The following is a 143,556-nucleotide window of genomic DNA, read 5'->3' as shown; positions in this document are numbered from 1 at the left end:
TTCATCACTGAACACAACACAACACATTTGAGCTTGATGATCCTGAAGAATTGGTGATGACAGGAACAGGCAGATAAGCTGAAAAACATTACAGAATAAATACATTAAAAGACAATAAGAGTACCAATTACCTAGCTAGTACAGGTACGTCTGTAAAACGTCTGCTAAAGATCAGGAAAACATCTGACAGACGTCTACATGAATGACATCTGACAGCAGACGTCTCAAAGACGTTTTTGCAAATGAACAAACGATGTCTTGCAGATGCAGAACACAGACACCTGTCAGGGTAATTTGCTTTAGGAATAACCAGACTTATTTTAAGTGAATATATGTTTCAGATATACTCAGATATCTTCTCACCGTAGACAGTGATGCTGAATGTGTTGAGTTTTGGTGTTGGTGCTGGTGTTGATCAATTCATAAAGTCCATTCAAGTTTGTTGGCTGTGATGTTGGTGATGGTGAGAGATCCTGTGTGATCCAGCGTCAGTCTGTCTCTGAATCTCCCGTCAGCTTTGATCTTCATGTATCTTCAGTTTACCGTTTCCTTTGATGACTTCAGCTATGAGAAATCCATTAGCTCCAAACTTCCAGGAGATTCCCTGTTTCCTCTGATGCTCAGTGAGGTTCACGCGTAGAGTAACAAACTCTCCTTCTTGTACCGACACAAACTCAGTACCAAACACACCTGAAAGTAAAGAACATTTGTTTTGAAGTCATGTTAGGATACTCTGCGCTCATCTGCGTTAATGTAATATAAACTCACCAGACAGAATCCATAAACACAAACAGAACAAAATCATGTCAGACATGTTATGAAACATAACGACAGTATAGAAATCAAGTTTACACGAGAACACGAATGTGTGAATGTGACCCTTCACTGAAACAGCCACTATTTAAAGTGTGTGTGGGGGGGGGGTGTCCTGCCATAAGCATAAGTAATGAACCTCAAGCCTAAAAATGAAGTGAACTAAACACGCACAAGTGCGCCATGTGCTGTTTGATTAAGGAAATTACAGACAATCACGTCACCTTTGACAGTGTGTGGTAATAAAATGGGATAAAACCTGTATTTCAGAAGGAATCAACATGGGTCATCCTTGTGGAAACATTTTCATTGAAAATTATGTTTTAAAACAAAAATGTAGAAATAAGATTATAAGGAATGCTCTTTGTTCTGTGTCTTTACCTGCAGCAAGATTTTTTTAGGCTATTTGGTAATATCTCTTGGGTTAAAGCTTGGAAAGTTTTGTATCAATAACAAAATGAAGGAAGTGTCTTACAAAATACTTCATAGAATTGATCCCGCTAAGCATTGTTATGGAAAGATTTAAGCTTAATATTGTATATACCTGTGCATTTTGTGGTCAAGAAAGAGAAACCATTTTGCATCTTTTTTTTCATTGTATTTACTCAAGATTATTGTGGAAGGATATTGAATTATATTTGTATATTCAATGTGCTTTTTTATACAGAAAATGGACATTTGAACTGTAAACAACAACATATTATACATTTGTTTATTCTATTAGGAAAATTCCATATACATAAGAAAAAGTGGTCTCAATGTAAACTTTTTATTTATTATTGTTTTATTATTTATTATAAGTTTATTAATGACTTCAAATTGAATCGATCTCTTGGAACAAACAAAAAAGCACTGAAAACTTGTAATGCTCTGAAGACATTGAAATTGGTGGGAAAGTGGAATTATGAGAAAGCAGATGAGAAATTTGTAATAGATACACTCTAAAAAATGCTGGGTTAAAAATAACCCAATTTGGGTTATTTTAGTAACCCAGCGCTGGGTCAAAAAGGGACGAACCCAGCGCTGGGTTATTTTGACCCAACTGGGTTGGGTTAACTGTTTGACCCAGCATGCTGGGTTATTTTTTTGACCCAAAATTGGGTTAAAAATAAACATAACTGCTGGGTTAACCTCAACCCAAAATGGGTCAAAAATTACAACTAGGTATTTTAATTTAAAAAAAAATTTTTTATTTGAATATTAATAGTATTTGTGAAAAGTAAATGTTGGGATTGAACTATTGGAAAAACTTAAAATGTCAGAAAAAAAATCACCCGGCAAAAAGTATAAGAAAGTTGGCAGGAGACAGTTAATATCTTTGGTTGCATTATTGTCGACTCCTTTGTGGATTTTACCGCAACGAAAAGTGGATTTATTTGGTAGAATTGACAGAAGAATACATTAGGATAAAATACGAGCATTTAATACGCTCAGACTCAAGTTCTGCCTTCTTGTGCATAGATTCAGAGGTCAGATACAAGACAAGATATAGTTTTAGGAATTATGGAAACTCTGTATATGATGGAACAGACAAAGGTAGTTTAATTTTCCTGGAGCTCAGTGGTAAGAGCATTGTTGTGTGTTGGATCCCAGGGGATTGCAGATAGCTATGTATAAATGTATAGGATAATGCAATGTAAGTAGCTTTGGATAAAAGCGTCTGCCAAATGCATAAATGTAAATGTAAATGTAATTTCTGTGGGTACCAGCACATAAAGGAGTATCAGGGAATGCCATTTCTTGAGCAAAACAAGAAATGGCAAAAGATAGCAGGATGTAATGGATATAATACAGCTAAGGAGAAATCAAATAAATTATAAAATGAGAGATAATTAAAAACTGCCGATCAATCTGGGACAATGAACAAAGGGGTAGACATCTTCATTCAATATAACCAGTGGTTCTGGGGGCAGAAGGAAGGAGGAATGTATAATATCTAGATTAAGGTTGGGTCATACAGGTCTTAATTCAACTATGCAGTTAATAGGAAAACACCCTATTTTTTATTTATTTATTTTATTTATTTAGAGAAACAGGGACAGCGTACAATAAACATTAACATCAAGGGGATAGATGCATAGTACCAGGTTTTAGCTGAAGAGCTAATAAACCCTACAGGTTTGTGTGAAAGGTGTAAGTTAATGAAACAGGGGGACATGTTATTGTACATTGTAATAAATATGCAGAAGAGAGAAGAAATTAGTTGGAGACTAAAAAGGGTTCAGCAGTTATTGAAGGAAGTGTTGAATATGGCAGGAGGATATGGAGGATTAATGCAATTTCTAAGGGATACTCGATTATAGTTTAATCATAAAATATAATTGTATTATTATTATTTATTAATTATTTAATTTATGCTGGGACGGATCTGGGCCTTTGATAAAAGGGGGAGCTGAACACGCAGCAACATTGTAAGTAGAGATACAAGGCTCTGATTCATTGCCACGGTAGATGGCGGTAATGCTCCGTTAAAGACGACGATCCGCCAAAGAAACAAGAAGAAGAAGAAGAAGAAGAAGAAGAAGAAGAGGAAAAACAAGAAGAGGAATAAGAAGAAGGGGAACAAGAAGAAGAGGAAGAACAAGCAGAAGAAGAAGAAGAAGAAGAAGAACAGGAAAAACAAGAAGAGGAAGAAGAAGGGGAACAAGAAGAAGAGGAAGAACAAGCAGAAGAAGTAGAAGAAGAAGAACATCAAAATCAAGAAGAGGAAGAAGAAGGGGAACAAGAAGAAGAGGAAGAACAAGCAGAAGAAGTAGAAGAAGAAGAACAGGAAAATCAAGAAGAGGAAGAAGAAGGGGAACAAGCAGAAGAAGAAGAAGAAGAAGAAGAAGAGGAAGAACAAGCAGAAGACGAAGAAGAAGAAGAAGAAGCTGTGGTCACGCGCAGTGTGGGCGGGTGCGGGCGCGGGCGCGGCTCCGGATTCACTGACAGACAACAGATCTTCTTCGAGACTTCGACTGATTCTCTATTTACTGATTCTCTATTTACTGATTCTCTATTGAAATCAACAGTAATATGAAGAGCGTGTTATCTTTAAATGTGCTTCTGGTGCTGATGTGCGGTAAGTGTTTGCATTGATTCATCACTTTCACTTTCACTTTGCAGACCGTGAATCTGGTTTCTGTGCTAACGGGTGAACTGCATTCGTCTTCACGTCCTCTGATGTTAAACGGCTTGACCAAACTACCGTAGTTCATCTGGTTATTATAGTAAAACCATGTTGATAAATCTCGTTTCATTATTAGTTCAGTCAAATAAGTTTAAATGTCGGTTCTTGGCTGTTTACTGGCTGACTTTAGTTGTCATTTGCATGTCGTCACAGGACACACGTAAGCAACAGTAAGATTTAAGCAAATTACAGATATAATTGAGTTTAGCTGTCAGACATGTTTTTCCAGTTTTAGCTTTTCCAAATAAACTTTTCCTCACACGTCTATCATTGATCACTTCCAGCAGTATAACAGGTTTATTCTCTGACCTTCTGTTTGTGTTGTTCAGGTGTGTTTGGTGATGAAGTGAAGATCACAGTGATGGAGGGAGATTCTGTTACTCTACACACTGATCTCACTGATATGAAGGGAGTTCTGAGGATAATATGGAGAGTTGGAGAAGACGGCTCTCAAAGACCTCTAGTAACAATATATGTCAATGAGATCAATGTTGATGTTGATGATAAAGAGAGTTTCAGAGACAGACTTGAGGTGAATAATCAGACTGGAGATCTCACCATCAAGAACATGAGAGTCAAACACTCTGGACGATATCAAGCAGAGATCACTGACACTGGAACAACATACAAGAACTTCAGAGTTACTGTATCTAGTGAGTATAAATGTATTATTGTATGTCATTACATGTCTTGCATAACTGAATTTATGATTTAATGTTCATCATCAATAATAGTTTCTGTCATGAAATGACCCCTTCTCATCACTTTAATGATGACTTTAATGATGACAGGGCTTTTCATTCTTATCTGTGATTGTTCATTTTGTCACTTATAGTATAGAAAGCTGAGGAAGTTATAAAAAGAGCAGTGGAGAGGGTTTACTGTTTTTCTCGTCAATACTGTTGTTTCATTATACATGACATCAAGACCGTAAACTCAGATCTCTACATGTAATCTCTGTCTGTGACTTCTTGCAGATGCTCCACGTGTTATCGATTCTGGTACATGTGATGTAAAGTCAGTGTCAGTGAGTGAAGGAGAATCTGTTACTCTACACACTGATGTCCAAACACAGACAGATGATCTGATACTGTGGAGGTTTGGAGATGAAGGTCTTCTCATAGCTAAAGGTGATAAAGAAGACAATAAGAGCCCAATATATGATGATGATGAAAAGGGATTCAGAGGCAGACTGAAGCTGGATGATCAGACCGGATCTCTCATCATCAGTGATGTCAGATCATCAGATTCTGGACTTTATAAACTGAAGATTATTAACAGCAAACAGACATTTTACAAGACGTTCAGTGTTTATATCAGGGGTGAGTATCTCAGTTCTCTCTCAGTAAAGGTTCATTAATATCATTAATCATTAACCTGTTTTCCTCAGTGAATATGTGGATTTATTGATGCAAGTTAATAAAGTTTAATTCTAGGACTTACTCACATCACATCATACAGATGAACATCAAGCCATGACAGACCACATTTGCATGTACATATCAGTTGACTGATCTGAGATATATCCAGTCCATTCACACTGAGGTAACAATGAGAGAGAAAACTACACAAGTCATGATCATCAATCAAATACTTACATCTGCATCTCCTGCAGAAGAACATTACAAACACACAACTTGATTTTCTCATCAGATCTCGGTTGTTTTCAGTCTGATGTCACAGTTTAAGTGTGAATCTGATGATCACAAGCATCTCTCTTATCATTACAGGTTCATTATCTTCAGGTCTTATAGGAGGAATATGTGCTCTGGTGGTCATCGCTGTTTTTGTTATCGCTGCTGGTGTGATTTTCTATCGCCGTATGTCTGTAGTGAAGAAAATAATGAGTGAGTTTAATCTTCAGTTGATACAGAAACAGAAAGTCTTCATAGTAATGATAAGATGTATGGATTACATTTTTAATGTTATGTGTACGTTTTTTGTTAAATGCATAACAACATTTGCAGAATAAACAGGTACGATTATATCAGACAAAGACAGAGGAAAATTGTCTTGACGCACATACAGCACCCAATATATAAGATTAAACAATATTAATGTATTTCTTCTGGGTTCTTGCTCAGATGAGATGAAGTCGGTGTCAGTGACTGAGGGAGATTCGGTCACTCTTCACACTAATGTTACTCAGCTACAGTCTGATGATCACGTGATCGAGTGGAGGTTTGGAGATAAGAAGGTCATTGCCAGAGTCAATAATAAGGACAACGCGTTCTTTATTTATGATGGTGTTCTTGATGGGAGATTCAAAGGGAGACTGAAGCTGAACGATAAGACCGGATCTCTCACCATCACAAACATCAACATGAAACACGCCGGACTCTATAAAGTCAAGATGAGCAGCGGTGACGGGACATCATGCTCTCGCTTCATCGCCAGGAGCGGACACTCGTGCTCTCTATTCAATGTTGTTGTCCAAGGTAATTGTGTTTAATATAGATTTTTTAGTGTGATCTGCGATTATTAATATTAAAATATGAACTTGTTTTTTCTGACAGCTCAAATAAAGTCTGTGTCAGTGATGGAGGGAGATGCTGTCACTCTACCTGCTGATCTAACAGACAAACACACAGATTCTGTGATCGAGTGGATGTTTAAAGATGAAGACGCCATCATAGCCCGATTCAGCAGAAAGAACAAGGACGTCTTTACGAATGGTGATGTTCTTGAAGGGAGATTCAGAGACCGACTGCAGGTGAACGATCAGACCGGACATCTCACCATCAGTGATGTCAACACCACACACGCTGGAGTTTATAAACTGTGGATCATCGCCAGTACGGGAGTGTCGTTCTCTCATTTCAATATTATTATCAAGGGTGAGTATGTGATGATAAATACTGCTTTATTTTAAGTATTACATCTGATGCTTGAAACTCAATAAATGATCTTTGTAATGTAAGAGAGGGTCAGACTAGCGGTGCTGGGACAGTCTGTCTCTCTGATCACCGGCGTTACTGAAATCCAGACTGATGATCACGTTCAGTGGGAGTTTGGGCCTGAAAAGCATCTCATCGCTCGGATCAACGCAGAATCTTCTAAATCTGAATTATTCGACTGTAATGATGTAAGATTCAGAGACAGACTGAACCTGAACCAAAAGACTGGATCTGTCACAATCGCAAACATCACAGTTAAACACTCGGGAGTTTATCAGGTTCAGATCAACAACAACAGAAGAAAGAAATACAAGAAATTCAGTCTTACCATCTCTGGTGAGTAACAGTGTTTTCATTATTTATTTTAAGATACGTTTTTAAATGTTTATGAAAAGTGGTCCCGTTATTTGATATCAAGTGAAATAACGGCCTAAAAACTAAACTGAAGGGGAAATGGAACAAATTTAACTCAAAATGGCAGTAAACGTAGTATAAAACATTATCGGTCTCCTTCTAAAACCTTGGATGTCCAAATTCATGTTTTTTCAGGAAATGTAAAAAAATCAATGTACGTTTTGAATGACTACATACCGTGTTGTTAAAGTTGACAAGCACTTTTTAAATACGTCTTATTGGTTCGATTTTTGCAAAACCCAGTGACAAACGTAAAGGGTGACTAATAATAATGATATATGACAAAAAAGATCAAAATCACTAAATACGGAGGTACAAGGTTTCAGAAGGACAGCCGGCCACACTATATATAAAATGACAAAAGCAACTAAAATTGACACGAGAAAATGTAAAAATAAAAATAATGAATGAAGGATTTTTCATCAGTTCATAAAACTAAATGCTGCACTTCAGAATGATGAATAAAGTTACTTAAGAAAATTCAAAAATATCTTTAGTTTAACTAGCTTATATCCAACCAAAACCATAAAACTTACTGACGGTTTTGAAAATATTATTGTTGGAGAGTAAATCATAATGGTGACATTGTTTTGTTTAGTTATTTAAACCGGGCGTTTTATTCTGTTAAAGTTGTCAATGCAATGTCCTCATGTGTTTTATTATACACATGTGTATTTCGCATCTAAGTTTGAGATCGAGTGGTAAATGTAAAGTTTAGTTTGCGTTTTGCAAAGACTAAAAACACGCTCTTACTGTGTGTTCACACCAAGCGCGAATGAAGCATTAAGCGCGAGTGATTTACATGTTAAGGCAATGTAAAGGCGCGATAGACGCACTTGCCGCGTGAATGAAGCAAATTGCACAAAATGAGCATTATTCGCTTGAGTTGAAAAATATGAACTTTGGCAAAAATTCGCGCTGCGTTAACCAATCAGGAGCCTGCTCTAGTAGTGACGTGATTATGACATAGCGAGCGGAGGCAGAACTACAAAGAAGGACTGCGCCTCTGAAGGATCTGATGGACCCAGACACGGCACAGAACGAGTCTATATGTCTTTCTTCAGCCTTCCATAGCCCATAATGCGCAGCTACCTGCTCAACAAAATCCATGTCCGCCATTTCGCAATTAGACGGGAGCCGCCTGGCAGAAGCCCCTCCCATGACAAAAATTTCACGCATGAATGAAGTGAGTAAAATCCAAATGTTCAAGCGTCCAACTACTCGCTAATAGTCGCGCTTGGTGTGAACACACAGTAAAAGAGACACAGTTCTGTCAGAATCAGTTCACCTGTACACTTTTATTTCATGATTTTCTTGATTTGACTTTACACTTGCAAAGATGTGAATACCTGTAACAAATACTACATGACAGCTCACATGGCATCTGTAGTGTATTATCCTTCTTATGTCTGTCTGATTCATGTTTTCTGTTTTGTTTCAGTGTTAGCCAAAAGAGGAGAATCCGTCACTCTAAACACTGAAAGTGAAGCACAGAGAGACGGTGAGATCCAGTGGATCTTAGAAGATAACACCATTCTGGTAACTGGAAAGAATGGAGAAGAGGGAGAGACCCAATATACAGATGATGAGAGATTCACAGAGAGATTGAAGATGAACCATCAGACTGGAGATCTGACCATCACAGACATCACAACTGAACACAATGGAGTTTATAAACTACAGCAGACCAGCAGTGATGGAAAGATCCCGTACAGAATGTTCAGCGTTTGTGTCATTGGTGAGAAAATTGTGATATATAATAACTGACTTCATCTTGTTTATCACCGTTATCTATTAACTGTAAATTTTCTTGAATGCGTTTGTTAAATTGATGATTTCCCCCCCAAACAGACAGTGGTCATGGAACAGCGTTGAACAATTAAAACAACAATCAGGTAACGAATTACAACTGAATCAAAATGTCATGAATGTATGAAAACCTTTCAGTGAGAGTTTCCTAAGGGATTTCTTGAAGAGCGTTACAACAAATGTCTTAACGTGACCTTTACCTTATGCTGGGTTTAGATCAAACATGAATTAAACTGTGTGTGCGAGTCATTTACATACACTGATAGCACACATACATCTGGCAGACGTCTATTTGATGTCTGTATTTACATCTGCAAGATATTGCCTCAATCTTCTGGCCAAGTTGAAGAATATGAAGTGTCTGGATGCGTCTCTTTTGCGAATATAACAAACTAAACACACGAGAAGTATTGGGCGAGGAACGGAATGCTTCACGTTTGGTGTGAGCACGCCGCAAGTGTTTATATTTCACATTCTACGATTGTTGAAACACCGCAATAGAGAAGCGGTTGCCATAGTTACGCTCATGAGTTTTTCTAATGATTTGTAATGTAGTCTTGTGATGAATTGATTCTTTCTCTCGGCTTCATTCATGTGTTCTGTGTTTTCTGACAGATTTAAGAGGAAGCAGTAATGTTCTGACGCCTCCTTTGAATGCAATGAAGTTTGATCAGCTGATGGACGTTCAACAAGCGTGTATCATGTGTTACATCATCAACATCTGCAGTAACAGCTGCTTTCATGATCCATCCTTTATAAATGAGAAGTACTGTAAACTCCCTCTAGTGATGAAAACAGTTTACACCGACGCCGAACAATGCTAAGGTTATGGGTTTGATTCCAGGGGATTACACATACTTAGAAACTAAATGTATAGGATAACACAATGTATGTCGCTTTAGATAAAAGCGTCTGCCAAATGCATAAATGTAAATGTGTGATGGTTGACAGTATTGATTTAATATCTGATGAGAATGATCTGTGTGAACACCTGTAGTCCTCTACACGTGTCTGAACATCAGTGTGAGATTCTGATGCTTGTTCTGTTTTTATTGTCAAAGTTATTATTCTTTCAGTCTTTTATTTACCTTGTGCATGACTTTCATTGAATATAATTCTGTTTGTTTAACAAATATTCTGTTCATCCGTCTACTGATCAGATCTGAATGTAAAATTGTAAATGTCATTTCAGACTCTCAGTACAGATGTAAGAAGTTAACTTTATAAAGCCTGTAATGATCAACTCACCGTTTGCTCTTGAAAGATAAGGGAGAAAACACTACACTGATGTTGGGGCTTAACTTTTGTACTGTAGTAGAATATGATACAGTAATACTTGTCTACTTGATAAAACACTTGATTCATTTCCTTTTAGATAACAGTATTAATAAACTTTTGAGGGTTTTTCTTTTTAAACTGCTGTTCTCGAAGTAAACGCATGCGTAAACAAGTAGAGCTAAATACACAATGTGCTTTATGTCACTATCATTTCAATAAAGGACAAAAGCTGAAGGGAAATCTCTTTCTTTTTCGGCTCATAAATGTTCTACATGATTTCAGTGGAAAATCTTTTTAATAGAGCAGAATGTACAGGATTCAAACAAAGACATCAAACATGAATTATTGTTTTACTACATTTAAAGAGTTTGATTCCAATATTATTGTGCATTACAATGAAGAACAATCAAACTGTAAAAATACAGCTAACTTACACCCCATTCCATCACCATAGGATGTTATAAATGTGTTATTGTGTAACTCGACATATTCTGGCGATTTTCCATGATCCCTATGAAAAAAGAGCTTTAGTCTGTAAACATGACATATCAAGTCCAGATGGGTTCCATACAGTCATATATTTAGGAATGGGGTCAGCCCGGCATCAGGACATCAGAACAGCGCCAGCTCTGTTTCCAGGGACCCGTTTCAGAAAGCAGGGTAAGTGCAAACTCAGAGTAAGTAAACCCAGAAAACGGGATACTCTGGGTTTTCTGTATATTAAATAAACAATAATCCATAAATTTAGAACAGGATAATCCACGAATAGGAATATCCAACAGGGCGAGTGAGTACGAACAGGGAAAATAATGACGATGAACCGACGAGAGACAGAGGGGAAACTGGGGCTTGATAAAGGTAAACACTGACAAGGACTGAATACACAGGGCGAGTGGCAGCAGGTGACAGGAATGAAACACTAAAGGAAAGCTAACAGGAGGATTGCATGAGGCAGGTGAGGGGAATGAAACACTAAGGGAAAGATGGACCAGGGCTGGAGACAAGACTAACACTAATGGGCCGCTAACAGAGAAACAAGGGGGCGGGACTAAAGGACGTGACACCGGAGAGAGAGCATGGCGTGACAAACCAAAACAATGCTCTTTCTCCACACAAAACACATGGGACTGACATAATCCTGCCACAAGACTCGAAAACCAAGACAAGGAGAGGCAGGATCATGACAGTTATAGCAGCACTTATAATGTGATCTCTAGAGAGCAGTATGTCATATACAGATTTTTCTGCTTTTTTATTCATATTTTGCATAAATAAATATGTATATAATTTTCCTTTAAACATTTATGCTGTGTTTTTGGACTATTAACCAGTTTACCAGCAAATAAAGTAAACCTCAAGTATAACATTAGTTTGCATTAGAAATTGTACATTGTTGTCAAAATCACCCTACATTTACATTTTATGCATTTGGCAGATGCTTTTATCCAAAGCGACTTACATTGCATTATACTTTACATTTATACATAGGTATGTGCAATCCCCTGGTATCTAACCCACAACCTTGTGTTGTTAACGTCATGCTCTTACCACTGAGATACAGGAAAGATTTGAAAGACTTTAAAGATGTAAGTTGCTGGTTAGAGAAAGTACTTTTGCAATTATCGTTTTCGAAAGAATATGTTTTGACCAGCAAAAGATCCATTCTCCTATTTGAGAAGCGTTCTTGAAATAGTTTGTAGATGAAACCAGCAGCAGTGCGGAAGTGAAGAGGAGTGAAGAGTGAACACTGGATGATGGAAAACATTCTTGACATTCAGTGAACATTAAATCTCTCTTTTCTTCTTCTTCTCTCTCTGCGTGTGGACACATTTAGATCAGACTCCTTCAGATCTGTGTTTTGTATTCGTTGCTGATTTCTTTTCTTAAATTCCCTCATTTCAAGTTCTCTGTAGTCAAACCTACAATTCATGTAAAAATGAATCCGAGAATTAAAGCCGAGCTGCGACACTTAAAGCATTTTGGGTTTTGTCTCTTACACAATTATCATTGATCACTTCCAGCAGTATAACAGGTTTATTCTCTGAATTCTGATAGGCTTTCCTGTAGCTCAGTGAGCATGATGTTAACATCGACAATGTAGTGGGTTTGATCCCAGAGAATTGCACATACTTAGAAACTAAATGTATAGGATAACACAATGTAAGACGCTTCTGATAAAAGCGTCTGCCAAATGCATAAATGTAAATGTGTGATGGTTGACAGTATTGATTTAATATCTGATGAGAATGATCTGTGTGAACACCTGTAGTCCTCTACACGTGTCTGAACATCAGTGTGAGATTCTGATGCTTGTTCTGTTTTTATTGTCAAAGTTATTATTCTTTCAGTCTTTTATTTACCTTGTGCATGACTTTCATTGAATAATATTCTGTTTGTTCAACAAATATTCTGTTCATCCGTCTACTGATCAGATCTGAACGTAAAATTTTAAATTTCATTTCAGACTCTCAGTACAGATGTAAGAAGTTAACTTTATAAAGCACTTAAATGATCAACTCACCGTTTGCTCGTGATAGATAAGGGTGAAAACACTACACTGATGTTGGGGCTTAACTTTTGTACTGTAGTAGAATATGATACAGTAATACTTGTCTAATGTATGAAACACTTGATTCATTTCCTTTTAGATAACAGTATTAATAAACTTTTGAGGGTTTTTCTTTTTAAACTGCTGTTCTAGAAGTAAACGCATGCGTAAACAAGTAGAGCTAAATACACAATGTGCTTTATGTCACTATCATTTCAATAAAGGACAAAAGCTGAAGGGAAATCTCTTTCTTTTTCGGCTCATAAATGTTCTATATGATTTCAGTGGAAAATCTTTTTAATAGAGCAGAATGTACAGGATTCAAACAAAGACATCAAACATGAATTATTGTTTTACTACATTTAAAGAGTTTGATTCCAATATTATTGTGCATTACAATGAATAACAATCAAACTGCAAAAATACAGCTAACTTACACAATTCTACATTTAAAACATCATATGGTGATGGAATGGGGTGTAACTCCACATATTCTGGGAAATTTCCATGATCTCTGTAAACATGACATATCAAGTCCAGATGGGTTCCATACAGTCATATATTTAGGAATGTGGTCAGCCCGGCACCAGGACATCAGAACAGCGCCAGCTCTGTCTCCAGGGACCCGTTTCAGAAAGCAGGGTAAGTGCAAACTCAGAGTAAGTAAACCCAGAAAACAGGATACTCTGGGTTTTCAGTTTCAGAACGTGAGGTATCTTATAATTAGAGTGAGTAACTTACTCTGTGAACCTGGTCTGGAACCTGTTTTTTTTTACAGTTCGTTACATACATCCACAATCTGCTTCATCCTTACATCACAAACCTCGTGACCGCGCTCTTACATCTGAGCAGATTCTCTATACGGCTCTATGTTTCTTTGCTATATAACACCAGGGATGCAGAACACGTTACCAAGGCAACTGTATGCAGAGCTGTCAGAAAAGTGTGCATCGCTCTCAAACACTTTTTGTACATTTTTGTCACGTTTCCTGATAAACTTGTTTGCAGGTGAATGGTGAACATCTTTCTGAATGAGGCTGATCAAATAAATGTGGTGTTGCTGCACCTCTGGAAGTAGGTGTTGAATAATTCAAATACCCTTTAGGATTTCCCACTGTGATTGGGTGCATTGATGGCACCAATATTCCCATTATCGCTTCTTCCCAAAATGAGGCTGATTATGTCAATCGGAAATCCATCCTCAGCATTAATGTGGATTAGTATATATATACAGTATAAATATATATATAGAGAGAGAGAGAGAGAGAGATTCACATGTTGACGGTATCAACAAAATAAATATAAAAGTGATTGACAATTAAACACGTAAAAAATTGACATATAAAGCAATTTTCTCCCACGCCGACTCTCTTTCTTTTGCTGCTGCTCTTGTGTTGCTCTTTATTTTTTAGATGTGCTCATATTCGCTAGTAACCTAGTGTGAACTTACTCAGAGTGGATTGATCTCATTGAAACCAGCTGTTCTGAAACAGAAAACTGAGAGTAGAGATTATCTGAGTAAATCAACTCAGAGTTCATATTTAAGTGTTGCTCCTTATTGAAACGGGTGTTGTTTTGCATCATACCGTAGGGGATTCACAGTAACACTGTGCGGACATGACCTGACCTGCTTGATCTTAATGGGTTTGGACAAAAAAACGTAAAATTATAATGAGTTCCAATGCGTTTCTTATGACTTATGTTGTGTCACGTCCGGTCACGACAAGAAAAATTGGTAGTTTTGGCAGCGGAAGACAGTGTCAGAACTCTCACGGTGTTCCACAGGCAGAGCTGTTTTACATCCAAAATACAGCAGTATTCAAGCTCACAGAGTCAAGAAACATCATTACTTGGGCAAATCAAACTCACGTGATCATAGATATCAAAGATAATCACTTAAAGTTCTCAAACACTTCTGTAGTCATGATGACCCACCAAGTGACTTTGTGGCTATTGCATTGGACAAACAGTTTATTCCTTAAAGTAACAATGAGATTTATTGTGTTTTCACGGATGTGAGATCAGCACATTTACAGCATCTTGAGTCACTTTATTCCCGGATTTGTGAACATCTGATCTTAGTGTAGGCCTACCGCTCTTAGTCACAACTCGAAGATTCTTTTCACAGATGTTTAATACACTTAAGACGCAAACACCAACTTCACTTGGAAGTCAACGGCACAACCCACACCAGCACCCTAGAACTAAGAGGTCAATACACACAGAAAAATAAATATTCATCTAAATAAAGAACATGACATTCATTTTATACATAAAACAGAAAATAAATCTACATAAAACTTTGCTTGTGAGTTAAGAGTGGATGATACAATCTTCTTATATCTTAATAAACACGTTATACACTTTGAAAGAAACATCGCATCGTCTACTCTCGAAAATGGTAAAATGCGGAAGTGACATGAACCATAAGGCATCATGGGAATGCTAAGAAAATCAACGCAAACCCTTTAATAAAGGAATCAATTGTACAATATAAGCGTTAATGTTGTATACGTGTCCAATAACCATCATTAAATAGTTGAAATATAAAAATAAACAAGTTAAACTTATCAATAAATAAACAAGGTAAATACGCACGGAAGCGCAAAAGCGCCACCCAGTACTCAAAACTGTGAAAAGGTTATTTTTCTTAAAACATTTAATGTGTTTAAAGATTTTAACATTTCGAAAAATAAGAAGTCACTTTCCTCAACAATGTTAGTGATGTCTTCCAATGACGTCAGAGCAATTCCCAGCATGCTTTGTGTGGACTGGATAATGTTATTTTATGTATTTATATCAAGATCACAATGAGGCTTATAAATGTTTAGTATTCTGTTCTATTCTGCTATTAAAGGAGTTTGTAACATAGGGAGCGAGTTTAAGAGGTTAACATTGTGCACAGGAGTAGAGCTTTTGCTTAGGAGGAAAACAGACTCATAATAAATCATCCGTCATTAGATCTGCTATTGATAATACTGCAACTGTTACTGGGGGTTTCTACAGAACATCTGTGAGGATAATTTCCAGTGAATCTCAAGTTCATGAGCAGTATGATGGAAAAATGAAAAGTGGAGTTTGTTCAAAGTGAATTAATTTGAGTTCATTGTTTTAATGTGTTAAGCGGTTTTAACTCAAAAGAAGTAATAAGTTTCCACACATTTGACAGTTATCTTAACCTATCAGGGTTTACAGAGGCACTTACTAATACACACAGCCCTAATATATGGATATATTTTCAATAGTTGGTCTCTCAAGCCTCACCGGACTCCTCCTGCAGGCCGGCCTGGAATGAACAGACACGTGTTGCCCCTATTTCATCATCCACACTTTACATATACTGACCACCCCTTTCTATTTAAAACCATTTAAAATCAGCGCTGTGACAAGAAATCAAACACATTCTGCAGTATAGACAGTAAGAGCATTATTTCTATATCATTTCATGTCCATCACCGTAGGATCTCATCATTAATTCATCTGTTACTCTTTGTGGATTGAGATCCAACACTGAACTCTTCAATAAGTTCACTGATCATTTTATGACCTCAAACACAACATTGAAGATGATCTCTGTACTCTTCATCATCTCTTTATTCATCAACGGTAAGTTCATTTACCAACTTAACATGACACTTTAGTTTTCACTTCTTTGTAAATATTCATATATGAATGAAGCCCAAAACACGACAATTTTATAATAGTTTAATGTAAAAATCTAATGTTCATGATGATATTTGAATGTAAACCATTAGATTTTCTGTGATGGTTTCTATTGGACTTCTATAGTTATAGCAGCACTTATAATGTGATCTCTAGGGATCAGTCCGTCATAAACAGGTTTTTTCTGCTTCTTTATTCATATTTTGCATAAATAAATATATGTATATTCTTTTCCTTTAAACATTTATGCTGTGTTTTTGGACTATTAACCAGTTTACCAGCAATTAAAGTTTGCCTCAAGTATGACATTAGTTTGCAGAAGAAATCAGACATTGTTGTCAAAATCACATTAAAGGTGTTAATTGGTTCTTTATATTGATCTAGTTGTCGCTGGTTAGAGAAAGTACTTTAGCTATTATGGTTTAAGAAAGAATATGTTTTGACCAGCAGTTGACCGAAAAGATCCATTCTCCTATCACAGCTTTATATATATGTTTTATAAAGGTGTATATTTATCAAATGGTAGATTTTTGTTGTTGTTTTTTGTGTGTTTTGTAATACATTTACATTTTTGTGAAGAGGAGTGAAGAGTGAACACTGGATGACAGAAAACATTCTTGACATTCAGTGAACATTAAATCTCTCTTTTCTTCTTCTTCTCTCTCTGCGTGTGGACGCATTTAGATCAAACTCCTTCAGATCTGTGTTTTGCATTCGTTGCTGATTTATTTTCTTAAATTCCCTCATTTCAAGGTCTCTGTAGTCAAACCTACAAGTCATGTAAAAATGAATCCAAGAATTAAAGCCGAGCTGCGACACTTAAAGCATTTTGGGTTTTGTCTCTTACACATTTATCATTGATCACTTCCAGCAGTATAACAGGTTTATTCTCTGACCTTCTGTTTGTGTTGTTCAGGTGTGTTTGGTGATGAAGTGAAGATCACAGTGATGGAGGGAGATTATGTTACTCTACACACTGATCTCACTCATATGAAGGGAGTTCTGAGGATAATATGGAGAGTTGAAGAAGACGGCTCTCAAAGACCTCTAGTAACAATATATGTCAATGAGATCAATGTTGATGTTGATGATAAAGAGAGATTCAGAGACAGACTGCAGGTGAATAATCAGACTGGAGATCTCACCATCAAGAACATGAGAGTCAAACACTCTGGACGATATCAAGCAGACATCGACATCACTAACACTAGAACAACATACAAGAACTTCAGTGTTACTGTATCTAGTGAGTATAAATGTATTATTGTATGTCATTTAGAGGTTAAATTCACTTTAAACATTGAACTGAATTCATGAGTCAGAGAATAACAAACAAATCTGAGTTTTTGTGTAATGAATCAATCTTCTCTTCATGACATTACTCTGACACGACCTTGAGTAGATCTGTGTGTGAGAGATGGAGAAGTGATGCATTCTGGGTGGTGATATGCTTTTCCTTATTTAATTTTTCATTCAACAAACCCATTAAACACAACGCAAAGTCTTCAATGTTGGAACTTTCACTTAATGTACTTTACTCTTGTCATTCTGATGATTTAAAACATTATGACATCAGGATTTTCTTATTGTTCTACAGATTCAATGAGAGACAAATGTACTATTCATGGACGCTACCAGTCAAATGTTTTAGAGCCCTTGAGTGAATATGCTAAGTGTCTGACATTAGATTCATAGACAAAAATATTATTCTACAAAGATCAACTTTTCTTCATTACAATGCAAACATGTTATGTCATTTAAATGTAAAAACTGCTTTTTATTATGGTAAAAAAAATTGTGCAAATTGTAGTTAAAATGTGAATATGACTCCACTGAAGATGATACATCACAGTTTGATTAATTTTGACTCGTCTATAGATTATGAAAGCACTATGATCTCAGATCTCTACATGTAATGCCTGTTTCTTGTAGGTTCTCCATTTGTTATCAGTGCTGGTACAGGTGATGTGAAGTCAGTGTCAGTGATGGAGGGAGAATCTGTTACTCTACACACTGATGTCCAAACACACACAGATGATCTGATACTGTGGAGGTTTGGAGATGAAGGTCTTCTCATAGCTAAAGGTGATAAAGAAGACAATAAGAGCTCAATATATGATGATGATGAGGGATTCAGAGGCAGACTGAAGCTGGATGATCAGACCGGATCTCTCACCATCAGTGACGTCAGATCATCAGATTCTGGACTTTATAAACTGAAGATCAGCAGCAACAGCAAACAGACATTAGAGAAGACGTTCAGTGTTTATGTCAGGGGTGAGTCTCTCAGTTCTCATATATTAACAGTCCTCAGCTGTGTGTGTACCATATGATGATCTTTTATTTGAGAGAATTCTGTGTAAACATACAGTGATTTTCAAAACTTCCTTCTTCATGAAAATTGGTGCATTTATAAGTTAAGAAAACTTCGCTTACATCAGATGAATGTCAACTCATGACACTTCACATTTACATTTCAATGAATCCTTTTGGCTGGTCATAGACATGTCCACTCCAATCACATTGAGGTTATAATGAGAGATGAAACAACAGTAGAAAAAAAGTAAAATGTGGTAAAGTCAGTTTGTTCTGTGCTGTTTGCTCTGTATCTCCTAAAGAACATTACAATCAAGAAGTTTATTTTTAGATTATATATGAAGTATTATATTGTCATATTTTGAGCGTCTCTTGTATCGTTACAGCTCAAGGTAAATCTTCAGCTCTATGTGTGTGTGTATTATGGATCTTGACCGTCTCTCTCTGTCTGTCTTTACAGGGCCTTGGATTTCAGGACCTGCAGTAGCTGCATATTGTGTGCTGCTGCTTCTTTTCCTCTTGGTCCTGATGGCTATTTGTGTGTATCAATGTTGCTACAACATCTCTGGTCTAAGACGGATAATAGGTAAGTTTAACCTACTGCTAAGTCATTTACATTTTACATTTATGCATTTGTCAGACGCTTTTATCCAAAGCGACTTACATTGCATTATCCTATACATTTATACATAGGTATCTGCAATCCCCTGAGATCAAACCCACAACCTTGTGTTGTTAACGCAATGCTCTCACCACTGAGATACAGGAAAGCTTGTTTGAAAGATGTTTTATTCCAATATAGCAGCGATACAGTACCGTAGCACAGCAATACAAATTCAGGCTCTGTTATTTTAAATACATCATTGACAGCATGATGTGGTTATTACACTACAGGGTGTAGCTTATATCAGTTGTGTCTCTATCATTACAGCATCAAGTAAATCTGCAGGTGATAAAGGAGGAATTGGTGTTGTTGTCTTTCACTGTGTGGTGACGGTGCTTCTGCTGGTGCTGTTGGTGCTGTTGGGTGTTGGGACTTACTCTTACATTATGACCCTCGATCAAAGCCAGATATCCTGTAAGTTTAATCTTCAGCTGATACAGCAGGACAAAACCGTGTTTACAAGATTTGCATACGTTTATTTACAGATTTCATTCCCTGACTGCTCCTCACAAACATCACTGATCTTGAACTTCTCTCTCTCTGTCATTACAGATACGTCTTTAACATCTTTAGCAGTTTTATTTGGTTTTGTGCTGCAGTTTTGTGCTGTGACTGAGGTATTCCAAAGGATCTCTCAACGAAAACAAAGGGGTAGGTTAACACATAATAGAGTAAGAGAAGACATTGTTCATATGACATGGTGTAAGATGTTAAGAAACTTCTCACCGTAAAACATTGATTTGTTTGTGAATAAAAACCATCACCAGGGTTTTTCGTGAATTGAAAACCAAAATGTTGCCCCAGCAAAGCTTTATTTGATCATTGGAAGTGATTTTGTGACAGGCTTGTGATGATTCCAGGAAAGAGCGAGCAGAGAGAGATATGACATAAAAGTGGTGCCGGACAGAATGCTTCGCATGATTTCAAAGTGTTATTTTGTATCTGTGATGTCATACACCGATCAATGTGAACAGCGATAATGTGCGATTCGCAACCCTAATGACTCATTTGAACCAATTCATTTTAATGAACGGTGAGCTGACCTGAACAATGAACTCACCAGACTCAGTGTCTGAACCCATCAAATCAGTCACTCAAAACACCTCAGAACGTCAGTGTGCTAAAGGGAATTTCCCCATGTTTTACTCACCCTCAAAGAATCCTATTTGAATATGATGATGTTCTTTATCTTGGTTAAAGGAAAATGCTGCGTTTGTCAACAGAACAGAGGAGACGCCTGCATCATTTGACGGAAGGCCGTCCTCTCATGCACACATTGCTGACTGATAGCTGACTGATTGCTGACTGATAGACATTATCATTAATAAAGTTGTCAATATGGATTTTTCAAACACATCGATTCACTTTAGAAGGCCTTTATTAACCCCATGGAGCCACATAGCGTCGTTTTTTGACTGATGGATGCACTTTTTGGAGCTTTAAAATCTCCCATTCTAAAGCTTGGAAGATCCAGGATAAGTTATATTCTAACTCTGACAGTATTCGTCTAAAAATAATTAAGTCATATACACCTAGAATGCATTGAGGGTGTGTATAGTATAGTTTTTTTCCGGTGAAATATCCCTTTAGGACCATTTAGCAAGAATGGTTTGTAAAATTTAGTTTAATTATTTTATTTTGCACTATTTTCAGTTTATTTATGACCGTGTTTAGTACATTACCTATAAAATAATTTAGTTTAGACAGGAAAGAAGTCAAACCAGTTGAGCTAGCTGCTAATGTTATTTAATTGTATGTGGTGAAAATAAGAGCTGTCATTTAAAATAATGTATAGGAAGTAACTGTTACTTTTAATGTCCTATGATATAGATATGATTATATATCAAAATAATGATCAGACCTGGCGTATCAAAATCAATGAAGACGATTGGAAAATTACAGCTTTTTGTAAAGGGGGTCAATATGTGACTTTTTGTCTGTGAACAAATCTGTTTTGAATTGAGCATCTTCAATGTTTTGCCATTATATTGAACAAGTTTGGTGACAATCGCATTAATTCCCTACAACAGGAATATGTCTTGGTGTCCTCTGCTTTCTGCTTCTGCTGCTTCTGGTGCTTATTGTTGTGATTTACACAGTCTATTTCATGGATCTAGAGCGAATGGAAGGTAAGTTTAACTTATTTTTGATCAATGTTCTGCAGTTATAAATGAAATCTGTCTTTCTCAATTTTCAGCTAAATGATGTTTGTGTAAATATGATTTCAGCTGATTGATTGTATACAGCAGGGGTCGGCAAGTAAGTTTGGCATCACCATTGCCGACCCCTGGTATACAGTGTATAACACTGGGTACAGTTTACATGAACTTAAAAAGGTTGGCCATATCCTTTGAATGCCGTTTTTATGTATTGCTCTCAAAAAGAGTTGAAGAGATCACTCCAGTTTGCCTCAGTTATTTAAGCAGTCGTTTCATGTTAAAAACTCTTGTCATGTTCAGGTTCAAACATATCCATCTTCCTGCTGGTCCTTATGGTTCTCACTGTTGTTCACCATTTCAGCAAGAGTTCTTATGGAAAGCTGATACAGGGTAACATTTGAGAACCTTCATTTTTAGATGAGTTTTAATGAATCTTCACTTGTTTTATAATGTTTATTTCTCTCTCTCTCTCTCTCTCTCTTGTGTTTCTCTTTTGTATGTGCTGTTTTGACAGTTCAAAAAACGCCGACTTTTGAAGGAGAATCTGTCTTTCTACCCACCGGTGTTTCTGAACTCCAGTCAGATGATGTGATCCAGTTGAGCTTTAGAGATAAAATGATAGCCGAATTTAATAAGGACAACATGACCTCTAGTGATGAGAGATTCAGAGACAGACTGCAGGTGGATGTCAAGACTGGATCTCTGATCCTCAGAAACATGAGAAAAGAAGACGCTGGACTGTATAAAGTAAAGATGAGCAGCAACAGTCGAGTGAAATCCCTTATTCAGTTTATCATCGTCGGAGGACCGTCATATTCTCAAATCAATGTTGTTGTCTATGGTAAGTGACTCGGTCTGTAGATCCTTCACTGTCAGTCTTTCACATTGCTGTTGGATGACTTTATGTCACTCCTGAGGTGAAAAAATGAGAATTTGGAGTGATCTCTTAATTCTTTCCATGACTGTATGACAGCCACATGCTGAAAATAAATGATAATTATTAGGGGACAGTAAATAAATAATTTATTGTACATGAGATTAAAAAGATTAAAGAGACGTTACACACAAACATGTCAAGTTAACGGCGTTTGTTAGAATTAAGCTTAGCATGAATATGTGTACACTGTTTGGACTATTAACTGTTTGTATGCTGCGCGATGTAAACGGACATCTCTTTAAATGTTCCTTTTTTTAAATGACTTGACAGATGGAACAGGATGTTTTTAAGTGAAGTTTTATTATTTTTTGTGTAAGCAGAGTTTCTATTGTATTTCTGATTTTTGAGATTTTGTGTTTTTCTAACAGATTCAGCAGGAATCAGAGAAAATGACTCTTTGATGGTTGTGAATAGAGATGCACCGAATATTTGGCCACCAAAATTTTTCTGCCGAAAATGGCCCAAAAGTGCATTTTCAGTTTTTGCCCGAAATACTTTTTTCACTGATACAATACGGCCAAAATCTTGTGATGACACAAACAGAAACCGTGACCTGCACGTGCTTGTCTAAAGCAACATGTCTGTGGTGTGGACATATTCGGATCCTCTGCACTTCGTCGCGACTGTACTTGATCTGCGTTATAAAGACCATTACTTGGATGTGAAAATAAAGCAGCGCCCACAGAAATGATCCAGATGAAATAGCCTAATGAAATAATATTAGATTTTAAAACAATACAATTTCCAATGGGTTATTTTTGGTGCCCCCCAACACTTGGTGCCCTACGCACAGTGCGTGATTTGCGTGGTGGGAGCGGGCGGGGCTGGTTGTCTGCAAAGGAACAACGATAAGTGGTACCATCCCACCTGGAGACGGAGCAGCCATCTTTAAAAAACGCCTGAAAACACATCTCTTCTGTCAACATGTCGCTGATTGATTCAACCTAATTCTTTTCCCTTTCTTTCTTCTTTTCCAAAAAAAAAAAATATATATATAATAACCTCACTATTCTTAGCTTTGTATACTGTGCTAGGCTTTAATGGACTAGTTTTTGATGCACTTATGTATTTTGTTGCCTATGTTGTTATAATTGCTTCCAATGTTTCCTTATCTGTAAGTCCTTTTGGATTAATGCGTCTGCTAAATGACTAAATGCAAATGTAAAATGTACTTGTCTGCTCTGTGCACAAGCACAAACAGCGAGAGACTGTTCATACAGCAGCTCATATTCATGAAGAGAAGAGGAAGAGACTTCACTTTGATAAAGCAGAGAAGCTACACTTCATCAAGAAAAACCTGCCCATTTACATTAAATCATTTAGCAGATGCTTTTATCCAAAGCGACTTATATTGCATTGTCCTATACATTTATATTTACATTAAGTCATTTAGCAGACGGTTTTATCCAAAGCGACTTATATTGCATTGTCCTATACATTTATATTTACATTAAGTCATTGAGCAGACGGTTTTATCCAAAGCGACTTATATTGCATTGTCCTATACATTTATATTTACATTAAGTCATTGAGCAGACGCTTTTATCCAAAGCGACTTATATTGCATTGTCCTATACATTTATATTTACATTAAGTCATTGAGCAGACGCTTTTATCCAAAGCGACTTATATTGCATTGTCCTATACATTTATATTTACATTAAGTCATTTAGCAGACGCTTTTATCCAAAGCGACTTATATTGCATTGTCCTATACATTTATATTTACATTAAGTCATTGAGCAGACGCTTTTATCCAAAGCGACTTACAGAGAGTTCAGGGACCAATAAGCGATATGTCATAAGAGAGCAATAGTACAATAGGTTCTAATACAAAGATACTAGTTTCAACAAGAGCTGGACCACTACCTGTTGAGAGAAAGATAGAGGGTTATTTTATTTTTTAGTTTTTTTTTCATTTGTCTGTCAAGTATTGGCCAAAGAGATGTGTTGTAAGTAGTTTTTTGAAGGTTGTGAGAGATGTGGTTGACCGGACCGCATTGGGAAGAATGTTCCACCAGGAAGGAGTTGTGAAGCAGAACGAGCGGAAAAGGGATCCAGTGCTCTTATGAGAAGACAATACAAGGCGCTGCTGGATGAGCCCTTTTGGGCTGTCGGAAGATGATACGTGCGGCTGCATTTTGAACCAGCTGAAGTGGTTTGATAGCCTATCCAGGAAGACCAACAAGGAGAGCATTACAGTAGTCCAACCTTGAGATGACCAGGGCCTGGACAAGGAGTTGTGCTGCATGCTCAGTGAGATACGGTCGAATCTTTCGAATTTTTAATAAGGCAAATGGACAGGATCGAGTATTCTTTGCAATGTGATCATTGAAGGACAGCTGTTTATCTCAAGAACTAGAATGGGCTTTAGTGTTTAAATATGTAGTATCCACTTTTCACATCTGCAATTCTTAGTGCATTTGCTGTTGTTAAAGTTCTGAAGTTAACATATTTGTTATATACATCTTTCTTTTGATACACTATTATGTTGAAGGCCTACAGAGAAAATATTGTTGTATCTTTAAACTCTTGAACTTCTGAATACACTTTCTTGTAGTAGTCCTACAGAGAAAAATATAAAATGCACGTGACCTAGGTTTTTATGAGAGAACATTTCATTTTACAACCTTTCAGCAGGCAAGTAGGTCTGCACATTATTATTTAAAGTACACATGAGTGGGGTCAAGTTAAACATTTTATTTTAAATTTTATTTTATACTGTGCATTGTTGCAATGTGCTAAATAAATATTTGTATAATTTGTAATTGATTCTTTGAAACTTTAATATTAATTTATGCAATTGCAATGCATTGATTTTAGTAAAGTTAGTACACAGTCATAGCCATAAATGCAATGGTACTAATAATTGGCATAATTTCTTTCTGTGTTTTGGTTTCCTCTTTTTCGGTTTTTGGTTTCAGCCAAGAATTTTAATTTTGGTGCATCCCAAAAGTTGTGAAGTATTTATCGAATGAAGCAGAAGATGATTGATCAGCTCATAGATGCTCAACATATACAGAAAAAAAATCTATTTTACTACTTTCATGATCTGTGTAGTCCGTTTTTGATGAACAGTAAAACATTGTATTGTTTTAAGTTCATATTCTTTTAATCTGTCAAGTTAGCTTTATTAATATCGACATTAGATAATTACACAAGAATATAAAAGCAAATCTGTTCATGTTCTGTGTCTCATTTCTGATTCTTTGATGGTTTTTGAACGCCTGTTTTAAACTTAAAGACATGCTTGTGATTCTGATGTGTGATGTTGAAAGATACAGATGGTCTCATCCAGCTTCAGTCCGTCTCTGAATTTCCCATCAGCTTTACTATCATAACACAGTTTAGTTTCTTCTTCACGTTCATTTCAGAATTAAAGAACTTTGAGGAGTTTTATTGTGTTCTGTGTGTGTCCAGCAGGGGGCGGAAGTGCCACCGACGCGTCTTAACAAGCGACAGAAGAAGTGCAGCTTTCAGCGATGTTTAAAGTTTGTGTTTCCTCTCACGTTCATCCATTAGTTTATGCTGCAGTGCTTTTAAACATCTCTGTTATTCAGCAGGTTTGTGCTTTTAAACATCTCTGTTATTCAGCAGGTTTGTGTTTTCATGTGCTGGCAGTCAGCGTTGGTGCGAATAGGACTTTTAATCTTAAGTAATTTTACGCATTGTTTCGACTGTTTGTACTGTACTTTATTTTATTGATTATCTATTCTAAAATATATTTTATTTCATTTTTATTCTTAACTGGTTAATTTTTCTTTTTCTTATTTCTTCTAAACTATGTTATTTTATTTTTTATTCTTAACTGGTTACTTTTATTTTTCTTATTTCTTAACTGTTTTATCAAATGGATATTTTTAATTTCTTCTATGTAAAGCACTTTGAATTGCCATTGTGTATGAAATGTGCTATACAAATAAACTTGCCTTGCCTTGCCTTGCATGTCCACAAGATGGCGCCATTTCCGCATTTCTGACGACAAGTTTAAAGTTTTACTGAAAATCCACGAGCACAAACCACAAACATTTTCTCCAGCAGTTTCCACAATACAGAAGGGAAAAGAAAACAGAACAGAAATGTTTTATGAATGTGCTTGAATGAACAGATGAGCTGTAGAGGGAAGTGTTGGTCTGTGGTGGATCGGTGAAGACGCACATCCTTCAGTAGAAGAACAATCATAACATATAAGAGAAGATACAATAACACCTGAAAGACCACCAATGGGACGTTTTCCTCTTTTGATGAAACATCCTGTAAGTGTTCATGTCCACAAGTGAAGGCCAGTGTGTTTTATACTGACAGAATGCAGTGTGAGCGCCCCCTGCTGTTGAAAGTGAACCCCTCACAGTTGGACTGAGCTCTTTTATTTTAAATGCAGGCCTGTGATGCTGCATGTGACGCGTTACTGTATTCAATTTATTATGTAAATATAATGCTGTTTTCTATTGAATCATTTTGCGTAGCATTTGTCTCAAAGCTTCGTTTCTCACATCACCACAACACGCGTCTATTTGAGCAGATTTGTGTCACAATCTGTTCTGTGTTATTTTGGACTTCCTGTATGTGCCATGTGTCTTTTATTTCTTAGTTCCTGTTTCCTGTCTTGGGTTGTAGTTCTTTTTCCCGTTGGTTTGTTTTTATTAGTCTCGGGTCAGTTTCTTGTGACCTCATGTTACCCGGTGTATTTAAGCCCTTGTGTGTTTGTTGCCCATTGTCCGTGATTGTAGCCCTGAGAGGACACATACATCTGGCTTACGTCCATTTGGCATCTGCAATACATAGTTTGCTCATCTGCAATACGTCTCGGAGACGTCAAGAAGATGTTTCTAAGATGTTTAGCAGATGTTTTTACGCTGCAGATGTGGAATCATCTCCAGATCTTTAGCAGACGTATTACAGACGTTCAGACGTCTCCGAGACGTATTGCAGATGAGCAAACTGTGTATTGTAGATGTAAATGCAAACTTCAAATAGAGGTAAGCCAGATGGATTGTGCTATCTGGGATGTGCATGTACAGAAGACATATTTAACTGTAAATGTTGTTTATGTTGGGCTGACAGCAGGTGGTTTAGACAGAAGTTGGTTTTTCAGAGTGACATTTATCTTACTGAAGACAAAATGAAGATGAACAGCTAACAATAACCTCAGGAGTCGAGCTCTCGTGTTTATTTATGTCTTCAGGCTTGTGGTTGTGGTTAGTTTGTTCTACTCTTCAGGGTTTCTTGTTTGTCGTGTCAAAGTCACTAAAAACATTTGGGTTAAAGATTCCCCCACAGATATAGCACTGAGCCTTCAGCGGGTTGTTGAGTTTTGTTAGGATGCAACAGTAAGAAAGTCTTGTTTTAACCTTCCCGGAACGGTTTATGAACGAGATCAAGGTGAAGCGGGACTTTATACTCACTTCATATGTTGCGCTTGACTTTACAGTAATAAAGATTATGAGGACGGACTTAAATGAATGAGCTGATTTTTTATATTAAAATGTAGACACCAGACCAGTTTACACCCAGCAGAACTATGGAAAAAACCCTTTTGGGTGGTGGTGGTGGTGAGACTAAAATAAATATAAGAGCTCTCAAGGCTGAAAACAGTTTTTACCGGCTAATCTTAAAATACATGTGTCATTGTTTTTTGTGTTTTTTTCTGAGTTCCTCGCCAATGTTTGCTCGCTGGGAGGATTGTTTCATTATTTTAAATGACATTTTGCATGAATTATTACTACCGCATATATGAATTTATAGTCTTCATGTATGTTATTAAATGTATTGCTTAGATTTAACATGTTTTTATGTAGCCTTCATCTGCTTTGTAACAATAAAAATAGTATAAATAAATATAAATAAAAGTTGAGTTGTTTGTTCGTCCTAATTTGACTAAAAACTAGTCCAAGCCGAGAAACCACCCATAACGTTTAACACAAATAACCTGAAGCTGAATGTTGTTTGTTGGTCTTTCTGAGATCCAGCGAGTTTCCTGTGTAACGCTTTAATCTGCACAAACATTGTTTCATGATGTGTTTACTGATGTATAAGAACCTTTTAAGCAGCGTTATTTTAAAGAGTGTAGATCACTATTTATTCTTTCAGCAGATGCTTTTTATTCAAGGTACAATACAAGCAGTTTCTCATACATACTACAATGATTCACAGCACATGGGTTATGGGATCAATGCTAGATTTGTGCACAGAAAAAATGATCTTCAGAAATATACAAATTCATTTCTTTAAGGCCCCAGTCTGTTATTTGTGCATGTGATGTTTAACCTTTAGCCTAAATGAGTCTAAATAAAAACACTAAATATAAAACAGGACGCTTACTTTACATACACCCGCTCAATACAAGCAACATGAATGTATTTTAAAGGTTTATACTGGAAAATGGTTTGGTGTTGGTCTAACTAACCAATATATCTATTCGTGTTCACCATAGTTTGGTTGTTGAAGGATGTTGAATGACGGCGTGGACACCAGTGTGGATTGGCATAGAGTTTGATCATCGTATCATGACTTCTGAATACACCATATCATCGTTCACTGATGATCTCTGACGGAAAAACACACACACTTATGCATCAAACATTATTCTATATGAACACTGTTGATCTTCATTGATCTAAATACATCTCAAAATATCACATTTCGACGTACCATTGAATGTCGTACCATTAAAAACAGTAAAACACATTTTCCCATAAACACAAGCAGCAGAAATATCTGAGAGACGTGATCTCACCGGTCTTTTACAGAATGTCGGCTCTGTGTAAGTCACGTCACTCTTCGGTTCACGGGTCTGATCTGCTTCAACGACTGTGACAGAAAACATGTTACCACAACACAAATGTCAATACGATGACTGTCAGATGAGTTTAACATTTACCCTGTTGTTGTGTGTTCGTGTGTTTCCTGCAGATGCAGAAGATCAGAAGTGCAGAAGTTACAGATCCAGCAGCAGCACAACACATCACAACTAAATGAATGAAGGTGAAGCTCCAGTCTGTAATGAATGATAAGAGACATTACATCATGATTTCAGATCAACACTAACATAACCTGTGACTCACCTGAGATGACAGGAACAGATCCAGGAGCTAGAAGACATGAAATAAATCAATTAATTGTTGATTATATTTATTTTACATCAGTTCTTCTCTACTCACCGTAGACAGTGATGTTGAATGTGTTGAGTTTGGCGTTGGTGCTGGTGTTGGTCACTTCATAAAGTCCATTCGTGTCGTTGGCTGTGATGTTGGTGATGGTGAGAGATCCCGTGTGATCCAGCGTCAGTCTGTCTCTGAATCTCCCGTCAGCTTGATCTTCATATATCTTGAGTTTACCGTCTCCTCTGATGAATTCAGCTATGAGAAATCCTTGAGCTCCAAACTTCCAGGAGATTCCCTGTTTCCTCTGATGCTCAGTGAGGTTCACGCGTAGAGTAACAGACTCTCCTTCTTGTACCGACACAAACTCAGTACCAAACACACCTGAAAAATACACAACAACAGGTGCTTTGACGTTAGGTTTGGACAAATGTCACTCCCAGCTAGCACAGGTACGTCTGTAAGACGTCTGCTAAAGATCTGGGAAACATCTGCTGTGTAGAACATCTCGTAAACATCTTAGAAAGAGCAGTTGTTCATCCATTCTAGATCATAAACATCTTACAGACGTCTGCTAGAGGTCTATATGATATCTGACAGCAAACATCTCTATGAGACGTATTGCAGATGAGCAAACTACCCAGACAGCACAATCTGTGTGGCTCACGTCTATTTGACGTCTACATTTACAAGACATCAATACACAGTTTGCTCATCTGCAATACGTCTCGTAGACTTCTGAACGTCTGTAATACATCTGCAAAACATCTTAGAAAGAGCAGCTTTACATCCATTCTACATCATAAACATCTTACAGACGTCTTCTAGAGGTCTATATGACGTCTGACACCTCTGAGACATTTAGCAAATGAGCAAACTATGTATTGCAGATGCAAATGCAGACATCAAACAGACGTAAGTCAGATGGATTGTGCTATCTGGGATGATATATCAGTTCTTCTCTACTCACCGTAGACAGTGATGCTGAATGTGTTGAGTTTGGCGTTGGTGCTGGTGTTGATCACTTCATAAAGTCCATTCGTGTCGTTGGCTGTGATGTTGGTGATGGTGAGAGATCCTGTGTGATCCAGCGTCAGTCTGTCTCTGAATCTCCCGTCAGCTTGATCTTCATGTATCTTGAGTTTACCGTTTCCTTTGATGACTTCAGCTATGAGAAATCCATTAGCTCCAAACTTCCAGGAGATTCCCTGTTTCCTCTGATGCTCAGTGAGGTTCACGGGTAGAGTAACAGACTCTCCTTCTTGTACCGACACAAACTCAGTACCAAACACACCTGAAAAATACACAACAACAGGTGCTTTGACGTTAGGTTTGGACAAATGTCACTCCCAGCTAGCACAGGTACGTCTGTAAGACGTCTGCTAAAGATCTGGGAAACATCTGCTGTGTAGAACATCTCGTAAACATCTTAGAAAGAGCAGTTGTTCATCCATTCTAGATCATAAACATCTTACAGACGTCTGCTAGAGGTCTATATGATATCTGACAGCAAACATCTCTATGAGACGTATTGGAGATGAGCAAACTACCCAGACAGCACAATCTGTGTGGCTCACGTCTATTTGACGTCTACATTTACAAGACATCAATACACAGTTTGCTCATCTGCAATACGTCTCGTAGACTTCTGAACGTCTGTAATACATCTGCAAAACATCTTAGAAAGAGCAGCTTTACATCCATTCTACATCATAAACATCTTACAGACGTCTTCTAGTGGTCTATATGACGTCTGACACCTCTGAGACATTTAGCAAATGAGCAAACTATGTATTGTAGATGTCTTGCAGATGTAAATGCAGACGTCCAATAGACATCTGCCATATGTATGTGTGCTATATAGAGAGAGCAACCTGACAAGTAAACAGTCTTCAAATATTCATACTTTAAGTTTAAAGTGAAATCTTTTAAGTGCAAATCTAAATGATCACAATCTCTGACTCCTGCCTGATCTCTCAACAGCACATATATAAATGCATAAAGTCACATCATTCATGGAAAGATATAAAAATACAAATATAGCCTCACTTACCAGAAAGACATGCTAAGGAGAAACAGAAGAAAATATGAGCAGACATTTTCTTCAAGAGAACACATGCACACAATAACAGATGTGAATGAAAGATGTTGATCTGGAGGATGAAAACTGTGTCGAGATGCGCCCAGTGAACGCTGAAGGTGACGTCACGCCGCCTACTTCTGTGAGCCCAATTTAAACAGGATGAATAGTTCAGAAAACCTCACAAAATCAAGTATTTGACAGATTTATAAATAACAACATGTTAGCAAGTGTTTTAAAACAGTGTTATACTGCAATGATCTGTCTGATAACTCTGATGCATACCGAAGGATCAGATTATAACGGGGAGTCAAGTCTGATCACTGCTTTCTCTCTCAAATAAATGCTGTGAGTCGATGATCATGATTTAAACCGTGATGATGATGATGATGATGATGATGATGATGATGAACTGATTCATTGTTTCTCTTAACTGAATGTCTGATCTCTTCTTCCATTCAAGTTCTATACATGTCCACCAGATGACGCCATTTCCTCATTTCTGACGACTGAACAGTAGCTACGATGGTCAACACTATAATAACTATAATATAATAATAACTTATAATAACTATAATATAATAATAACTATAATATAATAATAACTTATAATAACTATAATACAATAATAACTATAATATAATAATAACTAATAATAACTATAATATAATAATAACTATAATATAATAATAACTTATAATAACTATAATATAATAATAACTGCGTTGAAAACATTCAAAATAGCATTTATTAACAAAATAATCCAGTTTCACAAAACAACAATAAAAATGCAATACTGCGATTAAATTAATGCAGAAAGTACTTTGAAAAGTCAAAGTTCACTTCTATAAAAACAGATATAAAAATAGAAATTCACATGGGAATATTATAGCATATAAGCAAATGTATACTTAATATACAAAGATATAATCAGATATGTAAACTGAAGAGGTTTTGTGTTTTGGATGTTGGACTGTAAACTGCGTCACTGCAGTAAATCTCCTCCTATCATCCTGATGACAGAATTACAGACTCGTTGATTGATCATTTAACTGAATGTCTGATCTCTTCTTCTGTTCATCTCTTCTGGATCTGACATCATAAACTAGAACAGCAACAGTAGCCACACCCACCAGAGCAGAGACGACCAATCGGATCACAGCTTCAGTACGTCCCCAACAGCAGAAGGTTTCTGAGGACGGATCTGCGACAATAAAACTGAATTATCATTCATCACAATCCGTTGAACAGAATTAGTTATTTGTTTTGTGTTCACTCAACTACAGCAAGTCATGAAAAGTTAATCAACAGCAGTTATCACCTGAACACATTGTTTGACAGACATTAGTGAGATGTCGAGTCTGGTTTGTGATGGGATTGTTGACCACACAACTGTAGCTGTAAGAATCATTCAGACACTCCAGATGAAGAGAGATGCCGAAGTTACTGGAATAAGACACACTGATGCTGGACAATAAACTCTTTCCTTTGTACCAGGAGACACTCACATCATGTGACACATTCATCACTGAACACAGCAACACACATCTTGAGACTGAAGATAAAGAGACTCTGGTGATGACGGGAACCGTAAGACGAGCTGAAAATGTGAAATATTACAGAAACTAAAGACAGCGAGAGATAAAAACATGTTACACTGTTTTCTTTTTTTACATTAAAATGTACAGTGAGGGAAATAATAATTTGATGCCCTGCTGATTCTGGTAAGTTTGCCTGCTTATAAAGAAGTGAAGGGTCTATCATTTTTATGGTAGGTTTATTTTAACTGATAGAAAACAAATATCAGCCAAAAAAATCAAGGAAACATTTATATAAAGGTTATAAATTGATTTACATTTCAGTCATTGAAATCAGTATTTGATGCCCTACAAAAAGAATTCTGGCTCCACAGATTGGTTATGTGCCTTTATGGACCACAGTTTAGTCCTGTCACTTTAAGATAGTACTCCTAAAGAAGCCTGTTATGTATATAATAGATTCCTGCCAACAGAATCTGTGTCTTTCATTTCAACCTCTCCACCACCACCACGGTCAAGACCAAATAGGTTTCAAAGGATGTCAGGGACAAGACTGTAGACCTGCACAAACCTTGAATAGGCTGCAGACAGAAGATTGGTGAGAAGGAGACAACTGTTGGTGAGATTATTTGGAAATGGAAGAAATATAAAATAACTATCAATTGCCCTGGATCTGAAGCTCCCTGCAAGATTTCCCCAATGGGGTAAAGATGATCATGAGAAAGGGTAAAGGTCAGCCCAGAACTACACAGAAGAAGCTTTTTTATTTAAGATTTATTTTGGGGCGTTTTTTTTCTTTATTTGAACAGCTGTTATGTAGAGAGGACAAGGAAGTAAAGTGGGCGAGAGAGAGAGTGTCAGACACCAAACAGGACGAGGACCACAAAAGCGTCACGTTCAAACGTTTATTTAAGGGTTGGGGGTTAAGGGGGTTTCAGGGGTTCCGGGGGGGGTACAGGAGTTCCAAGAGTCTGCGTGTGTGTGTTCCCCCAGTAGCCGAACAGCGATGGCAGGAGCTGGATGATCCGGGAAGTCCTGGGGGAAACACACACACAACAGCAATTGAAACGAAGCAGCAGTACAGTCAAGGACTAGGCGGTATTCGTAGAAGAGGGATGGAAGGCAGGTCAAGATTACCGGGGCTGGAGAACACAGAAGTAGTTGAGCGGGTCCGGGATCACAGGCAAAGAGTCAGAGACGTTTTCCAAAACAGGCAGGTAACGGGTGCTGGTTGCAGACGATCTGACAAATGTGGACTGAAAAGCAAGGCTTTAAATACAGGGCATGATGAGTGGTGAATGCAGTGCAGCTGGTAGGTAAACGAGGGTGAGGCAGAGCAGAGCAGGAACAGGTGGAGGTCATCAGACTTCAATCAGCGTGTGTTACCAGGCAGAGAGAGAGCTCATGACAGAACCCCCCCCCTAAGGGACGGCCCCAGAAGTCCCCAAGAGTGACACCATGTCGGGAGGGCGGAGGGGAGCCGGTGGAGGGCTAGAATTCCTCCGAGCGGTCCGAGTGAACCTCCTCATCTCGGAGGGAGCTGGAGGGTCGTGGACAGAAGACGGGACAGGTACCAAGACAGGGTCAGGCACAGGACAGGAAGCCGGGCGGGCAGGACGGTTAGGGACCCCTCTGGGGCGGCCCCTACGGATTGCAGGTTGATCAGGATGCAGACGGTGGAAGTCGGCGATGAGTGTCCGGTCCACAATCCGACTGGCTGGCACCCAGGTTCTCTCCTCAGGTCCATAGCCCTCCCAGTCGACGAGATACTGGAGGCCCCTACCTCGCCGTCTGGACCGAAGCAGGCGTCGAACGGTGTACACCAGCCCACCGTCAACGAGGCGAGGAGGAGGAGGAGGAAGCGACACAGGGACCAGCGGGCTTTCATGCGTCGGCTTGACTTTCGAAACATGGAAAGTAGGGTGCACTCTCATGGAGGTTGGCAACTGGAGCCGGACTGCGGTTGGGCTGATGACCCTCTGGATAGGGAACGGGCCGAGGAATCGAGGTGCCAGTTTACGCGACTCCACCCGCAGTGGGAGATCCTTGGCTGACAGCCACACCTTCTGGCCAACACGGTAGGCGGGTGCCGGCGATCTTCGGCGGTTAGCCCCAGTGGCATAGCTGACAGCTGACTTGAGTAGCGTGGCACGAGCTTGTGACCAGGTACGACGGCAAGGACACATCTCCTTCCTGGCTGGGGAACAGGGGGGGCTGGTAGCCATACACACACTGGAAAGGTGACATACCAGTGGCAGAGCAGGTGAGGGAGTTGTGAGCATACTCTATCCACATCAGTTGTTGTGCCCAAGCCTGGGGTTTGCGAGAAACCATGCACCGCAGCGCCTTCTCCAGCTCCTGGTTTGCCCGCTCGGATTGACCATTGGACTGGGGGTGGAACCCAGAGGTGAGACTCACTGTGGCCCCTAGAAGACGGCAGAACTCCTTCCAGAATGTAGAGGTGAATTGCGGTCCTCGGTCAGAGACAACATCCCTGGGCAGCCCGTGTAGACGGAAGACATGATCAAGAACAGCCTGGGCAGTCTCTCTGGCAGATGGCAGTTTAGGGAGGGGAATGAAGTGTGCCATCTTGCTGAACCGGTCAACCACAGTGAGAATGACCGTCATCCCACCTGATGGTGGGAGGCCAGTTACAAAGTCCAAGGAGACGTGGGACCAGGGTCGTGTGGGCACAGGCAAGGGCTGGAGTAAACCAGCAGGGGGCCGAGTGGAGGACTTGTTCTGATTGCAGGTGGGGCAGGCACGGACGAATTCTCGGACATCCCTTCTCAAAGAAGACCACCAGAAGCGCTGGGCAAGGAGATGGCAGGTGCGGGCGGAGCCCGGGTGGCAGGCAAGGCGGGAGTTGTGTCCCCACTGTATGACCCGGGACCTCAAATTCTCTGGGACGAAGAGACGACCGTCTGGGCATGCACTAAGACCCGGATGGTCACGGAGGGCCTCTTGAATTTCCTCCTCGATATCCCAGGTCAGGGCAGCTACAACGCAGGGATCGGGCAGAATTGATGCAGGTTCCTGGGAAGGGGCGTCATCCTTATGAAACTGACGGGAGAGAGCGTCCGGCTTGGTGTTCCGAGAACCTGGGCGGTATGACAGGGTGAAGTTGAATCTGGTGAAAAACAAGGCCCAGCGGGACTGTCTGGGGTTAAGACGTTTGGCATTGCGGATGTATTCGAGGTTTTTGTGATCGGTCCAGACCAGGAACGGAACGGTGGACCCCTCCAGCCAGTGACGCCACTCCTCCAGGGCAAGCTTGACAGCCAACAGCTCACGGTTTCCAACATCATAATTGCGCTCTGCAGTTGAAAGCCGGCGAGAGAAAAATGCACAGGGGTGCAACTTGTTGTCCTCCTCTGCCCGTTGAGAGAGTATGGCCCCGACTCCCACGTCCGAGGCATCCACCTCAACAACGAACTGCCGGTCTGAATCCGGCATCTGGAGGATGGGGGCAGTGCTGGGGGGTACTGAGCCGGGGGGCAGCGAGGCAGCACGCAAACAGGTCAGGTGGCAGGCATTTCCCCACTCTTTCACAGTTCCGGAGGCCCAATCGAGGTGAGGATTGTGAAGACGGAGCCAAGGGTAGCCCAGGATTAGGGGTTGGCCTGGAGAGCTGAGCAGGTGGAAGCGGATGGTCTCTCGGTGGTTTCCTGACACCATCATTGAGATGGGGGCTGTGATGCTGGTAACTGTGCCAATTACGTGACCGTCCAGGGCCCGGGCTGGAACAGGAGTGGACAAGCGATGGCTTTCCAAGCCCAGCTGACGAGCAAGTCCTGTGTCAATAATGTTTGCTTCTGCGCCAGAGTCCACCAGGGCTGCCAGGGTGTGGGTGGAATCAGACAGGTGAAGACAGACTTGGATGAGGGGTTTACGGCTGATGGAGGGCTGAATGTTCATTGAGCTCATCCGGATTCCTCCTACATCTGGTGAGCTCCGGCTTTTGCTGGACAGGTGGCGACTCGATGACCATCACCACCACAGTACAGGCACAAGTTGGAGGTGATGCGTCGCTGGCGCTCTGCAGGGGTTAGGGAGGCGCGGCCGATCTCCATCGGTTCAGACTGATCCGGCTGGCTAGATGGTGTGGCAGGTGCGGACAGAAGGGCAGTTGGGACACTCCGTGTGCTGGTGGATGGACTCTGGCGCCCTCTCTCACAGCGGCGGGCCTGGATCCTGCGGTCGATGCGGACAGCCAGAGCAATGGCTTCATCAAGAGTGGGGGGTTGATCATGGGAAACCAGCTCGTCCCTTATGTAGTCCGCCAGGCTGTGGAGGAAGGCATCCACCAATGCTTCCATGTTCCAGGAGCTCCGACTTGCCACAGTTCGAAAGTCAATGGAGTAATCCGCAACAGTCCTTCTGCCTTGGCGAATACTCATCAGGGTCCGAGATGCCTCTGCTGTTGTGGATTCCAAATCGAATACCTTGAGCATCTCCTCTGCGAATAGGTTGAAGGTTGCACATGCTGGGGTCTGGCGCTCGAACTCCGCCGTTCCCCAGAGTCGAGCTCGGCCCGTCAGGTGAGTGATCACGTAACCGACCCTCGCCCCTTCAGTGGCAAAAGTCCTGGGTTGCAGGGTAAACTGGACACGGCAGCTCGTCAGGAACGCCCGTACCTGGGTTGGGTCGCCGCTGAACCGCTCTGGATTGCCGATCCTGGGTTCTGGGGCTCCGGCAGCCACGGCAGCAGTGGACTGGGCAGGAGACTCGGGTACTGGGCCGGTGAGCAGGCTGGCTGGGGCTGGGCCGGTGGGACCAGGCAGAGGAGAAAGGTTGGTGAGAAGTTGAATGATCATTGCAAGTTGTTGCTGTTGCTGCTGGAACTGCTGAAGCTGTTGGTAGCCGGCTTGAAGTAGGGAGGCAATGTCAGTAGTGTTGCGGTTTACCTCTCTCTCTGTCTCTTCCAGGCGTTGCATGGCGGTGGGTGGTTCTGGTTCGTTGGTTTCCATGCTGGTTCGACCGTGCGCTGGGTCCATGTTTGGTCAGATCGTACTGTCAGACACCAAACAGGACGAGGACCACAAAAGCGTCACGTTCAAACGTTTATTTAAGGGTTGGGGGTTAAGGGGGTTTCAGGGGTTCCGGGGGGGGGTACAGGAGTTCCAAGAGTCTGCGTGTGTGTGTTCCCCCAGTAGCCGAACAGCGATGGCAGGAGCTGGATGATCCGGGAAGTCCTGGGGGAAACACACACACAACAGCAATTGAAACGAAGCAGCAGTACAGTCAAGGACTAGGCGGTATTCGTAGAAGAGGGATGGAAGGCAGGTCAAGATTACCGGGGCTGGAGAACACAGAAGTAGTTGAGCGGGTCCGGGATCACAGGCAAAGAGTCAGAGACGTTTTCCAAAACAGGCAGGTAACGGGTGCTGGTTGCAGACGATCTGACAAATGTGGACTGAAAAGCAAGGCTTTAAATACAGGGCATGATGAGTGGTGAATGCAGTGCAGCTGGTAGGTAAACGAGGGTGAGGCAGAGCAGAGCAGGAACAGGTGGAGGTCATCAGACTTCAATCAGCGTGTGTTACCAGGCAGAGAGAGAGCTCATGACAGAGAGGGTGGGATAGGGAAAGGACCTTGAGCCGGGACTCTAACTCGGGTCACATTGGTAACACGCTTATCCTACAAAAGATTGAAATCCTGAAGCATCCTCCTGCTCAAGAAGAACTCGTCTGAAGTTTGGCAATGAACAATCAAAATAATTCCCACAAGGGGGGCAAAACTAACTAAACAGGAACCACAAAAAAGTCATGATCAGAGTGGAAGAACTCAAGTGTCGGCGGTGAGGATGAAGGGGTTGTTAAACAACAACTTTAACATTAAATACAAAACAAACACCCACAATGGGGGAAAACACTTACCAAACTGAAATACAAAATACAAAACAAACACTTCCCACAAGGGGGAAAAATTACTAAACAGGACCACAAAAAAGGAACTTCCAAATATACAAACACCGTAACAGGTCCATGAAATATGAACAACGAACGAGCACAAGACAATAGACATTAAATAGGGAGACTAACAAATGAGATAACATTAGGCAGGTGTGGGTAAAGAGACACTAGGAAACATTAAGGGCGGAGCCAATGACGAGACTGGAGAGAAGGCATATTATGTTTATATTGACAATAATATGTTTCTCTCCACACAAAACATGAGGGTCAGTCATGATTCTGCCACTAGACCAGAAAATAAAGACGAGAGAAGGCAGAATCATGACAGACATGTATCGTCATGTGCAAACCTGGTGACCAATTATCAGAGATGTCTGACCTCTGTGCTTGCCGACAAGTGTTTCTCCACAAAGTAAAAAGTGATGCTTTGCTCGAGGATCAAATACTTATTTCACTGACTGAAATGCAAATCAATTTATAACCTTTATATAAAACAAATTCCCCAGATTTTTGTTAATATTCTGTCTCTTACAGATAAAAATAAACCTACAATAAAAAATATAAACCCTTCGATTCTTCAAATCAGCACAGGATCAAATCATTATTTCCCTCTGTACTGTAGAATGGGTCAGTTCTTCTGTACTCACCATAGACAGTTATATTGAATATATGGAGCTGTTTATCTTTGCTGGTTTCAGTCACTTGATAATGTCCAGCGTCTGAGCTTCTGATGTTCTTGATAGTGAGAGATCCAGAGGTCTTGTTTAGCTCGAGTCTGTTTTTAAATCTCCCATCAGGTCGTCTATCATCAGGTAAGTTTATATTGTCATCACTGCTGATCTCAGCTATAACGTCTGTAGCTCCAAACTTCCATGAGATTCCCGTCTTCCTCTGATGTTCAGTGAGATTCACAGAAAGCGACACAGAATCTCCTTCAGTCACTGACACAGACTCACAAAACACACCTGAAAATACACAACAACACTAAATAAAGTTCATTTAAGGCTCACTGCGTCAGTTCACTGCGTCATATTCCTGTATGAGTTCTGCTTCTGCAGCTGACATAACACTTACGGTACATGACAGCAAAGCACGTGTAAAATTATATTTTACAAAACTGAAAGAAGTGAAGTGCTTAAAACACAGGACTCACCCATCAGACTCCAAGAACACAAACACAACACCACAGCAAACATTTTCTCCAGCGGGTTCAAAAAACTATTCTGAAAAAGTTTATTTAAAACAATCCAAACTGTTATATTAATCTGCTCCGGACACTCTTGAGATATCTGATAAAAGGGTAAAAAACTGATGAGCTGAAGGAGGAAGTGTTGGTCTGTTTAGTGATCACACCTCCTCCAGTGCGGAGAAGAACACAAGTTAAAGGCTGTATGTCCACAGGGCAATGAGCATTAGTTAACATGGCTGTAAATGTTCAATTTGACATTCATTGTTCATTCTGATTAAGCTGAACTTTTTCATGTCATTTTTTATTGTAATTGTGTTTTGAAGTCCAATCCGTCGATGCTCAGGTGCCTCCTGTTTCCACTGATCTTCCTTGAGATGTTTCTACAACTTGACTGGAGTCCACCTGTGGTCAATTCAGTGGATTGGACAGGATTTGGAACCTGTATACCTCTATATAAAGTCCCACAGTTAACAGTGCATGTCAGAGCCTGTGTGGCAAGACTAAAGCCACTCCTCAGTAAAGGCACATGACAGCCGCCTGGAGTTTGCCAAAAGGCACCTGAAGGACTCTCAGACCACGAGAAACAAAATTCTCTGGTCTGATGAAACAAAGATTGAACTCATTGGCCTGAATGGCAAGCGTCATGTCTGGAGGAAACCAGGCGCCGCTCATCACCTGGTCGATACCATGTTTTTCAGTGGCAGGATCTAGGAGACTAGTCAGGATGGAGGGAAAGATGAATGGAGCAATGTACAGAGACATCCTCGATGAAATACTTTTCCGGATGCACTGTATACCAAACAGATACAACAGTCACAATGATGAAAAGTGTTCTTGACATGACTGCAGTTACATATTTCAGCGTTAAAAAACAATAATGTGCTTTATTTGTGTCATTAGTGGCATCAGGTGATCTACGTATATGAATACAGATGAAATGTATAGATTATAAGCTTATATATGAAGAGTTCAGATACAAAGACCTCAGTCAAAGACGACATGATGATGTTGTGTGAATGCTCTCCACATAGTTTATGTTTCTCAAATAATTTTGCTTCAAAACCCACTAAATCCAACACTCTGTCCGGGCTGAAATATCTGCGATTGCTGGAAGTAAAGGGAGGAGCCTGATTAAAAAACATTTTTTGTTTAAACAAAACGTTTTGTATCTGAACTCATCATATTGCTTTTACTGTCAAATCCACTTTTAAAAGATATAAAACGAGTTTAAGTCTTGTTCAAGAGTTATTTTTCAGATGGTGTGCAGTTTCTCACCTTTGATCTCTCACACATTAACACATTTATATCAGTAGAAATGATCTGTCAGTTTCATTTGTCACTTGGAGAAGCTGAAGGCTTCAGTTTTCCATGAGCTCATTTCTCAGAAAACGGACGCTCTACACATTTAGCACAAACATACTTTTTTTTCTCTGCTTCATCTTCCCATTTAATTTGATCTTAATTTTAAGACTCTATATATTAATATGTGTATAAAATTAAATCTCTTCTTTGTGTTTTTAAAGTAGTTTTGTTAGATCAGAATAGTTAGATAAATTTGTGCTCGACTTTCATTTGGATGTGGTCTGTTGTGACCTGAGCAAGAAAAACATCACCCAGCAACAACACAGAACCCTTCTGTAACTGCATAAGACGAGCGTGTCTATCGTTTCAGTACATATCCATCATGCATGTGTAGAACAATATTTGACAAAAACAATTTGTGGAGGTGTTGGACTGACAGCAGGTGACTGAGGTGATTTGCAGGGTTTAGAGAGACGTTGACCACTAAACCACAGACCTGAATCTGCTTTTGGCAGTTAAGGGAAATAGAAATAGCCTCGAAGTAAAAATAATGTCTTAAAAACACAAAGCAGGAATCTCATGAGTTTCAGTAGCCATCATGAAGATGAACAACTGTGAGATAAAGATCAGCAGAAGAAAATAAATTGAGGAACTGACACTGACTCAAGTTCTTATATATATTTTGGTGTTTGTTGTCATGGTCAGTTTAGTTGTCATAGCTCTGCTGGCGTCTTCTTTCACACTGAATGTGTTTATCACTCTGAGATTTCTCAGTTACCGTTAAACTGTGACTTTGAGAGAGCTTTTCTACCATTGGGCCGAACAATTCTGAGCAGGTCGGTCTGTAACGGTTATGGTTATGTTTCCGTGTGACCCTGGTTAGGAACAACACGATTACAAGCCGTTCATAAACATGAATGTAACAAGGTTCAATAAAAGGGAAGGAGACGGGAACCGCGAACAAAATAACTTTTAATTAAATAAACAAACAATAAAACACAACATAAAACCCAGGCCTGGTCCTCTCTCACTGATGGTCCGGTCACTTGTCCCCTTTGTTGGCTTTGAACGTGGTAATGGTATCGGATCCTGCGATCGCTTGTATCTAGCTAATGTTCCGGTTTATTTTTGAACGGGAGACAACTGTGCGCATTAGGCATTGGCCGCATAACCGGTTTCAGGGTATACCGAGGTTTCAAAGGTTTCAGTATGAGCTGTGTATAAAAAAAAAACTAATAATGAAATCATGTAATTCAATGTTTGATGTTCATGTCTAATACAAATGATAAAAATTGTAATTTGAAGGCTTTTACCCGACACACATGTTCTATATGTTGGTTGAAAATGAAATGTATTGTGTCCAGTTAAAAAGTAGTTTTTTGTATATGCAGATATTTGGAAATAACACATTTTAGTGTTGTAATAGTAGGTGTTTACACAGCTTTTGGTCAGTCTATTAAAAGTAGTACAGAGTATATAAAATAAAATAATTTGAACATAAATGCTGCACTTAAAACAGTTGACGCATGTAAGCTTGAAAAATATAACTATTATTGTATCAAATATTGTATCAGAGAATGAAGTTCTGATTTGATCAGATCTAGTAATAGGCCTTTATCACACTTGACTGTAGCAATGGCAGCGAGCACAGCAAGGAATTGTGGTTGCATTCCTAAATGTTAAAATAGTTCGACAAAACAACCCGATATCAGTTTTCATTATTTTCCAACTGATGAAGAAACAAAGAAAAGGTGGATTCGTGCTATTCAGCGGGATGAAGGCAACACTTTCACTTTTTAAAAGGGAGGATATATGTAAGAATCTCTCCTCAACGGTCAGCACCCCCCCATCAGCACCTTCTCCCAGATGCACCCGTTCACTTTTGCCCCGGACTATTGACTCTCACGAACTACATTTCCCATCATACTTTGCACCCGGCACAATCGCTCCTGCAGATCTAGTTGTATTTTGTTACCGTGGTTTCCTGGGTTTTGCTCATATAGTTACTTTGTGGATGTTGCCTGTTTGTCGTGTGGATCACCTACCCTTGTGGGATATACCTTATTGCCTTGGATTTTTATTTAACCTTCATCATCACAAAGTCTTGTTGTGGCAATGTCTTTCTGTCCTATGTGTAGTGTTAAAACATACGTAGACGGGCAACACTTGACAGAATCTGACTATTTGTTAACTTTTGCTTGCAGGAATTTGCTATTGTTATGAATGAGTATGAAAGTTCCACAATGAACCATTCTGTACATTTATAACTATATATACATATAGTGGCGTGCGGGCCAATGGTCAATCAGCGCCGCCATGGAAACCCCGCACTCAAGATTGCCTAATGCTTCTTCCTTCCTTCTTCCTTCTTTCTTCTACAGCCACAAGTGCCTGAAACGATTGGCAGAGACACAGCACCCCTTCACGCACCCTGGACTTCCTACACCGCCACACCATCGCTGGGACCGGAGAGCTACTTCCCCACTGCTCACACCACTGCCAGCGTCTTATTGTTAATAAATCACCCTCCAAGATGATTTAGCCTGGTAATACTTTCCATTTCCTCCTCCTTGAAATGTGCATTGTTAGAAACCGCAGAACATGTGCATGCTTTTAAGATGTGAAGCTTATGAAAGAGCAAGATTTCAGCTCAGTCAAGCGTTAATGAGTGTGGAAATAAAGAAACTGTCAATACAGGCTCTGTTAGGAAATAAAACCAATTAAACAAGAATTTATCGTGAAGTAATAATCATTTATAGGATTGGTAAACAGGATTTAGAATATGTTCAAAACATAGTTATTTATTACGTTTATTCTAAGTAATTTAGTAATTGTTTTTCTGTGAAGTTCCAGTTAGACGCTCCACACTCTTATCCAGTGAGTGGCGGGAATGAACCTAATTTGTTGGTTGCATCCGCCATTAAACCTTTAGAGGCTTAAAGGTTCATGTTTAATATCATATAAATCATCAGGTCGATATGATCTGTGCAGTGATTGGTATCTGATATTTTTGGTGGGTTTGTTTTGGCAGTTGTCGTCAGTGTGGGTGCGGCTCACAGACAAACCGAGGAGATTAACATTATAACATCCACAGAATATCTTCATTTAATCATTTGTTATTGGAATCAACGGAAGCATGAAGCGAGCTCCTGAAAACCATTGTTTTATTACTGTTATGCGGTAAGTGTTCATGTTTATCTTAACACTTTCAACAGGGAACCGTTATGCGCATGACACGTTTGGGCAGCTAGCTTGATAGTAAAAAAAAGGCTGCACACTGATCTCTCTCTCTCTCTCTCTCTCTCTCTCTCTCTCTCTCCTCTGTCTCTCTCTCTCTGTCTCTCTCTCTCTCGCTTTCTCTCCGTCTCTCTCCGTCTCTCTCTCTATCTCTCTCTCTCTCTCCTCTCTCTCTCTCTCTCTCTCTCTGTCTCTCTCTCTCTCTCTCTCTCTCTCTCTCTCTCTCTCTCTCTCTCTCCTCTCTCTCTTTCTCTCCGTCTCTCTCCGTCTCTCTCTCTCTCTCTCTCTCTCTCTCTCTCTCTCTTTCTCTCCGTCTCTCTCCCGTCTCTCTCTCTCTCTCTCTCTCTCTCTCTCTCTCTCTCTCTCTCTCTCTCTCTCTCCCTCTCCCTCTCTTTCTCTCCGTCTCTCTCTCCGTCTCTCTCTCTCTCTCTCTCCCCTCTCTCTGGGATCAAACATGTGTGGTACTACTTACACAATCATGTACCAAGCCTACTTTACACTTGTTAACTTAACTTTTCTGTTATAATGTTTAAAACAAATGATAGATGTTCTACCAGAGCAACCTAGAAAAGTCTAACAGGTCTCAGCATTCATCTAATAACATTTAGTGCATCATGTGGAATCATGCGAATCGCTGTGTTCACTCCATTTTCCAGCAATGGTTTTTAATTTGTCTGCAGGTGTAGTGTATGCTGTGACTGATGAAGTGAAGATTACAGTGATGGAGGGAGATTCCATCACTCTTAACACTAATCTGACTGAACTAAAGACAGATGCTGACTCGATCAGGTGGAGGTTTGTGGAAGGTCTTGACTCTAAACCTCTGCTAGTTGAAGTGTTTAATAATAGCATCAAGTATGGTGATAAAAAGTTCAAAAGCAGATTGCAGATAAGTCAGATCGGATCTCTTTCCATCAAGAACATGAAAACCACATTTTCTGGACTTTATACAGCAGACATTCAAGATGGCAGTGGAAAACCAATCAAGGAATTCAGAGTCACTGTTAATGGTGAGCATGCATATTGTAGTTTTTGTGTGTTAAAGTTTGTTTGCCTATTTGCCTTTTTATTAAACAGAAAAATGTAATTAATTGTGTATGTATTAATAACCATGTGCTGAACATCCTCCTCCCTTGCATCAGTACCGTCCCGTTTCATTCAAACATGGCTTCTCTGTCAGTATGATGTATTTGTGACGGTGTGTTAAAGCTTGTAAAGTTCTACAGCCAACATCAATATAGGGTTTTCTGTTATGCTAGTGTTATTGTTTGTTGACATGTCTTAAAAGCCTTTAACATTCATTATAGTATTGCAATGGCTTTACAACTAACATTTTGTACGTTTAATTTCTAAATGTGACTCTGTTTCTTGCAGATGCTCCACGTGTTATCAGTGCTGGTACAGGTGATGTGAAGTCAGTGTCAGTGAATGAGGGAGAATCTGTTACTCTACACACTGATGTCCAAACACACACAGATGATCTGATACTGTGGAGGTTTGGAGATGAAGGTCTTCTCATAGCTAAAGGTGATAAAGAAGACAATAAGAGCTCAATATATGATGAAGAAAAGAGATTCAGAGGCAGACTGAAGCTGGATGATCAGACCGGATCTCTCACCATCAGTGATGTCAGATTATCAGATTCTGGACTTTATAAACTGAAGATCAGCAGCAACAACAAACAGACATTATACAAGACGTTCAGTGTTTATATCAGGGGTGAGTCTCAGTTCTCTCATTCAAACATCTGTCAACTGTGAGAATAATTCAGATACATTTCCCCGTTACGCTGCTTCCATTTGAGATTAAAGAGGTTATTAAGAGTTTCATTGAAATGTACAACATTTATTAACTAGAACTAGAAGTGTACAATCTCCTTATTCTAGTCTTACTGAAATCATATGGATTAAATGCCTAAGCACAGTTTTACCCTGAACACATTATTATTGGCTGAAAACAGTTAAAACTGGAATATTGTGTGTGTGCGTGCGTGCGTGCGTGCGTGCGTGTGTTTAATGTAGGGCTGCAACAACTTATCGATCAAATTTATAATAATAGATTATGAAAACTGTTGTAAACTATTTTCATTATGGATTTGTTTGTCTGTGATGTCACTTGCGAGCTGCACAGTTATACGTCTCTTATGTCTCTCCGTGTCATGATTCTGCTTTCTCTTGTCTTGATTTTCTGGTCTAGTGGCAGAATCATGACAGACCCTCGTGTTTTATTATTGTCAATCAGGACATAATATGCGTTCTCTCCAGTCTCGTCATTTGGCCCCGCCCCTCTCGTTCCTAGTATAGCTTTTCTTCCTGTGTCTCATTACCCACACCTGCCCATTGTTATTTCCTTTGTTAGTCTACCTATTTAATGCCCTCATGTCTATTGTCTTGTGCTCGTTCTTTGGTTCAAGGTCCCTGTTGTAGTTTCCTTGACTGCCGTGCATTTATCCTGTTGTACAGATGTATTATCTTGTATGTTATGCCTTGTACCCTTGCGTGTCGTCCTAGTTGTGCTCTGTTTTTGGATTACCCTGTCAAGTGTGTTCCCGTTGGTTTTGTATAAGTCTAGTTCTTTTTTGATCCCCCACGTGGGAAGTGTTTTGTTTGCGTGTTAGTGTTTATTTACCGCCACCCCATTGTGGGTCTTTTGTTTCGTGTCATTTATTAAAAGTCTTGTTCATTCATCCTTGCTGCCTGCACTTGGGTTCTTCCATCACGTTCTCCTACACAGTCCGTGACACTCCGTGCATGCGGCATGTGGTGCACAGTTTTAGGATTAGTCTCTGTTATTACAGGTCTGTCTACAGGTGGAATAGCAGGAATAGTCTTTGCTGTCCTGGTGGCTGTTGCTGTTGTTGCTGTTGCTGCTTTTTCTGCTGCTGTGATTTACTATCGTCGCAAGATCTCTAAACAAGAGGGTGAGTTTAATCTTCAGCTAATACAACAATAGGAAATCAAATATCTTTATTGTACTAAAGTAGTTTAAAGAGTTCCTATTATGATTATTTATTTGAAAATATTTCTACATGATTTATTTTTTACTGTACATTAGCACATCATCTCTGCATGAAAAGCTTTGTTGTAGCTCCTGTTTTATTAAAGACAGACTGGACAGATGAAATATTTTATATGTTCCCAGAGAGCAAAAACACATGTGAACTTATATCAGTGTTAAAGAAACACAACGGTTACACATTTAACTCTCTCACACCATATAACATAGATATATGATGGTCTGTCATTGGACGGTTAAAAGGACTATATTCATTAAAACAGTAACATTTGCACTTTATCAGAATATTACAAGACAAAAGTTATTGTTTTTGAAAATGACATTTATGACAATTGTGATTTCTAATGAAACTTTATATTATAAATGAAAAGGCTGAAATACCTCTGTGCCAGCTTGTTATCATCAGTGGTCAAGATATATTTGGTTTGTCATGAATAATTCGTGTTTATAATTCAATTCAATTCAATTCAATTTTATTTATATAGCGCCTTTCACAATTTGCATTGTTCCAAAGCAGCTTTACAGAGGAAAAACGAAAAACCCAAAAAAGGGTAAAACACACTACATGGTGTTTTATATAATAAATCCAATTATTCTAGTAAATAATATCTAATTTCTACATCTGGTGGTTTATTTAGCATATTTTGCATTAAGTGAATGCTTGGCTGAAAAGATGCGTTTTTAATCTAGATTTAAATTGGGCGAGTGTGTCTGATCCTCGAATAATATCAGGAAGGCTATTCCAGAGTTTAGGTGCTACATATGAGAAAGCTCGACCCCCTTTGGTGGATTTAGTTATTCTAGGTCTTATCAAAAGTCCTGCGTTTTGAGATCTTAGAGAGCGTGATGGGTTGTAGTATGATAGAAGCTCTGTTAGGTAGGTAGGGGCTAAACCCTTTAAGGCTTTATAAGTGATTAAAAGAACTTTAAAGTCAATACGATACTTAATGGGTAGCCAGTGAAGGGTTGATAAAATTGGGGTTATCTGATCGTATTTTCTGGATCTGGTTAGAACTCTGGCTGCTGCGTTCTGAACTAACTGTAGTTTGTTTATTGATGATGCAGGACAAACACTAAGTAGCACATTACAGTAGTCAAGTCTTGAGGTCATAAATGCATGAATAAGCTTCTCTGCGTCAGCAACACACAGAATATTTCGTAACTTGGCAACATTTCTTAGGTGGAAAAAGGCTGTTTTTGTGACATTTGAGATGTGATTTCGAAATGACAGGTTGCTGTCTAATATAACGCCTAGATCTTTTACTGTATTTGTTGGAGTAACAGTACATCCTTCAACTTGCAGTTTATAATCAGAAATATTTGGTTTGCGTGTCTTAGGTCCGATAAGTAATATTTCTGTTTTATTAGAATTTAAAAGAAGGAAATTATAGGTCATCCAATGTTTTATATCTTCAATGCACTCTGCCAATTTGGGTAGCTGGGAGGAATCATCTGGTCTTGATGAGATATATAGCTGAGTATCATCTGCATAGCAATGGAAGCTAATTCCATGTTTTTTAATAATGTTTCCAAGGGGAAGCATGTATATGGAGAACAGCACGGGTCCCAGAACCGATCCCTGAGGTAATCCATAATTTACTTGCGTTAAATAGGATGATTCCCCATTTAGATGGACAAATTGATGTCTGTCTGACAAGTAAGATCTAAACCATTGTAGTGCCTGTCCCTCAATACCGGTATAATTGTGTAAGCGATCTAGAAGTATGTTATGGTCTACGGTATCAAACGCAGCACTAAGGTCAAGCAGGACCAGGAGTGAGATGTTACCTTTATCTGATGCTATAAGCAGGTCGTTTGTAATTTTAACGAGCGCAGTTTCAGTGCTATGATGAGATCTAAAGCCTGACTGAAATTTTTCGTGCATGTCGTTATTTTGTAAGAAAGAGCACAACTGAGTGCACACTACTTTTTCTAGAATTTTAGACAGGTATGGGAGATTTGAAATCGGTCTATAGTTTCCTAGTTCATTTGGATCTAAGTTTGGTTTCTTGATTAGAGGCTTAATGACGGCCATCTTAAAGGGTCCTGGGACATGGCCTAGATTAATTGACGAGTTGATAATGTTATAAATGGGCTCAATTGCAACAGGTAGTAACTCTTTTAATAATTTAGTTGGTATGGGGTCTAGTAAGCAAGTTGTAGGTTTAGAGGTTGCGATAAGTTGAATTAAATCTTCCTGTTTTATAGTTGAAAAACGCTGGAGCCTTTCTTTTGGAGCGATGGTTGGTGCTAATTCATAGGACAGATTTGGAGGTTGAGTTTTTACAATTTTGTCACGAATGTTTTTGATTTTCTCTGTAAAAAATTTCATGAATTCATTGCTACCAAGGTGCGGCGGAATAACAAGGTCAGGTGGTGTCTGTTTATTTGTTAATTTAGCAACTGTGCTAAATAGAAACCTTGGATTGTTTTTGTTGGTTTCTATGAGGTTACGAAGGTGCTCTGCCTTTGCTGCTTTTAGTGCCTTTTTATAACAATTTGCACTCTCTTTCCATGCCATTTTAAAGACCTCTAATTGCGATTTTATCCATTTGCGCTCTAGTTTACGTGTTTCTCTTTTAAGGGCGCGAGTGGTGCTATTGTACCAGGGTGCAATATTTTTCTCATTAATCTTTTTTGACTTCATAGGTGCAACAGCTTCTAATGTATTAGAGAAAATAGTGCCCAATTTCCTGGTCATGACGTCGAGCGATTCGTTATTTATTGGTCTGGTTATTAAAGGAGTCAGATCTGGCAAGCTCTTTGCGAAGCTATCTTTAGTAGCAGAGGTGATTGTTCTACCCTGTCGATAACGTGTTAAAGGGCTGATTCCAGACGTGCACAAAGTACCCGTTATAAGATAGTGATCGGTGACATCGTCGCTTTGAGGCATAATATCTATATTGGTTAGATCGGCTCCGTGAGATATAATCAGGTCTAGTGTATGATTAAATCGATGAGTTGGTCCTTTAATGTGTTGTATTACCCCAAAAGATTGTAGTAGTTCTGTAAACGCCACAGCTAATGCATCGTTAGCGCTATCTACGTGGATATTGAAATCTCCGACAATTAGTATTTTATCAACGTTAACCAATAGGTCCGATAGGAAGTCCGCAAACTCTTTCAGAAAATCAGTATAGGGACCAGGGGGTCTATACACCGTAGCCAATGTAAAAGAAAGCAATAGTTTTTTACTTTTGTTAGGAATAATTATGTTCAACGCAAGCACTTCAAATGATTTAAATTTATGCTCTGTTCTCTGAGATACAGTAAGAAAGTTTCTAAAGATTGTAGCGACGCCGCCACCCCGACCAACCGGACGTGGCTCATGCATATAACAGTAACTTGGTGGGGTACACTCATTTAGGCCGAAATAATCATTTGGTTTAAGCCAGGTCTCGGTAAGACAGAGAATATCAAAACTGTTGTCCGTGATCATTTCATTTACAATAACTGCCTTTGAATTTAGTGATCTAATATTAAGTAGGCCGAACTTTATAAATTGGTTTTGGTTGTTTATTACATTGTCTTCAGGTTTAATCACGATCAGATTTTTTCTCTGACTTTTGCCAAAATGTTTACTTTGTAGTATTATTCGGGGGACACATATAGTCTCTATATATTTGGAAACAGTAACATTTATAGCAGTTGAGGCGCACATACTATGGTTAAAGTTTTGACTTACCTGAGGGAGACTTACCTGAGGGAGACATAGTCAACCGGTGCGCAGCGCCTGTGAGATGTTGTCGGACAGGAGAGCCGCTCCAATGCTGCTGGGATGCAGGCCGTCAGGGCGGAAGAGCCTAGGTCGCTCCCAGAACAGATCAAAATTATTTACAAAGAGCAGCTTCTGTTCAATACACCATGACATCAACCATTGATTAAGTGAAAAAAGTCTACTAATCAGTAAAATAAAATAAAATCTCTAAACATTTAGTAATAGTGATGGTGCTTCGACAGAAATCTGTATCAAATGTTTTTATTCTGCTGGTTTCATGTAAAATTTTATTCCCACTTGCCAACAAATGTCAAAATCTCACTAGAGATGTGTTGGTGGGGACATCCACCGATTCTTTGATCAAAAAGCATTATGAACAGAAGATAGATGACATATATTCTACCTGCTTTGTAACTCTTCTGCTTACTTTGAACCTGATGCTTAGTTTGTGTTTCATTATTATTTTTAATTGAAAATACCACCTCAACTCTCACTTCTCTGTGCTTTGGGCTGGAATTTGTGCTTTAAACAAATATAAACAAGATCACTGAGCCTATGAGCTCATTCTGTATGTAATAACTGCACTGCTCCCGCTTAACAGACAAAACGCATCTGAACCGGTACATTGCCCAGCAGCACTATAGTTTTCATAATATCTTTTTATGACTTTTTATTATAGTTCAAAAATTAAAAATGTACTCGCCCTCATGCTATCGTAGGTGTACATGTCTTTCTTATTTTAGCCTAGGGATGCATTGATCAAAAGTACAATTTCAGTGCGGCTTCAAAGGGCTTTAAAAGATACCAGACGATGAATAAGGGTCTTATCTAGCGAAACCATCCGTCATTTTCAAAAGAAATTCAATTGATATGCTTTATAAACACAAATGCTCGTTCTGTGAAGCGCGTTCATGACTTCATGTAATACGTAATTACGTTGAAAGGGTTGCACTTGATACCACGGTTGCAGCAAATCACTGTGAAGAATTTCCCTTTTGTTTACCTTTGCATGGATTATTGCCCTTTGCATTCCTCACAGTTGAAGAATTAGCTTTGCCCGCTAGCTATGTCAAAGTTTGCTATCCGGGGAAAAATGAGCACAGTTGTTGTACTGACACCGACAGGTAATTATTTATATTATACAGTGACGTGTCAGTATTGTACCACAAAAGTGAGTTCAAGTAAAGTGGGCATATTTAGCTTCATCATCACTATTACATGTGTTCCTCCTTTACTAAATAATCTAGTATGGAATCAAAAATATATTTATCATATTTCATTAAACACCTAGCTTTACATTCAATGTATTTCTTATTATTGGTTGATATTTGAAAAAGTTATTTATTGTTGTTCACACTGTAACACTGAAGTTTGCTCATGTTTTCGCCCTGTTTTTTGTAATGCATTGAATCGCCATGAAAACACAGACTACTGTTATAAAAGCTTCAGCAATTATCACAACTTGAGAATGTATTACCGGCACAAACCTTAATGCGACACACACTCGGGTTTGGCTGAGAATGTTTTGTGAGGTACACAACTGACGAAAACAATACAGAGGTCGTTTCCTCTATTACGAACTTCTCCCATATCACAGATAAGTGTGGAAATGGGCGACTTACAGTGGTATGCAAATGTTTGGGAACCCCTAAGGAAAATCACTGCATCAGTTTGTCTTTTGAAGCCTCAACTTCATTTTAACATATGTTATGGAAACAGAAACATCACGGTAGTGAAATCACAACATGGGCATGTGCATAAGTTTGGGCACCCCGAAGAAATCATTCCATAAATATTTAGTAGAGCCTCCTTTTGGTGCAATAACAGCCTGTAGACGCCTCCTATAGCCACAGACAATCCCCAAAGTCTGGCAGGTGGTATTTTGGGCCATTCCTCCATACAAAATGCCTCCAGTTCAGTCAGGTTTCTGGGCTTCTGTGCGTAGACAGCCTGCTTCAAATCAATCCATACATTTTCAATGATGTTAAGGTCTGGGGACTGGGATGACAAGAACATTGTACTTGTTAAAATCCACCAAGGAATTCATGCAGAAGCACAAGTGCTTTGGATCATTGTCCTGCTGAAAAATCCAACCCCGGCGTATCTTCAACTTTGTGACCGACTCTTGAACATTCTTGTCAAGAATCTGCTGATAGTGAGAGGAATTCATGTGGCTCACAGCCAGCTATTACCTACATGTATGTTAAACAGCCTTTTCTATGATTGGTTCCACCTGTCTGTGTTGTTGAAGGTCTCAGGAGCTGATCAAAGCTATTTTATGCTGCAATGTGTCAGCTATAAATCCCTACAGGTATTTTATTATAATAATAATAATATTATATTCCTGTAACTCAGTGGTAAGAGCATTGCTTTAACATCCAAGGTTGTGGGTTTGACCCCAGGAGATTGCAGATACCTGTGTATAAATGTATAGGATAATGCAATGTAAGCCGCTTTGGATAAAAGCGTCTGCCATATGTAAATGTAATAAAGCTACTCTAAGAATTTCGGAAAACACTCAATTGTCTACATCTCTGTAGGAAAACAAATCTGTTGCTGTGATCTCTTATAAAGGTAGAGCAAATTATCATGAAATCTCAGAGCGGGGCCCAAACTTCTGCATTCCACTGTAGGGGGCTGAAATATTGGGATGCAAGAGTGAGATGCAAACAAGCTCATTTCTGCTCGCGCTGTGTTTGAGCTGCCCGTCACGCCCGAGTTACATCGACCAATGAGACATAAACAATCATTCATTCATAAAAATATATAACATTTTCACAAAGGCAATATGAGATGTATTCCGTATATTAAACATTTGAAATTGTATTTGAAACACGAAATGTAAATGAATATAAAGCGTTTTTTATTCCCTGATGTGTCACGTACCACCAGGGGTCTCTTGAGTACCACAGTTTGAGAACTACTGGCACAGAGGATGAATGAGGTTAAAAAAACTACAATATGTGAAAAGTGAATGTTTAGAAATGAACATCAATGAGTTTTGTTCCTTGTTAGTTCCTGTTTAATAATGATTTATATTGACACACATCATGAGATGATTATTGACAGAGATTATGAAAGAGATGTTCATGTAAACAATGTCTTTATTTCTCTCTTGTGTTTCCGTCCTGTGTTTGCTGTGCAGCTGTGACAGTTGAAGTGTTCCAGACAGATGATCTCGTTCTTCCTCGTGATCCTAAAGACATCCAGACAGCTGATGAGGGAGAGTGGTGGTTTGGAGATAAAGAGAAAATAGCCGAATTTAATAAAAAGAACAACACATCTTCTAGATATGATAATGTTCTTGATGAGAGATTCAAAGACAGACTGGTGCTGGACCGTCAGACTGGATCTCTCACGATCAAGTACATCAAAACCAAACACTCTGGACTTTATAAACTGAAGACCAGCGGCGGATCAAGACCATCACAAGTTCATTATAATGTTATGGTCTTGGGTAAGTAGCTCAAACATGTGATAGTGACAGTGCTTGTTTATCAATTAATGCATTTTATATTAATAGTAAATGTTCAGGCTTTAGATATGCTTTGCAATTTGCTCTTTTCTGTATTCCTCAGTGAATCGTTTACAGGTAAAAATTGTATCATCATATGTGTTCTCTGGGACTCAAAAGCACTTCTCCCTGCGTCAGAGGACTGTAGATCTTTAATATTGTGTAAATCATCTGAATGCACATTCACTTGAGCTGATGGGATGTTCTTCTGTGTTCTTCTCTTCTATGTGCTGCTGCTGTTATGAATGAAGGAAGGGACAAATCTGTAGATCTGGGCGGTTCTGTTACTCTAGAGTCTGGTGTTACTGACATAAACACCAATGATGAGATACTGTGGACATTTGGACCTGAAGACACTCGTATCGCTCGAATCACTGGAGGGACTGAACCTTATTTATACCCTGATGAGAGATTCAGAGACGGACTGAAGCTGAACGATAAGACTGGAGATCTCACCATCACAAACATCACATCTGAACACACTGGAGCTTACAAAGTACTGATCTACAAGAGTGGAGAGACTAGATACAAGAAATTCACGGTTCACACACCTGGTGAGTAAATGTGTTTTCATCCGAATGATTCAAGTATTGATGTTAAATCTCAGTGTTTATTAAGTGGAGATCTGATGTATCTGCTTTAAAAGCTTTCGTGTCATGACACAACAACCGTTGATCTCTCACGTCAGAATATAAACCTACAGCTGACTGAAGATATTTGCTGTCTTTGCTTACACAGCGTGACACTTAAATTAAACATTTCTACATGTTTGATTGAGCTGTTTTAATAAGAACTGACAGCTAATCTACAACAAGACTGTTTTCAGCTAAAAGTATTGAAACTTTATTAAATGTAAATGGCATTTTAATCATAATGTTTATATTTTATTTAATTATTTTAGTATGTTTTCATACACTTCTATTTGAAAGTCAGAACACACATGCTGTTTAATATGAACATGTCTAACACGTGTGAATTTCTGTTTTCTGGAAAGTGCAAAAATATCATAATGTTCATTCAAAACAAACAAATATTAAAAGATAATTTACTAAAATTGCCCAATGCATCATGCAAAAAGTTTTCATGTGCTATCTGTGTTGCTCAATTGACTCTTCTCATGTCATCTGTGATCTCTGACAGAATCAGCAAGAAACAGAGGAAGACGAAATGAATCGCGAAAGGAACCTCGGTTGAATGCCGCAGATTCTGCTGTCCCGTAAACTGTATAGATGCTCAACATCACAAGTGTGAAACATCTGTTACGTCATCAACATCTACAGTAACAAAACCACTTCACTGTTCTCATGATCCGTCATGAACCAATGAGAATAAAGTCCCTGTGTGCTGTTCAGCAGCAGTGATGAAGACTTTTAAAGCTAAACTTACAAGATTTTCTTTATAAAAAGACAAAGAAACTTTCTTTTATTTGCCGTTCACACTGATCAATGATCACAATGTGTTTATCTGTTACTCGCTGCAAAGCAAATTATTAGTTTGATATTTTGAGACTCCAGACATTATTGATCTGAGGAGGAGAAATATCAGATACACATGAAGATCTGTGTGAACACCTGCAGTCTCTCTCTAACCTGCTAATCTGTTTTTTATTACATACAGATTATACATATATACGAATATTATATGTTTTTATATAAGAACTAACACCAAAAATAAGTTCATGTTGATGTTAACCTGTGTTCAGAACAGAAAGAATGAGATCACGTGACGGCCTTTTCATTCACCATCAGTGTGTGAAGCCTGTTCAGTGTTTTTATTGTTAATGATCATATTATTTTAGTCTTTTTTTAACTTTAATTGATACAGTTGTAAATTACTTAGTAACTTCAGATAAGATTCATCTGAATAAGTGACGTGTAAACAAGAATATTATGGGAATATTGAAATGTGCCTTGTTATGTTTTCTGAATACATGCTTTAACCGTACATGAGTGCTAGTTTTGAGTATTGCTTTACTAAATATACAATGCATTTCATTATAAATAAATAAAATATCAATATTTGTAGTTCTTTGTTTGTTTTTAAACCGTTGAGTGAGATATTGAGCACACAACAAACACTTTTATAATACACATATTTAATATTTCCACTAAATTTGAACAAACACAATACACAGAATAAAATGATTCAAAACCAGCTAAAGATGTTAAGTGTGTGCTTCGTCTCATTAAAGCGTCAGAAGAGAATTCTGGGTAAAAGATGAGTGTCTTTTATTTTTAACCAGTGATTTAAAATGTGGAAAATAAACCAGGAAACATTATTAAAGATATGATGACGCTACAAACATGTTTACAGCTATAACAGTTACAGTTTGACTGTTACACAACATGTTTATCACAAAATCATTTGTTACGGGAACCGACAGCAGATGAACACTATCAAAAACATGTTTTATTGCTGGCGTGTGGTGTTTAAAACTGATCTTTATAATTTCACTTCCATGTTTTATACTGAAAACAGCAGAAACATTTGGACCCTGTTTCACAGACACCAGCAGTTCAATTCATTCATTTAAGTCACATAAAAACAAACATTACTGGTGAGCATCTTCACACAAAACAATGGCACTGATGTATTTAAAGATGCGTCAGATCAGGTTATTTTCAGTTATTACACGGCTCGTTGGAATGCTTGATTCTGATTGGCCAGTCACGACATGTGCAGGTTGTTATTCCTCTCAATAACACACACGGTGACCCGGATGCTGCAGATCTCAGAGACGTGTTGCAGATGAGCAAACAATGTCCTGCAGATGTAAACGTGCACTATCAGGGTTGGCTGGTGATGTCACTTGGTAATAATGACAGATGTTATTTGAGGTTTATCAGAAGTGTTTACACAGCAGATGTTTTCCAGATGTCTTATGGGTAAGATGGGTATTAAATGGCCTGATGTGCAACAGTGTGGTAATAAAACTGAATTGCTTCATTGATTATTGATGAGTTGTGTAGAAGGTTTTCAGTGTGTGTTTCCATGTTTATCCACTAGATGAAGCTTCAGACATCTGTCAGTCGACCTCCTCGGTCCTGCGGCTGAATATTTGTTATTAACATACGGTCAGAAATGCTCTTTACACATTATAATGTAGAATTAAAGCATCAACACGAACACACAAAACATGTGGTCATCACACACACTGCAAATGATGCAAATTCTGCTGTCCCGTAAACTGTATAGATGCTCAACATCACAAGTGTGAAACATCTGTTACGTCATCAACATCTACAGTAACAAAACCACTTCACTGTTCTCATGATCCGTCATGGGGAAGACCAAAAGACCACCATTGACCATTGACAACAGCTTCAGTCCGTCTCTGAATCTCCCATCAGCTTTACTATCATAACACACTTTAGTTTCTTCTTCACATTCATTTCAGCTTTAGTAATGTCTGTAGGTCCAAACTAACACAATTATATTTTCTCTGTGTTTCAGTAAGAATAACACACAGATTCTCCTTTAGTCACTGACACAGTTTCAGTAGCAAACACACAAAGTTAACTTATATTGTGTTTATTATTACTCAGAAATGATGTCATATATATAAATGAATGATAAATTAAAGAACTTTGAGGAGTTTTAGTGTGTTCTGTGTGTGTCCAGCAGGGGGCGGAAGTGCCACTGACGCGTCTTAACAAGCGACAGAAGAAGTGAAGCTTTCTGCGATGTTTAAAGTTTGTGTTTCCTCTCACGTTCATCCATTAGTTTATGCTGCAGTGCTTTTAAACATCTCTGTTATTCAGCAGGTTTGTGTTTTCATGTGCTGGCAGTCAGCGTTGGTGCGAATAGGACTTTTAATCTAAAGTAATGATACGCATGTCCACAAGATGGCGCTATTTCCACATTTCTGACGACAACATGTGACAAAATAATGGTCTATTATTAAATCTATTCAATGAAAGAACTTTGACATTCTTCAATGTTTGTGTTAGTGTATATATATGTATATGTATATAATGGTGATTCAGAAATGAAACAGAGATGTGAAGTACATTGTGTTTGATGAGCACACTGCCCTCTATCTTTACTGAACAGATATAGCAGCCAGTTCAAAAGTGTTCATGTCATGACACATTAAATTCACTAAATATTTTAGTGAAATCCACAACAATAATACGAGTTTATCTCTCACTCTGCAATATTGAAGTTAGTTTTCAGATGGACGGCTGTGGCTCAGCTTTATCACACATTTCTATCAGAAAAGATCTGTCGATGTTTATCGCTTACTGGTTCTGATCTTTGTTTTCTCCAGCAGAGAGATGCTGAACACATTTACACAACTAATGATGGAGTTCCTCTCCCGTCTCTGCTACTTTTCTTTGTTTATTCTTTTATTCACTTAACCGTATTATTATAACAATAGTGCATGTGAATGAATGGACGTAGAACAGGTCTAGATATGAAACAGTGAGTGTTGGGATGTCTATCGTTGAATGATGATTTGTTGTTTAAATGACCGAACACACCTGGATCTTTATAAATGTATAATTGATCGATTAAACAAATGTCAGTGAACAATAATCTACTGGAAAACAATCAAAATCAGAAAGATCTGGTTTTAAAATAGCATTTATGAATAAGAATTAACAAAAATAAGTAAAAGCAATGCAATACAATACTGCAGAAAGTCAGTAAGGAGTGAATGTATAAAGATAAATGCATAAAGAAGACAGATATATAAAAGCAAATTCAAACGATAATATTAAAGCAAATATACTTGAGATATAAACAGATAAGCGTGTTGGTTGTGGTTGTGTTTTAAATGATTCATTTTCATGTTCAGCACGATTTACACTCTTAAAAATAAAGATGCTTAAAAGGTTGTTCACGGCGATGCCATAGAAGAACACCTCAAATCTCCACCTGATTGTCTTTCCTCTGTTCTTCAGTCACTTTCACAGATTCAGTAGAAAACACAAACAACAACAGCTATCAGACATCAGCCAGTTCATTCTGTACGAATGTAGAGCTAAAACGACACTAACTGACACTAAAATCTATTTTTCTCGAAGTACAGTTACAGAAAATGAACATGACATCACATGTCAAATCAAGGCACCCGAGATCAAGTTTTACTGAAACTCCACGAGCACAAACCACAAACATTTTCTCCAGCAGTTTCCACAATACAGAAGGGAAAAGAAAACAGAACAGAAATGTTTTATGAATGTGCTTGAATGAACAGATGAGCTGTAGAGGGAAGTGTTGGTCTGTGGTGGATCGGTGAAGACGCACATCCTTCAGTAGAAGAACAATCATAACATATAAGAGAAGATACAATAACACATGAAAGACCACCAATGGGACATTTTCCTCTTTTCAATTTATTATGTAAATATAATGCTGTTTGCTATTGAATCATGTTTGAGATGTGCAACACCTTCTGTTTGGACTGAGATCTCGCTGCGATTACACATGTTCACCAGTAGGTGGCGCCAGCACGTGCTTCGAAAACCTGAATCATTTTGCGAAGCGATTGTCTCAAAGCTTCGTTTTATACTGCAATGATGTGTCTGATAACTCTGATGCACACCGAAGGATCAGATTATGACGGGGAGTCGAGTCTGATCACTGCTTTCTCTCTCAAATAAATGCTATGAGTCGATGATCATGATTTAAACCGTGATGATGATGATGATGATGATGATGATGATGATGATGATGATGATGATGATGAACTGATAGATTCATTGTTTCTTTTAACTGAATATCTGATCTCTTTTTCCGTTCAAGTTCTATACATGTCCACCAGATGACGCCATTTCCTCATTTCTGACAACTGAAAGCTACGATGGTCAACACTATAATAACTATAATATCATAAAACTAATAATAACTATAATATAATAATAACTAATAATAACTATAATATAATAATAACTATAATATAATAATAACTAATAATAACTATAATATAATAATAACTAATAATAACTACAATATAATAATAACTAATGATAACAGACTAAACTATTGACTTTTTCACTTTTTGTAAAATAATAAAATAATATATACATATGAATTGTTAAGACGGACAATTAAGACAGTTGCTAAGAAACATTTCCACAATAAAGTGTGTTTATCACACAAGAGCTGATCTCAGGTCAGTGTTTGTATCAACTGCATCAGATCAGATGTGTTACTTTAAATATCTCTAAATATACTACATATACAGGTACAACATCTGGAGATCCGGAAAACATCTGCTTTGTAAAAACTAATCTGCTAAACATCTAGAAAGAGCTGTTGTACATCCATTCTAAGCCTTCAGCATCTTACACACGTCTTCTAGATGTTTACAGTATACAGTCAGTCTCAGAGACGCAGATGAGCAAACTGTGTATCGCAGACGTCTTCCAGATGTGCTATCAGCTCCGTCATACTAACACATACGTCTGCTACAGATCTGGAGAACATCTGCTGTGTATCTATATGACCTGCTGTGTATCTATATGACATCTGACAGCTTTCTTCATTATTTAAAGGGATTCTTCACCCAAAAATGAGTTTTTGCAAATCTTTATAAATGTATTTGTTCTGATGAACACATAGAAAGATATTTGGAAGAATGTTTATAACCAGACAGATTCTTCCCCCCATTGACTCCCATAGTAGGAAAACATAGAATGGTAGTAAAAAGTGTCCCACAAATTTTATCAGTCCTACATTCTTCAAAATGTCTTCATTTGCGTTCAACAGAACAAAAGCGGCCGTGTGATGACATCAGACTCGAGGCATCAAGGATATAGTGAGGGCCTGATTTTCTTTCAGACACCCTGAGTGCACTTCCGTGTGCCAAGACCATGTGCTTCCATCTTTAAACAAGGCCCCTTGTGTTTGAAGAGCACACTGCCCTCTAACGTTATTGAGTAGATATAACACCCACAGTGTTCAAATAATTGTTATAATAATTTTTTGGATGTGCAAAGAACAATTTATTTATTTTCATCATGAACATACATGTGCATGCAAATAAATGGACGTCATGAAATGTCTGGTCATAGATATGAAACAGCAAGTTGCATGAGTATTATGAGATGTATAATCTTATGTTAAACTTGAATGAAACCGGCTTACAGACGTCTTCTGTATAAAGAGCACACAGAGCCCTGTCTGTACCAGCAGATATAAAATGTTCTAATAAACAAAAATGCAATATGTGTTTTAAAGTTATTTTTCAGATGGTGTGCAGTTTCTCACCTTTGATCTCTCACACATTAACACATTTATATCAGTAGAAATGATCTGTCAGTTTCATTTGTCACTTTGAGATGCTGAAGGCTTCAGTTTTCCATGAGCTAATTTCTCAGAAAACAACACATTTAGCACAAACATACTTCCTCTTTCTTCTGCCTCTTCTTTATTTTCATTTAAAGGCTGTATATAAATGATGAGTCTACAAAATAAGGTCCAATCTCATCTATGTGTTTTGAGACTCAAACTTTGAAAAAAACTTGATCTCGTGTATATCTAACAATCATATATATCATTATCAGAACTGAATTCTGATAATAAAGACCTTTGATGTGTAGAAGAAACATCTGACAGTAAGGTTTGTTGATGTGGAGGTGTTGGACTGACAGCAGGTGGTTTGTAGGTTTCATTGAGATATTATCCACTAAACCACAGACCTGAATCTGTTTTTCACAGTTAAAGAAACTTTAGTCAAAGGAAAATGAATATCTGAAGATACAAGAATCTCATGAGTTTCAGTGGCCGTCATGAAGATGAAGATGAACAGCTGTGAGATAAAGATCAGCAGAAGATGTGTGTGGAAAATGAAAAGAAGAACTGACTCATGTTCTCATATTTATTTTGGATGTTTGGGGGTTTGTGGTCGTGGTCAGTTTGGTCTTCAGCTCTGCTGGCGTCTTCTTTCACACTGAATGTGTTTATCACTCTGAAGTGAAGCCAGTTTCATGTTCAACTGTGACTTTAACACCATGAGTTTAATGTTGTTTAAAGTTGAGAACATACTTTAAAGGGACAGCCACTGAATATAAATGTTTATAATACTAACATTTTTAATTTGGGATTCCAGACGCTTCGACTTGTTTTCTTTATCCATTCAATTCATAGTCCTGTATATCCTTTAACTTTAAGTTGGGGAACATGAGTGAATTTCTTGGGGGGCAGAGACCTTCATCAAATGTAGAGGATTTCCATTTCTAATTCACATTTATGTGTGACCTTTCTCACATATGGTGGTATATTTAGCATCTACGGTTTAGAAATATACACTATGTCCCCAACTAGAGATCTTTGTCCTCAGGAGCAGTGATGCTAAAGTAGCCATGATGTCAAAGGCCTTAGAGGAGGTGGCCATTTTGTTGGTGAGCTCAAGGGAAAGCAGCCGCCATGTTGCTGGCCACTTGTGCTCCTTCAGTAGAGCAGTATGACACTCAAGCATGGTGGACTGGGATGCCGTGCCAACTCTTAAAACTTTGAGGAAAATGTCAAGAGAGACCTGGATCATTGATAAAGGGAAGACAGCTGCTGGCTGAATCTTGATAAATCAATCTTTTTGTGTCCAAACTTTATACAACAGGGAAGAAACACAAACAATATGCAAGGACCAATGAGGACACAAACAACACCAGACAAGAAAAAAGGTATAAAGGGACATTTATCAGGGCTAACAACACTATGGTAGGGTCAATGGGGCCCTGTCCACACCAACACAGGTATTTTCAAAACCACAGTTTTTTCTATGCGGTTTGACGATTCGTCCACACTCAAACGCAGTACTCGATCACTGAAACCAAATGTTTCTGAAAACTCCTGCCAGGGTGAAACTACGGTTTCAGTGTTGTCATGTAGATTTGACATATGACATTGAAATGGGTGCCGCTATCTCCTTTGTTTGACGTCTGATTCCAGGCTTCTGATTGGCCATTATGGTTAGGGTTATTTTGCCACCTGTTGGTTTGGTATCCATTGTCATACGCTTTTGCGCATTATAGGATGTTAGTTCGCGTTTTTGTGTGGACACATTTTTTTAAATGAGGAAGGATAAACTTCTTAAAAATACCCATGTACGTGTGGACTAGTCATGGGACTACAATTACACAGGGTTTGTAAAAACTACAAAACAAGATGGAGAACAGACAAGCAAAGTTAAACAATAATATGACAAAGGACATTCCAGTCCAAATGTGTATGCCCAACCCTCGCATACTTCCCTCAGTCTCGTTAAAAAAGAAGTGCGTCATTGCTTACATTGCACGAGTGCCCAATACTGGTGGAACGCACTGAGCTTTTGATCACCTGACATTCACTTTGAAGCTGTATACAACAAATTTGGTTTCAAGTCAACAAACACGAGATCTAATTTCACCATAATATTGTGCTTTGCAACAAAACTGTTACAAGTTGAGTTATTAGGATTTATTTCCATCAGTTGGGTTTAACGTTAGGCCCTGTGATGAGCAAACAGAATTTTCCAATCTGTAGGTAGTTTCAAGGTACATGTCATGAATATGAAGGAGGTTTTATGCATATTTATGACAACTGTCATTAAGTGTCATTCACTCAATTATGACTTTTTTAATGCAAATATTGTTTGTTTGAGGTCTTTGTTGACAACTTGACATGAACCAATACATCATAACCTGTCATAATTGTCATACAAAACATGACATAGCAGATTCATTATTGAACTTAAGACACTGCATGGCTTTATTTATAAATGTTTCCGGGGGCTAGTGGCGGAGCCAGGAATTTTTCATAGGGCTTGCTGGGTAGTGGCCAGTACGTTGGGGTGGCCCAGAAAATATCATGCATGCATTGTAAGGTTGGACGAGTGCCAAACAAGCAAATCTTCTTCGATTTTAATTACTGCTCATCACCCGTACTTGAGCCAGGCACCAAGGCAAGGTCGTGCTTCCTTCCTGTCTCAATCCTCATTGTTTATGAATACTGGAAACCCCATGCTATGGAAAAACTGTAGTGGTTCTCTTCGGTGTTCGGAAAAATCACTCAAAACTGTGAGTTCCATTGCCAGAGGAAGACTTTAATATCAAAGATGCATTCAAAGACAAAGCCGAGTGGCCTGCTGAACCACTGAGAACAACAACAGAACTCATATTTATAGGGGTCTTCCCACACACAAACTGAGCTATCGGGGGTCACCATATAACTTTAAACAGATGTTTTCACTTTCTGGTGGGTCCCCCAAACAATAACAAAGTCTCTACTATGTACAACTAGAGATATACTAACCAAAGACCTCACTATATGAGATGAACTTATAATAGTAAAATAATGGGTACATGATTCCTTCACATTTTGGTTAGTAAAATCGTCAACATTTCCCTCTTCGAGACGTATACGTCTCTGTGGCGAGCAGGGCGGACGAGAGCCGTAAGGGAAAGGTGGGAGGCCGGTGACGTGAGTGATAACAAGCGTCAGCTGTGTGTCTCTCACGGAGGAGCTCCCGAAGCATAAGAGAGGAGCGACAACAGGGAAGGGCGAGAGGACCAGGCCTGGACTATCACTACTTTAAAGCTTCCTGTCACCTGGATCAGTGTCACTTCCTCCTGGATACCCTTAGGCACACATGATCTCCTGGGACAATTGGACATGTGGTCTCTGTCTCCTCACACATCTCCTCACAAGTGGCCTGTCTTTTCTCCTTCACTTATAGATAACAATTAGGTTAGAAGAACCTGGAAGAAGTTCATGCAGTGTTAAGTCTGTGTTCCTGTTAGTTTGCATGCGATAGCTCATTGGTGCAAATGGTAAGTTTTGTATTTTCACATATCTGTTAGGACTCTGTCCTTCCTGTCTCGAGCTTTCTAGCTCCCTGGGCAGAGTCATGACATTGCCATGTCTTTCGGGTTTCTGTTGTGTTATGTGTGGAGACATGTGGCTTTATGTTGTTACTTGATGCCACGTGTCTTTCTGTTGTGTCTCTCAGCCCCACCCTCGTATCTCCTGTAATTTCTTAAGGATTTCATTCCCATCGTCTGTTTTGTGTTTCACCTTCGTTAGGATTTTATTCCCATCACCTGGTTAGTTGTTTCACTCGTTATGGTTTCATTCCAATCACCTGTCACCACTCTCCCCATGTAATCACTCCTCGTTAGTGTCTCCCTTTATATAGTCTCAGTTTCTCTCTGTTTAGTGTTGGTGCATTATCTTTTGTCTAATGTCAGTGTTTGTGATCACGTCATTTGATTACCCGTTGTTCCTGTTTACAGTTTGTGAACTTATTATTTTCACTTTTATAGTGGTTTTTTTTCTAGTGTTTTCTTTGTGCTTGTATTTCCCCATTGTGGGTCTTTTATTTAATAAACGTTTTACATTTACCCCTCGTCTGCCTGCATCTGGGTTCTGTCCAAACCATTTCGTGACAATATCTTCTTGAGCTAGGCCTTGATGATACCATTAGTTGCTGTCATTATAATGAAAATTGTGTGTTTCAATAATTGTTTATTTCAATAAGTATTCCTTCTTTTTACAAGTCCTTTAATAGTATATCATTAGCACTGAATACTTTAATCTCTGCAAAATCTCCAGACTTTGCCTTTCTTTACCTAACCCAGTACATGCCCTCGTAACTTCCCCTCATGACTGCTGCAATACCCTCCTCATTGGTATCAAAATAAATCTCTTCATCGCCTCAATCCATTCAAAAATCAGCAGCAGGGATTACCATCTGCATCAGTTTAACAGATCATCTCATACAGCTTCACTGGCTTTCGGTTCTTCACCAGATCAACTACTAAATTCTTCTGTCAACCCTCAAAGCCATTCATTATTTAACTCCCTTTCACCTCTCAGACCTTCACATCTCCACACTTACTTGATTCCTTCACGGCTGCACTTTATCTGCACTTTATCTAAAAACGCATCTCTTCCGTCAACACGTCGCTGATTGATTTTTCCTAATTCTCTTCCCTTTCCTTCTATAAAAAAAAAAAAAACACTTACTAACCTCACTATTCTTAGCTTTTTATACTGTGCTAGGCTTTAATGGACTAGTTTGATGCACTTATGTATTTTGTTGCCTATGTTGTTATAATTGCTTCCAATGTTTCCTCATCTGTAAGTCGCTTTGGATAAAAGCGTCTGCTAAATGACTAAATGTAAATGTAAAATGTAATTCAAATTTAGCACCAAGGGGTTGGAGCCTTCAGTCGCTCTGTCCCATGTTCTTGGAATTTTCCTCCGTCTACACACCCGTCAACTGGATTCTCTCTTTCAAATCAGGTTGGCATACCCTACATCATTTCATTTGCACTATATCAACTTTTATTAACGTTGAATTATTACGATCTTATTTGTTTTACATCTTATTTTTACCTATTTTTATTGTATTGTTGATAATTGTTAGATTTATATTAATTGTTCAGTATTGATTCTTCACTGGGGATCATGTGTTGAGATAAATGATATTTGCTTCTTTTGGTTTATCATTACTTCCTGGGGAGAACCTAACAATAAAGTTCCTCACAAAATGGTGATGTAGTTCTTGTCAGCAGAATGAAAAATGAATGGGTTTACTGTCGGCTTTTTTCATCACTGCTAGATCTTTTGTTTCCTAATTTCTCCCTACATGTAAGGATATATGATAAAGAATTTGCTTCAGAAATTTGAGCTTCAATGAATCTACCCCATTCATCAACTGCCATCTTACATCATTCTCTATCTCTAACAGATTGATAGGAGTCTGATTTCATATAAAGAAAGTTGGTCACATCCTTTTCTTTACACTGGGCTTTAAGAGTATTTAAGAGTATTTTTTTCTTTGACCGGGACATCAAAAGTCTAACATAAACCTCAGGCAGCTGTTTCATGAACTGTTGGGGGCTGTCTTGTTCAGGCTGTCCAATATCTCACCGTTCAGTCCGATTTCTTTTTGAGTCTTGAATCACACTTAGATGAGCCATGAAGTTTAAGTCTCTGTTTAAATGTCTCTGGGCGTGTGTCTTTGGGGTCTCTATGGCTTGAACTCATTGGTTTGCAGTGCCTGCCTCACGTGCATCAAAACAGTTCAGTTCATGTAATGAGAGTCCACATCTCTGTCAAGTTCAGATGTTAAAGCCACTTCAGGCTTGTCAGCGAGTATCATTAGCCTCTCAAGGTCCGGTGTGGCCCAGAACAAGCTTTCTAATATGGTACAAAAATCATCCTTTCCCCAATCATTTACTTTACTTATACAATTTAGAAGAAGATTTATTATCCACCAAACTAACTTTCAATTTCAATCACCTATAAATTGAACATTTTTAACAGTTTCCCTCATTTAATTCTCTGCATTCATGATTTAAATATGCTTTTCGTTAGTGAGACAACAATTACGCTTTATAGGACGTTTTTTTATACTAGACGGCCAGTATAATTATTCCAATAATCATTTCTACTCTTTATTATTTTATATAAGTCATGCAAATCATAAAATATTGAATGTTGATTCTCTTTCTCACATCAGCTGCTTCTTATCTCTTACTCACTCATGAGCACACACAAACAAACACACGGACAGAAGCAAACACAATTCCACCTCTCTCTCTCTCTCTGTCTCTCTCTGTCTCTCTCTGTCTCTCTCTGTGTCTCTCTCTCTCTCTCGCTCTCTCGCTCTCTCGCTCTCTCGCTCTCTCGCTCTCTCGCTCTCTCGCTCTCTCGCTCTCTCGCTCTCTCGCTCTCTCGCTCTCTCGCTCTCTCGCTCTCTCTCTCTCTCGCTCTCTCTCTCTCTCTCTCTCTCGCTCTCTCGCTCTCTCGCTCTCTCGCTCTCTCGCTCTCTCGCTCTCTCGCTCTCTCGCTCTCTCGCTCTCTCTCTCTCTCTCTCTCTCTCTCTGTCTCTCTCTCTCTCTCTCTCTCTCGCTCTCTCTCTCTCTCTCTCTCTCATTCACTTCCTGGTTACACACTATTTTGTATGTAACTATTTATTTCTCTAATGCGTCATACAAACTTCCTCTCACACACTCTCTGAGCTTCAGGCTCCCTCTCACACATCATACATTTTAAATACACACTCCTTTACTGCTAAAATCCATTACACAACCAGAATACAGGAATTTACACCTGTATACAGTCCCCTCACACATATATATACACTTTTTACAAATCTGAATTCACTATTCTCCTCAAGACTAACTTAACAGATCACAGATTACTATTCATTCATACCTTCCAGCTCACTCATTCCTCATTTTCAAAAACAATTAACACCATACAAGACTGCGACACAAACAGAAAACAAAGTTTACAAACACTAGTTCCGGAAATAAAAAAAAAAGCCTAAGAGGGATCTCCGGGTAGAGTCAAGCGATGAGAGTTTCACAGTCGGATTATTATCATATAGACAGGATCGCAGTTCTCCTACCTAGACCAATGTCTGATAAATAATTGTTGTTGTCTAAATATGCTAACATGAGAGGGGTGGCAAGTGTGGTGGCCATGATTATGTCCATGGTGGCGGCCCCCCCAGGCCACCCCCTAGCTCCACTGATGGGAGCGCATTTTGGGACAGACTCTATGTTGTCATGCCGAGGAAGATGTGTGTAAGAGGAAGATGTGTGTGCTCTCTCTAATCGTTTTCAGAACATTTATTTTTCAACACTAACAAAGTTACAGAACCACAAAAACCGTGAGAAATATGAAGCTACAGCTTAACTCCGGATCAGACAAATGTCTGTTATTTTATGTCAGGTATGAAGCCAAAGAATATGTGTGTGTTTAATTGTACAATAAAGAAAGATCTATCATATTGTTGATCTGGATTTTGTGCAACGTAAATGCTCTTTTATACAATCAATACATTTCCCATAACCTGGGAAATCAACACATTATAGAATATAATTTATTTACAACCACAACACTTTTATGACTTGACATATAACACAACACTTTTAATAACATATATGACATTATAATAACAAATGATTAAAACCAATTTGCCCGATTTGATCGTCGTTTCTTACCTTGAAACCGACAGTAAACAGGTTACCATAACATAACATTCCCATTTCAAAACCTCAAAGCAGTAAAAACTAATTACTTTTCAATTCTAAGTATTCTGAAGCAACTTAAAAAAGGAAGCAGTTAAATAAATCAGACGGTTTGGGTCATAGAACAGCTCTTTAGCTTTTACAGATGTTCAAAAACATTTAATAACACAAATACTGTATATGCTGTTATTCTTGCTACACTGATTGACAAAACTATTAAGCTCATTGTAATGTTTGACATTTCCATTTCCTGACTGACAGCAGATACAAACACAGCACAGTACAGATTTGATGTAAGATCTATCATGAGAATCGTATAATGTTAAAAGAAAAAAAAGTCTGTGGTATAAAAAAATATTTAAGGTTTCATAAAAATAACAACAGTCAGGATTCTAGAATAAAATAAAATAAATAATACATTTAATAGTTTGATTATGTATTTACTTATATTGTAACTAGAAAAAACAAAAAAACACTTAGAAAGAGTTTTTGTTAAGATAAGAGATTGACCAAAAAAAGTCAAAATTATAATTGTTGAACTTACAGATATTTACTGTAACCTGAACGTCCAATTACAGAGCGTTTGTTTGATCATCTTCTCATGACACCTGCATACACCACTTCATCCTCCACAGCACATTTCTGACAGATAGAAACACAAACACATGTTAATAAGTTGGTATGGTTATATAAGTTATATATCTATGAAAATATGTTTCAAAATTATGACAGTTAAATAGAAATAAAAAGAACAAGTAAAAAGAAGTGAATCTAGCAGACTTTGTTTTTCTGCTCTTATCTCTCACACTAACACACTCAACTCAACAGAAACATCTGCAACAGATTCTCACTTTAGGTTTCTGTGAAACAGCTCAACAGTGTTTGTTTCAGCAGAATCATATCATGGTAATGTCATGTCCTCCATTTTGTATCTTGTCAACCATTTTGTAACCTGATAGTGTTCACCTGGGTCTCATTAACCTAATACGTTTATCCTGTGTATTTATGCTGCATCCAGACAACTCAGATTTTGTGTATTCCCAACTTCAAGCCTGGAAGTAAATGTTTGGAATGGCAAACAAAGTCGTTCATCCGAAAGGCATCATTCGACGTCACGTCCAACATGCTTCCAACCTGATAGCACACGTACATCTGGCAGACATATATTTGATGTCTGCATTGTCATGAGAAAGACATCTGTCAGATGCTGTTTGCTCATCTGCACTACATCTCTGAGACGTCTGCTGTCAGATGTCATATAGGCCTAGTCCTCTAGAAGATGTCTGTGAGATGTGTATGATTTAGAATAGATGTACAACAGCAGATGTATTTACACAGCAGATGTTTCTCCAGACCTTTTACAGATGTACCTGTGCTTTCTGGGCAGTGAGATAAGTGTAAGACTACAGTATGTGTAAAAATGTTTTTCTTCATTTTCACAGCATGAAATGATATGAAACCACATGAGTTTTCCTAATGAACTTAAATAATGAATATCATTTTAATCCATTAAATGCTCTTTAATGTGCCGTGACTTGTGATTGTTTGGACTGCACTGAGGTCGGAGGCTGGACATTTAAAATAAATAAAGTTTTTTTTTTACTTTTTGAATGTGCAAAGTCCAAAATAATGGTTATTTACCATTATTGTTATATACAAGTAACATGCTTATAAAAAATCAAATGTGTCTAGTGCTTTATAAGGACAGTAGATCATTGATCATTGTAGACACACATATTAAACAATCTACAGCTAATCTATCCCTCAATTTATACAGAAACACAAAGTCACACACCCACAGTAAATGATCTCACCTGTTTATGTGTTTTTCTTTTATAAAATGTTGGATCTGCATATGTGATCTCCTGTTCACCAGTCTGGTCTGCTTTATCAATAATGACAGAAGACAGAGATATGTTATTACTATGTTATTAACACTTTTCTCTTGTTTCTTCTCAAAATCACATTGTTTTATAAGTATCTGCTGTAATACACACTTGCCTTCTTGATTTGTTTGTCTGTGTTTCCTGCAGATGCAGAAGATCAGAAGTGCAGTTACAATCATCAGAGATCCAGCAGCACAAGACAGAAGGAGTATATAATCTGGGATGTTGCCTGGATCTGGTAAAGAGTTTCTGTTATTAGTTGTGTATAGTAGATTTGATCTTAGATCAGTGAATAAACACTAATAATGACAGCTGTTGTACCTGAACACTTGTGACAGACATCAGTTGTGAGATGTTGAGTCTGTTTGCTGATGGAATTGTTCACTACACATGTGTAAGAATCATCCAGACACTCCAGATGAAGAGAGATGCTGCTGATGTTACTGATGCTGGACAATAAACTCTTTCCTTTGTACCAGGAGACGCTCACATCATGTGACACATTCATCACTGAACACAACACTGAACAATTTGATGATGAAGATGATGAAGAATTGAATCCCGTGATGACGGGAGCAGGCAGACGAGCTGAAAAACAACACAAAAAATGTAAATATTTTTAACTTGTTTTTTTTATCACTACTTTGGTTCAAAACCAAGATGATGAGATGACTAAACAGATGCAATAACAGATCGGAATAACTGCATTAATAAAACATTTACAATCGGCAGACGGTATTCTCCAAATTATTTTACAGTTGAGGAAAACAGCAAGAAGACAATAATCACAAGAAGTGCCAGTATTACAAAGTTTAAGATACAACTTTAAGATGGTTTATGACAGCATATAGAGAAATAAGAAAAAGGAAAAGATTATATAGTCAAGAGTTTTTTTATATACAAGAACATTTGTTCTCGTATCATAAAAATGCATAAAAGAACGAGTAAAAATAAATTTGTTTGTCATGAAGTTAAAAATCCATAACATTGTGAACAATAATGCTGATTTTATATAAGAGGATAAGTTCAGCACTCACTATAGACAGTAATGTTGAATATCTTGTCGAGTAGCTTCAGGGTTTTGCTGGTGGTTATGTGATAAAGTCCAGACTGTGTGATTCTAGTGTTTGTGATGATGAGAGATCCAGTTTGATCCAGCTTCAGACTGTCCTTAAATCTCCCATCAGGTCTAGAATCATATAACTTTATTTCATTATTCCCAGTCTTGATTTCAGCTATGAGACTTTTATTATCTTTGAGTCCAAACTTCCACCAGATTCCGTCTTTCCTCTGTTGTTCAGTGATATTCATGTAGAGAGTAACAGACTCTCCTTCAGTCACTGACACAGACTCCAAACCAAACACAGCTGACAATAAAACAAGAAGAATCATAAGTCTGTTCATTATGTGGTCGTCTTGCAGGCAGATATATATATCAACACAAGTGTGTAAAGTTGCATTTTCTCTGCTGTTTGAGAATAAATGTCTGACGTTACTTCATTGGTTCACTAGCTTGGTTCAAAACCAAGATGATGAGATGAATAAACAGATGCAATAACAGATGGACTGATATATCACACAGTTCACGTCGGCCTCATATTGACTGATTTACAAGCACCAGTGAAGAAACACACATTACTCACCCATCAGACTCCACGAGCACCAACACAATAAAATCACATGAAACATATTTACTCCTTTAGAATAACTGTCCATACGTTACATTAAAACAGATAACCTGGTCCTGACAGTAAAGACTCTACAGAGAGTTCATCATGAATCATGAGCTGAAGAGGGAAGTGCTGCTCTGTAGTGACCTGCTGTAGTCAAACTCTGCACTGTTGATGAAATGTTTTTTGATTCGACATTACTGGGGATTTTTGGTTCCACTAGGCGGAGCTTTTTAAATAGTTAAGCTAAAAGTTTAGGTTGAAATAAAAAGTGGAAATGGCTTTTATTATTTTGACATGAAGTGATCTAAAAAGATAATATCCCTTCTAAAGCTAGATGTTTGTTGTAATTTGGAAGGAGGCAGGAACCGGTTATTATACATAAAACAACTTTTAATAAAATAAACAAACAACAAACCGAAAGTAAAATGCTGGCGGCTCCCTTATGGTCGACTGCCGGCCTTACAAGCGCACTAAACACAACATAAAGTTCAGGCCTGGTCCTCTCTCTTTCACTGTTGTTGCTCCTCTCTTATGCTTCCGGAGCTCCTCCGAGAGAGATGAACACCCTGTTGTCATCCAAGATATTTATGTATTTTTTTCTTTAGTGGAAAATTAATTATGGTTTTTGATGAAAACATTCCAGGATGATTCTTCATTTAGTGGACTTCAATGGACTCAAAAAAATGACTGATTGTTTCGCTAGATAAGACCCTTATTCATCGTCTGGTTATTTTGACCTTCAACCGTTTGGAGTCCATTGAATAAATCTGGAATGTTTTCTTCAAAAACCTTAATTTATTTTCCACTAAAGAAAAAAATACATATACATCTTGGATGACACCAGGGGTGAGTAAATCATCATGAAAATGTATATTGAAAGTGAGCAATTCCTTAAAGGCAGCAAATCATTTTTTCGGTGAACAGAAAATTGTCAGTTAGAATCAGTATAACTGCATGAAGAGCGATGTCTTTCAATGGCATCATGTCCACATAATCCTCGGTTTCTGTACAAATCATTGGTGTGTTTGATGTTGCCAAGCTCAACTGGTGAAAGTACCAAAAGTGATTCAAGATCAGTGTTGTGGAGTCATTCTCACAATACACAGATTGATCTGTGCAGCTGAACACAGCTCATGGCAAAACATTGAGTAGTTGTAGTTAAAGTCATTATACATTATTAGGTTACAGTTATACAACTTTGTCATCCATAACCATGTGTCTCCATCAGCAGTGGAGCTAAAGACTACAACTCCCATCATTCCATGCTCCTTCACACTGTTATCAAGCTACTCCTTTTATATTGTTTTGCCACCTTAGTGGTGAAAATTATATTTTGTTCCTTTTATTTTTTATTTATAACACCATTTGGATTTACATTGTAGGTTTGTGTTTTGTAACACTTCAAATATTGTTCTGTGAGATGTTATTGGCCAATAAACATACACTTGTGTCACTCGTACTATTGTGCTGAGCTAGAGAATACAATGAAGTTGGAGTTAATATAGCTAAAATCAGTCCCAGATGCTGTGGTTCACCACACAACACATCTATAAATGGGCAGGGTTTAATTTTCAAATTCAATGTAATTTATTTATTACAAATTTTCTTTATAAAATTTGGTAGGTATATGGAATCACAGTTTCATAAAAGCAATAAGCCCTGTGGTTTGCACTACATGTAGACCAGAAAGCGAAGGAAGCTTACACACAACACAGATTTCAGTCTGACATGCAACATGTGGTCAAAAGAACAAACATGTTTACATAATGGCGATAGTTTTATCCTATTAAGAAAATCAGCCAAAAAAATGTATAAAACTGAATAATCACAACAGTGTAAATAATATGTGCAGGTGCATTGAAGGCTTTCCTGTATCTCAGTGGTAAGAGCATGGTGTTAACAGCGCAAGGTTGTGTGTTGGATCCCAGGGGATTGGAGATACCTATGTATAAATGTATAGGATAATGCAATGTAAGTCGCTTTGGATAAAAACATCTGCCAAATGCATAAATATAATGTAAATGAAAAACGATCAATTATGGTAGCAACAGTTTAAGAATATTTTACCAGGTTACACAGTGCCAAGTTAAATAAAATAAAAGTTGTCTGAATTTTTTTAATAAAAGTGACAATAGATTTGAGAAGAAATAAGAGTTGTAAATAGAAAAACCTTCAACTCAAATGAAAGAGAAGAAATCACTTTTTTCATATTTGAAATGATTTTTCACATTCAAAACACTGTAGACTCTAAACTAGCTCAATAGATTCATCTGTCATTTAACTGAATGTCTGATCTCTTCTTCTGTTCATCTCTTCTGGATCTGACGTCAGAAACCAGAACAGCAACCACAGCCACGCCCACCAGAGCAGAGACGACCAATCGGATCACAGTTTCAGGGAAGCCAAACTTGCAGATGTGGAAAACTGAAACAATAACACTGAATTACGATTCATCACAATTGTTCTGTGATCGCTCAACAAACTCATCGTCACAAACTACCAGGAAAAAATAGTGTAGTGTAGATAAATAAGATTCATATTCATGTGTTTTATATCAGTTCCAACAAATGTGAAGAGGTGTAATATATGTGACTTCAGAAAACAATAAAAAAAAACAGTTTGAAGTTTTTCTAAATCATCTCAGTAAATAAACACAAACATCACATGTGACTCACCTGAACACGGCTGACAGACATGATTGATGTCCAGATGTTGTGTGAGGTTTGTGATGGGATTGTTGACCACACATCTGTATGTGTTGTTGTCTTGATATTCCACCTCCAGAGGAAGAGAGAGTCTGATGTTGAGATCAGACACACTGATGCTGGACAATAAACTCTTTCCTTTGTACCAGGAGACGCTCACATCATGTGACACATTCATCACTGAACACAACACATAACAATATGATGATGATGATGATGAAGATGAAGAACATTGAGAAGAAACTCTGGAGATCACAGGAACAGACAGATGAGCTGAAAACATAAAATAATAAACTTGTAAACTTAAGATTGAATTACAGTCGTGGCCAAAAGTATTGACATAAATTTTGTGTTTTGCAAAGTTTGCTGCTTCTGTATTTGTAGATTATTTTTTCACATGTTTCTATGGCTATACTGGATATCTTAAATTAGCATATTTTAAGTTTTTAAAGGCGTTAATTAGCAAAAACATAATATATGTATAAAGTAAATATTAACAGTGTTTGGTCTTGTTTTTCAGAACCTCTGTAATTGGCTCCGACACGCTGCATATCAGCTTCTGGACAAATCCTGACTGATGGCGATCCATTCTTATCTTATTAGTGCTCTGAGATTATCAACATTTTTGAGCTTCTGCTTGTCCACTCACTTTTTGAGGATTGACCACAATTTTTATATAAGAGGATAAGTTCAGTACTCACTATAGACAGTAATGTTGAATATCTTGTCGAGTAGCTTCAGGGTTCTGCTGGTGGTTATGTGATAAAGTCCAGACTGTGTGATTCTAGTGTTTGTGATGATGAGAGATCCAGTTTGATCCAGCTTCAGACTGTCCTTAAATCTCCCATCAGGTCTAGAATCATATAACTTTATTTCATTATTCCCAGTCTTGATTTCAGCTATGAGACTTTTATTCTCTTTGAGTCCAAACTTCCACCAGATTCCGTCTTTCCTCTGTTGTTCAGTGATATTCATGTAGAGAGTAACAGACTCTCCTTCAGTCACTGACACAGACTCCAAACCAAACACAGCTGACAATAAAACAAGAAGAATCATAAGTCTGTTCATTATGTGGTCGTCTTGCAGGCAGATATATATATCAACACAAGTGTGTAAAGTTGCATTTTCTCTGCTGTTTGAGAATAAATGTCTGACGTTACTTCATTGGTTCACTAGCTTGGTTCAAAACCAAGATGATGAGATGAATAAACAGATGTAATAACAGATCGACTGATATATCACACAGTTCACGTCGGCCTCATATTGACTGATTTACAAGCACCAGTGAAGAAACACACATTACTCACCCATCAGACTCCACGAGCACCAACACAATAAAATCACATGAAACATACACTGTAAAAAAAAAACGTTATTTTACAGGTAATATTCTGTATTTTTTTACAGAATTTCCCCATTTTTTCATTAAACAGTAAAATGCTGTTGTTTAACAGATATTTGCTGTAATTAAAAGTTTTACCATTAAAATGACAGTGTTTCATTGTAAATAACAATTACATAAAAATTATGTTTTTTAAAGGCATTTCATACTATTTTTACAGATTAAAAATTTATTTTTACAGAAAATTACAGTTAATTTTTACAGATTTAAAAGATGTATTTTTACAGACAATTATTGTAAATGTTTTATTGATTATTTTCCTATTCATGACAAAAATGTATGTAAAATTACATAAATCAGTGAATTGAAAGTGTTTTAAATGTATCCCCCTTGAGAATGTTCCCTCCAGGAATAACTTTCTCCAGGGTGCAATGTCTGTTAATATAATAATAGCACATTATAGCAAACTCCAAATGAACTATATTATTTTTATAAATTATCAACAATGTAAAATGTGGTTTATTTAGGGTTTCACCATGCCCTGGCAGGCAATGCCTATGTCTCCTGGATCAAAGTTCAGAGCTTAACTTTTTGTTGTCCATGGTTCCTTCAATGATTTATTATAAAATTTACAATTTCAAATTTCAGAACTTAGACAACTCCATATTTCTGAAGCACTTTATTCATACAAAACATTGTATTACGCCAGCATCAATCATAATTTGACAGATCATCTCTTGTTTACTGTGCCATCTACCAGGGCTGAGTTTATGCAAGACAGTAATGCATGGGGCAAAGCATCCCTAATACACTTAATTATCCTACCGACAGTTCTCAGAGATTTTAATTTATCCAGTGCAGCAAGTGATAACAAAGTTCGTAATCATAAACACACGATAATCATAAAGCACAAGTAATTTTTTACTACACTCTTGTTTTTTTCAGGCTGTTAACCTAGTGACTAATGAAACCGAAGTCTCATACATTAAATTATCTCGTATGAAATTGCTTTGTCCATGTTGAAAAATAGGGTGGATGTAGTGAAGTATGGGGCCAACAGTCATACGGGAGCACCAACAGAATCTTTCCTTGTGGAATTTTCCAGATAGCCTATGTTTTACACGTGCACAGAAAAAAACCAACAAATCCTAATGGTTAAACTATATATAACTATATAACTATATATATAAAACATATTGCTACTACGTATTTGCACATATATATAAAAATTGTTATTGTAACTTTTGTTGAAAAATATTTCCACAGAATAATGAAAATAATATTATTCTACTTTCAACTCCATACAACTATTTAACATTCACACGTTTATTCAGATGCATCTTGTTGTTTGTGTGCGACACAGATTCAAATTTGCCGCCAATTCCCGCCCACAACGTCGAATGTGTCATAGGTCATAACAGCCGAAAGAGCAATGATTTGGTCACATGTTTTAGACATTTGAATTGACAAACGGTTGTCAGATACGTCTTCTCAACGGGTTTGCGCGGGTGTTTTCAATTCAATGCTTTTAGGTGAGCCATCCTCGGATATCATCGAGCTGCATTGGCATTTTGGAATAAGGAATGTAATGTTTTCTCCTGCGTTTCGAACGAAGGTAAGAGTGTTTTCAGCGCGATATAAAAAGTATACATTTGTAACTGGTGTGAAATATCTGAATAGTTTCCCCCCTATATTGTATAATTTTCTTGAATTTACTTGTTATACTACTTTTGTTTTCTGTTTTATAATTCAAATGGATTAATGAATCTCACACAATTTTGTTCATATAACTGTTCACAAGTAAGAGAATATAACGTTAAATTAAAGGAACTTTTCTTCGAGTCTTCGTTTACAGTGGGAGCGTCATCGGTGAAACATCGCGGGGTTTCTCCATACGACGTGCGATCGCATGCACGTTGTTTTTCTCGAGGACGTTTCTCTGGTAAGCTGAGTTTTATTGTCCAAATGCAAGTTTTTGCTCCAGTGTGATTTAAGTGATAACAGCATTTGATCGTGTTGATTGTGATGAAGTGTTTAATTGTAATAAGATTATGAAATTCATAATGTGCTTATAATTATATTATTACGCCCAGTGTCTACAGGAGAGCGTGAGAGAGAAGCCATTGCCCCGTTGATCCACTGATGATGTGGTCTGTTAACAGGTATGTTGTTTGATTAGTTAAATTTAATGAAAGAAAATAGATCTGGTTGACTGTTAATAAACATGTATTGTACATAGTGTTTTAAGAATCCATTTGAATGATTCGTGCTGTGCATGACGCACGTGGTGAGGCCTGCACATGGTGTAGGTTCTAAATGTAGTGAATGTTTCATTTGGATGTTACCTATGGCATTGTAATTGTTTCATTAGCATAATAAATAATTTGCATATTCTAGTCTTAAAGCGATAGTTCACCCTGAAATGAAAATTAGCCCATGATTTACTCACATTCTAAGTGTATATAACCTTTCAGACGAATACATTCATATTAACAAATGCCCTGGCTCTTCCCAGCTTTATAATGGAAGTGAATGGGTGTAAAAGTGCATCTATCCGTCATAAAAGTGAAACTCTGGATGTTTTCGTTCACTTAGATCTGTTACACACGAAAGCTATGAAAGGTAATTTTCAAAATTCTATAATGGGGCACTTTAATATAACTCCGATTGTATTTGTCTGAAAGATGAATGTCATATACACCTAGGATTGCTTGAGGGTGAGTAAATCACAGGCTAAATGTCATTTTTGGGTGAACTACCAATGCCATAAAAAATATCCATGTCTTTCGTTTCTCAGTGGAAGAAAAATAACGTTTTTTTTTAGGAAAACATTTCTGGACTTTTCTTCACAGAATGTAGTTTAATGGCACCCAATGTTTCTCAGTTCATATCCATGCAGTTTCAAAGGTCTTTGAAGTGCTTCAACGGGCTCAGCACGATACCAGCTGAGGACGAGGGGGTTTTCTAGCGAAACGATCGATTATTTTTATTATAAAAAAATTAGATACTTTATATACAATAGTTTAAATTCAGCTCAAGACTGAAGAAGCCGGGAACTACGTCCTCATGCTTGGATGGCACCGGCATTGTACCCATATATATAAGTTCAGTTTGTAAACAGTGGTGCGGTACTTCCGCACGTGCATGCGCCGTTGAGCATGATGTCGTAGTTCCCGGCTTATTCAGTCTTGAGCTCAATCCGAACTATTGTATATAAAGTATATAATTTTTTTATAATAAAAATAATCGATCGTTTCGCTAGAAAACCCCCTCGTCCTCAGCTGGTATCGTGCTGAGCCCGTTGAAGCACTTCAAAGACCTTTGAAACTGCATGGATATGAACTGAGAAACATTGGGTCCCATTAAACTACATTCTGTGAAGAAAAGTCCAGAAATGTTTTCCTAAAAAAACATTATTTCTCTTCCACTGAGGACAGAAAGACATGGATATCTTGGATGGCATTGGGGTGAGTAAACTTAAGAAATTCATTTTGAGGTGAACTAATCCTTTAATATCAATCATAACAGGTTGTTTCATACCCCTTTTCCACCAACAAGAACCGGGTGCTGGTTCAGACCAGCTCTGCCTTGGTGGAAAAGGGGTATCAGTGTTTACTCCATAATGAGTTTGTAAATTTAAAAGAAGCTTAGACTAATCCATTACACCTTAAAGGTGCACTATGTAAGAGTCATTCATGGATAGGGGAAGTCCTAACCCTAAATTTAAATAGTATTTTAAAATATGTCCTCCTTTTGTGATTTCAGGTTATAGATAAACCTGTGCTTGTGGATCTACATCAGATGACCATGACAACCCAGGTGTGGAAATAGGGGACTGTTTTTAATCTGAAATCTGTGTAATCTATGATGAACGATTCTTCTGACACCATATGAATGCATACGGTCGTCTGGCAGAAGCTAGATAATTTTGATTATAAAGTTATAAATATGGATGTTTTTCTTACACAAATGCATCTCTTTGCTTCAGAAGGCCTTTATTAAAGGATTAGTCTACCTCAAAATGAATTTCTTGAGTTTACTCACCCCAATGCCATCCAAGATGTCCATGTCTTTCTTTCTTCAGTGGAAGAGAAATTAAGTTTGAGGAAAACATTTCAGCATTTTTATCAACACAATGGACTTCAATCGCAATGCAGTTTCAAATGGCTGTGGACGTCAGGAATAGGGTCTTATTTAGCGAAACGATTGGTAATTTTAAAAAAAACAGACACACAACATGTATATACTTTTTAACCACAATTATTCGACTTGTGCTTGTGTTGCACCTCGCTGGGCATTACGTCATCACGTTGGAATCGTCACCCGTCATGTCATTTATCGGTGTACTCCGGTTTAAAAAGGCAGGAAGTGCGACAAATTCCATCTCATTTTGTCCTCCAATTTCAAAATCGTCCGACATCTTTTTTTATTTATTTAAAAAAATTGCGACGTTTCCAACGTGATGACATAATGCCTGGCGCGTTGCAGACCAGCACAAGACAAACATTTATATACTTTTTAACCACAATTGTTCATTTAAAAAAAAAAAACTGTTTCGCTAGATACTTTATGACCCTATTTCTCAGGTGCGATCGTGCACATCCCTTGAAACTGCATTGATTTGGATTTCAACATTTTGGTTGCGTTTGAAGTCCGTTGAGTGGAGAAAAGTCCTGAAATGTTTTCCTCAAACTTAATTTCTTTTACACTTAAGAAAGGCATGGATATCTTGGATGGCATTGGGGTGAGTAAATTATCAGGAAATTAATTTTGATGTGAACTAAATCTTTAACCCCCCCAGAGCCCTGTGATTGTTTTTATGATGGATAGATGCACTTTTATGGACTTCAAAACAGAAGCACCTGTTCACTTTAGCTAACCCTTTAAAAAGTATTTTTAACTCTGGACCAAGAAAATGTTTCAGTAATTGCTTTAAAAAAACAGAAGTTCACTAATATCTGTCTGGTAATACAGGAAGGCCTTTCCTACTCTATGGGTATGCTTTTCTTTGAGAACCATGATAAAAGTAGCTTTGGTATGATTTAACTGTGAGCATCACCTTACAGTGTCAGTAAATTTGTAAAATAAATTTAGCAGATATTCATTCATTGATTCTTCTGGCTGACATGTTAGTGTCTTAAAAAAAGTTACCATCAAAATAGCAAACAACACTCACTCACTCTCACTCACTCATACGGATAGTGAAAACACGTTATTTAGACCCATGCATAGTTCAAAATATTGTGTATTTTAATTCCTTTCCTTTAATTCCGTTTTTATTTATCCATTAAAACATTTTATTTGACAATCACTTAATTATCATAATGTAGCTATTTTTTCATGCTCTGCTTGTATTTCTACTGTCCAATTAACATTAAACGTTTGTTTGCAATTCACTAAGATGACTGTTCTGTTTTATTGGAGGTACCCATTACATTTTTATAGATTTTGTTTTACTGGTAGAAACAACATTTCTTAGTTACTATACATTAGATTGGCTATATTTTAACACAAAATATTGTTTCATATAACGACAACTAAATACCTTAATTTACAGATTATGTATGTAGCTAATTTTAAGGTATTTTTAACGTACTATGATTATTTTTGCAATGGCCAATAATTTAAAAATATATTTATGTAATATTTTTGTCTTTGATTTTATGTACTTATTGGGGTTTTATCGATTGTTCTTAGTTCTTTTACAAAGATAAACTGTATTTTGAAATTAACAAATAAAAGCCATATATTCACAGAGATTAACCTAAAAGGTTGTTGTTTTTTAATGTATTTTCACATAATAATTACGTTTTCTTACATGTCTTTTTACTTATTTTACAAAGATAAACTGTATTTTGAAAGAATATTACTGTATAAATACAGAGAAACTTGATAAAGTAACAAATAAAAGCCATATATTTACAGAGATTAACCTGAAAGGTAGTTGTTTTTATTGTATTTTCACATAATTATTACGTTTTCTTACATGTCTTTTTACTTATTTTACAAAGATAAACTGTATTTTGAAAGAATATTACTGTATAAATACAGAGAAACTTGATAAAGTAACAAATAAAAGCCATATATTTACAGAGATTAACCTGAAAGGTAGTTGTTTTTAATGTATTTTCACATAATTATTACGTTTTCTTACATGTCTTTTTACTTATTTTACAAAGATAAACATTATTTTGAAAGAAAATTCCTGTATAAATACAGAGAAACTTGATAAAGTAACAAATAAAAGCCATATATTTACAGAGATTAACCTGAAAGGTAGTTGTTTTTATTGTATTTTCACATAATTATTACGTTTTCTTACATGTCTTTTTACTTATTTTACAAAGATAAACTGTATTTTGAAAGAATATTACTGTATAAATACAGAGAAACTTGATAAAGTAACAAATAAAAGCCATATATTTACAGAGATTAACCTGAAAGGTAGTTGATTTATAATGTATTTTCACATAATTTATCTGTTTTTCTACAGTTAAATAACAATTATTAACAGTAATACACTGTAATTAAACGAATTATGACTGTAAAATATTCTCTGTATTTTTACGGTTTTTGCATGTAATTTTGAAAAACATTCTTTTACTGTAATTTGACGGAATACGTCTGGCAACTTTGCTGCCAGAGATTTACCGTTTTTTTACGGGTTTTTTTTTTACAGTGTATTTTCTCCTTTAGAATAAGTGTCCATACATTACATTAAAACAGATAACCTGGTCCTGACAGTAAAGACTCTACAGAGGGTTCATCATGAATCATGAGCTGAAGAGGGAAGTGCTGCTCTGTAGTGAAACTGCAGCTAATAAACACCAGCGGTGAACACACGCCTACATTCAGTGCAGTGAAAGTTTGGATCAGAAATATAAATGCACAATGACAGGGGGTAACATTCCTACTTTATTAATGTCCATGTTCTCATATGACCGTCAAGCTGCTTCTTAATACTCAAATGAACGCTTCCTCATTTCCTTGCTTCTCCGTCCTCCAGCCTGTGTTCAGCCATCTGAAGTATGAGTATGGATTCCTTCACATCTTACATCTTGACATCATATTCAGAGACCCAAATGTGTAAATATAATATATAATATTTATAATATTTAATATTGATGTATAATATAAATCTGACATAAAACATACATTTAAGAGCATTTTAAACATCTTTATGCCTAATAAATGTAGTAGGGCTATGACGCTTAAATTAATTTAGGTGTATTTGATGGCAATGATCTTTGTATATTCAGCAAATGTTTCCCATTTCACTTGCTTAGATATCAACTAAGCTCATGTTTACAGTCAGAGTTTATACTATTGATGTTTTTAATTAATTATATCATATTATTTTTCTCTCTGCTGGTCACAACACAACATCAGACTGTAGGGCACAAGAGCGCCCCCTGCTGTCTACATCAAACCTCTTTCAACTAAGACCATGAGACACTAGTTTCAGTGGAGGTCCAGTCGAGGGCTGATAAACAGTGTGTTTGATGTGAAGTTTTATTTCAAATCATTTGTAATTATTATTATTTAATCGCATGGTAACTGCACATTCAGGAACAGCAGGTGGCGGTAAAGCGCCTCTCAAGCAGCCGCCATTTTATGTTCATGATAGATTAAAGGAAGAAGAAGGTCTGTGGACTCGATCATAGAGAGACGCGTTTATTCAGTCGTTAGTTTAAACTCTTGTTGATGTATTTCAGTGTAAATGTAGAAGAACTGAATCATTTAGTGAATCACAGTCGGTTTAAATGATAGTTTCTGGTGTTCAGCAGCTGTTTGTTAGTGACAGTAGCTCTGGGTGCGGCTCTGATACAACAACGACACGACGAGACAACGAGACTCTACCGAGAAGATTAAAGTCTGTGACCTCGACTGAGTATTTATAACACATTTATTCAAACCAACAGCAACATGAACAACATTATATTAATCATAACACTTGGATGCGGTAAGTTTCAGTATTTAAATAAACACTTTCGGTTTCGATTTCGTTACAATATATAATATTAAGAGTGTCGTCTGAAATATTCTTGTGCATTAAAGGTTCAGTCATTTCACTTTAATAGCAATGAATAAGCTCTTCTTTATTACCATTCAAGTGAAATAACTGAACATTACACACGAGTCTTATAAAATACTCATTTTAGAAGAAAGTTTGAGATCATGGCACTTTGCATCTGATCTCTTCATATCTAGGCTGTTTTAGAACATGTTGTAGAGGATGAATCTACAGGACCGGGTGGTGCTGGCAACATGACTTGTGTGGTTAAGCCGATCATCGATTTTCACATCATTCTTTGTAAACCCTAGAAATGGTGGTGCTTGAAAATCCCAGTAACTGAGCAGATTGTGAAATACTCATTCTGGCACCAACACCCATGCCATGCTCAAAATGGCTTAAATCACCTTTCTTTCCAATTCTGACATTCAGTTTGGAGTTCAGGAGATTGTCTTGACCAGGACCACACCCCTAAATGCATTGAAGCAACTGCCATGTGATTGGTTGATTAGATAATTGCATTAATGAGAAATTGAACAGGTGTTCCTAATAATCCTTTAGGTGAGTGTATGAAATAAATGTTTACTTAAAGGAGATTGGGACAATCCTACACGAGGCTTTATTTAATTACCGTAGGTTTTATCTTTTACTCAAGTAAAATGAAATAACATATATTACTTTTACAGTTCATATTACTTGAGTTATGGTTTGGTTAGATCTGTTTCCCTACATGTCAGTAATGTTCCTCTCTCTAAAAACTGTCTGTGTTTGTTTCTGCAGTTGTGTTTGGTGATACTATTGAAGTGATGGAGGGAGATTCTGTTACTCTACACATCAATCTAGCTAACATAGACACAGATGACAAAATACAGTGGAGGTTTGGACCTGAAGGCAAAAACAGTCTTCTAGCCTGGATTGATGATAAGAAGATAATATATGAAGATTCTGCTGATGAAAGTTTCAGAGGCCGACTGGATCTAAATATTCATACTGGAGATCTCACCATCAAGAACACGAGGATCAAGCACTCTGGATCTTATAAAGCAACAATCTCAAGAAAGTTTGATACGTCAGTTAGATTCAATGTAAAGGTCAAGGGTAAGATTAAAATCTTTTGAAGTTTGCTTTTGTTTTTTCAAATTAAGAAGAATCTGAGATTCAAATTTCTAGTGGTTTTATGTGTAATGTTGTGAAGACAGTATTTTTGTTCATCAGTTTTGCATGTGCAAGAGTACAGTTGTGTAGAAGTTCACGATAGTTTACCAAAGAATATAAATGATCTCATTGATGACTTGCCCACAAAAAAATAAGACTTCATTCACGTCAGTGTCAAACGCGTGTCCACAAGAGCACGTGCCGCATTTGTGTCTCAGGACACGAGAACTCCGGAGCCTGAGTTCTACGTCAGCACCACACACATGCATCACGTGCTCTCCTGGATGCACATCAGACGCTGACATGGAAGTCAGGAAGTTGTTGAATAAAGACATTATTTTGTCTCTATTATCTCTCTGTGCTTTGATCGTACGTTGTTTTGCTGTCTATGGAGGAGTCAAAAAGCTCTCATCAAAACTGTCTTGATTCGTGATCTGAAGATGAACGGACGTCTTGCACTTGTAGGATGAGTTGAGGGGGATTCATTAATGATTAAATTAAAACTGTTCATTCTACGGACCCTTTAACACATGGAACTGAATAATCGGTGGGAAATGTTTACATGTAAGACACAGTGTGTGTTAATAGCTTCTACAGAATATGCAGTCAAACACAAAATAATTCAGACACCAGATTTCATTTTTGATCTTTTGTAATAGTGGTTGCAGGACACTGTAGTTTATTTATGTGAGTGAGTTTAGATTAATAAAGTAAACTGACATTATACACAATCTTCATTCAGTGAACTTCCTTTTATAACTGACAAATATTTGAGACCAAAAATGATTCAGGAACTTTGACCTGAGCGTGTTTGCTGAAGTGTTTCTTCTTTAACTGCTAATATTTATTACACCAGGGACTGAAGAAATGAATCATTGCTTGGTCATTGGTGGCACTAAATATTTTGTTATTATTTATTTGTGTACTTGGGTTAAATATCTGTCAGCTGTTGACTTCAATTCATTTGTTGAAACAATCTAACAGATGGACGACTTTATAAAGATGAATTTGTTCAGACACAGTTGAACTCTTAAAGGTCTCTGAATACATTTAGCTTTGACTGTATTCATATAAATTTGCTTGTTCGTTCATCATTTTGGACCAAAACTAACTTTTTATCTTTGAGTCAAATCTATTTATTTTTATAAATCTATTATTTAAAAACACTTTTATAAATGTGTAAAGTGCAGCTTATATATAATAATAATAAAAAACTAACAGGCTGGAACACTAACAGCATCTATCATTTAAAATGAGTCTGTTTTTGTGAATCTTTTAGAATCTTCACCTCATGTCATTGCTGGTAAAGATGAGGAGACTGTGCAGAAGACAGAGGGAGATTCAGTCACTCTACACACTGGTGTTCAAACACAGAGAGGTGATCTGATACTGTGGAGGTTTGGACCTGAAGGTCCTCTCATAGCCAAATATGATGAAGACAATAAAAGACCAACATATGATGATGAGAGATTCAGAGATAGACTACAAGTGGATGATCAGACCGGATCTCTCACCATCAGTGATGCCAGATTATCAGATTCTGGACTTTATAAACTGAAGATCAGCAGCAACAGCAAACAGACATTAGAGAAGACGTTCAGTGTTTATATCAGGGGTGAGTCTCAGTTCTCTCATTCAAACATCTGTCAACTGTGAGAATAATTCAGACACATTTCCCCGTTACGCTGCTTTCATTTGAGATTAAAGAGGTTATTAAGAGTTTCATTGAAATTTACAACATTTATTAACTGAAACAAGTGTACAATCTCCTTATTCTAGTCTTACTGAAATCATATGGATTAAATGCCTAAGCACAGTTTTCCCTGAACACATTATTATTGGCTGATAACAGTTATAACAGGATAATGTGTGTGTGCGTGCGTTTAATGTAGGGCTGCAACAACTCATCCATAAAATTGATAATAATTGATTATGAAAATGGTTGTAAACTATTTTCTTTATTGATTTGTTTGTCTGTGATGTCACTTGTGAGCTGCACAGTTATACGTCTCTTATGTCTCTCCGTGCATGCGGCATGTACTGCACAGGTTTAGGATGGTTTCTCGCCTTTAGTTCGGTTAATTTGGTCCGGACCAATGGCTAAAAAAAGAAAAGAAATTCAGCAGTGATGGTTCCTTTTCACACCACACTGATTGTTTTAGTCTGAACCAGTAGAAACCAACCAAAATGCAGTCACATGACAACATCCACATCACTGGTTTTTAGTGTCTTGCTTTTCTATTGGTCAGAATTTACATGCGGGAAATTTCTTAGCGAGCCAGAAGCCAGCAGATCAAACACTGCAGTATACAGAGACGACTGCACCGGCTCATTGTGTCCAAACATTCTTTTGAGTTTTCCAATGTTGGGATGTAAATGGTCATCAGAACAAATGTCTATGAGGCTTCAGTCGTCCTCACAACGTCCACGAGCTCCCATGCAAGTGCCAACTGTCAACAAACACTTATCCCATAATGCACAGCTGTTAATGACAGTTTTAAAGTCAGATACGTCTCTCCGTACAGCACAAGCTGAGACGTTCTTCAGACGTGCGTCTCTGTTCGTGTTCAAGCTGCGCAGTTTTAATGTTTTAAAGACGTTTGTCCTATTTTTATCAATGTTAGGTTTTCATAAAAATATGAAGCACAAAATAAGAATTAGTTTTCAAAAACATGTATTTGTGTTATAATGCAGATATATCTCATGTCTTCAGCCGTCATGATGTGATCCAGAGTCTCTGTTATTGCAGGTCTGTCTACAGGTGGAATAATAGGAATAGTCTTTGCTGTCCTGGTGGCTGCTGCTGCTGTTGCTGCTGTTGTTGCTTTTGTTGTGATTTACTATCGTCACAAGATCTCTAAACTAAAGGGTGAGTTTAATCTTCAGCTAATACAACAATACAATATCAAATATCTTTATTGTACTAAAGTAGTTTAAAGAGTCACTGTCATGTTTATTTTTTGTGATTTGAAAATATTTCTACATGATTTATATTTTACTGCACATTAGCACATCATCTCTGCATGAAAAGCTTTGTTGTAGCTCCTGTTTTATTAAAGACAGACTGGACAGATGAAATATTTTATATGTTCCCAGAGAGCAAAAACACATGTGAACTCATATCAGTGTTAAAGAAACACAACGGTTACACATTTAACTCTCTCACATACCATATAACATAGATGTATGATGGTCTGTCATTGGATGGTTAAAAGGACAGTTTTCATTAAAGCATAAACATTTGCACTTACCAGAATATTACAAGACAGACGTTATTTTTGAAAATGACATATTTATGACAATTGTGATTATTAATGAAACTTTATATTATAAATTAAAATGCTGAAATAACTCTGTGCCAGCTTGTTATCATCAGTGGTCAAGATATATTTGGTTTGTCATGAATAATTCACGTTCATTATCAGTAAAATAAAATCTCTAAACATTTAGTAATAGTGATGGTGCTTCGACAGAAATCTGTATCAAGTTTTTTTTGATTCTGCTGGTTTCACATAAAAAAAAATTCCCACTTTTTAATATGCCAACAAATGTCAAAATCTCACTAGAGATGTGTTTGTGAGGACATATTCCCATCGATTCTTTGAGCAAAAAGCATTATGAACATGAGGCTGTTCATTAACAGAAGATAGATGACATATATTCTACCTGCTTTGTTACTCTTCTGTTTACTTTGAACCTGATGCTTAGTTTGTGATTCATTATTATTTTTAACTGAAAATACCACCACAATACATATTAAACACAAACCGTTATTATCAAACATTCTCTCACCGATCGTCCTGTCAATGATTGAGACTGTGGTCATGTGACTCTCACTTCTCTGTGCTGTGGGCTGAAATACAAATATTAACAAGATCACTGAACTAATAAGGTCAAGCTGTATGGAGCAGATGCGCCTTCGTTAATAGCTCCCTCTTTACAGACAAAACACATCTGAACCGGTACATTGCCCAGCAGCACTATAGTTTTTATAATATTTTTTTATTACTTTTTATTATAAATGTAATTATAAAAATTTTTGCTCACTAAAGTTACTCACCCTCATGCCATCCTAGGTGTACATCTATTTCTTATTTTAGCCTAGAGATGCACTGATCTGATACTGTGGATCGACATTGGGCCCAATATGGGTCTTTTTTTGTTGGATCGGGTTTCGGACTGACGGGTATCCAATCCGTTTATTATGATTACTAACAGAGCTTATTAAAGGGATGTTCATGTGAACAATGTCTTTGTTTTTGTCCTGTGTTTGCTGTGCAGCTGTGACAGTTGAAGTGTTCCAGGCAGATGATCTCGTTCTTCCTTGTGATCCTAAACACATCCAGACAGTCAATGAGGGAGAGTGGTGGTATGGAGATAAAGAGAAAATAGCCGAATTCAATAAAAAGAACAACACATTCTCTACATATGATGATGATCTTGTTGAGAGATTCAAAGACAGACTGGTGCTGGACCGTCAGACTGGATTTCTCACGATCAAGAACACCAAATCCAGACACTCTGGACTTTATAAACTGAAGACCAGCGGCGGATCAAGACCATCACAAGTTCATTATAATGTTATTGTCACGAGTAAGTAGCTCAAACATGTGATATACAGTTTTGTTCAGATTTTATTAACTGAATTTAAACAGTAAATTTACTTATAATGAAAAGACACTTGTGATGTAGTTCTGGTTTTCAGTAAACTGAAACTTTAAGTCAAAGGTTCTCCCTGCGTCAGAAGACTGTAGATCTTTATTAAATATTGTGTAAATCCTCTGAATGCACATTCACTTGAGCTGATGGGATGTTCTTCTGTGTTCTTCTCTTCTATGTGCTGCTGCTGTTATGAATGAAGGAAGGGACAAATCTGTAGTTCTGGGCGGTTCTATTATTCTAGAGTCTGCTTTTACTGACATAAACATCGATGATGAGATACTGTGGATATTTGGACCTGAAAACACTCGTATCGCTCGAATCACTGGAGGGACTGAACCTTATTTATACCCTGATGAGAGATTCAGAGACGGACTGAAGCTGAACGATAAGACTGGAGATCTCACCATCACAAACATCACAAATGACCACCTTGGAGTTTACGAAGTACAGATCTACAGAAGTGGAAAGACTAGATACAAGAAATTCATGGTTCACACACCTGGTGAGTAAATGTGTTTTCATCTGAATGATTCAAGTATTGATGTTAAATCTCAGTGTTTATTAAGTGGAGATCTGATGTATCTGCTTTAAAAGCTTTCGTGTCATGACACAACAACCGTTGCTCTCACGTCAGAATATAAACCTACAGCTGACTGAAGATATGTGCTGTCTTTGCTTACACAGCGTGACACTTACATTATACATTTCTACATGTTTGATTGAGCTGTTTTAATAAGAACTGACAGCTAATCTACAACAAGACTGTTTTCAGCTAAAAGTATTGAAACTTTATTAAATGTAAATGTCATTTTAATCATAATGTTTATATTTTATTGAATTATTTTAGTATGTTTTCATACACTTGTATCTGAAAGTCAGAACACACGTGCTGTTTAATATGAACATGTCTAACACGTGTGAATTTCTGTTTTCTGGAAAGTGCAAAAATATAATAATGTTCATTCAAAACAAACAAATATTAAAAGATAATTTACTTTCATTTAGAAGATTGCAAAAAGTATTCATGTGCTGTCTGTGTTGCTCAATTGACAATCTTGATCTTCTCTCTCCTCATGTCATCTGTGATCTCTGACAGACTCGATGAAAAACAGAGGAAGACGAAATGAATCGCGAAAGGAACCGCTGTTGAATTCTGCTGTGTAGCAAACTGTATAGATGCTCAACATCACAAGTGTGAAACATCTGATACATCATCATCATCTACAGTAACAAAACCACTTCACTGTTCTCATGATCCGTCATGAACCAATGAGAATAAAGTCCTTGTGTGCTGTTCAGCAGCAGTGATGAAGACTTTTAAAGCTAAAGTTACAAGATTTTCTTTATAAAAAGACAAAGAAACTTTCTTTTATTTGCCGTTCACACTGATCAATGATCACAATGTGTTTATCTGTTACTCGCTGCAAAGCAAATGATCAGTTTGACTCATTTTATTGATATTTTGAGACTCTAGACATTATTGATTTTATATCTGAGGATGAGAAATATCAGATACACATGAAGATCTGTGTGAACACCTGCAGTCTCTCTTTAACCCGCTAATCTGTTTTATATTATATACAGATTGTACATATATACGAATATTATATGTTTTTATATAAGAACTAACACCAAAAACAAGTTCATGTTGATGTTAACCTGTGTTCAGAACAGAAAGAATGAGATCACGTGACCGCATTTTCATTCACATTCAGTGTGTGAAGCCTGTTCAGCGTTTTTATTGTTAATGATCATATTATTTGAGTCTTTTTTTGACATTATGAATGAATACAGTAGTAAATAAGGCTTACATATATTTGTTACTCTCATATTCTGAATGTAAAATTGTAAATGAGAATTCAGACTCAGTTCAAGTATAAAACAAACTTCATAAAGCACTTAAATGATGTGACGTCTTGTGCAAAAGAGATTTCTGCTCTGATGTTTGAGCTTTAGCTTTGTTCTCTAGTATAAGATGTGCAACAGTATTATTTGTGTAGTTTTTGTCTTTGGATGAATCTCTTCTGATTGTATTCGTGTCAATTTAAGTTACTTAGTAACTTCAGATAAGATTCATCTGAATTACAATATTGAAATGTTCCTTGTTTTGCTTTCTGAAAGCATGTTTTAACCGCACATGCTAGTTTTGAGTATTGCTTTAATAAATATACAATGCATTTCATTATCATTATAAATAAATGAATAAAATGTCAATATTTGTATTTCTTTGTGTTTGTTTATGAACAGATTTCAAACACGAGTTATGAGAGAGATATTGAGCACACAACAAACACTCCACAATGTCACCACAAATAACAGACTTTCATCTCAAATGTTATAACAGAATGAAACATATTTAATATTTCCACTAAATGTAAACAAACACAATACGCAGAATAAAATGATTCAAAAGCAGCTAAAGATGTTCAGTTTGTGCTTTGTCTCATTAAAGTGGCAGAAGAGAATTCTGGGTAAAAGATGTCTTTTGTTTTTAACCAGTGATGCTACAAACATGTTTACAGCTATAACAGTTACAGTTTGACTGTTACACAACATGTTTATCACAAAATCATTTGTTACGGGAACCGACAGCAGATGAACACTATCAAAAACATGGTTTTATTGCTGGCGTGTGGTGTTTAAAACTGATCTTTATAATTTCACTTCCATGTTTTATACTGAAAACAGCAGAAACATTTGGACCCTGTTTCACAGACACCAGCAGTTCAATTCATTCATTTAAGTCACATAAAAACAAACATTACTGGTGAGCATCTTCACACAAAACAATGGCACAGATGTATTTAAAGATGCGTCAGATCAGGTTATTTTCAGTTATTACACGGCTCGTTGGAATGCTTGATTCTGATTGGCCAGTCACGACATGTGCAGGTTGTTATTCCTCTCAATAACACACACGGTGACCCGGATGCTGCAGATCTCAGAGACGTGTTGTAGATGAGCAAACAATGTCCTGCAGATGTGAACCTGCACTATCAGGGTTGGCTGGTGATGTCACTTGGTAATAATGACAGATTTTATTTGAGGTTTATCAGATGTTTTGACAGCAGATGTTTTTCAGATGTCTTATGGGTAATATGGGTATTAAATGGCCTGATGTGCAACAGTGTGGTAATAAAACTGATTATTGATGAGTTGTGTAGAAGGTTTCCAGTGTGTGTTTCCATGTTTATCCACTAGATGAAGCTTCAGACATCTGTCAGTCGACCTCCTCGGTCCTGCGGCTGAATATTTGTTATTAACATACGGTCAGAAATGCTCTTTACACATTATAATGTAGAATTAAAGCATCAACACAAACACACAAAACATGTGGTCATCACACACACTCTTAACATTAGCTGAACTTTTTTAGGTTTGTTTTCCTACTAACTTCAAATACATGTAAAACACATCATACTAATCATTTCATTTTAGTTTTTATAAAAGAGATTCAAAGATCTTTTTACACAAGAAAACAATTGAGAGCACATGCAAGAGCTGTAAAGTGTTTACATCATGTTAACACGCTTGAATCAAACATCTTCTGTATGAGGAGCACGGTGACCCTTCTCTATACCAAACACATACAACAGACACCAATTTCTGTTTTCTGGAAAGTGCATAAATATAATAAATTGACAGAATGATTTAGATTTCCTCAGAAAGAACAACAGACTGTTTTTCATCTTGTCTTAAACTATTTAAGAGAGAAACGTCAGTAGCACCACATATCCGGCAGGTGGCGGTAAAGCAGCTCTTTACACCAGCCGACATTTTAACCCCAGAAGATTTTATTTATTTATTATTAATGCTTTATTATCAACAAAAATCATGTATAAAGTCCAATCTCAATGTATAACAAAACACAATTCACATTCCTCCACATAAAAGAACAGGAAACAAATAACATAACACAAAATAAAGGAGAGAGGGTCCATAATCATTCGTTTACGTATAAATATATATTATACATATAATTACATTTATATTATATTTCAATGTTAAGACAGAAAATATATTCTGCATGTGAGCATCACTAAATACTTTGACTTTCTGAGAAAAGGAGAATAAACGAATCTTTTTATCTGCTTTACTGTTTTTAGGTTTAGACATCACATCTATATTTATTTTAATCTCTTTTTCAAGGACTATAAAAAGAGTTTTGCCTTTTGTAAACTTGCATTTATGAATGTGAAATTTACATCAAAATAAAATAAAATGTTTAATAAAATGTACTTAATATAATAACCAGAAATCACATGTTTATAAGATAAAGAAAATGTTTTTAAAGATTATCAACTGCTGGGTATATTGACAAGACCAAAACAAATGAGAAATAGTTTCCGTGTAGCTTTCACACAAAGAGCTTTTTAAATCCACATTTTTGTATAAAATCTTTTGTAGGATAAACTCTATGAATTAATTTAAATGATATTTACCTTATTATTAAGGACTTTTGAGGTAATGACCAAACTTGAGACTAATCTATATTATTAAAGATATTGTTCATTTAACAGCAGAAGTGCAGCGCTGCTCAAGTTCTCTGTTTAGCCGCTAGATGGCGCTACAGACATCACTGCAAGCCCATAACTCTGAGCCCCATGAGGACAAAGTGCAGTTTGATGTGGTTTCCAGCTCATAAGGGGATGAAGGGAAATGACAAGGATTAGAAAAACCCCTTTGGAAAAGATCATTGAAATCTCATTTGGTAAATATTAGGTAAAAGCAGTAATGAAAGCATATGACAGTAAGGGATGACAACACATATGGATACAGGTAATACAGAACAAGAAGAAGAGGTACGGAGGAAAACTAAAGAGTTTTAAACAAACTAAACTAAATAAAACTCTAGAAATAATAAATAAACACCCAACAGGTTTATGTGAGCGCTTTGGATTAGAAGAATCAGAAGTTGTTGTTATTTGTGTTTGTGAAAATGAGCGAGAAATGATGAAGAATGAGCAAAGAAAGAGGGAGTGGATGAGCTAAAGCTTACAAATATATACACTTATGGAATAGAGAGTTTATTTCTTTATGTTAAAAGAAGAAAGTTGATTAAGAGAAGTTAGAAGATCTAAATATAATTTATATGAAAATGTTTTGTTTGTTTGTTTGTTTGTTTATGGGAAGAGCAAACACTGGTTCACACTCCAACACAGTGGGTGGCGATAATGCTGAATAAAGAAGAAGAAGAAGTTCAGTTGTTTTTCTTTAAACAGGAAGTAATTCATCAGTTTGATATATGGATGTCAATAGATGTCCAAAGCAAACACAACAGTGCCTTTGAAAGCTCAGCCATGTTGTGAAAGCTTGAGAGACACAATAAGTTCAGTCCTCCTCTATACCGCCCGGACGTGACCTGACAAACACTTCTGACATCACTCCAGATGAGTTTTCTTGAGCTGGTTATGGATCACAGACCCTCATAAAGATGGGTGGGATTGCAGACTGATCCTTGACTGGTCGCTTCTGATCATCGATGATGCGTCTCAGCTTATAAAAACAAGAATGAACATGTGAGTCCTTCAATGTATTTCATGACTGCAGTCTGACACCCAGTTTTGACTACAAGAATAAGTTTGTCAGTTTTGTTGAAGTTGAATGTCTCTCACAGACGTCTTCTGTATAAAGAGAACACTGTCAGTTTCATTTGTCACTTTGAGATGCTGAAGGCTTCAGTTTTCCATGAGCTCATTTCTCAGAAAACAACACATTTAGCACAAACATACTTCCTCTTTCTTCTGCCTCTTCTTTATTTTTATTTAAAGACTGTATATAAATGATGAGTCTACAAAATAAGGTCCAATCTCATCTATGTGTTTTGAGACTCAAACTTTGATATAAACTTGATCTCGTGTATATCTCACAATCATATATATCATTATCAGAACTGAATTCTGATAATAAAGACCTGTGATGTGTAGAAGAAACATCTGACAGTAAGGTTTGTTTATGTGGAGGTGTTGGACTGACAGCAGGTGGTTTGTAGGTTTCATTGAGATATTATCCACTAAACCACAGACCTGAATCTGTTTTTCACAGTTAAAGAAACTTTAGTCAAAGGAAAATGAATATCTGAAGATACAAGAATCTCATGAGTTTCAGTGGCCGTCATGAAGATGAAGATGAACAGCTGTGAGATAAAGATCAGCAGAAGATGTGTGTGGAAAATGAAAAGAAGAACTGACTCATGTTCTCATATTTATTTATTTATTTGTTTGGGGGTTTGTGGTCATGGTCAGTTTGGTCTTCAGCTGCTGACGTCTTCTTTCACACTGAATGTGTTTATTTATGTGTTTCATGTTCAACTGTGACTTTAACACCATGAGTTTAATGTTGTTTAAAGTTGAGAACATACTTTAAAGGGACAGCCACTGAATATAAACTAAAAGTCGACGGTTCGACTTGTTTTCTTTGGGCGTTCAACATGAGTGAATTTCTTGGGGGGCAGAGACCTACATCAAATGTAGAGGATTTCCATTTCTAATTCATATACATTTATGTGTGACCTTTCTCACATATGGTGGTATATTTTGCATCTACGGTTTAGAAATATACACTATGTCCCCAACTAGAGATCTTTGTCCTCAGGAGTAGTGATGCTAAAGTAGCCATGATGTCAAAGGCCTTAGAGGAGGTGGCCATTTTGTTGGTGAGCTCAAGGGAAATCAGCCGCCATGTTGCTGGCCACTTGTGCTCCTTCAGTAGAGCAGTATGACACTCAAGCATGGTGGACTGGGATGCCGTGCCAACTCTTAAAACTGAGGAAAATGTTAAGAGAGACCTGGATCAACAAGAGGATTGTCCAGCAGGTATAAATCCAACAGCTCACTCGACAGAATCTGGTATTCCACTGGAACAAGTGTAATCGATCAAGAGCGCTCGAAGAACCGACAGTTCTAGGAGAACCTGAGACAAGAGCTTACAGAGAAAACAATGATATCGACTCGATAACACACAACATACACGCCGCTAGATTTAGGCAGTGGTATCAGAGTAATGAGCTGCCGGCTGCTTGCCAAATGACGGACACGCACATACTAGAGACACAGAAATGAACCCACAGACCTATGAACCGTGACAGTTGCATCACCGTTTTGTCGGGGCTGAACGCAGCCGCATGTTTACCATGTGATGGCATTCTAGGTCATTGTTATTTGGTAGCTATTCAAACATGGACATTTGTTCATAAACAGTGTCTGAATATTTCAAAGTTCATGTTCTTACATACACATTATGTGGTAAAAATAGTTTTAAGTCTGTTTACAGTTTTAAGTCTGTTTACAGTTTTAAGTCTGTTTACAGTTTTAAGTCTGTTTACAGTTTTAAGTCTGTTTACAGTTTTAAGTCTGTTTACAGTTTTAAGTCTGTTTACAGTTTTAAGTCTGTTTACAGTTTTAAGTCTGTTTACAGTTTTAAGTTTGTTTACAGTTTTAAGTCTGTTTACAGTTTTAAGTCTGTTTACAGTTTTAAGTCTGTTTACAGTTTTAAGTTTCAAAGGTCGGGGTTGATCGATCTGCTCTGAGTTCAGTGGTCCGATAATCAACATTGTTTGCCGTTCGAGACGTTTGCCGCATAAGTCCAGGATGCCGGGAGGTCTATAAACATGTTGAACCTAAAATATAAAACGATTTTGATATGATCTTTTCCTTTACGCAATGGTTGTCTTTACCTTAAACCTCTTAGAAGTTAAATATGTATAAAATTGATTCAAAACCAGATGAAGATAAGATGTTTATTGTCTCATTACAGAAGCAGAAATGCATTGTGGGTACAATGGAGGATGTTTATCTTCAATCTCTAATCCACTTTATCCAGTGATCTAAAATGAAGAAAAACATTATTAAAAGATATGAAGATGCAAAGAATATGATCATGTAAAACACGTGTTCGTCGTGTCAGTTGTGTATGTGTACTGCCAATGAATGATTATGAGTTACACAATGATGATGTAAACGAGCAACACTTACACCCTGAATCCAGCTGATGTAAGCGGACACACGAGTGAAGACTGTTGGTTTCTGGTTGGTGTTACAGCCCAAAGACGACACGAAGCTGGTCACACCGTGCACGGAATAACTTCCACCGACCAGACAGTTCAGAGGACCACCGGAGTCACCCTGACCAAGAATATTTAAAAAACATTATCAAAACTGTATGGGAATGTTAGCAAAACTTTCATAGAAGATCTGCTTATATTTGAATGAACTATGTCTTCAGATCCTCCAGACGGGTGTTGTGTTCTTACGTTACATCCAGAGTCCCTTCCACCTCCAGCACAAACCATGGTGTTCTTCACGGTGCTTCCCCACCAGTCACTGCGAGAACACGTCTGATAATCCACACTGGGCAGATAGGCCTGTTTGAGCTGAGCAGACAGCGAACCACCAGCTAAACACAAACAACATCACCTATCAGAACACAACGCTACACTAAATCATCATAATCTGTGTGATTGTGTGATGACGGACTGGATGTGCGGCCCCAGCCGGTGATGTAACAGGGGTTGTTGTTGGGCAGGATCTGTCCTGATGGAGGCAGAGTTGCCAGCTTCACGTATGAGTTGAGGGTGGCATCAGAGGACAGACGCAGAAGAGCGATGTCATATCTGAAACACACACATCACGGTCAGATGACACACATGAGATGCCTTCATGTGTGAGCGGTTGTCATGGTTACACACCCAGCGGCCACGCTGTTGCTGTTCCAGTTGGGGTGGATGTACACCTGACTGACGGTCATGTACTGCTCACGGTTCTCCTGGGTGTTGAGGTTGTGCTCGCCCAGAACCACACGCCACGTTCTCTGTCTGCACAGGAAACACGTGACATGTTTCATTACAATCTCACGTTCAGTATGATGCTATGAGGTCTAAAGGCGGGGCAAGTTCATTGTTATAATATTTCATTGTAAAAAGCTTTCTGTCACGGTTATAGTATTGAACTAAAGAAGGCGAGTCTATAAAATGTCCTCATGTTGATATAGAAGTAAACGTGTGTATTACGTGTCCACGCAGTGAGCAGCGGTCAACACCCATTTCTGTCTGATCAGAGTTCCGCCGCAGGTGTGATAATAACTCCCACCGGACAGATACTGAAGAGAGATCTGAAAACACACAGAGCCGTTTAATTAAACAAACATGAAGACAAAACATCGATTACATTCATATACGCGTCTGCGCTTCTTCACGTCACGTTTTAAAGACGCTGTGTACACGATACAGCGCGCGCTTTTTTACATTTTTATATTGGTTGTTTAGGAGTGACGAAAATCGCTCATTGGCTGTGTTCGGTTGTCTAGGGAGGATTCTAAGCGGTCATTGGCTGTGTTTGGTTGTCTAGGGAGGATTCTAAGCGATCATTGGCTGTGAGGGACTGACTGGACTCGTTAGGCGCAGCCTCGGAGGGAAGTGGTCAGTTACACGAAGAAGATCATCGACGATTTATTAACTCTTGTAAACAAGAGACATTTCCTCACAAATGTCTTTTCAGAGGGACAGGTGACATCATAATTGTTCAAGATAGGTGACATGATATGCCGATTAATGTTCGTATCGTACTCTAAACAGACGTGTGAGACAAACCTTAGAAATAAAACGGAAACCACGATGTAAACAATAAATTTGTACATTTTCACATATAAAGTACTGTAGTACGCTTCTGTTGTGTTTCACTAAAACGATTTCTGGTATGAATTCTAGTTATATAGTCTATAGCAAATATTATAATCCAATAACTATTCACTGAAAAAACGAAGCGTTTTGATCGCCCCCTGGTGGCTGACTGCAGTTAGGTCATAATCCCCGTACAATCCCGGAAGTAACATCTGGATTAAGTCACATTTAAATGATTTAGTAACATTAAAGCTTCTAATGTTTTGGTAGCATTAAAACATGATGTTATTATGCTTAATTATTAAATTATATCCGGGTTGAAGTGGGAATTCCGAGAGCACATGAATCTTCTAAACTTATTTTTTTCTAGTTCTTATCATTCTTATTATTTTAGTTTAGCTCTTACGTTGTTTTTGTCTAAGAAGGAGATACCTGGTTGATCTTTAATATGAACATCGCAACAAAAATATGATTTAACGCTACATTTACAAGGATGGTAATAACAATGTATACACGTGATATATGACTTCTTTAATACGGTTGGATTACATATTTCATCATCAGATTCAGTAACTCAGTGAATACTTTATCAGAAAATGCTCAAATCTGGGGTCCCGTGACTCTTTGCTACGCCTTTATCAGCAGGGATAGAGTATTTTAATTTCTTTAAGGTAAATTTTGATGTACCTGCCAGGGCCAGGCGTTTGGTTTAGCCACCTCTCCTCCCACAACCCTTCCTTCGGGGGTCTCTTCGATGTATCTGGGCTCGGCCAGAGCTGGACACAAAAACACACAACCATGTTACACACTGAAACGCTGAGAAAAGTCATTATTACAATTTAGTATCGCACTGCTAAAGTGTGCATTTGTTAATTTGTCAAAATCTAAATAATGAAATGATGCGTGTTTTCTCAATAGAAAGTGAATGAAGTCTTACCCAGAGCAGCCAGAGCACTCAACAACAAGAACCTCAGCATGATTACAGTGAATTCACTGAGTTCTGTGCAGTGTCCTCGTCCTTATATACCTGCAGACGTCTGATCCTCACAGGTGTGTGAATTCACACACATATCACAACAGTCAAGGCCGACACACATCAGCTTAATATCACACGTATGTTTGTACAGTATGACACAAGCTACCGGCTGAATTATGTAATTGTCTATTTTAGGTCCTTGTAATTATTTCATTTATTTTGTTTTTATCATGCTTTTTTATAAAGTCGTATTTTATATCGTCACTGAATTAATACGAGCTCATAAACACTGCAGTAGTTATAAAATAAATGTTAAAATACTGTTTTAGATGGAATATTGAATATAACCAAGTGTATCTTGTGCCCACAAATACCTAAATTGCCCCTAATATTTGAAATATTAAACATGTTTTAATAACTAGAATTATTTAAATATACTTCTGTTTTGTTTTATCAATAGCCGTTTAGTTTTCAATATTTGACATTTCTTGTTGTAGCTTGACACACTATTAATAACTGATAAGAATGAGGTTGCAATATTCATGGCTAAATTAATTCACAATTTTATGAATCGTATGGGGAGGGCGCAGTGTTGACATCACATGGCGGATGCAACAACTGTTGCCTTCACATGATAAGATTTATATTTGGCGCTTCCAGGAGTTTTATCAAAAAGGTTAAACACTCGGAAAACCTTTTACTCAACTCTTAATCTGCATTTGTGTGGATTGTTCCTGATGTTCGAGATACTTAAAAGGATAGTTCTGCAAAAAAAATTGAATTTGTCATCACTTACTCTCCATTGTGTCATTACAGACCTGTATGACTTTCTTTCTTCTTCAGAACACAAAATAATATATTTTGAAGAATGTTAATATTCAAACAATACTGAACACCTTTGACATCCATTGTATGAACACAAACCACTGAGACATTTCTCAAAATAGCTTATTATTATGTTCCACTGAAGAAAGACTCACATACAGATTCACAAACACATAAAGGGAAAGAAATAAAGATATATTCTTATTTAAAAATGTATTTGGAATAAACCTATCAGTCAATAATTATGTGATTATCTGTACACTAGAGGGCGCCAACACACAACAAATTGTGTATTAATCTTTATAAATTCTGTGTGATTCAATCAAGTTTTATTTCAGTTTTAATCAGGTTGAATCAGTCTGTATATTTAAAAATGAATTTTCATTTTGTATAAGCTGGAAGAATTTATTGCGAGTGAGGCTCAAAGACAAGCTTTGTATGGAGGGTTGTATTTATATATATTTTATTTATTGTAGATGAAAAATGTTTATGAGGTGACAGGTTTGTGTTATGTTTTACGAAACCCTGGATTTATTATAGTAAGAGTGCATTAATCATGTTTTTTTTGTGTTTTACCCAAATATCATGGTTAAACTGTAGCTCTTTTACGGAGACCAACGTAAATCTGTGTTTACTGTGGTTCTACTACAAATAAAACTAAAATTATGGTTCATTTTCATTAGGAACAAAACTGCTTTCTGCATCATATATCGCTGCAGCATGTGTAAAGTTTTCTAAACTCTCCATCACCGATAGCAGAATATTTATTAGACCGATTAAAAGAGCTACAGGTTCAGTCTGATCTCATGTGAACGTGTCATGTATGCTTTGACATTGGCTTTGACTTTGGCTGCAGGTTCAGTAGATGTTTCCCAGCTCAGCATTTAGTCCCGAATTTATAAAATCTTCTCTCACGCCGCTTTTTCTTTCAAACAAAAGCCCTGAAGACAATAGCGAGTCTGAATCGTCGGTTATAGCGGCGCTCATTAAAGCAGAAGTCATTAAAGTTTGTCTTTTTCTCTTATCAGACTCCATTAGACTGATAGTGAAGCTGAGCGGTAATTGAGCTGAAGTGACGCTCACATCGGGTCGAGATGAACAACAGAGCGTCCACCATCTTCTCTCACGGCTCTCCAGTCCGATCAAACGGAGAGTGTTTTAATTAAAGATGTTTGTTCTCGATACCTAATGAGGGGATTTGAGTTCTCACGGAGGAGGTTTAAACCTCACGAGATCTTCATGTAGCGGAGAATAAAAGACGTCCGGATTTCACACCACATTTAAAACGTTCAGAAGAGCTGAATGATTTAATCTTTAATAAAGTGACATTAAAAATAAAGTTTAAATTGTAGGTTTTTCTCAATTTACTTTTATTATTTTAATTATTATAGCTTCTGGATAATGAATTTAGATTTCAATGAAATGAATGTGGTGAGAAATCACACAGCTGGTTCCGTCCCACCCTTAAACTCTGTGAGGGGAAAATCAAGGGTACGGCCCCAGTCAGAGAACCAGCCAATCAGAGACACTCCACAGTCTGTCTGTCTGTCTTTGCTTGTCTGGCTGTTTCTTCCTGTCTCTCTTTCTCTATCTCGGTCTGTTTTTGTCTGTCTCTCTTTTTCTAAAAGTCTCTCTGCCTGATCTTCTGCATATCTGTCTTTCTGTCTATCTGTCTTTTTCTCTGTCTGTATCTCTTTCTACTTGTTTGTCTGTTTCTTTCTGTCTGTCACTTATTTGGTTTATCTTTATTCTTATTCTTTTTTTATTTGATTGTCTGGACAATGTGTTGATATTTGTAATAAAGTTTTTTTGAAAGTTCAAATTTACTTCTTTTCTGCCTGTCTCTCAGTTTGTCTTTCTTTGCCTGTCTTCGTCTGACTTTGCCTGTCTTTCTTTTTCTTTGTCTGACTTTCGGTCTGTCTGTCTGCCTTTCTCTGATTCAGATTCAATATCTCTCCTTGCCTGTCCGTCTCTATCTGTCTGTCTCTATCTACATGTCTCTCTCTACCTTACCATCTGACTGTCTCTCCGTCTTTCTTTCTCTGCCTGTCTGTCTCTCTTCCTACCAGTCCCTCTGCCTGACCTTCTGCATATCTGTCTGTCTGTCTTTCCCTATCTCTCTTTCTGCTTGTCTGTCTGTCTTTCTAGGTGCCAGTCTGTCTGACTTTCTCTTTCTGATTAAGATTCTGTGTCTGTCCTTGACTGTCTCTCTCTTGGCCTTTCTCTGCCTTCTTTCTTTTTCTTTTTCTCTGTTTCTTTGTCTGACTTTCTGTCTGACTTTCTTTCTGTCTGACTTTCTGTCTGTCTGTCTGTCTGTCTGTCTTTCTCTGATTCCGATTCAATATCTGTCCTTGCATGGTCTTTCTCTCTCTCCCGTTCTCTCTCCCTCTCTACATGTCTCTTTACCTTTCCTTCTGCCTGTGTCTCCACCTGTCTGTCTCTCACTCTCTCTGTGTCTCTCTCTCTCTTTGCTTGTCTGTCTTTGATTCAAATAGCATCATTAGCATTGTAAGCTCTGTCTCTCTCTCTTTGCTTGTCTCTCTCTTTCTCTTTGCCTCTGCTATCGTGGTGATGGTGACAGTATAGTGTGGCATGCCCCAGCTCTTCATCAGATAAGAGGAAACTCAACTCCTCATCTGGGTTTTTGTCATGGCTGATAGCGCCTCTGTGTCTGCTGTGTTCTCTTGAGGTTTGAGTATGCGCACTGTACACTCACTGTGACCCCTGTGTGTGATGTGATGCAGGTACACACACGGCGGTGAAAGGTCTCTCAGTGGACTTGCTCGTCACTGCGTTTCCCATCAACATCTGCAGGTCCTGCGAGACACATCGCATCTGTAGAGGTCAAGCACATGAATCTGTAGTACTGTATATCCACAACCAGCTTTAGTGTGTGTGGATGAATGATAGAACAGGAATTCAATGCGTTATGTATATTTAGTGTGCACAAATAAATCATGTTTCTTTAAAAATTCTGTAAGCATGACCATGTTTGTAAGAGAATAGACATGCGAAATTCACATTTGCAAAAACATTTTGCTGCGAATCCCATGTGAATTCCTATGTGAAACCCACTGGATAACATGTTAAAACCCATGGGGTGACATGTGCGACGTGGTGATATGTCTCCACATGTGATCACATGTCACCTCATGTTTAACAAGACATCCCATGGGTTTCACATGGGAATTCACACCAAAATGTTCCAAAAACACACATCACACATGTGTTTTTTGGACAAGTTAAACACATGTGATCCTATGCACAAACCATGTAAAAGCTATTCAGTAAGAGTGTGTGTGAAATGTGTGATGTATCTTGACACATGTGAAAATGATCCGTAGGCCAATTTGCAATCTTTAATTGCAATGATACCACAATGGAAACAATCGATAACTGGCTGCTCGCAGTGTCCGTGTGTGTGTTTACAGTCACTTTCTCCTCTTACAGTCTCACTCTTATCCCTTTATACGTCTCTCTTTCGTCTTGAGCTTTCTCGTCTCCTCTGGGAAGTGAGAGATGACCCTCAGAGGGTCCGTGTGCTGATTGATGGTGGGAAGTCTCCAGCATTCATCTCTGTCCAAGGCCGCCTCTGAATCTCTCTCTCTCTGCGCGCGTAACTAAAAGGTAATTAAGAGCGTTTCTCTGATCTGATCTATCAGTGTCTGAATGTGTCAACGGCAGAGAAGGACTGCGGTCTGATTTGTGTCCCATCCTCAACAGCACTGGTGATATTTTACATCATCATTCATTTCGGGTTTGGTAATGTTGCCTCGCAAGAGCCCCGGTGCATGCTGATGTTTCTTTGGAGAGGTCCTTAAAGGGATAGATCACCCTAAACATTTTAATTCTGTCATGAATTACTATATTTGTTCCACACCTGTAAACATTTCTTTGTTTGGTGGAACACAGAGAAAGATATTTGGACGAATGCTTGTAACCAAACAGTTCTTGACTACCATAATGGGAACAATGACAGTGGTGGTCAAAAGTGCACCAGAACTGTTTGCTGTCATACTGTCATCATAATGTCTTATTTTGTGTTCATCAGAATCCTACTATGGGAGTCAGTGGGGCCCAATAACTGTTCTTGCCAATATCTTTCAGCAGAACAAAGACATTTAGACAGATTTGGAGCAACTCGAAGGACAGAATATTCATTTTTGAGAGCCTTCCATAACAAGGAAAAATCACAAATCTCTTTAATATCTAGTGGTTTCTCGTAGACATCAATGACATTTAAAGGGAAGCTTCTGCGTCTCAAATGTTTCTCCCGAGAAAAATAGTCAGAAATGTATCTGTCATTAATGTCTCAAACTGTCTGCAATCAAACGTCAATATCATTGAAGATCTCTATATAAACTATGATTTCTCATCAAATTTACTCAAATCCAGATGACTTTACCTCTACAATACATTCATTTTACACATTCGTATTCTTCGTTGTTTCGGTTTAATTTCTCCCGAGCAATTTCAGAAGAAACATCTGAGACCAAGTTGATACTTCAATGAGAACTCCTTCAAATCTCCTGAGGAATAAAAGGTTCCTCTGGGTTGCTCTTTAGTTCCACCAGAAACAGAAAATGAATGACTCGCTGACAGTAAGATAGAAATGAGGTAATTATTCAGCGCTGGTTTACGTTTGCATGTCAGATTGAAGCTGTCAAACCGGGCGATAAGAGCACTAAATCATTTCAAACTCTAATTATTTTCAATGTTTACCATTTTAAGTGAACAGAAAGCACTTAAATGTGTTTTCAGTTAAGTTTGGAAGGGTTTTGTTTGTTTATCAGTGTTTTATTAACCTACCTATTGTATCTATAGGCTTGGCTAATAAGAAAACAGCAAATATTAATCATAAAAACCCCAGCTAGTAAATCCAGTTTCTGTCAGTAAAACGTTCATTTTCCGTTCAGAGGTGCACAGCTGAATTATGGAGCTGAACGAGAAGCGTTTGCTGTGATTATTAATGCGAATGTGAACGTTGTTAATTAAGAAAACCCATTAATTCGGACGGCCCAAATCTGCTAATAGCTGTAGTGCATTCAGCGTCCGGCCGGGCATGAGAAAGCCTCGTGTATTCTCCTCCCTAATCTTGACATTCAGGAAACCTTTGTTTCTCCGCTCCATTGTGCATCGTGTCAATCAGGTTTATACAGTGACATTTGGCTGAAGCGTCTCCAGGTTTCAGAGTTTCACAGTTTAACTAATGAACGATTTCAGCTGTTATCATTGTGAGTATTGAACAGTTGAGGTGAGTACAGATCGCTCTGTGCTGTATTGATCCTGCTTCAGGTCTGAATCTGAGCCGTGCAGCTTAAAGATAAACGAAACCCATTTGATCATCCAGTGAAAGCTCAACATTCAAAGGTGTTCATAACCGGAGCAAAATATTGATGCTCAGATGCTGCTCAAGAGATCTAATGGAGTTCTCACATCATCAACTTAGTCTCAGATGTTGCTCAGGTGAAAATACACTCTTACAAATTCACAGCGATGCCGTAGAAGAACCATTCAGCCAAAAGTTGTTTTTCTTTCTTACTTTTGTATAATCTGAAGAACCTGAAACAGAAGGGTTCATCAGTTGTTAAAGGTTCTTTATGGATCCAAAAGGTTCTTCTATGGCATCAAAGAACCCTTTGAAGCACCTTTTTGAAGATAAATAAATGAGTGTAACTATTGAAACACACGATAAGTATGGAAGTCTTACACTGAATTCATCGTGTCTGAAGCATGGCCTACGCGTTCATAGTGACAACAGCCAATAACATTGTTTTCCGGTCTTGCATGAACACAATTGGCTGTGTGCCTTCATTAGGTTATTTCCATTAGGCAATCTGATTGGTTGATGCCTGCGTTGGCGCTTGAAAAATTGAGAAATGTTCATCTTCTACAACAAGGAACGCCAGTGAAGCAACGCCGACGGTCCCAACAGAAGCTTTAAAGCGCGCACCCGTGTGAATTTACCGTATGTAGATCGGAGAGGTCAAATAATCTGGATTTGAGTCAATTTAAATGTTTGAGTTCATATTCAATAATATTGACTTTTGATTGCGAGCTTGACAAATCTGAGCTCAGTTTGAGACATTGTTGATCTCTTCTCCAACTTTAATGACATTTATGAGATTTCTGACGAGACTTAAGCTAAAGTTTCCATCTGCTCTCGATTTTATTTATTTGATATCTGGGAGAAATATTTTGATATTAATAATAAGATATTAATGAGATGGGATTTTTCTTGTTAGAGCGAACAAACCAACTAAACTAAACAAAAATGACATGTTTTTGTTGAAACAATTCTTTACAAAAAAAAGATTCATACAACTTTTTATACCAAATGTATACATTATTTTTGAAACAATATTTGTACATTATAACCTCACGAGGATGACAGTCAATTTTTTCTGAAGGTTTTCTCATTTACTCGTTCATAAGTGAGAAGAATTTCAGCTTCGTTTTATAGTCTGTTAAAATATTGAGCTAAATGTATTCAGAGCAGATTTGTGTTTCCTGAGCGAACATAAAACAGACTGTAACCATTTACATTTCAGAGAGCTGAAGTCAAAGAGAGAAGGTTGCTCTTGTAGTATTTTATTGCGTTGTCTTTAGTTTTTGCAGTATAAACATTTTTGGGGCAGAGTTTGCTTATTTCATTTTAACCAATTTCACCCTTATTTAGCAAAACAAGCCTTTTTTTAAGAAATGACACAACAATAAATCTTCAGAGAGTAACTGCATCACTGTTGTGTTCATAATAAAATGTGTCCAGCCATACCATGTATTAGTTAAGGGATATATTTCCTTTAGATTTATATTTCCTTAAGTCCCACCTGAAGAGTTGCAAATTAGCCACTTTTCTAAATAGTTACGAATTGCTACGAGATTGTGTTTGTTAACGCTTGAAATGGAAATTAAGTGCATTGCATTGTGGGATACAGTGTACAGAATACATTTCATACTGCACAGTTAGTATTCTCGCATGCCATCATGAATAAAGCCATTGTGTTGAGAGAGTCGTGATCCAAAACCTTGTGGACAACCCACGCTTGCGTGTTTCCCCTCAAGCCATCAGATATCAAATGGCTTCCACTTTTCCCAAAGACAACGTTGTCCTTGAATGTTCTTCAGCTTGCCGCTTGTCTCAGCTCAGTGTCGCTCTGAACCCTGCAGGACCTCATTATAGCTAATCGTCCATCTGCCCATTCCTCAAGGACCGGCCAAGACAACAACACCGCCCTCACATCGCACTGCCAAGAAGATAGTTTTTTGGACATCATCGGCGTCTCGTGGTTTGTAAGAGCGAGGGTTTACAGCGCAGCGGGGTCAACTGCCTTTTGTTTCCTGGAACCCTGAAATGTTTCCATATGGGGCTTGAGTGTGTGTTTATTCTTTCGTAATGAAGCCGTGATTGCTAAGGCTTGCTAACATCTTTGAATAGTTTATTTTTGTCAACATCAGATCTTTCAGAGTTTTTTGTGCAATTTTATTGATACAGAAAGGGCAAAATGAACTGTAAAACATTCCGGCCAAATTCAAGATACACCGCTAACATTGATGTGCATTATTGGCATTGTACTTGAAAGTAAACTTTCTCATAAAACCTCTTCTGATTTTCTTTTTTGTGCATTAGATTAAGTGCTCGATCTTTTCGTGTTTTCAGTTTGTCTTCTCACCGGTAATTGCTCTATAACATCTTTGCATTTGGAAATCATAAGTTCTAAAGAACCAAACTTTTAATGATCCATCTCCTCCTGACAATGCATTTGCATTCTCTTGCACTTATTATCCTCACGTTCATTCTGTGTGATCAATGAACGATTTCATTCTGATAGAAAGCTTCCTGTAAAGTGTCCCGGGACGCTGTTGATGGATTCTTCTTTCTCTCGGCATTCTGCCGCCTTCATTACCTGCATTTCCGTCCGCCAGCAATTAAATCTGTTGCTCTGTACATCTGTGGACGCACATTATGGAGCGAGCAGAGCAGGACGAGGAGCTTCTGTAAAACTGTAGCAGATGGACTGCAGATCTGAGATAACTATTCTCTCTAGAAAGCTTTGTTAGAGCTGCAATCTGGAAAATAAATTGGAATAAAATATTGTGCGAGGACATGAAAGATCAGCGTTGAAAAATATTACAACTGTAAGCTTATAATAATAATTTAGAATTTGAGCTGTTGGGTCGGGTTTTGTGGGAAATATCAGTTTGGCCATTTAATTTGTCTATTAAATGTCTATTTACAGCAAAGAAAGTGCATTGCTTAATTTGTAACTTACTTTAACTTAAAAGTAAAGTTTAATTTATTCATAACTGTGCAAAATGTATGCAAATAACACAAAAAATTAAGTAAATTCTATTAGTTGTTATTTCAGTTTTATTGAAAAGAAAAATGAAGGTTTAACATTTTGTTTTCTGATAAAAATATCCAAACCATTGAGGTTTTTAATGGAGTATGAGAATAAGTATTTTTTGCAGTGTTGAATGTCGATGTCTTGTTAATTCGAAGCAGCTTTGCTTATTTACTTTCTATGTTTGTTTTGTTTTTGAGCCAAGGCACAGGCCTGTTCACACCGCACATGTTAGCGGTCTGACAGATGTCTTTGTTCTCACAACAATGGATGAGTACTTCATTATTATATGTTGTCTCATAAAAGTCATTACTGCATGGGATGGTGTTGATAAACAGGGTTAATGGTGTTTTCTCAATCTGTTTCTGCCTATGTTTTACTTAATATACACCTACTGCACTTCTATTTCTATATAATCTGAGTTTACATACGAGCATTTATTTATAGAAGTAGTTTGGAGACCCACACACCCTTTAACCCTATACATCACCAAACCGGAAGTCTATTGACCGCTTTAAAACACAAATACGCTTATAGATGGCAGACAAGAATATACAGCTCTATATAACCATTTTATCAGCGGCCCATGGGAATAACCCTTAAGCTCACTTCAGGAGTTTGGTTTCATATTCTACATCCTCATGATGGATCGATAATCATCCAGATCATATTCAGAGGTCCAGGTCACAGTTTACATGTGCAGGCCGTTCTCTATATCAGCCTGTAATGAGTTTAGCACAAGTTTGTGCAGACCATTAACAGACCGACATCGGAGTGTGTGTTCTTGACAGTTGATAATCAGCTGTGGGCAACATCAGCTCTTCTATTGATCAGATCTGTGACAGCGACACCCAGCGTTAGCCGATACTGTCACGGCCGGGAATTAGAATGCATTCAGTGTAATTTCATGGGTGGATTGTCTTTCACCTCTGGGCTGTGAGGTTCTTTAATAATACTCATCAGTCCTATTCTTCTAACTCATTTATCACTCCGGCACCTCCTGGTCAGCACCTCTGTCCAAACAGATGCAGTTGAGTAAATGAGGAGCACTTTGATTTTATAAGTGCACATTAGCAGAAGAAGTTATTTTTTTCAACGGATAGACGATGGAGAGTCTTTATTGACGTGACAAATCATCGTTTATTTGTTGTGCTGAACATCATCAATGAGCATTTGTCAATACATAAGATTAAAATATATCATAGTAATTCATTAATATTTAGTCTTTTTCATCTCTTTATCAGTTTATTTGATCATTCTTAGCACGTTTTGACATGACAAATAATTGACTGCGAGGTAATGCTATAAGAGCAGGTAAATATATAATAAAAGTTTAAATGACGCTTAAAATCAAAATAGACATTAAAATAAAATGTGTAAAATAAATATATTACAGAAAAACAGCATCTTCCATAATATAGAAAAATATAAAATGTCAACATTTGGAAAAAATATATATAAATAAAGTAAAGCACACATGTAATAGATACAAATTTAATAAAATGGAAAATATAGAAAAAAATGAAAACAACCACACATGTAATGTGTATAAAATAATATCTAACAATATTTTACAAATAATATAGGTCTCGTATAAAAAAATTGCGTTGTTTTCAATACAGCATGAAATAATATAGTTCATAATTTCCTACAAAAAATATATAATAAAAAGAGCCTAATATACAAAAAAATGCTCGAATAGATCAAGTCCCCCTCCCTCTGTGCCTCTCTCTCTCTCTTTAGAGAAATGGTCTATAGGTCTATAGAGAGAGTGATGGTGAGACAGTCGCAGTGTGCAGTCCGTGATTCTTCATGACACGCGTGTCTGCCTCCCCAGCGCGCGCAGGACCTGACGCAAGAGGACTATATAACAAACCAAACGAGACTTTAACAGAGCCGGACACGCATTGAGGCTGATGCCAGCATCCAAAAATCATCCGTGCTACCATACAACCCGAAACCCGATCTGCGCGGGACTGACACCGCGCACGCAATTGCGTTCTTTCCGCTGCCGTGTTTCAAGCGGACGATGTGAAGACATTCGCAAGCGATGCGTTTCTTGCGCGCGTGCCAGCGTACAGAGGCGCGTTGAATCTATGACATCAGTTACACGAGTAGATTATTTTTGAGAAAATTCGGACTAGTAAGTGAAGATACCGACGCCTGCAACTACAGATTTATTCAGTGAATATCCCGAGGATTTAAGACGGCCGAATAATCGCTCGCTATTCGCGAATATACTCAATATCCGTATAGTTTTTCAAAGTATGTGATTTTGATTTGAGTGTGTTAATCGAAAAGTGTTTTATATTGCCACATCTCAAGTCAACATTTGGATTTTACGTAAGTGAATTTACCAAACTATTAGGTTTCACCAGTTAAAAGTAACTCGGTTGGGTCAGATCGGGTAAAAGTATCTTAACCGAACAATTGTACTTTTTTTGACAGTGGGTGGAACCTACTGGAAAGCTGACACTTATGCTCATGATTTTGATGGGATATATAAACCCTTGTTTCAGATCTTCATCATTTGCCTTCAGGTTCGTCTGTAAAGATCAACTATCCATCTAAACGTTCCTCAGCGATTACTTTAAATAAAAGCCCCCGCGACCATGGATCTCAAAACCGAATCGGACGATAACCTGGACTGCGAGCACCCAGCACCCATCGAGGTGTTCGCCAGCCGCTCGACCCTCCATGGCATCTCACATGTGTTCAGTTACGAACGCCAGTGCGTTAAACGCTTCATTTGGATCTTGTTTTTCCTGGGCTCGTTCTCGTTTCTGGTGATCGTGTGCGCGGACCGCATCAAGTTTTACTTCGAGTACCCGCACGTCACGAAGCTGGACGAGGTCACGGCACATACGATGACGTTCCCCGCCGTGACCTTCTGCAACCTGAACGCTTTCCGCTTCGACGGCGTGAGCCGTAACGACCTGTATCACGCGGGCGAGCTGCTCGCGCTGCTAAATAGCAGGTGAGGTAAACACACCCACGAGACACGTAAAGTCGATGGAGAGTGTTTTTAAAAACACAGGCGTAGTATAAATTGTTGGAATTACTTTAATTGTGAGATGACACTGGAGAGGTAAACGTTTAAATAATTTGTTACTATGGAAACGCGGTTGAAGCAGAAATGAATGAAAGTTTTTGTTGACAGAAAAATTGTTATATTTGTTTTCCCTTGCAAAATAAAGTAGAGAATATTAAAGAAATAACACCAGGTTACGCCGGTTGTGATTAAATAATGTATGTGTGCAGGTAATACAGGTGTAGCGTTGAAGTGGCCGCCATCTTTGTTGACGGAGACAAACTGTTTTCAAGTTTTCGAAGTTTTGCCTAAACTTTTGAAAGCATTTGGTAGTTTGATAAGACCGGTTTGTTATACTTGTTTTTATTTCTTTATTTGCGATTCTGAATTGGCATTGTTCGGTAAAATGTAAAAATCTAAATAGGCTACTACATAAAACATTTTCTATTTATTGACACTTGTTTACTTTTCTAGCTAATGTTTTTTTGAGTTTTCAAAAATAGGTAACATTTATGACGCAGTGAAATTTAATCATCACAAGCTTGAAATAAAGGCGTGGAATATTATGCATTATTTTTTACTTAATAATAGATTTGATACTTTTTTGTTGCTGATTCTTTATAGTGGTGTATCACTTGGTTTGGATAAATTGTTTTACAACTTGACTAAATGTAAATGTCTTGTTGTTGTGTTAGATGTTAAATGCTATCAGAAAGTTTCATTTGAAAGTAAAATACCCAGTCACTGGGTCTAAGTGAATTGTTGTCAGTAAATGAGAAATGATTTGATGGCCTCAGGTGTTGAGAAGCTGCTGAAGGTTGAAGTGAATTATTATTGATTCGGTGTGGAACTCATAACACCATGTGTTGTGCTCGTGGCAAAACCACAGCCGTCAGAGCGACAGAAGTTCTGCTCAGTTTGATGACTTCTCTCAGGAATGAGACCATTGTTCTCTCATTGAACACATCAGCATCTCTAATGGCTATACACAGTTCGTTAGTGTTCAATTACTTTAGGAAGTTTACAGTTTAGATCAGTTGGAAATAAAACTCACTTTTCTTCTTGATAATATTTTGGACTTACATAAAATGCACATGTGATTTATTTGGTAGATTGTCGTGTATAAATATAACTTTGGTCAAGCATGTTGTTTATGCGAGTATTTGCAGATCTACAGATTTATACTCAGGATTTAGTTCAGGTCTTCTCTTCGGATGTCTGGTTGAGGTCTTGAGTTCAGTTCTGGGTGGAGTGAAGTTTTGAGGTGTGGAAGAAAAATGTGTCTTTAACATTCCTGTGTTGGTCCTCTGCATGATCTTTTATTTCCAGAAGTGGTGTTTTTAAATTGAAGTGTGAACGCTTTACTGCTTCGCAGTAGTATATTAAATGTGAAGGCAAAGCTCAGATCAGTTGTTCCTGGAAAATATGGATAATCGAAGAAAGAAATTAGATAGAAATGTGTGCGTTTACATTGATTTGGTTACAAATCGAATCACTTTTTTGATTAAATCTAATTTTCAACTCTACAGAAGACATGCGCTTAAAGAGAAATGTGTGATTTAAGAGATTTGTTTGTAGTTCACATCCTTTATCTTAAGTCAAGTTCGCTTGGGCCTATTCTGAGGAGAAAATGCAGCAACCAATAGGATCCCAATCGCCATGGGAACCAAAGAGACCCTGCAGTAAAGTCTTTCATTACTAACTCACCTACCTAAAAACAAAGCCAACATCTGTTATTAACATCAAATGAGCGTTTACAACTCCATCCCAGTTTGCAAATAACAAGTTTTCTTCCTAAACAGTATGTGTTGTTACAGGGTTGCCATTGCTAAGAGGTTCCTTAGATGTTCTGGATGTGGTTGCTAGGCTGTTGTGTTGTGTGTGGTTGCTTTCCAGCACATGTCAAAAGAGCCCAATGAATGCTACAGACGTATAGCATTACTCTATACTTACGACAGTGTAAACATGAGAACATTACTGAATGCTTCTGGGTAATCTCAGATCTCTTCTGACTCAACTTCAAAAATAACATTCACTTTTAAAGACGTCACACACAGAAATGAGATCAGTAGAGATGTCAAGCATGTATTTGAAATATTGAGTGTTTATTCTAAGTTAAATCTTTTTTATTTGCCAGCAATTTATTTATTTTTTGCTTTTAGTTGTGTAGTATCTTGATCTTGAGATATCTCAGATAGTTCAGTGTTTTGAAGACCTGACAGCTTCTTTGGTCACGTCATGTTTGTCTCTACTTAAGTTCTTCTCAACAGGTTTCAAACAGATGCAAACTTCATTCAGCTCCATCGGTCTATAGAGGATCGCTTTGGTTTGTTTGATTCTGATGGTGTTGCTTCTTTGCCAGAGTTCTGTGTGATATAACATCTACCCACACCCCCGTCCACCTGAAATATTTTCACAAACACACATCCGTGCCCATAATTCTGCTTCAGCGCTTGCAAAAAAGCAATTCCCTCACGCTGGATATTTTTGGCCGATCGATCTGGTGTTCTGTTTTGCCTGTAGCTCAGAGAGAGAACCGCTGGAACATATTACAATGTCACGAATGTCTCAGTTTCTCTGTGCCAGAACCTCCATCCCCTTCATTGTGTTCTCCAGTTACAGACATCTGCGGATATTCACAGCGGCTCTGTGCTCTCCAGGATGACCGGATCTGTTGGACAGGGGCTTTCCACAACACATTCTAAAGAATCTAAGGAATTTCTGTGTGTGGCAAGCAACCGCAAAAACCGCAATGTTCACATTTATAAACATTTTTCTAGCTTATGTCCTTTTTGTTTTAAACTTCATGCATGTATAATAAAGGTTAAATACATTGGCTTTGAAAACAAAAGGTAAGAGTAATTTATATTGGTAACGTTAAATCTTACAATGATAATAAGTTAAATTTAATAAGTAAAAAAAATATTATTCGTATTTAGCTAAATCAAGCAGGAATACAAGTCACTATCGCGAGAACCCAAATTGAATCGGAGATGAGAGAATGGCGTCTTCTGCTTCTAAATGCAAATTATTTGAATCAAAACGATCAACACAGAAATACCAATACAACTCGCGTAAATAAACTTGATCGCTTAGCGACTTTTAAAACACGGATCTGCAGCACCTGCGCGATGATGTAGTGAGAGCGCCGGCTGCAGCCACTAGTGTACGATCGTTTCTTCAAAAACATGCTAAATATAAATATGATCATATTCTCACTCAAGTGTTTATTTAGCTATTGTTCTTTATATTATTGTGCTCTGGGCATTCTGCTCAATGACACGTTTTTTGTTTGCTCTGCATGAGCTTAATTCCTGTTGTTTGTACTTTTTATAAACTTGCATAGCATATACACGCAACATAAAAAAACATTATAATATATTTTTTCTCATGTTTCACCATCTTTAAGATCCAAAAATCTTTAAGTAACATGGAGCTGTTATATTTGCACAAATAGTGGCTCATTTTTACTTTATTTTACTTCAGCTGTTGTAATTTGTTGAGGCTCCGTAAATGTCCTTGTATCAAGCCTACGCAATTTGCTTTTATATCTTTTCTTTTGATAACTTATACTTATATTATAGCCTATGTTACATAATCTGGTTGGCCTTGAGTCTTTTCTTTCATAAAGGAAAAAAAGGCGTGTAGCCTTGCGTTTTTATAGCACCTCATTGCTCTTTGTTGTTCTGCATTCACCAATATATAAAAAAGTATTTTCTATATTTGCAACCAAAATAAGAATGGAGACGGTAATATCTCATACCGCACTATAGAGCCACAGGAAATTTCACCACCACAGCCCTACGATATACACATCGCTATGCATTAAGTGCAGCCCTAGCATACGTTAATGTAACTCATGTAATTGATGTTGTGTGCGGCGTTCACCTGATTAAATTAAGCGAGTTTAAATAAATACGGTGGTTTTGTGTGTAAAAGCTATTGGCAGTCAAAACAGATGTTATAAATCACAGCCGTAATTACTTCAGGTTCATTTGTCACGCTGGACAAACACAGTCCAGATGAGCGAAATGCATTGTGGGATAGATTATTTTACATTGCTCTATTGTGCAATGGTGTACTGCAACGTTTCCATACTTTGTATAGTGTACGCACAGTCACCTTCGAATTATAAGCTATCTGCATTCTTAGCAATTTTGAGATAATACGCAACAGCTTTTGCATTCAATTTGACTTTGTAGACCTTTTTGTTGTCCGAAATGTTTCAAAATGTACACAATGTAAAGAGAAGAGCATCACATAATGTAAATAAATTGTCACAGAATAAGAATATGGTGGAATAAGGTGGCGATACTGTAAGCTGCAGAAATAGTGTGATTAGTATTGTGGTGGCATTTGAACTGCAGTAAATATTGCGCTGTTGCCATGCGGTGAGAGGAGAGTCACAGCTCTAAGGAGGTTGTACAGACGGGGCGTAGCGGCCAGGAGCCGTGGGAGGACTTCAGAGGAATTGGAGTGATGACAAGCGGAAGCAATTAACTGGTGTCTCATAAGCCATGTGATAAACAGGGATTTATTCTTGTGTAATTAGCGCTGTTTGTGAAAGCTCGCTGTTTCTGTGTTGATACTCGCGGCCCGTCTCGCTCACCGGCCCTCTGTCGTTTTACAGCTCTGCGTAAGGGATGTGTTCCTGACATGCTTTGTGTCACTTCACAGGCTTGAACAACGGATTTAAAACCAGGAGAACACAACACCGTTATGCTTTTGGTCGTTTTTTTTATGAAGTTGTAGGTTACAGTTCTGTTTTGTATTTAGCGTTTATTTGCTGTGTTTTTGCAAAGCTAGTTTGAGTGAATAGTTTGTCAAGCTACAAAGGCGTACTTTACATCACAAAATTACAATTACAATAATAAAGTTGCTTTTCGTTAGAAACGAGCAAAAACCTTTTTTGGGCAAATACATGAAAACAGTGTTGAAATCGTCTTGCCATGATTCACAACGATAAGCTTTGTGTTGACTTGCATTGAGGACGATTTCACTGGTTGATGTAATTTCTAGTAACGTTGAATTTTATTTAAAAGTAGTAAAGTTACTACATGTAGTTTCATGTTTCAGACAGAGATGGGGATGAAGACAAATGTTACAGATCGCACCTTTAATGTAGTTTAGTAATTACTTAAATTTAGAAAGATTTTCACTACTTACAGTTTAGTTTAAGAGTTTTTAAGATCAGTTAGCTAATTCAGAGGACAACATGCTTAAAATATTTTTGCACAATGCATTTGTGTAGCACATGTTCCTTCACAAATTTTGTGCAACGTATTTTATTCTGTTTCACAACTACAACAAATGTCATAATATTGAAACCAGTGGATTTGTTCTTGCACAGATGTTAAGTTAGTCCCATCATTGATTTCATGCGCAGCCAAACTACATAATAGGAAAGAAATCAGCTCTTGGGTTTATGTAAAACAAGCTGTAGAATAACAACACAAGTGTGCACGACCCAGACGCTCATGTTAAATCCTCTGGAAGCAGTTTTGGTCTTCGCAGGCACTTTTGAGTTAAAGCGCGGTAACAGTGTTGTGTTTGTTGTGGTGTAAAGTTTAATCACGCTTGCTGTAATCTGAAAAGCCTGTTTGAAAGGAGAGACCAGTATTTATTAGTTACGGTCACTTTGCACAGAGAGAGAGAGAGAGAGAGAGAGAAGGATGCTCTGTCATGTGTTATAACATCTCCAGAAAATTAAAGTGCTTATGGAGCGTAATCCAATTGTGTCTTTCCCAGGACCACTTACCCACTGCCACGCCGATTACTGCAGGCAATATTAAAACCATACACACATACATACAGTTCAGACATGATCGCAGGGGACGAGACCGGACACAGTACTGACTATATTGAGTCCTGAGGGTCTTTGTCTTCAGTAAAAGACCAGAAGTTTAAGAGCCACATGGGTGTAGATGGACCCATGAATCAAAATGTCATTAAGGTGGATGAAACGATACCTGATGTGTATTCACCGAAACTTTTTCTTTGTCCTCTTCTCTGAAATCGAATTTCTGTACATTTAAACATGTTGCTTCAGACGTGTTGTGGCGTGTTTGACGTCAGTCATATGAAACATCATTGCTTCTTTTGTGTGTCGTGAAGCGTTTGAATGTTTTCATGTCGAAACAAGCGTGAGATTGAAGGACTAGTTGTAGTGTTTTTCCATGTGCTCAAGGCTGTTAAACGTTGAATGGACTACAGAATATTTTCTTTTGCTTTTGAAGTATTTAACCTTAGGAGGAACATGAGCCAACAGAACAATGTTTGATGTTTTTTATGATGCGATCTGTAATTTGTGCCTCACTATCGCCATCTCTGTTTGAAACAGGAAATTGCAGTGTACTTCTGTTTTTAAGACAAATTACGTTTCTCACAAAATCTAAATTATTTTAAGCGTACTGTTGTGAATCAGGTTAGACAAAACTACTTTTCAACACTTGATTTTTATGTACTTTCTTAATAAACAATTTTTTCAAACAAAACATTTTGTAGCCTGTATTTATTTGTTTCATTTTTTTTATTTAAACATTATTGTTTTATACCTCGATTTACACACTTTATACAGTTTTTCGTTACTTTTCCTTTTATTTAGTGACTGTTTTCTTTCTTATTTTGATTTATATGTTCAAATGTTTCAGAATATCAGTTGCAACACAGTTAAAATAGCAATGCAGTAATGTGATTATAATGTCAGACCGTCGTGTAAACTGACGTCATGTCATCTTACAAATTTCGTTTTGATATCCGTCAGTCAGAGCTGACCCTGCTTTCTGAATAACTGTGTTCTTTGCTCTCCAGCGTTCGCCGCGAGCGCAGAGGTAACTGCTCCCAGCAGGCGTTTAATAAGAGCCTGTAACAGGCCGGGGGTGGAAATTCAATATTCTCTAAAGGTGAATAAATCATGAATCTCAGCCACGTGCCAGATCTGGACGCGTGCTCGCTTAGCGCTGGAAATGATTCTCTTCCTCCAGATTAAGGTAGTGAGGAGTGGCTTTAGGGGTTGTGCTTTAAATCCAGTTAACCTTGAGCTATGATCCGTATGTCGTCTTCCGCAGAGAGAGAAGAGAAGATGAAGGTTCTTCTGTCATTAGAGGATGAGGAACAAGAAGATACCTTGAGAAATAAAAACCATATTAACCTTTACTTAACCCTTTCAAGTGCTATCATTTATAATACTTTTGGTTCTGGAAGAGTATATTTTATAAGCGTTTCATTGGTGCATGTTCTTTTTGTCTTTATTTTTTTATTGAATGACTAAATTAAATGCAAGTTCTTAAAAATCATGTCTAATTGAGTGTCATAATGAAATACAATCATACAAAACAATGCAATACAATGCAATTAAATATACAATTTAAGACCATTGTTTACGTTTAAATAGTGTAATTTTGATGAAGTTGTATATAGCTTTAGATGTGTAATGTTAAACTAGTCCACGCTCTTCTATGTCAAGCTTTGGAGCACTCGAATCGAGTTTACGTTTGTAAATGAACTCTATTCTGTATATATACAATCTTGGCTGATCTTATTTCTCAGCCTCCTGTCATACGAATACACTTTACCACCCAAACTGAAGTGTATTTATTTCATATTCTGTTTTGTTCTGAGACACCGTGTTGGCGAGGTAAAACAGGACAGCGTACAGCGTTTCTCGTTGACTTGAGTAATGACGCGTCACATTTAAATTGAACGTGAAATAATTCACGCTGGAGAAGATGAACAAGCCACTTGTACAATCTGGGTTAATAAGATCTTCTTCAGGCGTGGAGATTTCTGCAGTTAATTGAAGTTATTTTCTCTCTTGTGATGATTAATGACGCTGAGATCTCAACAGATCGTTCTTCTCAAGACGCTGTATTGCGTTGTTGTGTGGCCACCATCATGTTATGATAATATGGCCGGTCTGGTCGTTCCTGGCGGTTCACTTCATTCTGAATATCACAAGCACGCGTGTCCCATAATTCATATGGTGCTGTGAGCGTGACAGGTGTGATGTGTATGAGGGATGATATGACACGCTGGTTTAATTGCTGGTTAATTGTGAAGTTAAGTGTGTATCGTCAGGGGTGAGATGTAGAGTTTGGAAAGCCGTGTGCTTGTCTTCTCTCTCTTCTTTTAGAAAACAACACAGGCTGATTGAATCTTTGTGAAGTGTAGGAACCAACGGTTTCATGGTTAACATCACAAACTGCAAACAACAATGTGTCATTTGTTAACATTATTGAAAATATTATTACAAAAATATGATATGGACACGGTGAAGTGCTTACCAACCCATTTCAGGAACGCCTGCAGATTTAGTTGTGAATACAGTTGTTATTATGTATCTCATCGTAAGGTTTTTTTGTTTAATCTCTATTGGCTCTTCCTCAAACTTCTGTCATTTCATGATAATCTGTGAGGTTATCCTCCAGTGCAACGGTCCAATGGACAGACTGGTACTGACAGAAACTGGAATGTACAGCGGATGCGGCAACCTGCCTGTTCCTGATGGTTTGTCGCCGCAATTGGGAATAATAATGGGGTCTAATGTATTTTGTCGTGTCTCCTCGCGCCTGTCGTGTCTGTTGTAGACATGGTGTCATACTAAATGTAAACCGAATATAATATTTATGTCACTTTGTAGTTCTCATTGGAGTGTCGGGTTTAGAAGAATATATCTTATCTCTTGAAGGTGTTTGCATTGGTTTAGGTTTAAGATGTTTAACCTTCACTGTGAAACTATAGCAACATACTCACATAGAACAGTATTTATAATCATAACTTAAATATATTTATAGTAAGTGTTTGATTGAAATACATTTAATTTGTTTTATTACATTCGTCACAATTTAAATTTCCTTTCTTTAATTTTGCATTAAACTTCAATATTCTTTCCTACTTTTTAAATGTTTATTTCAGATGTCCTTCTTTATTTTGTAATATTTTTTAATTCTGTTGTACTTTTGCGAGGGATATAATCATTTTATTAAAAAAAAATATATTTATTGTTTTTCAGGCAGGTTTAGTAGTAGTTAAAGCCACATTGAAAATCAGCAAATATGAGTTTAACCTGAATATAAAAAACACATTTTAAACTATTTTAAGAGGGTAAATACAAATAATGTTAAATAAATTAAATAAAAGCAAATAATCAGAGGTCAAGTGCATGCAAAGACAAATAGAAAAGACCAAAATATTTTGTACCCAAATGTTTTTTTTCTGAATCATATTTACATAAAAAAACTATTAATAGCATAGTTTTCAAGTGTAATGTAGGACATCATTTTAATTTCTTTACTTGTGTTCTGTTCAGGTATGAGATCCGGGACACACACCTGGTGGAGGAGAGCGTCCTCAAGACCCTGAAGGAAAGGGCGGACTTCTCCAGCTTCAAGCCCCGCCCCTTTAACATGCGTGAGTTCTACGACCGCACGGGTCACGACATCAAAGAGATGCTGCTGTCCTGTTACTACAGAGGACTGGAATGCAAAGCCGAGGATTTCAAAGTGGTGAGAACTCTTACATCGGTTTCATCCACAAGTGTCCTTTACCCCGAAAGCAGGAATCTGATTGGCTGTTGAATGGTGTTATGGGGAAAATGTTGTAGTGACATCAGTTGCCGTGCAGTTTCATAATCCGTAGATGTTACCGTTGTTATCTCTTTTCATTTTTTGTCCATGCAACAAAAGAAGTATTATGAACATCTTGTTCAAGCTTCGAGCGCTCGTCACCCTCAGGTCACGCATTGAGTTTCTCAATCGGTGAATCGCTCGAGAATGCAAACGTTTGTCGCCTGGTGAGACGGTGGCGACGGCGCTGAGAGAAGATTATTTTTACCGTAGGGGTCGTATTGATCTGATCCTCAGATAATAATACGTGAAGAGCTTCATTTAAGACATACCTTTATTTACTGTGTATCCGTCAGGTCTCAGTATCTGATTGATAACATCCAGAGAGAGAGAAAACTGTTTATATTCACACTGTGATATGTGTTTGATCTGAGAAGAAGAAATATTTGTGCTGTTGCTATATCAAGTATAGAATAGCCAATTGGTTTCACAAAAGGTTCTTTGTGGTAAAAAAGGTTTTTTAGTGTTTTGACTATTGTTACGTACTATAGTAAAGTATATTTGGTCTATTTTCTTGTATTGTTATTTACGTATATTATGTAGGTTTGGTTAGCAATGATCTGTGTATTTAAGCTAGTTAACAAAATCCGTATCATAGTTTTCGTTCTAGTTATGGTTTATGACGTAAATGGTAAATATATTTCTTTATATTCTTACGCTATACGTTTATCATTCTTGATATTTGTAATCTTCACATATTCCTACTATATATAATGATACGATTGTATTTAAAAGTACAATACTTTTTAATTATTTTTCAATTACAAACTCATGAGTTTTGTAGTTTCTGTAGATCAGCGTACTGTTCTCTGGAGATCTTTGTTAGACCTGTTATAATGAAGCGTTGTGTTGGCTGTTTTCAGTCAGGTCCTGGTGGGCAGATAAAACTCTGCTGTTTCAGGGGTGTGTATGATCCCCGTGCAGTGCGCACACATGTTCAGCAGCCGTTGTGCTGATGTTACACAGGGTTTGTGCTGATGTTGAACAGCTCAGCAGAGAGCACTAATGCCGTATGAACGGACACAGATGACCAATGAAGCAACAAAACTGCCCCTACATGACTGTCCTGTTCTGTGTGTGTGTGTATGTAATCGAATTCTTACACGGACTGCAGCACATACTGTCACAACCTCAAGCACACACTCAATGTATGCAAAGTATACAGAAGATGTGAAATGCACCCTGTTTCCAAATGTGTGTGCTTTGAAGTTGAGCATCTGTCAATGATTTTCCTCTTTATAAAGGTCTGTTTACAGCTGATGTTTAAAAACATCAGATAAACGTCTTGGAGAAGTCTTACCAACATCTTACAGACATCTTTGTCTTTTGATGTATTTACGACATCTGACAGCAGACTTCTCAGATATGTATTGCAGTTAAAGCCACAATATGGAATAATTTAGTCCAAAAATGACTTGCACAGTGTGATATATTTCACGCCTTTGTGTACTTGCATTATCACAAATGTTCCCAAGAATGTGCAAATCCGGAGAAATTCCTATTTAAAATAATGGCCCGTCTCTGATCTCCCATGTATTTGTGGCATATCAGTGACTTAATTGTAAAAAACCTTAAAAGTGACTTTCCTCCAGAAACTGTAGTGTCGCAAATGCGGAAGTGGTTATACAGCATCTGGGACGCAGCATCTGTTGTTCTGTTATTATACATTTACGCATTTGGCGGACGCTTTCATCCAAAACGACTTGCATTGCATTATCCTATACATTTGTTTCTAAATGTGTGCAACCCCCTGGGATCAAACCCACGACCTTGGCGTTGTTAGTGCCACGCTCTTACCACTGAGATACAGGAAAGCTATTATAAAGCTAAACCTGAAGCGAGTGAAGGAAACCCAAAAATTCGTATAGATTTCTTTTAAAAGATGACTGCATGACTGTTTTAAAGACGTAAAACTGTGTAGCGTTACGCTACCAAATCAATTGAAAAAGTCCAATATCATTCGCGGGCTAACGTAGCATTACATTCCACGTTTCTCGCAAGATAATTCATTACTATGACATAAAATAAAATAAAGTAATGATCTCATCCGTGAACATGATGTGCGATCTCTATACGTCTCTGGATGGTGAAAACAACATGTCCCATAATTCCACTCTGCTACATAACGTAATTTAGCTTCGCCTTTTGTTTTCTTCCGAAAGTTAACCATTTAGCGGTCCACATTTACATATTGTGGCTTTAAGCAAACAATCAGATTAGGTCTTGCAGATGTAAACATCAAATAGACGTCTCCCAGATGCCTGTCCTTATAGCAATGCATAGAAGCGATGGGAATTTAACAGAGCACATTTTTCATGGAAAAGCATTGACAACCATTTAAAATCCTTTTGAATTGAAAGATTTTTTCAGGTTTAAACAAAAAACGACGTTATTGTACGCTTGTGTGGAAGCTAATATAGCAGTTGTTATCTTTTCTTTACAGTTATCGTTCTTGGTGTGAACGGCTTTAATAGTGAGTTTATCATGACATTGTTGGTGTCGTGTGTCTCAGGAAGACACTTTGTTCTTCATGGATGAAATCACTATACTGTACTTTAATGACTGTAATTATGAAGTCACACAACAGCAGAAGAGCCGTTTGAGTTCCTGTAGCAGGAGAACACCATGACCTAAAAACTCACCTGAGTGTATTGTGGCCGTTGTTTATTATAACCATAAATCTTCCCCTTCTGTCCAAACTCTGCCCTTCATCGACTCTGTGATAAAGACTTTAAACGTTGAAATCTCTGGAGATTGGCCATAGAAAGTTGCTTCAAAGTTTCAAAGATGAACATTGACTTTTTTGGTTTAGCTGTGTGTAATTGTGTATCTCTCGTTGACCTTATTTTGGAAGCTTATTTTTATTTTGATGTTCATTTTAATGTTTAGTCTTCAATTCTTTAAAGCAAGCCAGGTTTAATCTGAATTGTCCGTATTGCATTATTTATGTTAGCGTGTTAAATGTGAACATGTTGACTTAAAGGTACTTACCAAACTTGTGTATTTCATATGAGATAAATGTGAAGGACTCTTGAGTTCAGTTTTTTCCGCATGCGTTCGCTGGATGTGTGAATGAGCGAGTGGGTGTTTCTGGCTTCACACAGAAGGAGACTCGACGCCTCGTACACACATCTCAGTTTTGATATGAGTGTAGGTGTTACTGTGAGCTTCTGTGTTGCAAAATCCCCTCGAAAGCAAAATCTGAGTGTTGTATGATAAGATTTGCTCGAGCTAATGTAAGAGATTCGAACAAACTGCTGAACCTGAAGCATTGAACTTTTACATGTTACCTGATATAGCATCTAAGTCCTCAAACAATTTGAAACCCGTCTTATAAATGTATTATTTATTTTATTTATATAATGTGTATTTCATTTTTATTATTGGACCTGTGGCACATCAAGTTATCAAAATATACTGAACAATTGAGTTGGATTTAAGATGGAATTACCCAAAATGACTTGAACACCATAGCAATCACCCCAAAACATCGTGGAAATCACATGGCAACGCCTTAGGGATCCACATACACCCTAGGGATCACATGCTCCAGCAGTCTCCAAAACATTGTAGAAATCACATAGCAACAACCTGTCTTTCGACCAGAACACCCTAGAAATCACCTTGCAATCATCCAAAACATTGTAATTGTACAAGTCGCATAGCAACACCCAGGTGTTCCCTAGACATAGCATTGCATAGTAAAAACCTGTCAATCCTCTCGAACACCCTTGTAAACATAGCATAGCAACACGGTCACATAGCAACACCCTAGCAATCACCCAAAACATTGTCGAAATCACATAGCAACACCCTGGTGATCCCCCAGACACCCTAGCGATCACATGCTCCAGCAGTCACCCTAGCAATCACCCAAAACATCGTAAAAATCACATAGCAACAACCTGTCGATCATCTCGAACACCCTTGTAAAAATAGCATAGCAACACGGTCACATAGCAATGCACTGGCAACCATCCAAAACATTGTAGAAGTCGCATAGCAACACCCTGGTGATCCCCCAGACACACTAGCAATCACCCAAAACATTTGAGAAATTCCAAAGCAACACCGAAACACCCCTTGTGATCACATAGCAACACCCTGGCAACCAATTCACACACCCCACACTGCTGTCTGCTTTTTAAAGGCAAAGGGTAAAAAAGTAAAATCTAGTTGTTGTCGTGTTATCCAGATGAACAGTAGTCTTGATTCTGAACACTGTTTTAAGTCTCGCTGAAAGCCTGTACTTCCTTTCTATCTCTTTTGTCTGATGCCTCTTCAGATGTGGCATTCTGATTGATGTTTGCCGTATCTCATGAATACGTGATGTGATTGACAGACGACTCATCAGACCTCAGCGCTCGTTCTCAGTCCTGTCTTTCATCACACCTGTGATTTCTCTCTCTGACGTGAGGAAACTAAAGCACCTTGAACATATTGGCTCTTCTCGTTGTGATTGAAGTTTAGGGAAGTTTTCCGAGGGCGATTAGCCTCCCCGCGAGCGCTCGGCTGCGAGAAAGAGAATCTCAGGTCCTTTGTGAGTTCGAGGAAAGCCGATTACTTCCCATAAACAGCATTTGAGACCAGCCCGCATTTACATTTTAATGCACGGCTCAGTGAAAAGATGTCCTGCTTTGCATAGCGCGCAGATATGAGTTTTCATAATCGTCCGGTGATTTCCTGATGCGCTAAATAATCCCACATACTTTCAATATGAAATAATCTTTTTTCCTCATACTTGGCAAAAATAGTATGTTGTGCTTTTGAGACAACCAGAGTATGAAAGTTCTGTTATTGTAAGATTTCTCGTGCATTATAAAAACAGTTTCTTTAGGTCTTGCTTTACTTCAGCGATCTTCCTCATCTGTATGCAGCGGTTGACGGGAGGTGATCTTTCATCTCGGCGGTGTCACAGAGAAAATGACGGGTTTGCCAGCAGGTCAGATGTTGATGGCGTGTTGTGCTGACTCGACCTGTGCTGCTCACCGAGGCCGTAACCCGCTGCTAACACACATACTGTTGTTTTCCTTAAGTACACATTCTCTCCGGTGAGGATGAAAATCAGCGGTCGATTGGAAGCTCATTTGTGTCTTCATGATAACTTCGTCTGCTGGATTCAAATGAGACTAAATTATAATTAATGAACGTATCGACAGACGCCTCAGATTCATATTAAAACTCAGCCAAGCTTATAAAAACTCAATAGGATTAAATGTGGAAATAAATGCAGGTAAATAAGATAAATGACTGCTATAGATGAATGTAAAAGCACATTTTACAGTTTTTTAGATAATCGCAAAGCATTCTGGGATTGCAAAACATCTGTATGCTGCGCATATTTTAGTTAGTGAAAGTATTTTTGATGAAATCTATTTTTGGAGAAATTCTTCTAATAAAGTGTTGACTATTGATGCAGCTCTCTAGGTTTTGTTATACTGAGCTCAAAATAGCATCAAATGCTTGCTTGTTGCCAGACAACAGATCCTCAGCATCTCATTATTTAAAGTGTTTAGCCACCTGTTGAATTGTGAGACATTATGTTTTTAAGCGCTCTCTCTCAATTTAGTTTGGTTTTAAATGTGATCTGGTTGTTTAAGGACACGTGTCAGTGTGAATGGTTTAAACCCCTCACTTGTCCGGAGTCTTGTATGATTTGACCAAACGCATGAGATCGGTTTTATTGAGTCAGTCGACTTGAGATCAGAGATGTTATCTTATTGGCACGAGACAATACTGTGTGTTGCTAAATGTTTGTAATAAAAAATGATTCTTATATTACAATACTAGAAAAATATCTAGTTAAGAGTTACAAATATATATTTAAAGAAAAGCTTTACACAAAAAAGCTTTTATAAAGATGGATCTCAAGATAAATCTGAAGTTAATACTTAAGTTTGTAAAAGTTCATTTTATCTTCATCTAAAATTATTTAAAACAATTAAACATGATTATTTTACTGTTCCAGTACCTAAAAACAAATCTGTCATTGCTATTAAAAGTCATATCCGCGATTCATAATATATAATTTTGATTTGTTTTGACACAAAGCGAAGTTGTTTGTATTTAGTGCGTTAATTAGTTTTTGTTATATAAACCCGACAGTATTTAACGTTGGAATGTAGCTAATTTAAACTTCAGTTATGGTGTGGAATGGCTTTGTGTGAACCGCTCTTGATATTTTACCCAGAATCCTCAGCTAATCTCTGTACGCTTCAGCCTGTGTGTGCTCTGTAACGCGGAGCGTGTTAATCAGTTTATCCCTCCTCTATAAAATCAAAAAGCCCAAACTTAGTTTAAGTTCATATGGGCTCAGAGATTGAAATCACGGGTGTGTAAATCCCTCTGGTGTTTCTCATTTTCATTCAGGATTTATGCGAGACCCGAGCGGCCGACTTTATGATTCCCACAACCCCTCGCAGGCCAAATCAATCAATTCTCCATTACTGTAGTGATCAATAACATCCCGGCTGGTGAATAATAAATGTAGAGCTAATGAAGAGCACGCTTGTTAGGGGACGACAGACTCTGATGTTTTACATACAGATGCTCGGTGAGGTCTGAGGTTTCCTGTTGAGTAGAGAGAGGAGACGCTTGTGTACACCACAATGAGATGCCCTGAGATGTTATTGCTTACATTGATCTTTTATAGATTAGAAGAGGTGTAAATTGAGGTATATAACTATATGAAAAAATGTATTGAGTTTAATGAGACATTTTGGAGTTCAGACGGAGATCTGTGACTTGACATTAAAATGTATTTGGAAATCAAAACATTAAGATCACTATAATTGAGATATAAAGTATAATTAGATTGGCACCCAGGGAAATGAATAAAGAAGTCAAACCTGTTTATTTCGACGGGGCGAAATAAATATGTCTGTGTATAGTGCATATACATTTTGTATTTATCAGCGTACATGCATATATTAAAGAAAAATATGCAATATAAAAAATAACAAACCTTTCTTTATCATTTCAATTATCGGTATTTATAAATAAATCCAAAATCTAAATATTTCCTATATATATATATCTATATATATGTATATGTATGTTTTGGGGTTTATAAATACAGAATGTATATGCATAGTACACAGACATACATATTGATGAGGGATTTTTGAGGTCATATCGTTTTATTATCATTAATGTTATAAAGATATACATTTTGAATTCATTGATATAAAGCTTTATTTATATATATATATATTTCTTTTTTTCATTGCATCAGTTGGTAATACAGAATTGGATGAGTTTCTGTGGAGATCTAACGTTTGACATTAAGATATGAATCATAAGGTTACAAATGATACATTTTTAAATGTTGATAAAATAGTTCTTAAAAATAAAATCGCAATTGTGTCTTTTTTTGATCTCATCGCCATCTTGGGAAACAAATGAGACGTTAAAGAGATCTCATTGATGTGTTTTTTTCTTGCAGAAAGTGCATCTTTGTCTTACGGTATTGACGGATTCGTGATGACGAGTCAATGTTTTTCTATGACAGCATTGGAAATCAATGTGACGTGATGCGTTTCATTAACGTGTAATTGTCTGAAACAATCGTTAAATGATTTCATTGCATACTTAACCATAATGATTTGTTTCCTCTGAAGCCTCTGCTGGTAGGAGGTGTCAGCATTTGGTTTGTACTTATTTCTACAAACGTTATTTCTGGCGAGCCAACAGACATAACAGAGCGCAGCCGTGCCGGTGTGGTTTTCTGCCAGATGTCATCCGTTTCAGACCTTTGATTGGATCCGTATGGTGATGTCACAGTTTCAGTTGACCGCTTTGAGGTGCTTTTTCCCAGTGGGATGGAGATAAACCGGGTCTCTGTTTGCCAAATCTCTCCTCCACACTCTCCCATGCTTTCCAACTGCTGTTTTAATTACAGATGGAGAATCCGGGTTTGTCTTTGTGTCTGCGAGAGCCGATGGCCCTGTGAAGATCTGAAGAATCCTTTTAATTCCATAAATAATGACTTCGCTGGCTACTGCCCCTCAAACCTCAGACATATTCCCATAACCCTCTCGCTTTATTGAAATATGAAACGATCTCGAGCAGCTTATCCCATGAAGAATCAATTATGAGCGCTTTAGAAGAGATCAGACGGCTTTCCAGAGACAGGAAGTTCAGTGAAATCAGGAGGAAGTTGGCGTCGCTCAGGGGTGAGAGAGAGAGACGGAGAGCATCGCTTGAATGATAAACAGCCATAATGTTTGGCCCGCAGCAGTAATGTGTCAGAAAACTTCATGTGCTGTCAATCAAAACCGTTCACCCCTGAGGTCTTCAGGATATTATCTAACACAAATACATATGCACCTGTCCGTCAGGTTAACTTTCATTTGACAAACAATATAGAGAAACGGTTAAATATTAGTTTAAGACATAAAAAGCATGAGTGCCTGGCTGCAGTCATAGTTGTACACGTGTGAATTTCATGATGCGTGCTGTTGTGTAAACACAAATATTAGAATTGATAAACAAAACAAAATATATAAAATTGGAAAAGAAATTAAATAAATTCATTATTTTACAGTGCTGTCAGATTCAAAATAAATGTTTGTGTTTGTAGTATGTATGTGTTGTGTATATTTTGATATATATATTAATGCGCACACATACATGTGTGTCTATACTGTATATAGCGACATGTATATACATTTAACAATATTTACATAAGCATTTTATTTAAATTGGGTATAAATATTTTATATATATATATATATCATATCATAATACTTTTTATATTACACGTCTTTAATATATACATGTGTGTTTTGTATTTATATATACATACAAATATACACAGTGTACAAATAAACATACAATATACACAAAAATATATTTTGGACTATATTTGGACCTTTTGAACGTTTAACTTTCATTGTTTCGGTCTTTGTTTATTTTGGACTTATTACTTATTTAGATTTTACTACTGTTTTAGTTAATAATACTTATATTCTTCTTTTTTGTCTTATTCATTTTAATTGTAAGGCAACTTTTCATTTATTAATATTTGATTTGATTTTAATAAACAGAAATGTTTTAATAGTGTGTTTTGTTAAAAATGAACCTGCAAGATTTCGATAAGATATTTTTCATGTCAGTTTTTAAGTTATTGCCTGTTTTTGGTGCACATTGTGTAATTTTTGTCTGTTCCTTTGAGCTTTTTAAGAAATCAGACATTTTTGAGAACGTGGGAAGGAAGAATAGGTTTTATTCAAGTGTTTCAGGCAGTATTTTAATACTCGTGGATGAAGGTCTCAAGGCATGTTTAGTGAAATGATTGAGTATCACATCCTGTGTTGAAGTGTGATTTGCTGTCTCTCCGTGATGCTTCTGAAAAGAAAATCAACAGAAGAGAGTAAAATGGACTCAATTCAAACCTCTTCATGTTGTGCAGAGTTGAAGAAGTGAGCTTCACGTATAACACTTTCAGCTACACTCCTCCGTTGGCTCCGAGTCGCTGCATGTGTTGGATACAACGCACTGATTCTGGCTCACAGTTCTGCTAATGGATCGGCCCCCTGCCATCCTACAGGGCCAAACTCCGGCCCACCCACTGTTATGAAACCCTCACATGAGATTTCAGACTTCCTCAGGCCTTGAGAATAGAGCTCGCTCATCCAGAACCAACCAATCGCTGCTGACATAAAAAAATAACACGTCACCTTCAGATCCACAGTGACTGACAAACTGAGATTTGTTTGTCTTTCACAAAGCACGACACGGGCAGTTTTAGTAATGTCATGTGTGGATGTTGCCGCAGCCCCTTTTGTCACGGTTGTGTGTACAGAACCCAAACGCAAGGTCTTTAAGTAGGGGAAACTAACAAAGGATAATTACATAGGGCAGGTGATGGGAATCAACACTAAGGGCAAGATTACGGGAAACAAGGGGGCGACGCTAAGAGATGCGACAGGAGAGCGCTTGGCACAAAGTCACAACAAAGGCCACGTGTCTCCACACATAACACAAGCACAAAAGACATTGTTCTGTCACGACTGTCCACAGAACTAGAAAACTTGTGACAAGAAGGACAGAATCATGACACTCCTTCATATTCCTAATTTCTTGTCTAAGAGAGACAATAATACCCTACATTTTATGTACTTTTTCGCGCTGAATTGCATGTTACTTTACGTATTTATTACGTCATTTTCATTGGAGGTTACTTTACGTATTTATTACGTCATTTTCGTTGGAGGTTACTTTACGTATTTATTACGTCATTTTCGTTGGAGGTTACTTTACGTATTTATTACGTCATTTTCGTCAGAGGTTACTTTACGTATTTATTACGTCATTTTCCTAGGAGGTTACTTCTACGTATTTATTACGTCATTTTCATTGGAGGTTACTTTACGTATTTATTACGTCATTTTCGTCGGAGGTTACTTTACGTATTTATTACGTCATTTTCGTCGGAGGTTACTTTACGTATTTATTACGTCATTTTCGTTGGAGGTTACTTTACGTATTTATTACGTCATTTTTATTGTAGGTTACTCTACGTATTTATTACGTCATTTTCATTGGAGGTTACTTTATGTATTTATTACGTCATTTTCTTTGGAGGTTACTTTACGTATTTATTACGTCATTTTTATTGGAGGTTACTTTACGTATTTATTACGTACTTTTCGCACTGACTTGCAGGTCACTTTTCGTACCTTTTACATACAGTGTCTTTTTCGTACAAAAGTGCAGATTACTTCACATACTTTTCGTGCTGAATTCATACATGGGTTGAATGATATCAAACAGACATTTTGTACCAAATCTTACCTTAATAAGAATAAGAAATCATATTATAAGCTTACTGTTGTAAATTGTGGTAAGGTCAGGAGACACTGACAGTTTATGTACTTGATTTTGTATACATTCGACCAAGAAAATCTACAGATTACAGTTTTGAAGTCGTATTTCAGTGGTGCTAAAGCTCAGATGTGAAGCCAGCGCTCTCCATTAGCACATCACACTTCATCTGAATAACTGCACACAGTAAAAACGTTTCACTCCTTCATATTCCTGATTCACAGTTTGCTGCGGACCACTGGCTCTTCTCCACCCTCAACAGACACCAGGCTACTAATTAGGGACCGGACGTGGTTGCCATAGCACCTCGGTTGCCATGGCGGCTCCGAGGGATGCTCAACAATGACAGCGCTCTCTGATGCACCGTACATCGTGATGCCACAGCGGTAGAAATATCAGAGGAGATAATAACGAAAGAAACGTTTAAGAGCTGTGTGTTATCAAAGTGAGCTGCTAACAGAGCTGGAGTTGAGTTTCAGCTGAGACCGAGATGATCTGACACCAGTGTGATGTGATTGTGAAGGCTGTCCGCTTCTTCACTTGTCTTTCTCTGCCTGACAGATTGAAACAAATTAGACACGCTACATCTGTACCTGAAGCGTTGCGTTTCTCGTGAATGACCGACAGCTGTTTCCTCTCAGACTTCATTATATCTGTTTTCATTGAATTGCTTGAGTTACTGGTGTAAAATAAGAGAAATGTGTAAATGTTATTAGACGTTCCTGGATTTATTACGGTAAACGGTTATTTTTCCTCGCATAAATTGTCAAATCTGTATATTTGAGAGTGGATGGAGTGGAAAAAGCTTGAGGAATGAGTGGTGGAGAGCTGAGAGCTCAGTGTTTTGTGTGTTTGTGTGTAAATGACTTTATTTACTGTCGCTGGCTGCCTGGAGAAGTGAAAGCGTAATGTGGCGGGCTGAGAAAACGCTGAGCTACTGTTATCTCAGGAGTAAATCCTTCTCTCCTCTCTCCCTCCTCTCCGGCTTCAGAGCTTTATTACTCTGTGCAGTAAATAGTCTGTTTAGTTCGTTTGGTTTAGACTAAATGAGCAGTTTCTGAGTCACTAAGAAGCTCATGTGACTGTTTTTGACCCTGAAGTAATCCACAATCGTCAAATGCTTGTTTTCGGCGGTACTGAATAATCTGTCCTGATTTCCTCCCTCTCTTAAGGCAGGATACTATATATTTTTACTGTGACAATGTAATGGATTGTGCAGATAAAAGTGTGGGAAATTATGATTGTATAATATGTAGTCTGTGTAGTGTATATTGTGTGTAATGTATAATGTTTACATAGTGTGTACGTCAGTGTATAAATGGTGTAGTTTAATGTGTATATATTGTAGTTTATGTAGTTTGCACTATAGAGTGTTATGTGTATTAGTGTACAGAATAGTGTGTACAAAAAGTGTAGTTTATATATAGTGTTATTTACATGGTGTGTAGAAATGTGTATCCGGGGTTAGTTTATATGGTGTGTACTGTATGTGTAGTGTCGTTTACAGTTTATGGTGTGTCGTAAACAATATTTAGTGTATATTATCGTTTATGTAGTATGTAAGGTATGTATAGTGTAGTTTAAATGGTGTGTCGTAAACAGTATTTGGTGTATATATATATATATTGTCGTGAACGTGGAGGGATGGACGTGGTGGAAGAACCCAAGTGCAGGCAGACACGGATGAAGGGGTTAACAGATACTTTAATAATAAAACAGATACAAAACAAACATCCACGATGGGAAAACACTAACTAAACTGGATACAAAAAACTGAAAACAAACTCATCCCACAAGGGGGGCAAACGTAAACAACTAGGACTAAAACAAGGAACTCTGAAACCATACATACACAACGACCAAGACCAGAGAACTAGGGGACATGGCAGGAAACAAGAACAGCGTACAGGTACAGCTATAAGTGCAACGAACGAGCACAAGACAATAGACAAGAGGGTATTATATAGGGAGACTAACAAAGGAGATAACGATGGGCAGGAGTGGGTAATGAGACACAGGAGGAAAGCTATACTAGGAACGAGAGGGGCGGGGCCAAATGACGAGACAGGAGAGAACGCATATTATGTCCTGATTGACAATAATATGTTTCTCTCCACATAAAACACATGGGTCTGTCATGATTCTGCCCCTAGACCAGAAAATCAAGACAAGAGCAGGCAGAATCATGACATATATAGTGTGTGATTAATATAATGTGTGATGTTTGTACTGAACAGCATGTATAGTATAGTTTTTAGTGAACAATATGTCGAGTATAAAATGTAGTTTTTATTATGTGTTATGTATAGTATGTATTGTGTGTGTAGTGTGCTGTTTAGATAGATTGTAGTGCACTATATGTAGATTATATTGTTTAATAGTGTACATTATGGAGCGTATGAGGTACATAATGTAGTTTATATAGTGTGTAGTGAATAATATGTAGAGTATAGGTGTAGCTTATATAGTGTGTAACCTAATGTACATATAGATTGTAGTGTAGCGTGTGATGTAACTATAGTCTGTAGTGTAGTGTGCAGTAAATAGTGTAATGTATATATAAATTGTAGTTTAGTGTATATAGCATGTAGCATTTATGTATAGTTTCCAGTTTATATAAGATGTGTAGTATGCAGTATAAATCATATAGTGTGTAGTATCTATATCGATTGCAGTGTATGTCGTGAGGTATATAATATATATAGTGTACTTGCATAGTGCTTAAGGTATATCATCTATATAGTGTACTGTATGTAGTATGTGAGGTATATAATCTACATAGTGTAGTTTATATAGTGTTTAGTGTGCATTATATAGAGTATAAATGTATATATGAATTGTAGTTTTCTGTATATATTGTGTAGTTACTGTATATAGCATGGATTGTTTATATATAGTGTATATTGTATGATATATAGTGTCTATAGGATGTGTAGTATGCAGAACAAAGCATAGATTGTGTAGTGTAGAAGTTTTTAAAATATCTGTTGGTTTTGTTCAGATGCATGATGGGCAGCTTGGATCATTTTGTAACGTCTGATGTGTTGTCCTGACAGTCACTATAGATGTTGTTTGCCGAGGTTACACATCACTGCGTGAGAGTGGGCGACATTCATCTGCTCTGAAATAAAACCACTTTTGCTTTTGTATCTCGTGTAGATCAGCGCATAACAATATTTGTGTTTGTTTATCTTCAGAAAGCAGATGATGGTGTGACAGCTTTATTTCTGTAATCTCGCAAGTGAGAAATCAGTAGGAAACCTGAAAACAAAACAATGGGTGGAAGACAGGAGCGAGTATTATCTGAGATGTACCAACACGATGAGAATAAACTATATACAAACTATACTACTTGAAACTCTTGATGTTCTCTGTCGGTTTGTGCTTTCTTAAATAACCTGTTTGGTGAAAAAATGTTTGGAGATGAATCAGAGATTCTATAATATAGATGAGTGCTTGGATAGAGGCGTTGAAATAGAAATTCAGTAAGAACAGTTAAGTGAGTTTTGAGTTGTGTAACGCTCAGAGCGGGTCAGTCTTTGCGAGTTTATCTGTCAGTTATGACACACTGAACGTGTTTCTCATCATCTCTCACAGGACATGTCTCCAAACGATTGAAATATTTCAGGTGTGCATATTGTAATATTCAAATGATTTAATTTCTTCAACAAGTGCTGTTTGCATGCGCTGGTTTGTATATAGGTTAAATTGATAAGATTTTTGAGTTTGGTCTGGTGTTTTGTAAGTGTGTCTGGATGTGTTCTGGTGTGTGTCTGCCGAAGCTGGTGGGTGGAGAACTGTTATATGAGCATCTCAACCCACTGCACATAACACACAAAACTCTCTTCTAGTGCTTTTGGAAAAAAGCTTTTCGGCTCTGAGTTTCAGGTTTTTATTTTTTAGAAGTCTACACGAAATCAAAAGGCCTTATTGACTTTCTTCATATTTGTTCTTTATTCAGAAAATAATTGAATCTTCTTTATCGCTCATCAGAATGAGTGGTTAGATTGCGTGTCCTGCGGGCGTAATGCTCGTGTAAAGTTTCAACTGCATTGTAGATTCTCTCAAACAACCTTTGCGGTGACCTGTCAAAATAAAAGTCCAGTTAATATTCAATAAGTTATAACACCTACATTTGACCACACAATCCTTCTTAATTTTTGTATCATTCGACCACTTAGTATATTATTTACTTTAGTAAATGAAAGTTAATGTGCTAGTAAAATGAAAAATATATTACATTAAAATGTAAACAACATAATTTGATAAAAAATAAAATAAAAATGATTTCACAGGGCGCCTTTTTTAGGTTATTGTTTGTATTCACTTCTTGATTTTTGATATCAAAGCATCTGTGTTCATGTTGTCGTAACACAAAGACTAATTTAGCGTAAAACATTGACACATTTGAGCAGGTCCTTTAGTAATGAGACGTAATGAAGCGTTTCACAAACAGCAGCTTTGATCCGACTCGTTCATCAGATTATTATCAGAGACGGCGGGTTTGTCATCGCGTCCTTCCCCGCTTCTAAAACAGCTCTGTTTCCATCTTTTATTCCTGTCGGCACATGCCGTCGTCGTCGTGCCCCATAAATACGTCTCCTCTAAACGGCTACATGATGTGCATATTTAATGTGATGCATCCTGCAGTGTACTCAAGTGCCTGCTTTACACCGGACCATATTTTCTGTCACGCTCATGCCTGTCGCTGGGTTAAATCGTGCACACAGATCGCTGTATGCTCGTATATCTGATATATATATATATTATCCAACTCAGAAAATCACATGCAAATATATTCATGATCTCTAAATTAATCCATAACAGATCTGTGGGCTTAGTTTGTGATGATGAAGCTTTGGCAGCTCATTGATTCTGTACACGGAGGTTTCAGAAAGTCTTGTGGTTGTGATTTTTAAAGACAGAATGAATGACTTTCTTGCTTCTGCAGAACACAAAAGAAGTTATTTTCAAGAATGTTGATAATCAAACATCCATTGAATAAACACAAAACCAGGGTGAACTATCATTTTAAACATGAATTTTTGTATTTTGTGATGAGATCCGTGCTGTCCTTCACCTTCAGCTCTTTTGATGAATGAAATGTCACAAATCTCCTGTTCTTTTATAAACAGACAACAGACTCCAGCGAAGTCCTTGACTGCGGTTGATTCAGATCCAGCAGCGAGTCGACTTCACACCTTCATTTCCTGCAGAAATGCAAATAATGCAGCATCACCTGCTGTGAGGAATCAACAGCCGGCCGTCGCTTCAGAGAAAACACTTCAAATGTTTGTCCAGAGCTCAGGGTTCCAGTCCTGTACTCGTATATTCAACGTGTTCACACATTCAAATAATAATCATTGAACGTGTTCACATCAAGGAGTGAAGACGGAACGAAACGTTCACTTCGTCAAAATATAGATCAGGTGTGACAGAAGCTTTAACTATAATCCACTTTCAATCAAGCTTCGTTTAAAACTGTATTTTCTGTTGTTCGGTATCTGAAGCTTGAATCTCTCCGTCATTCGTCGGTCACAATAAAGCAGAATTACTATTAGCCTGAAGGTGAACTCTTACAGTAATTGCCAAATGACGTTTAATGACTTTATTTCTTGGGACTTTTCTGCTTACGCTCAGAAATTAAGATGTCATTTAAAGTGATCGTTTAGAAACAAATTTCTTTTATCACTTTTTGTAATGCGACAAAGTTCCCATCAGCTGTACAATAAATGCTATTTTGCCATTGTATCATTCTCATGTTGCCTAGACACAATACAGAAACTAAGTCATGTGAAACTGCAAATTACTTCAAACACAGTTTACGTCAAATTCGATAACCGATTAGTTACAGATCGAACTTTATAAAAATAAGTGAAGTGTGCCGTCATTATAACTTTACATGCAGCCAAGACAGAAAGTGCTGAAGTTCAGCTTCACGCAGAAATGACAAAGAGATCAGTGAGAATCTGTGAGGCGCCTTTTCCTTTCCATTTACAATCAGTATGAAATAATTCAGAGAAGTTATTTCGCAGGTAGAGATACTGCGTATGGGATTGTTTCTCACCCAGATAAAGACTCTTCAGACAAATGTTTGAGGAACTTTGTGTCCCGGGTGTCTTGACACAAGATGCAGATCTTAATACACTCTTGTGGGTTTTCACTCTAGCAATTTTTTACTCAGAGTTTATATGTCTCTTGGTTAGCAATGCATTCTGGGTAGTCAGGTTTGTAGATTTCAGTTGATGTTGTTCTTGTGTGTGTGATTTCTCTAAAGTCTATATTTTTCAAATCTATCATTGTCTATTCGGCACGAGTCATCATTCATCTACTAGGTGCTAAAACTTAAGAGGCCTGTGTATCAGGGCAGTTTCTGATTGGTTGTGTTATGGTTGTCTGTTGGTTGTAACTTTCAAGAACCACTTTGTCGCACAAAATTATCATCAACATTATAAAAAAATTATTCAGATGGAGCTTCTTTAGTATATCTTATGTTGTATTATCCAGTTGCATTGTATTGACATTTATGTGCAGTTTAGCACCCTGCGACTGTACTCCACAAACCCAAACCAATGGCATACTTGTCACTCACGGCCCTGACACCCGTCACGTCTTCACAGATGCGGGTGTCATCCGTTAGCTGCCGCCCGCAGCGGCAGATTAGTTTGTGGGCTTAATTGTGTTTTGTGACAAGCCGCAGGTAAAGCCTGATACACCCGAGAGCTATTAATACACAGACAGCTGCCCAAGATATCGAGTGTGGGAGTAATCCAGCGGACCCTGCGGACGAGTCGATAGCACTTCCTCAGAGCGCGCGCAGGACACATGACTCTCTCCAGCCGCAGCAGCAAGTGCGCTATAGAATGCAATTAAGCACGCGCCGGAAAAACAAGAGCGCTTCCAATGAATGTAACCGCTAATGATCTGAGATTGAGCTTCGGCCACGTGAGAGCTCAGTATCTTCCTCGCCACAGCTGATCTAGGATGACAGATTTGATTATTGATTTGTGTTGACAGTGAGGAATCGTGCTTTAAGAATTAATGGCTTAATGGGTCCGGGGCACATCTGATGCTTACAGGGCAGTTTTATAAGATCTTCAATACACGTCTCGTGGCTAAATATATTATTATGAAGGCCCGGGGAGTTGTGGATAAACCCCTGATCATCTGTAGTCTAAACACACAGACCTGATTTTTAAATAAATCCAGTGTTTGTGAATGAGCAGAGCTTATAGACCAGTGTCAGTTGTGTATGTTGATTAAAAAACCTAACGTGCTTCATTGCTATATTTTAGTCCTTGTAATCAATATACTTTAATTATTAATATTCTTTGTATATAAACTTTATATGCTTTATGCTAAATATATTTGATCGTAGAGCGGTCATTGTTAACTCTTGTGTTGAGGTTTAACACACTATCTGAAACACATGTATCATGATCTCAGCTTCCATCAGGTTGTGTGTATCATTACTGCAAATGATGCAGTCTTTTTTCGTAGCGTTTTCCGTACAGATCCGCTTCTTCTGAAGGCTTTTGATGTTAACAATCTTCATTGACGAGACAAAAACTGGGTCGGTGTGTAATAGCAGCAGATCTGCACCCTCATCATCTGTTTTATTCTGCATGGCTTTGTAGTCATCTTTGTACCTGACAGGAACACCAGAGCAGTTTCTGTGATATTTTTCCTAGTTTCTGCTTGTGTAAGGACTCTTTTCTAACCATGGAGCATTAGGTTTGGAGTTAAGGCTGTTCACACTAAGAATAATAAGTATAGACCACTTCACAATATGTTAATACTGGCACATTGGGTTTAATTTCATCTCGAAGATGAATGTAATAAATCTTCTGTTGGTTGTATTTTGTTTTTGTAATGTTAAATAACTGAAACAGGAAGTTCTTCTGGATCATCGTCACATCAGTATTCCTTACGTTTTCCGAAGTGGTCTGTAATGACAACTATTACAAAAAAGGTAAAAAAAGAGCAATATTGTAGTGAATGATTTTTTCACCTGTTATAAGCTAAAACATTGACAATCAAAGTTTATCGGGCTCACACTTTTAAAATGTGTAACTGCAGCGTGCAAGCTTATGATAAAGGTGTTCTGTTGTTTTGAGTGGTTTTCTTACTTTGTGTGAATATGGTCAACAAACGATTTTGGTATTGTTAATGCATTCGCTAACATTTTTCTACATTATTAATTCCTCTAAATTCATGTTAATTTAAGCATTTATTAATACATACCGTAATAAAACGTTGTAAAAGTCAACATTAATTAATCCACCATGAACCAACAAGTATCATTATATTCACGTTAACTAACATAGATTTTTTTTTTCAAATATTCAATATTGTTCAATTGTTCGTTTTGAATTGTTTCTAATTATTTTACACGTTAATATTTTTGTTTACTTTATAGACAAAATGTATTCAGTTCTGGGAAGTCAGAATCATTCAATTCCCTGACGCAGTTTTGCGTAATAAAATGTAAAGGTCATGCTATGCTTGAGATTTCACACCTGCTGACTTCACCGAATGAATACAGTCGACTTCACAGCAGTCAAAGTCGTGATGAGGTGAGAATTTGCACGTTAGTTCTCCTCCCTATGACTTCCATTATCACTTCTGA

At 37.6% G+C, this 143,556-nt stretch overlaps 9 protein-coding genes across 10 annotated transcripts in view; 5 read left to right on the top strand and 4 right to left on the bottom strand.

The window, feature by feature from the left end:
• The first annotated feature begins 3,269 nt into the window (after positions 1-3,269).
• On the top strand, positions 3,270-10,649 carry LOC306902389 (uncharacterized protein). Its single transcript, XM_079470907.1, has 10 exons — positions 3,270-3,874; positions 4,312-4,635; positions 4,960-5,304; positions 5,713-5,829; positions 6,067-6,420; positions 6,499-6,819; positions 6,904-7,215; positions 8,735-9,031; positions 9,145-9,188; positions 9,718-10,649. The coding sequence occupies exons 1-9, from the start codon at positions 3,829-3,831 to the stop codon at positions 9,174-9,176; spliced, it is 2,148 nt and encodes a 715-aa protein (XP_079327033.1). The 5' UTR covers positions 3,270-3,828; the 3' UTR covers positions 9,177-9,188; positions 9,718-10,649.
• Positions 10,650-16,325: 5,676 nt separating this feature from the next.
• LOC306902915 (uncharacterized protein) lies at positions 16,326-23,642 on the top strand. Its single transcript, XM_079471831.1, has 10 exons — positions 16,326-16,534; positions 17,508-17,837; positions 18,524-18,868; positions 19,368-19,493; positions 19,839-19,985; positions 20,124-20,222; positions 21,602-21,700; positions 22,031-22,120; positions 22,245-22,571; positions 23,036-23,642. The coding sequence occupies exons 1-10, from the start codon at positions 16,471-16,473 to the stop codon at positions 23,236-23,238; spliced, it is 1,830 nt and encodes a 609-aa protein (XP_079327957.1). The 5' UTR covers positions 16,326-16,470; the 3' UTR covers positions 23,239-23,642.
• Positions 23,643-32,577: 8,935 nt separating this feature from the next.
• LOC306902508 (SLAM family member 5-like) lies at positions 32,578-40,593 on the bottom strand. Its single transcript, XM_079471121.1, has 4 exons — positions 40,454-40,593; positions 39,948-40,265; positions 33,169-33,447; positions 32,578-33,051 (listed from the first exon to the last, which is right to left on the bottom strand). The coding sequence occupies exons 1-4, from the start codon at positions 40,494-40,496 to the stop codon at positions 32,873-32,875; spliced, it is 819 nt and encodes a 272-aa protein (XP_079327247.1). The 5' UTR covers positions 40,497-40,593; the 3' UTR covers positions 32,578-32,872.
• Positions 40,594-45,716: 5,123 nt separating this feature from the next.
• Positions 45,717-93,896, top strand: LOC306902476 (uncharacterized protein). The gene is made up of 8 exons (XM_079471073.1): positions 45,717-45,823; positions 45,982-46,038; positions 46,403-46,747; positions 47,826-47,948; positions 54,907-55,218; positions 55,527-55,829; positions 56,416-57,024; positions 93,400-93,896. Exons 1-7 carry the CDS (start codon positions 45,802-45,804, stop codon positions 56,493-56,495), a joined length of 1,242 nt encoding a protein of 413 aa, XP_079327199.1. The 5' UTR covers positions 45,717-45,801; the 3' UTR covers positions 56,496-57,024; positions 93,400-93,896.
• LOC306902506 (SLAM family member 5-like) lies at positions 69,838-73,973 on the bottom strand. Its single transcript, XM_079471119.1, has 6 exons — positions 73,777-73,973; positions 73,171-73,500; positions 72,455-72,721; positions 72,249-72,368; positions 72,062-72,129; positions 69,838-70,889 (listed from the first exon to the last, which is right to left on the bottom strand). Exons 1-6 carry the CDS (start codon positions 73,847-73,849, stop codon positions 70,839-70,841), a joined length of 909 nt encoding a protein of 302 aa, XP_079327245.1. The 5' UTR covers positions 73,850-73,973; the 3' UTR covers positions 69,838-70,838.
• On the bottom strand, positions 75,878-77,822 carry LOC306903025 (SLAM family member 5-like; the record flags this gene model as incomplete). The annotated part of the gene is made up of 4 exons (XM_079471944.1): positions 75,878-76,230; positions 76,482-76,784; positions 77,213-77,542; positions 77,819-77,822. The coding sequence occupies 4 exons, from the start codon at positions 77,820-77,822 to the stop codon at positions 76,073-76,075; spliced, it is 795 nt and encodes a 264-aa protein (XP_079328070.1). The 3' UTR covers positions 75,878-76,072.
• On the top strand, positions 85,275-94,092 carry LOC306902473 (uncharacterized protein). Its single transcript, XM_079471070.1, has 7 exons — positions 85,275-85,816; positions 86,648-86,965; positions 88,302-88,637; positions 89,772-89,891; positions 91,304-91,615; positions 91,884-92,186; positions 92,781-94,092. Exons 1-7 carry the CDS (start codon positions 85,780-85,782, stop codon positions 92,846-92,848), a joined length of 1,494 nt encoding a protein of 497 aa, XP_079327196.1. The 5' UTR covers positions 85,275-85,779; the 3' UTR covers positions 92,849-94,092.
• A 5,316-nt stretch (positions 94,093-99,408) lies between these two features.
• Positions 99,409-102,375, bottom strand: cela1.6 (chymotrypsin like elastase family member 1, tandem duplicate 6). The gene is made up of 8 exons (XM_079471127.1): positions 102,238-102,375; positions 101,988-102,076; positions 100,692-100,792; positions 100,371-100,496; positions 100,159-100,295; positions 99,936-100,078; positions 99,658-99,807; positions 99,409-99,509 (listed from the first exon to the last, which is right to left on the bottom strand). The coding sequence occupies exons 1-8, from the start codon at positions 102,275-102,277 to the stop codon at positions 99,498-99,500; spliced, it is 798 nt and encodes a 265-aa protein (XP_079327253.1). The 5' UTR covers positions 102,278-102,375; the 3' UTR covers positions 99,409-99,497.
• A 10,812-nt stretch (positions 102,376-113,187) lies between these two features.
• The window catches only part of LOC306902470 (acid-sensing ion channel 1B), a gene marked incomplete at its 5' end in the record, with an annotated part of 145,709 nt that continues 115,340 nt past the window's right edge, over positions 113,188-143,556 (top strand). The window contains 2 exons of one of the 2 annotated variants that reach the window (XM_079471066.1): positions 113,188-114,423; positions 123,785-123,980. In XM_079471066.1, coding sequence (XP_079327192.1) covers positions 114,059-114,423; positions 123,785-123,980 — 561 coding nt within the window. The remainder of the gene's footprint in view (positions 114,424-123,784; positions 123,981-143,556) is intronic. The other variant, XM_079471067.1, reaches the window with a different exon arrangement.

The sequence above is a fragment of the Barbatula barbatula genome (genome assembly GCF_947034865.1).
Source record: "Barbatula barbatula genome assembly, chromosome: 13".
NCBI classification, from domain to species: domain Eukaryota; kingdom Metazoa; phylum Chordata; class Actinopteri; order Cypriniformes; family Nemacheilidae; genus Barbatula; species Barbatula barbatula.
Note: the sequence above shows the minus strand (reverse complement) of the source record. Positions and strands in the feature narration are given on the sequence as shown.

Excerpts from the sequence above, each read along its gene's own strand:
- LOC306902473 (XM_079471070.1), top strand. The coding sequence starts at position 85,780 with ATGAACAACATTATATTAATCATAACACTTGGATGCG. Across the intron at positions 86,966-88,301 it reads ATTCAATGTAAAGGTCAAGG|AATCTTCACCTCATGTCATT; the intron begins GTAAGATTAAAA and ends TGAATCTTTTAG. Across the intron at positions 91,616-91,883 it reads TTATAATGTTATTGTCACGA|GAAGGGACAAATCTGTAGTT; the intron begins GTAAGTAGCTCA and ends TTATGAATGAAG.
- LOC306902508 (XM_079471121.1), bottom strand. The coding sequence starts at position 40,496 with ATGTTTGCTGTGGTGTTGTGTTTGTGTTCTTGGAGTCTGATGG. Across the intron at positions 40,266-40,453 it reads GTGTTCTTGGAGTCTGATGG|GTGTGTTTTGTGAGTCTGTG; the intron begins GTGAGTCCTGTG and ends GTGTATTTTCAG. Across the intron at positions 33,052-33,168 it reads CTGTCAAACAATGTGTTCAG|ATCCGTCCTCAGAAACCTTC; the intron begins GTGATAACTGCT and ends TTATTGTCGCAG.
- cela1.6 (XM_079471127.1), bottom strand. The coding sequence starts at position 102,277 with ATGCTGAGGTTCTTGTTGTTGAGTGCTCTGGCTGCTCTGG. Across the intron at positions 102,077-102,237 it reads GAGTGCTCTGGCTGCTCTGG|CTCTGGCCGAGCCCAGATAC; the intron begins GTAAGACTTCAT and ends TTTTGTGTCCAG. Across the intron at positions 100,079-100,158 it reads CGGCTGGGGCCGCACATCCA|CTGGTGGTTCGCTGTCTGCT; the intron begins GTCCGTCATCAC and ends GTTTGTGTTTAG.
- LOC306902915 (XM_079471831.1), top strand. The coding sequence starts at position 16,471 with ATGACCTCAAACACAACATTGAAGATGATCTCTGTACTCTTCATCATC. Across the intron at positions 16,535-17,507 it reads CATCTCTTTATTCATCAACG|GTGTGTTTGGTGATGAAGTG; the intron begins GTAAGTTCATTT and ends TGTGTTGTTCAG. Across the intron at positions 19,494-19,838 it reads TGGTCTAAGACGGATAATAG|CATCAAGTAAATCTGCAGGT; the intron begins GTAAGTTTAACC and ends CTATCATTACAG.
- LOC306902476 (XM_079471073.1), top strand. The coding sequence starts at position 45,802 with ATGCTGACTCGATCAGGTGGAG. Across the intron at positions 46,039-46,402 it reads ATTCAGAGTCACTGTTAATG|ATGCTCCACGTGTTATCAGT; the intron begins GTGAGCATGCAT and ends TGTTTCTTGCAG. Across the intron at positions 46,748-47,825 it reads GTTCAGTGTTTATATCAGGG|GTCTGTCTACAGGTGGAATA; the intron begins GTGAGTCTCAGT and ends CTGTTATTACAG.
- LOC306902389 (XM_079470907.1), top strand. The coding sequence starts at position 3,829 with ATGAAGAGCGTGTTATCTTTAAATGTGCTTCTGGTGCTGATGTGCG. Across the intron at positions 5,830-6,066 it reads TGTAGTGAAGAAAATAATGA|ATGAGATGAAGTCGGTGTCA; the intron begins GTGAGTTTAATC and ends GTTCTTGCTCAG. Across the intron at positions 6,421-6,498 it reads ATTCAATGTTGTTGTCCAAG|CTCAAATAAAGTCTGTGTCA; the intron begins GTAATTGTGTTT and ends TTTTTCTGACAG.
- LOC306902506 (XM_079471119.1), bottom strand. The coding sequence starts at position 73,849 with ATGGACAGTTATTCTAAAGGAGTAAATATGTTTCATGTGATTTTATTG. Across the intron at positions 73,501-73,776 it reads GTGCTCGTGGAGTCTGATGG|CTGTGTTTGGTTTGGAGTCT; the intron begins GTGAGTAATGTG and ends TTTTATTGTCAG. Across the intron at positions 72,369-72,454 it reads TGTCTGTCACAAGTGTTCAG|ATCCAGGCAACATCCCAGAT; the intron begins GTACAACAGCTG and ends ACTCTTTACCAG.